This window comes from Trematomus bernacchii, unplaced genomic scaffold (genome assembly GCF_902827165.1).
Source record: "Trematomus bernacchii unplaced genomic scaffold, fTreBer1.1, whole genome shotgun sequence".
Lineage (NCBI taxonomy): Eukaryota > Metazoa > Chordata > Actinopteri > Perciformes > Nototheniidae > Trematomus > Trematomus bernacchii.
Genome location: NW_022987588.1, coordinates 750507 through 894685, shown reverse-complemented (window position 1 = coordinate 894685; position 144179 = coordinate 750507). Strand labels below are relative to the sequence as shown.

Genomic DNA, 144179 nt, shown 5'->3' with positions numbered 1-144179 from the left:
CTGGCAGCTCCACATGGTGTCCGCCACCCAAGTAGAACCAAAGAAATGTTATTCCTAAATTAGTTCTGCACTATTTTACTGTAAAATATGAAGTGGGTGCATCACAATTCCCTCTCTCTTGAGAATCCCAAACTAGAATTGTAACTAGTTACGTAGGATCATCATAAACAATTACACAAATGTCCAACTTGAGTTAAGGATGAGCAGATTTAGTTTAGAGGGTCAAAGGTCAAGATCACTGTCCCGGGGGAATATCATGATCTTTTACTTTTCCTTACATTTTTGGTGCAAATACACAATCAGTTTGAGGATTTCATTGTGGCACATTCATGAAACCCAAAACAAGAAACAACACAAAATGTGAATGCTAATCACATTATAACCGCTATCCCCAAGTAACCTTTAAATTGCTTATGAGAACTGCTTGAGCTGAACTGTGAAAAACACACATGTCATTAGCCGAAAGATGCGTAGAGTAGAAGATGAAGATGACCACAATTAGTTTATTAGAGGGACAGCTCAGTTTAAAGATGATAATGCTTTAAAGAATACATTTAAATAAAAGATAAAAAACTAAAAATGGTTGTGTCTCGGCTCACTGAAGACATTTCATTAGACTTTTCAACTATGTCTCACTGTATTCCAATATGCCAAATCTGTTCTGGAGTCGAATGCACATTTTAAACACAAACCCTTTAAAAGGTGTTTATAGGTGGTCATCAATGGTCAATAAGTCACTTCCCTTTTATCCCATTACACATTTATATGAAATTGTCACAATTAGCGCGAGATGTCTGCTTAGTGTTAAGGGAGGTGTTTTATTTTTAAAACAATGGGCATGCAAGTCTGATCCATGATTAAAAAAATATTCGTCTGTGAAAGACAATTTCAAAGCACATAGAGTTGTGGCACAGCTGTGAATGTAGTATACCTTCAATGCTTGCTGACAGTTTAAAGCAAGACAAACATGATGGCAAGGAGAAGAGACGCGGCGAGTGTCCATTCAAGAAGACACTGATGCCTGATAATAGAGAACAGTGGCAGACAGCAATCCTTTTCTTCTTCACTTCAGGAGGACTCAAAGCAGATCTGCCACAAGATACAAATGTAATGCTTTACCTTGAAGTTGTGTTTTAGTTTGAAATGCACTACTGGGACAGAAAACAACACACAGTATAGTACAGTGTGATGCTCACCTCTATAGAACTGGGTTCATTTTGAGTGACAGTCAGTCATCTTTAATGTGTTCTCCATTTGACAGGTTGCATGCTAATCACTTTTATAAAGCCATGTTAGCACGAGCATACCACGTCTTGTACTCTCACAGTGAGCATTTAACCCTTTACCTTCACATACTCCTATATGACAACAATTAAAACGTTTCCTGTTTCTTCTGACAGACCTGGTGAGATGTTGCAACCGGCTACACTTGACAGTATTTCCTTCCACAGGAATATACCAGCCAAAGAAAATGATGTCACATTCGGTTGGAATACCAACACACATTAATATTCAACCCAAGACTCTGCATATACTGTAGGAGATTAGTTTCCCCATAACATCTAAAAAAGCCCGGGAACTAGCACTGTGTCCCTCTCCTTAGTAATTGCTCCCATAAGATACATTCAAGATCGCTGAAAGGAAAAAACTGATATAAACCAGTTAAGCAAATGAAATTTCCTTCAATCTTCAATCTATTCTTGCATCACTTTGACAGCTGCACAACTCCAGCGACAGTGAGACAAGCCTGCGAGCTGGAAATAGATAAATAGTGAGCCAGTGTCAACATGGAGCAGACATTGGCAAGGGAAAAGTATGTGTATGTGTGCTGTTTAGAGTTTGGGTGAGTGCACAGAAAGTGGAACTCAGGGGAGACATCCTGACATGCAGATCTGAGAGAAAACATGATGGATTCGCCCCCGCTTGAAAAGTAATTGCTTATCAAACGGAACACGTTTTTAAGCGTTGGGTATGACGTACACATGCTGTAAAAACGATGGTGCTTTTTTATTTAGCTGTTGGGATGTGCAGAGACAGAGTGACTGTCGAGCGTGGATGGGGGTCTAGACTGGGGATCAGCGGGTTTTCAGTGCTCAGTGATGGAGAAAGGCTCTGTGGCTGTCAGGTTGCTCCCACTGATGAAGGGAAGCTGTGATTGACAGATGAAACCAGCACTGCCTGCACATGACCTGAGGGATGGCAGGACCTAAAGAGCGAAATCCTTGTGGGGCATTTATGCTGCTCATGTACGCAAGGTGCACTCCTATACTATATCCACAGATGAACATGTTTGTATCATTTCTCCGTCTGTGTTTCAGCCAGGATGTGTGTACAATGTAACCACATGTATCACTCTCTCGTGTGCCTCAAAATAGCATTTAGCTACGACAGAGATTATGATAAGTGTGTCGAGTGTTGTTGTGGCACGAGAGGAATCGCAAATCCTTCCTTCTCTTGAAGAAATCCACTCATTAAACCCTTTTGCATTCGTCCTCCGGCATGTTGCCTCGTCTCATCAAAATAGCTCCCACCACAAGTTACTTCCCTGTATCCCTGCTAGGCCCTGGGATCAGCTCCATGAGTTGAATTATAGAGCGAAAAAGTCATTAAGTGGGATAAAGATACAAGGAATCGATAGAGCAATAGATACTCTGCCGCTCTCAATTGTCTCCAGTCCAGTGCACTCGAGCATCGAGGTGGTAAAGCCCGCCGGTTGTTTCCAGGTGAACTCTCCCCCAGCCAGTCCACAACTCTTCAGTCGTTGAGGGGGATCAATGGTCTACAGTACATGGAGCACCCGGCTGGTTACTGCAACCTAATTTGTCCTAAATATACGTATAAATATACCGGAAGTATTACAGCAGGCTAACCTGATATGTGTTTTATTTTGGGTTGCAATATCATGACAGAAAGATTACAAAAGATTTCATTTCGAAGCTATAAATTGTCCTGCAAATCCTTTTAGACAACACAATAAAGCAGATGATGTAAATCCCTAATTCCCCACAGAATAACAGGCGGTAGCGACCAATCTTTGTTGTGTGTGGGCAGCTTTAAAATAGTGCCTGTCTTGAGCCTGTAATTTTAATGGCTGTGAGGAAACTGCTGGATAAATTAGACACACAGACAGTTCTAGTCTAAAGAATTGTTCTGTCTTACTCGCTCCTTTCAGAGAGTGAGAGGTGCACTACATCTTTCTCCCCTTTAATGACACCCACATTTGACTTGTTCTCCTCTAATTATGTGACCCACCTGACCCCGGAGTTCTCCCTTATGGAAACTAATGGCCAATGGAAGCTCGGGTTGGTTGTCATTATAAAGACAATCCTGCAGCTGTCCCAGAGATGGGAAATAAAGGACTTGAGTACAAAGACAGCATTTTGGCCCTTAACCTGCAGAGAATGTATTCATTAAAGCCACTTCACAATGTGTTTGATTTGATAGATGTTATTTTTGCCTCCGGTCAGGATCCATCCACGTAGATCATCATGACACATATCATCATAACACACATCATCATAACACCGGTGAGACAAAGTTTGTATGCAGTATGTGTGCCTGTTGGTAAATCATTCATACATGCATTCAGTATTTATGGGGTCCAACATGCTTCAGAACACGACTTTTATAAGACCTCTGATGACATACTGACGTTGAATCCCCAGACCAGAGCAAGCCATACATCCTCAACCATGAGATACAACATGACACTTGTAATTTGGGCGTTAGCATTCAAATACGATGACTCCTCCTCAGGATTAGATAGGCCAAGGAGATCTGGAAACTGGTCAGTAACCAAGTGTCAGACTCAAGTGTAATATGGCCCTGATGTCACAGCAATGAGGCGTGTGATGTGCTGAGCGTCATCTCACAATAAGATGTCTGTGGTTGGCTTGATGTGAATGAAATACCTTTTTTTTCTCACTAAGTTAAGCTGTTTCTTCCACAGCACATGCCGTTGTGTTCATGTGGAATGAGTCATTCATGCCTGTGGTCCATGAAGCCTCACATCCCACTCACATCCTCACGCTGCCAGGTTTCCCATGCAGCCTCTGCATCAATGCCAAGATTGTATATACATATATATTGAATAATTATTACTAAATCTGTGTGACAGCCTACTAAATCCTTCCACCCTTGGGCTCCATCCAACCTGTAGTATATTTCTGCCATCTTCGTCTGTGTCTGTGTCTGTCAGTCAACTCTCTTCAGTCTCGCTCTGGGAGGCCAACCTTTCAGCATTTCCAATGATGTGCCTCGGAAATCTGTTTCCAGGGCAACCAGGGTACCAAATACTCTCCCAGTGGCTTGTGGCTTGTGCGTCCTTTGTTTACACTTTTCATATCTGTGTGAGGATGTAGGTTGCTCTAAAGAGACAAGAATGGGAACAAAAACGGCACATTGTGTAAAAAATTAAACCAAAGATGATGTCAGAGTAACCCAGGCAATCCTATGTTGTACACCCACAGTATGAGTGTGTTGTTTCCTGTTATGCTTATGATTCGGTATTTGTCAAAGGTATATTTTTAATAAAGGATGTAATGTGACATTGGACTCCCACATGTTCCGTCTAATTTCCTCTAAACTGCTTAAATACACCAGTGGGAAACATGGATCTTACTTATCTTGAGGCCAATTGATCCATGATGCGCAGCTGGCGCGATTCCCCTGATAGTAAAGCTGTGACATTACAAACGGAAACCTTTCGTTACGTAACAACACTGAAGACAATGATTGAATGTGTTTCTAATGATTACCCCCCTCGTTTATTGCACTTATTAAAAACCAACTCACGTCTATCACTTTTAAGCCTTGCGCTTGCGCGTAATGGAGCCGGGAGCTGTCCAAGCGCTGAAATGAGAAAAGGCGTTTCACTCCCATTCCTCAACAGAGGACCTGCGAAAGATTTCACTTCATAACTACCAACAGGGGCCGGCGGGGCTGTCTTCACAGAGCCAGCTCTCAGATCTGAGCCAAAAGATTTTCGAGCGTTTTTGGAGTTTCACCCTCTCGGCGTTTGACCACAGGACTGATGTTTCTTCACACCTCTGCTTCGGAGATCTGTTTTTGGGAGTTTTATGAAACTAAACTATGATCTGTGGCCGCCTCGAGGAATGTCTCATGTATTTTTGTGTGACACAAGAACATCCAAACGCCCACGACTTGGTCAGGAAGAAAGCGGTACCCCTATTTGGATTATGTGTTTGACCAATGTAAACATATGGAAGAAATGAAAAAGTGAGCACATGGGGAAACCTCCAGGAATGAATCGCTTTTTCACGAGGGTTTTGGCAGCTTTATTTACATATCTCATGGCGACAAACAACTTCAGGTAAGTCAATTAATTTACCAATATGAATTTACAGATATGAAAACACATTAGTTATCCCTTCTTTAGTTTGGTAAATACGATATATTACTAATTGTAGGCGCCGTTAAACAAGCAAGATATAAGTATTGACTTTCTCTCTGCACAGCCTAAGTTGGTAATTGCTTGAGTTTGATTAGGGCTAACTGAAGTTACTCTCTATTTCCAACAGTTTAAATGGTATTTCTAAGCACCATTTCGTCCTTAACATGTGCGCAAACTGTCCAATACCTCAGTGTTATATTTTGAACGTATACTCAAAAGACTAAATGGTGAGATTTACGCATGTCATTTTATTATTATTCAATCTCTTGTGTCATCATACCAATATATCTACGATGTTTAATATGGAACTACATCACGCTGTGAAATCTGTCCGGTAATCTTGCATGATGTGACAGAATTGTAGCTCTTTCTGATAAAAAACGAAATGCCTACGACGTCGAAATCCCAGATTTGTCCGATACGTGTGTGTTCTTAAACGCATTTTCTAGTTTCTCTGTGCTTGCCCATCACTCCCTGGCAGCTGCTAGGCGACAGATAAGGTTTAACTCCTGGGTTTCAGCCGTGACTTCAGTTTTATAAAGTGATTTTTTTGTTATCTCACTATGTGTGTTGCAGAGTTGTGGATGCCAAGGAGTACGATTCCAGATCATCCACCAACATGTCTCCATCAGACTTTCTGGACTCACTCATGGGTCGCACGTCCGGGTATGATGCACGAATAAGACCGAATTTTAAAGGTTTGTTTTTCACTGTATTTTGGACATCTTCACACATGTCAATTCAAACTTAGTTTTACCATTGCAACACAACCACAGAAACACCTTTTTTTCAAGTGGTGTACATGGAGAATTTCTGCACGCAAAAAAACAGTATCCACCCCCTCCCCACCCCCCCATTCCCTTTGACATTATTACCTATCTGGAAATCCATTGGCTTTTATCTGATGCTAAGACACTGAGCTGCCAGGCCTTAGACAAGCACAATCAATCACTTCAGTTGACAGTAACATGGTTGTCCTGGCTTGAATTAAATCACCAACTAACCCCTCATTGCACGTTTGTTTTAATGTGGTCAAATCAAACGCATGCACACACACACAAACAGTCATTTAGAGCTGCAACTATAAGCCTTATAATCAAATAGTTGATCGACAGAAAAATGAATCTGCATCAAATTTGACAGTGTACTACAAAATGCCAAATAAATGACTGGTTACAGCCTCATATAAAATGGGAATATTTTCTTAATCTACTATGATATTACAAAAAAAACACTTAAACACTTAAATAGTTTTTTTGTACTATTTTGTACTATTCTTAGTTCAAGCTTTTCTTTTACAATTTTCTAACAAGAATGATAGAATCTGTATCTCCATTAAGTAATATTTTAGAAACCAAACTAACCAAAAGAATCAGGGACAGGGTTGCCCCCATGACAGGCCAAATGAGGGTTGGTACCCCGTAGGCAAGCCTGCAGGCTACTGACTCCCTCTGTTGTTGATGCTGTTATAGAGGGGACACACACAGCATCTGTCACTGGAACAGAGCTGAGTGAGGAAAGGCTGCTGGGGCTCAGGCCCGCTCTGGGTGGGTCAGGTGGGCTGCGATTTGTTGTGGGGGGATTGGGGTTTCCAGTTGTTGAAGCAGCCAAGAAAGTGTAGTATGGGGACTGATCAACAGGACTCAGACGCACATGGCTCAGATCTTTTCTCTCCATCTGGTGGAAAAGGAAAGAATATGGACATGAGATGGGATGAGAACAGCCTGTGTAACACCGGCTGGTATTTTCAGGGGGGATAGGAAGTGAAAGCAACTGTTTCTAATGAAGAGAAGCCGAGCACACGTGGATTAAGATGCAATGAGAAGGATTGTAATGGTGCTGGGTTATATTTGTATTCTCTGCAGATACAGCTTCTTGTCTTATACACATTTTATAATAATCTCATAGCTAGAAAACAAACACTTTTGCATGAACCCACTGCGATGTAAACGGATGATTTCAGTTGCGATCCTCCAAGTCATACTTTGAAGAGAGCGGTGAACTGTATTTCTGAAGGCTGACCTAGATTTCCTTGCTGACTTTGTTGTGTGCAGGTACTGCTTTTTTTGCTTCTGCTGTTAAATGTAGCTACCTGACGACAAACTGAGGTAAATATTAATACCTAGTGCCATGCAATATTGATGAGAAAAGCACAGAGGAAGGGCACTACCAAGGGCTTAAAACTTCACTTATCAGATTCGGGAAACACATTTGCTGTGACTGAAATGGCATAGCCTCGCAACGAGATTTCTGTTTAGGTCATGAAAAGGACACTATTCGTTATAGCATGCATGGTACTTTTTACCTTAAGTGTTTTGATACTAACAAATGACTAGGGCTGCAACTGATGAAAATCTAAAATATGGGTGCATTTCTCTCTTGAATAATTGATTCTTGTTAGAAAATAGTACAACAAAAACTTGAAATATTTAAGTGTCTTATTTTTGTATAACCAACAATCATAATTGTTGTAGTTTCATGGAAGATGTAGAACATATTCCCATTTTATATAGGCTGTAACCAGTCATTTATTTGGCATTTTGTAGTAAACTGTCAAATTTGATGCAGATACATTTGATTATTAGGCTTATAGTTGCAGATCTAAATGACTGTTTGTGTGTGCATGTGTTTGTCGTTGTGTGCATGTAGTGTGTGCTGAATTCTTAAACACAGAATACAGAAAAATAAATTTCAAAGCGTGTTAACCAAAAAAGATCACCACATCACTTCACAATCATCAATATTCTAACAAGGTGAAACAGTTTGACGTTGTTAACAATTAATATATTTAGTTGGAGTATACATTTTCACACCATTTACCGCAATTGTTTTAGATCTTTTGTGTCTGGTTATACACAGCATGCAGCATGTCGCCATCCACTCTGGAGTTCCTTAAAGAAAATGTAATAAATAAATAGTGCTTGTTGGTAATGCATGTTGACACACTCAGTAGAACAGCAGCTTGTGAACCAACATCCCAAATAATCCGATGAAATAACTTCATCCAAACCCATTGGCCCTGATCATATGGTTGAAGGCTTTCTCCTGTCATGTGGTTGTCATTCCATTTCACAGGTCCCTCCGTAAACGTTACATGCAATATTTGTATCAACAGTTTCGGCTCTGTCACAGAGACAACCATGGTGAGTTCCTCTGGCACTTTGGCTGATTTCTGCACAATGTGTTATCTATCCCTCAACCTGCAGGTCCACCAGTTAATGTTACCTGCAACATATTTATCAACAGCTTTGGTTCTATAGCAGAAACTACAATGGTGAGTTGAGCGCTTTTTTTTACCTTATCTACCTTTTTTTCAAAAAACATTTATCATTGCTATGTGTACCTGTTCACAAAAATACTTTGTTTTTGCCATCAGAGAGTCTATTGGCGGTTGATAAGACACAGAAATCTGTTATACGTTTATGCAAATAAGTATTGGTTTCTTCTCCCTTGACAGGCCTTATACACAAGCTGGTTTAATAATTAATACAAGACATTTCAACCGGCAAGTCCCTTTAAGTGCAGCCAATAACTCTAGGGAAGGGGGGGCTTTCATACCAGCTGATCTATAATACGATGTGAAACATTGACATGCCTAAGGGGTAACAAATATTAAACCTGTAAGGCTGCATCTCAACTCATCACGATTAAAGGATTCATAATGAGTGATAATGAGTACTTAAATCGTGAATGAAGGTTGTTAATTTGCGCGTGAGCAGGGGCTCATAAGATTGCCAGGAAATTACACAGTTTTAGACACGCATGCACATATTTTTGAACCGCCAATATTCTGATGAAATGTCAAACAACATAAGGGCCTCTCATCATCATGACATATCAATTACTCTGAGAAACTGAGCTTTGTGAAACTCAGTTTACTTACTGCACTTTCAGAGTTTTCCTCATCAGCCACTTCATCTTATAAATCCACCATTAGCTTCTATAATGGCGGTGAAAAAAAAGATGGTAAATAAGAAAAACTATTATAAGGTCAGTAGTTTGCTAATTCAACTTGCAACAATGGACAATCATCAAACTGGTCATGTGAACATCATGTATAATGTAACATTATATAGGCACCTAGATGACGGTTGATGGTGTTGCAAGATATAGATTTTGCCAAATCTGCCTTAAAATAAATGTCTTGTTTCTCATCCATTTTATTATTTCTCATGTGTTGTTATTATTATTATTATTACACGACTGTTTTTGAGTGAAATGTGATACTTAAAGTAAAAGTAAACAACTACTAGCAACAAAGTGTACTTTAGTAATCAAAAGTACTCATTATGCAGAATGGTTCCTTCAGAGCATTCTTGTTTTACATAATTGTATATACATATTTGATTGTATATAATTAAATAATAAGTAGTATAACATGGAAATACCTCAGCATTGTAATTGAGTAATTTGAGTGCCTGCTTGCTTTCCATTTATCAGATTCATTTTTTTTGTATTTAAATAATAATGGAGACAGAAGGTTACTAATGTTAATGTGTTCTTTACCTCATCAGAAAGATAACTAATATTTAAAACCAATACAGATGACTGCTTTCTCATAACCCCAATCGCTGGACTACAAAATATGCAAAGCCGCTTGTCATCTGTGCAGGATTACAGAGTGAACATCTTCCTGCGTCAGAAGTGGAATGACCCTCGGCTGGCGTATAGTAAATATCCAGATTCCTCCCTGGACCTGGACCCATCCATGTTGGACTCCATATGGAAGCCCGATCTCTTCTTTGCCAACGAGAAAGGGGCCAACTTCCACGATGTGACCACAGACAACAAGCTGCTGCGGATCTTCAAAAATGGGACTGTTCTCTACAGTATCAGGTGAAGATAAACACAAGTTCAAACAAGTCAAGAAGGAGGTTAACATAAGAGTGATGAGACAAGAGATTTAAGGCAAATTCATCATTTAAAAATAACTGTTAGACATAGTTTACCCTGGGGGATTTTGTAGGAATCTGTGCTGAGTGAAAAATGAATCTGCAAAGAACCAAAAGCTCTGATGCATAGATCACCCAAGGACATGTTCACTTATTGCTTTTCTTACATTTCCTCTCAAACATCAAAGACTGTCAATCTAAAAGATACAGTTTTAAATGGATTTGATCACATTATGATCACGCCTTTGAAATGGCATAATTCAATGAAGTCCAGTACATTCCCATATGCAATGTCGATTTTTTTATAAAAGAACACTGATTGGAAGAGGGCCAGCTAATCTCAGGGGCATTGTGGGGAATCCGAAGCAAAGATAAAAGTGGGAATCGGTCTTCATGTTGGACTGTTGAACTCCTGAGTTCTGTGAAGAAACATTACATATTTGTGTAGTACACACACCCTATTATTCCATATTCCCATCATACAGTGTTTTATTCTTCTGTACAGCATTTCATCTTAGATTATTTTCTGCCTTCTATTTTATATGTATAAACCTGCATTTCAACTACACCATTACGTCACTATTTCATTACTTTTTTTTATGTGTTAAAGTGTACTGTATGTTATATCTTTGGAGCCTGAGACTTACAGTTTTTCATTGGCAACAACTGCCCTGTATCTATTGTGCGTATGAAAATAATGCAGAAGATTTGTAATCCATAAAACCATTGCTAAAGACTCTGAAACAAGCAGACAGGATGGATGACATTTTGAAACCCCATCGGCTGAAAATCTGAACAAAACTCAGTACAAGATATGAAAATATGTTTCATTTTATTTCAATACAACTTCAATCACACGCAGCATTCAATTTTCTCCGCAATGATGCGATGTGAAGATCAATTTTGAGTCCATTTAGAGAAGCTCAGGTGTGGAGGCGGAGCGGGTCAACGGGAGAGATGAAAGGTGGTTAGTCGCTCCCTCCGCTCATGAGAGAAACGACAGAGTGGGCAGACAATGCATCACAGAGACAATACGTTGGAGTAATGAAAGTGTGATAGGAACCTGCTGAAGGGAATCCTACATGATATTTCAGACACTATCACACAGGAGAAAGAGGCGCACGGATTACCACCAAAAAGCACCAACTGTCGCAAGCAAATTATTTTCTATTCATGTGTCGACTGAAGTTTAATAAATATATTGCTTTCTGAATCAAAAATATTCATTGGTGTTTTCTGTTCACTGCATCTTGCTCACAGGTTAACTCTCATTCTGTCCTGCCCAATGGACCTGAAGAACTTTCCGATGGATGTACAAACGTGTACAATGCAGCTGGAAAGTTGTAAGCATTGACTTTGTCTCAGTTTTGATCTAGATTTACATTTACATATCTAGACACTGATTTGTCTATTCTGTTATTTCTCTAGTCGGGTACACCATGAATGACTTGGTGTTCGAGTGGCTGGAGAACGGGGCGGTGCAGGTGTCAGATGGACTCACACTGCCTCAGTTCATTATGAGGGAAGAGAAGGAGCTGGGTTACTGTACAAAACACTACAACACAGGTGAGAGGACACACACACACACACGCACACACACCAAATATGCCTTTGCATTTCTATGGTTCATGTTTTGGTAGCTGAACTGCATTTGTGTGTCTTGCTGTTTCAGGTAAATTCACCTGCATAGATGTGAACTTTCATCTGGAGCGACAGATGGGGTACTACCTGATCCAGATGTACATTCCGTCCCTCCTCATCGTCATCCTCTCATGGGTGTCTTTTTGGATCAATATGGACGCTGCTCCTGCCAGAGTGGCACTGGGTATCACCACCGTGCTCACCATGACCACCCAAAGCTCCGGCTCCAGGGCTTCTCTTCCAAAGGTGAGCCCTTGTTTGGTTGCTATTCAAAAAAACATAAATCATAAAAACACATCAAAAATCTCTAACGGTGAAACATATAAAAGAGACAGATATGAAGGCATGCACCAATTATTATGATTATTATAAATACAAACATTGCTGATTGTGGTGCCTTCTTCTTGTAAGGATTTGATAATTAAATAATTATAAATAAATATTTGAATAACATGTCTAAATATACACATGTATTGTTGAAACACATGGCTCAGTGTTTCTTCTCCACAATACCTCTTTTAAATCAGCACAGCTCTCCACTTTAAATACAGTATCTAGTATTTGTAATAGGTAAATATGTAACATTTTTATTTTATTTTGTTTTGCTACGTATTCTTCTTTCTGTGTCTTTGTATGCACCACATATACCAAAGCAAATTCCTCGTTTGTGTAAACCTACTTGGTATAGAAACCGATTCTGATTCTGATTCTGATTATATAATTACAATTTAAAGGTATGGGATAAAGAGACCTAAAGACCCACATTTATTTTAAATGTAAGATTACTAAATACATCAATTAGTTTTCAATTCGTTTTACACAGCCCGTCCTTGGAGCTTAAATGTAGGTTGTTTACTTCTCTACTGTAACTGGCAACAATCACTGCTGACAGTTTCTTTGAGAGTGACACAGTTCAGCTCATGTGGTCCTGGTCAGTGCAATTCACAGCATTCAACATGTTTGTAACAGCTGTGAAGATGTTGCTATCTAAAGCATGTACATAGCCTACAGCAGTGGTTTTGTGTTATAGCATATTTTCAATCAGAGTGAATTACCATGCACATGTTGTGAAGGGTACTACAAGCACTGAGTCAGATCTTGATGATCAATCACTCTCCATGCATCAGGCCGCACCTGAGCACCGAAGACCGCAGCTGCGTAAGAGATTCTCACATAAAAGACTTGCATACTGTTAAATATTTAAAGAGAAGCCTTTGAGAGCCTCAATTCCAGAAAACAACACCTTAATATGCCTTAACTGCCCCTTAAAACGCTGAGTTGTTTTCTTCAGATGTTAATCAGCTGTCATGGAGTGAGGAGTTCACTCTGATCAACGTTGAAGGCTTTCAACTTTTTCAAAAAAACAGGAAGGGAACTCATCTCTTCCTAATGGTAATGAAGGCAGCTATTATTTCCCTTTATTTATGGCCATGAATTCACTGACATTACTGGCAGCTCTGATACACTTGTTAGCAAACATTACCTATAATTACAGTCATTTAGAAGTCTATTTAACTGCCACAATGAGCAAGGTTAGGTGAGAAAAAAGAATGGAAATTGTCCACAGCTGCAATGGGAGAATTTATCTAGGGCTTAGAAATAAATACGGAAACATTCAAATCTAGCAAAAGTCAGCCTGAACTTTTAGCTAATACCAGTATGATAGCTGTCACCTTCAAGGATCTAACAAAATATATCTGTTTTTTACTTCCAGGTCTCTTATGTGAAAGCCATTGATATCTGGATGGCTGTGTGTCTGCTCTTTGTATTTGCTGCATTGCTAGAATATGCCGGGGTTAATTTTGTCTCCAGGCAACAGAAAGAGTTTCTTCGTCTGAGGCGAAGGCAAAGGAAGAATAACAAGGTAGGCTTACAAAGTTATTTGGATATCAAACTTAGCCACATTAGTGGTGTGCGGAAGGCACATGTGTTGTCCAAACTGAAAGATATAAAAACATTCATGGTACCCAGAAGATGAATCATAACAACTCTGGTGAAGCTCTAACTTTTCCTGTAGTGCCACCAACTGGTCAATTGGCCCAATATTTAGGACAGCTATTCATGATATACATCGGGGATTACCACCAGGTCACTATGACATAATGATAATAATAAAAATACAATGTGCAAAATCAGGATGAGAGATGATTCTCTGAGTTTTTATCTGACACCGTCATCAGGTCTTAATTCTGGTTAAGTGGCCAAATACCTACAAACATATACTGAAATTCAGCCGCAGTTGTATGCTTCGTTGTGTTTAGTGTTTAAGTGCAATTATTAGCACATTAACAGTTTAATTTAAAATGTGAGCATGGTAATATAATAATTCTGCTATATCTGCCAAACATCGCCATGTGGCATTGTCATTGTGAGCATGCTAGCATTCTAGCATTAGCTTGAACCACTGTGGCTAACTTCCACTTTACATGGCACGAGACTCATGTTGAGATATTGAAGTAGCACAAACAGTGAATTAATATTCATCCCCTAGGCTTGCACTGAGAGATGTATCAATAAACTGCATCAGGTCATCTTTTTATAATTTAAAAGCGTAATCTTATGATTACTGTTCATGTAAGTTCACAATGCTAACAGCAACACTATAGCACTTTCAGTGCGGTAAGAGTAGGGCCTACATTAATCCTGTCCATATGTGAATGTGTTTTTTTTTCAGGATGAGGATATGCGTGATGGCCGCTTTAATTTAGCTGGCTACAATACAAGTCAATGTCTGCCAACAAAGGATGGCTCAGCTGTTAAGAACGCTGCTCCAGCTCTGAACTCTCAACAATCAGCCGCCAAGGACTTAGAGATCATGAAGAAGAAGTTTGTGGACAGAGCCAAGAGGATAGACACTATCTCCAGGGCCGGCTTTCCTCTGGCGTTCCTCATTTTCAACGTCTTCTACTGGGTCACCTACAAGATCATCAGGTACGAGAACATCCACGTAAAGACTTAACCCTTGACAAGAAACCTTTATTTTTGTTGTCATTTCTCAGATTGAGAAATGCTTGGAAAGCACAGTGAGATGAGATGGGAGGCTGCGTATTGGATGGTACCATGGTGGTGATGATGGTGGAGTTCTTTCAGGGATAATGTATAATGTTCATGCATCATACAGTAATGCTCATGCTCTGAGACACAGATGTTTTTGTTGTTGTTGTACTGCTGCATAATGTTTCCTGCCAAATCTGGGGGAAAATGGTTTCAACTCAATGCTTAGTAATATGCTGGAGAATAGGGACCAATATTGTTTTTGTTTTTAAATAAATTCTGCCTTGCAATCTGTACAAGGAACAAAGAAACATTCCATGGATTTGTAACAGTAACATAGCCAGACCCTCAAAGACTTTTTGTGATTGCAAAAAGGTTATTTCTTAAGGATGTTTAGGACTGTTTTATATTTTAATACTCTCATGGTACATCCACTCTGTTTATACAAAACCACGCAGCAAACTTAATATAATTCAAAGTATATAGGCAGAAAACACATACAGTACTAAGGATCCTTCAGACAAAAGGAGAGGGACACATATCAGGCATGAAAGAGAACAAAGCAGATTAAAATATGGAATTGAGAATTGGATACTGCATTTTTATGAAATACCTGAGGCCTTAGATATCAAAGATTTGGAGAGATGAAGTGCTGTGCTTCTCTATTTTTTCAAGCCTCACCTCTTTCTAATGGTCCATCAGAGTTGAATGCAGTGTTTGATCTTTTCTACCTGTGGCCAGAGTACATCCAAAGGTACTTCTTGTTGTTTCTTTTCTCTCTCAGTGTATTATAGATCATATTTCTGTACAACTGATGTCACTTAAAATCTGTGTAAGTTTATTCAGATTGCTATAAAAGTCACACATTTTTGTTTTTATTCTAAAATAATTTATTATACAAAACGTCATATATTTCACAGGCTAAGTTCATAAAAGTATAATGACCAAGTTTAAAACTGGGCCTCCAAACTGTGAACATGCACTGCATTACTCAATGTTGTCATATGCCCATATGCACATACATTTATTTATATTCCAGGTTAATAAAAAACCCTGGTACCTAAGGTATGGTTTTAGAGTTCGAGACTATGTTTTTTGTAGATTTAGTCTGATTAAATATTTATTGTAATGGAAGAAAAGGTTATGTTCTTAAGAAAAAAAGCTTTCTGTATACTTCTTCAACCTCCGCTGTGGCCTGTTTCCCTTCACTTCGCTTGTTTGTTTGACATATGTTGCGATTCCACAGTGAAGGAAGTTCTGCATTAAAGTCAAGGTACAGAGCAGCTAATGGCCCTCACATTCCTGATATACTGTAGTGAAGAACTCTTTTCTTGAATGCTAAACCTGAAGAAAAGATATGTACTGGTCTGTACATCAATAAAGTTGACTGCACCACTTTATTTCCACATCTCCTGTCTTGTTTAAGGCTTTGTTGTGTATTCTCTTGTTTTGATGCAACCATATTGCTTCCTTCACATGTAATAAATAAATACATGGAGGCCTTTGCAGGAAAATGAATACTGACAAAATAAGACACAAACACATGGAAATGCTTTTTGTGATCGGGTTGAAGATCAGATCAGAGAAAACGACAAACACAGTCCCCTCACCGAGCCCATAAGTCAGGGTGATGACACACGCCATGGATCGTTGGGTGGCCCGGGGTGACACAGATATGATCTGACAGCGGGTTTCCATTAATGCATGATAATGGACTTCACACTGTAGAGTTGTGATTCCATCAGCTCGGGTTTACTTACCAGTTGAATGGAAAATACTGGCATTATGTACACAGACAGGAGAGGACCAATACATTAGATATTAATACAGTAAATAAAGATGTTTCTTAAAGGTCCCCTATTATACTATTTTTCATCAATATATTATAGGTCTCAGATATATACAAACATGTCTCTGAAGTGTTTGGCTCGAAATACCAAACAGATCATGCATTGTAGCATCCCATAATCCCCTCTGTTTCAGCCCTGTTTCAAAAGTGCTGATTCTCTGTCTGTTACTTTAGATGAAAATAAGGGGCCACTCCCAACGCCCCTCTGTGAGATATTTGGTTAAAAAGAACACAATGGTGCTCTTGGAGGAGATTCAGGTGATAAGGTGGGGGGGGTTACCTTGGTTGGTTATTGGCTAATGGTTACACAAGCCAGAAAATCGTTATGACATCATAAAGTGGCCAAAATCTGATCAGCTCATTTTCAGACAGGTTTTTATATCAGGACAAAAAGAGAGAAACATTTTTTTTCTGAAACTTCCAGAATCTCTTTACACAGAGGGGACACATGTTTATGTATAAAATACATGAAAAAGTGGATTTTGCATAATAGGTGACCTTTAAACTGTTCATACAAAAGACATGTATAACCCAAATATATCATCCTTAAAGAGACAGGAGTGGCTCCTTTTTATCCTGGTGTTACACTAATGATGCTTTTTCTTTATCATTGTATGGGTAATACCAAGATCCATCAATCTAACATTTATTTTAAAGATTAATAATACATGGACTGTGGCAGGTTTATTAAGAAGGCCACATGAATTATCAAAGTACTATTTTAATGCACACACAGGGATTATAAACTAATCAATAATACTAATCCTAGCCTGGAAATACCATCCATTTCACAGACACAGCCTTACATCACCCCCCAGTGTTATTGCTGTTTGATTATGCAGGGATGCAATAGCCTTTATGCAATCAAGTTCAGTATGACGGCTTATGAAGGGAAAATAATTTGCAGCTTATAATTGTGTTTAAGAGGGAAAACAACTTTCCATCATTCATTAAGGTTTAGGGAGGCTGCTTTGTGCGGTCTGAGAGGCAAGAAATGAGGGTTACCATAGCAACAACACAGCAATTGAGAAGGCCAGTGCGAGAGAAAAGTGGAAAATTAATGGAGTTGAGAACACTGGAGCAGGATTCTGCCGAAAATGCGTCTCTTACGCCTGAGCATTCTTTTTAATTAAACATTCATTTATACTGAATTCAAGTATGAATAAAATCTGCAACAAATTCTGCTGTTTCCTGTTCATTCAGAGGAATATGCTTCCTTGTATATCTGTCAGAATATAAAGGTATTGACAATAACCTGCAATATATTAGAAATAAAATATAAATATAATGTTAAAGGTCGGGTAGGTAAGTTTGAGAAACCGGCTCGAGATACACTTTTTGTTATATTCCATGGAATGCTCTTAACATCCCGATAGCAATGAATATCTTAAGTGCTTTGACAAAAAATCCATAAAAAAAATGTCATCTGTGGAAGCCGTAGCGCTGTAAAAAGCACGACCAATCATTTTAGCCGGCCCGGCTTAAATAACTGGATGGCCTACCTGCCTGTCAGCCTTCCATCTGTGCACAAACTTATCTCGTGCCCTCATTGGTCATGTGCGCGTTCGTGTGTGTTGGAGGAGGGGCTCTGTAAGGAAGTCGCAGATTTCTTCCGGCTGTGTATTTTCAAATTCTAGCGATCTCGAGCTGGTTTCTCCAAAATGACCTACCCTACCTTTAATAATACACATAATGTTGTGTCTAATGTAATGCTTTTGTACAGTTATGGTTACAGAATCTTTTTCTAACTACTTGAAATATGATTGTACTTCATGTATCAAATACTTAAAATATTTACCAAGATAAACATGCAATAAATAAAGTTGAGATGATATTGACTGATTTTCTTTTTTTATTCAGACTTTTCAAAGCTATGGCGATGTTGATTTTTTGGGACAGGATATCAGATTGTGCTTGAATCTGATATTCTACCAGCACTGTGTGTGAGGGACAGGCACGTTACATGGTCTATAAATGCTGCACCAGAAGTGTTTCACTTGGCACTCCAGCAACACAAATATTTCTCATTGATCATCTGCAGGCCGTTTCTATTGATCTTATAGCTCCTGGTAGTTTCTTTAATCATGTGTCCCCAGAAGCCATTTTCAAATGTATCAGCATCTGAAAACAGCAACTTTAATGCAACTAAACCATCTTCAACTTAGCAACCGTCTCTGCTGAGGAAGGCCATGAGATGTATTTGAGAGAAGTAGACCTTGTGTGAGAGTTTCTCAGCCTGAATATTCAAGGTGAAAAAATTATAATAAGAAGAAGCCTGGCACATTAAATAGGTTTGATTCACATTTTGTGTACCCTTTTAATGTCTAGAGTATTAGGCCTAAGGGCTTATATATTTGGTGAGATGTCCTAAAACAATTGAGCTTCTAGGTTAAATAATTAAAATATGGAAACATTAAGATTAAAGTTTGCTTACTCGTGAGTATTTTCTATTTTTTAACTGGCGTGTTAACTCACATTTTGAGCCCCCTCAGAATAGACTATAGTGTGGATGTGGCGTTAATCAATGGAGTCCCTTTTTGTTTGGTTGACCCTCTGAGTTTCAGAGTCACGAGGACTGACTCTGATCAATAACAGTCAACAGCAGGAAGACACCAGACCAGCTCCCTCATCACACATCATCACTTTAACATGACTCAGCAGCACCATTCATCATCATCATCATCATCATCACAGATGTTTCAACATAATGATTACGCACTATCTGAGAATGATATGCAGACAAGAGGGTCAAACCCCCAGGAAACAATGAAATAGACCATTTAAACCTCATGTCCATCACAAACAAAATAATATGACAAAATATATAAACGTACCTTATTATATTGAATAAATCAAGAATAGGTTTTTAGATATTTTATTAATAGAAGAATTAAATACAAAAGCATGGCAGAACGTTTCCGCCATATGCACCACACCACCGCATTTCGAATACAAATATAACAGTATGACATTTTTATTCATAGTGTTGATATGAAGTCACATTTTTTTTTTTTTAACTCAAGAAAATGCCTAAAGCTTAAGTGACGGTTGATGCATCGACAAAGGTGTCAGATGCAGAGATGTATCTATGTTCAATTTGTCTGCATCAATAAGTCAGATGTGATTTAGATGTTGGTTTACACATGCAAAAACAGCAACATTGTTCATCTACCACGTTTTCATTTTACATTAAAGTGAGAGGACTTCAGCGGAGGCTAGAAACCCTGCAGCCCTCTTCCACCACTCACAGTTAATACAAGTTAACAGACAATAATGGGATGACAAACCATATATTTTACTCTGCGTGGCAGTCAGGGCTGTTTTAGGGAGCACCAATACAATTTCATTTTCGTTTTCACGTGTGATCCAAGTATTTCTCCCTGGTGTTATTTACTGTACAGAATTCACAATTCATTTTCTGTGCTCGAAGTGACAGAAGTGTTTGTGTCGCAGCCACAGAAAGGTGTGTGTGTGTGAGGAGGGTGAGAAGCCGGAAAAAAGTGTTAATGTGTGAGGTGAACTAGCTTCGTGTGGAAAGTCAAGTCGTATCAATAAAAGAGCAAAAGCTAACTGAGCTGCTTTCTTTCCATTCTAACAAGACAAATATATATGTAGTACTTCTGTTACATAAACTGCATTACCATCATAAAGTGACACATTAGGAATCACTCAATTAGAAGTAATTATGACTCAGCTGTGTGCAGACGAGTCCTGTGGCAGCTGCCAGTGGAAGTGTTACTTGCAATGAAGCAGACATATTAAAGGTGTAAAAAAATGGAGGGTTCCTCTCTCCTCAGACGGAGTACTTCACACCCACGGAGTAGCTACCAGACCAAACTAAATGCACATTCATGTTTTCCAGCCTCCACAGGGGGGAACAAAAACCCTTCCCTGCCATTTCAGCAGACAGTATGGCGCAGTCCTCATATAAGAAACTCAGTCTTTTCAAGTATATGAGGTTTGGATGAACAACATTTGAACTCACACTGCTGACAGCCTAGAAGAAACAGGATGAAGGACTAGAAGGAACAACAAACATGGTTTCGAAAGGGAAATAAATGAACCGTAAGGGGAAAACACCACTAAAAGCTTTCAGTAAACTCCAGTCACTGTGCAGATGTGTAACCCCTTTGCTCTGCCATCATCTGTTGCCTTTATTAATAACACAAACGGTTGCTCACTACAGGATGAGAGTGGTCTGTCTCTTACAGAAAAGCACACAGCAACAACAACAGCAGACATTAAAGAGTGTTTTTTAAACATGACAAGAAGCAGGAGCAGAGAGCAGCATCCCATCAGTATCAGATTAAGGCTGTGGAACTGAAGTAGAAATAGGCTGAAGCTCTTCACAGCAGCAGAGACTATTAGATACTGTATAAACCCCAAGAGAGACTGACGCACACAGGGTACACCAGAGACGCAAACAAGCCAGCAAAGAGGGCCTCTTTCAGTACAGCTGACCTTCAAAAAGCATGATGAACCCTCTTGATTTTCAACAACAACTACGTCAACAGCATATCAGCTGAGCAAAGTCCTCTGAGTTTCTAACAGAGCTGCCAAATCCCCATAGAGCTGGACTTCGGACATGCTTTGTGTTAGCCTACGATAACTCTGCACCTCCACCAGGGGGCTCAACCTCCTCCTACTCCTCTCCACGTCCAGCTGAAACAAGTCCCTACACCTCTGGAGCCCCTTCACAGATCCTGGTTTAGGGGTCTCCTCGTGTCCCAGGCTATCCCTCCCCTCCTCTTTATCAGTAAGCAGCGATGACACACAGTCTCTGAGCGACACCACCTCTCTCTCCAGTGCCAGAGACAACATTTGAGCAGCGTCCTGTCCTCTTGTACCTTTGACAGGCTGGATGGAGCAGGACGCAGGGAGGAACGCCAGAAGAGAGTTCAGGAACTGGAGGGTCTGTAACTGGCTGCAAAGGAACAACAGAGACACAATTTGCACGTTATAATATTATGTTGCAATAGATAGAAACATGTCTGAGTTTCTTTATGTCTATTTATAATTCATCATTCATCAGCTGCTTCATACTCGCATACCTGTTCAGAATTTATTTGCAGAATTTGTAATTTTAAGTGCTGTGCTGGGCAGAGAATCACTTTGATATTCAGTGGAATATCACACGGACACGCTTCCCAGTCAACTTCAAAGCCTTGACAACTTTGAATCCATTAATATAAATTGAGCGGCAGTGCCCACCTCTACTACCTTCCTTAGTTCTTTTAAATAAAATTGAATAATTCAGTACGAGTCCCTCGTAGTAGTGTTTGAACCAGAGCAGTAATATCATTTGCAAATTATTAGGAAATATCTATAATGGACAAGATAGTCTATGTTTTTTACTTTATCACACTGTTAACGTAATGGCATAACCAGTAGGATAACCAAAGAAAGTTGAACCTAATAGAAAAATGTAAAGTGCATCAGTGCTTCTCCATTTAATGTGTTCTTGTGCACAAGGGCGCACATGAACGTGAGTGACGCAAAACAAAATCCTGCCAAAGGTCAGGTGCCACACGATTGCACGGATGGCAGGTGGCTATAATGCACCAATAGGAGAAGACTGCTAGTAAATAGAGCAAAGATAATCAAATGATTGATTCTGACATTTTAACAATCAAATGATAACCCAAATCCTCTAAAAAAAATGTAATAGGAGATTAATCTATATAGCTGTTAATTGAGGCGTTACTAGTAAGTAAATATGGATGTAACGAATGCAGGTTTCTAAATATTCCAAAAATCAGCTTTGCAAACACTTTATGAGAGGAAATGGATAAACCATTTGTTGGACCTTAAGCAAGCCACACTATTTCACATTCATTTCACTTAACTGACATGATTATGGCCAATCTCTTCATTCTACCAACACGTACAACTCTGAGGCAGTACTGACAACTTAGAGCTTCTTTTAAAAGAGAGTTATTTACCTGGAGTGGACTGACAGTTCCCCCTGGAATGGGGTTATCTGATGCCAGTGCAGCAGCATGAGAGGAGACGGTCCTGAAGAATTTAACAGAAGATACTGAGGGCTCACTGCCAACCTCTTACAGCCCTCTCTTCTCTGAATCCAGCCGTCCACATCACCTAAGCTGTGATCTGGAGAGTCTATGAGGAAGACCAAACGATCCAGCACCGCCATCAAACTCAGCAAGTCTTCTTCAACCTCATCTGGGCACAAACAAAGAAGAAAACAATGAACAAACACAAGCCAATTGTTTAATCTCAAATTGTGTGAATCTTTGGTATTACAGTACCTGTTTTGAGTTCAGGGTTTTTTAACAGTCTGGTTTGGAAATCACTGTGGATGTCTAAAGCAACTTGACCACAATGCAGGACCACCGGTTTTGGGTTGCACACAGGGGCAAAAGCATCTTGTCTCTGGACGTAATGGAGCACGACACGGCACTTGACAAAGCCAGAGGTCAACAGAGGTGTCAGCCTGGACACAGCAGTCACAGCAAGTCTGCATGGGTTGAGATCATTGGCTCTGCCTGCATTGTGCTGCTTGCTTCTTTTGGCTGCAGGCTCTGAATATGTGGAGGCAGATGAGGAGGATGATGATGATGATGAGGAGCGGGGCGCAGGGAGCCAGAACACTTGGCTTTGGGTCTGGATGACTGCAGGCGTTGAGCTCTGACCCGCCTCTGTCAGGATGGATAAGCTCACACTGGCCGCTGGTCTAGAGCAAAAATAACACATCATAAAACATATCAGATATCACATGGACAGTAGGGTATCATAGTGAAAATCAGATTTAATACAAAAATGTGTGCCTGACAGCTTGAGAACTGATTAAAAACACCAACATCTCCAGGTGGCAACATGCCATCAGCTGGACAAGGGCAATCCAAACAGCATTATAAGGGCCCTCGAGGCAATTATGCCAGAAGTAGCTTTCCTCCACATGTTCACAGATAAAAACAGGAACAGGTGGAGGGAGGAATCTGATAAGTTTCACAAAAGGAAATTGGAGAGTAATTAAATAACATGTTGCCTTGATGACCAGTTTACCACCCTGCATTTGCCTTAGATAAATATACATTTGGCGGCAATCAAAGAAGCAATAATGGGTCAGAGCTGTTGTTAACTGAGATTAACAGACTAAGATTGAATTAATCATGTAAAAAACAACAACTATGAAGACAGGTAGAAATTGTACCTCACAAATGTGATTAATTTGATATAATTTGTCCACCTGCACAATTTTTTTTTATTTCTGACAAATTTGATCAGGAAGTATTGATATGGTCTGACAGCTAGACATAAGCACTTCTCACTAGACTTAAAAGTGGAGTGCCATTTATTTTTGCCTGTATCTTTATCATAATAAATCAACTAAACCAGTTGGACTCCTTCTTCCCAAGACATTATCACAAGTCTTTTAGAAGAACTGCCGATAAGTGTTTAGATAATGTCATATTCAAGGAATATTTAGGAAGGCTGATGCCTCGGTGGATAAAGCTCACACATTCTTCGCACAGACAAACATATTGCATTTCAATTAAAAAACAAATTATGTTTACATTGAGCTGTCAGTAGTTAGTATCACTCCCACAACCATTCGCTCCTCGGCGATGCGATGCCACAACTTGTCAACTTGAGGTTTTGAAGGCCCTGCTGGCAGCATGTCTTGTGTCTCGTCAGCCATGGCCTCATCCTTTGAGTCATCACAGTCCCACAGAGCAATAAGGCCTTCCTGAACAGAAGGTGCAAATACTATAATCAGCGATGACAGTGTGTGACAGCATTGACAGCAATAGCAGTTTATGTCAAATATTTCAATTTGCCCAGGTACATATTTAGTGGACTTTCACAATACTATTCAAAAACAAAGAGTGTGCCAGTGATACTCTGTCAAATACAGTATAATTATTCCCGGCATATTTATTTTATTCCTTCAGGCCACATTCATCATTTGATCTGTGTGGCAAGTCTTGTGACCACAGCAAAAGGAAATTAAAGCAACAATAACAAAAACATTTCAAATAAAAAACATTAAATGACATCAAGCCGTTTGCATTTATTGCCTGTATTTGTTTCCTCAATGCCTCAGGCAGGATTAGGAGCACTTACTACATCAGCCTCATGTGAGATGCCATTTCAAATATGAAAATGTATTAACATGAGTGACAAATGCTGGAGTAAAAAGAACTGAGGGGGGGGAGGAGGGCGGGACTAACAGTAATACAAATCTCACCATTGATCTTTTTGTGTGTTCTTAAATTCCCCCAAAAATGTATTTTTTACATTGTCTCGCATTGAGGTTGCTAAATGAATTAGAATGCATGTCAGTGTTACAGATATATTATTATCATAGATGCAACTGAAAACACACCAGCTAATACCATGTGATAAGACTTTATGTTATCTAGTCTTAGTGCTAGAGAGGGCACCTTTCTGGTATAGAGACACATTTACTTACAGTACAGCAGTGCGATCAAATCAGACCAGCCGTACCTTGCTGCATGTTGTCCACACTCTATCCCCCTTTTACGTCTATCTTCAACTGCACTAATAAAAGGAGAAAAGCCCAATATTCTGTACCTGCTCAGGCTGTGTGAGAATCGTCTCTCTTTCTGAGACCACGTCGGTAAGGGCTTGGACGGACTGCTGTAGAACTCTGTCCTTCACTCTCAGCTCCCTTTGAAGATCCTGGAGCACGCTCAATCCACTCTGCAAACAGATCACAGTTGAGAGTCTATATTAGATCTATATTATAGATGAAACACACATTGGGGGTCTACGAGATGAAAGTTTTCCCCCAGATTTTGTTTTTTTAAAGTTGAATTTCAAAATGTCTCATAAAAATAACCATCCATAAATGTACTATAAGCATAATATGGTGTTATGGGTTAACTTCAATATTTGTTAGAGTATTAATACAATACTTTTCTGACATCTTCAGTATATACACATCATTTATATTTCAAATGTATGTCGACCTACATGTGAATTATGGCCAACAATATCTATGTGTTCTAGAGATGCAATAAACTAGGGCCTGGAATAATTTGAATGAAACTATTGATAAGATGTTCCAAACAACCATGCAGTGATGTACCTAGGGAATAAAGATCTAAAAAGAACAGACATCAGAATTCTGCTTATTGACAGCAAAGGAGCTCTATGAAGCTGAGCCTCCAGGGAAAGAACAATGGTCTTAGATTGTCCAGGCTATCTTTTTAATGAAAAGCTGACATAACAGTTTAAATGAATGACAAGAATGAGAAAGTTTGCATGTCTTGACTGCCCTCAACAAATGATTTTAAATTGTATTTGTTCTAGTTTATTTTGTGATGTGTTGTATGAATGCTCATAATGTTCTGTCCAAAAAAAAAAGAACTATATATAATAAAGCCAGATGTATTTTCAGTAATATGAACAAGAGTTCACATCTTTACATCATTTGTGCTTTTGCATCATTTGTAAAAACCATATTATGATGTAATAATGTCATTAGGATATATGATTGACTATGCTAAAAGGATTGTTTTCCTTTCCAAAAGACTAGTGCTGTCAGTCCAGTAATAGATTAGGAATGCTTACCTGTAGTCTGGACTCTAAAGCTCTAAGGGTGAGAAGATCATTCTCTGGTGGAGGAGGCGGAGTCTTTGGTGCACCACCGTCCTGACCACGCTGAAATGTGTAATTAAAATCAGTTAGCAGACCACCAACCAATGTTTTCTCTAATAATGGAAATATCCACATGACGAGTAAATGTTATGCCTTACAGAATATGAAATGCCACAAAGGTCAGTGAGGAGATATTTTTCTATAGGCTGTCCTGTTGTGCCTTGATTCTTAAAAACCAACAGCATCTGGTCTGTTCCACATCCCAGGAAGTCATCCACATGAACAGAACTGACACTTGACCAGTGGGAGGCTATCTGGGGGAGAGAGTTTACAAAATAGGCTTAGAGAACGAGAGTCAAGCAGAACATAGAATTAAAATAAAGATATTTAACATTGGTTTACCTGAAATGTTTCCTTGCGAATAGCACATACATGCCCCTGGTAAAAAGATACGACAAAGAGGCAGCCATTTCTCCCTGTGTTGACCATCTGAATGTTTTCAGCTTGTTCAAAGGGGAGCTGACACACATCTTTCACAATGCCATTCTCAAAATATACAAGTTGCTGATTAGAAGTTGCTACAACCAAAGCGGATTTCAGCACATCATCCACTTGTTCAGCTGACAGCACCAAGATGCACCGTGTGATGCAAACATAGGGATGAGGCAAGACCATAGAGCCATCAAACACATGTCCACTTTCAACAAAATAACCCAGGGTTTGTCCTGTGGACTGAGTATTTGAGCATTGGTCTGAAAGTTTTTTTAGTCCAAGAACAAATACCTGTTCTTTGTGGAGGGGAAGTTCTCCAATAACACTATGGGACAACTCAATGGGTATCTGTTTCACCTCTCCTGCCTGCAGAGATGCAAAGAAGACATTCCCAGCATGGCTCCACAACACTGTGGGGCCCTGGAGGATAGACACATTCTCCTTCATTTGATAAGGGAGTTTAAACTCAATGCAGGGCTCCAGTCTGTTAGAGCTGCTCAGTGTGAGAAGACTATAGTGGAAACTTCCCCCCCTCTCGCTTTTCTTTGTCACTAAAATGCACGGCATGGCGACTCTCTTCTGAACGTTTATGGCACATTTACATTTTACAATATCCACACGCGCTGATCTCTTCCTGCTGATGACAGCTGCTCCATCAGCTGCCTTCAGGAACGCGTTGTCTTCCCGTTCAAATGAAAGACTGTAGAATATTAACTCACTTCTTTCGCTGTCATGTGTGGCTGAAGCTCGTGTACAGTTAAATAAGATTATCTTTCCAAAGAGGGAAAGACAATGGGGATTTAGATACACATCTTCCGAGGGTAATAACTCCATTATGCAAGAGGGAAGCTTCGGATGCCGACCTGGTTCGATCTTTCCTTATTGACAAGCTGAGTTAACGGTATTGCTAACCTTGGAGCTGTCACTCTCATGACAGAAGCCTCAACAATATGTACATATGGACGACTAGTTGCTAAATGTACTTGTGAGAAAGAAACTAAGCCGTATTGAACGTTGCATAGCGACTGTTGCACACTCGAAGTGGCGCGCCAACTCAAATCGAACGCTTCCTGTCAGTCCAAGTGCATTGTGGGTAAGACTGATAAACAACAGTGAGTTGACGATATTACGATAAACAGTTATCCGCGCTAGTCATAATTAAACAAATCGACTGCATGAATGATTAGATATAAACCCTTTTGCTGAGTACAGTTGAACACTCCCTCTGCCCTTTTACTTTAAACAAACAACACAGCGGAGAGGTGTGGCCAATGCTGGAGCCAAAATGGCTACGACAGGACGGTAGTTTCTCAGTTTGCACTGATTCTCCTGAACTAAACGTTAGCTGAGTAGCTAGCTTAACAAGGAACCAGCTCAGAGACGGAAACCCGGTGACAGGGGAACATGGCCGAACTTGAGCAACACGAAGGAGAGCAGGTAACGTTAACTACCGTTAGTAATGCGTTAGTTAATCTATCTAATCAAAAGACGTGTCTCTGTAACATAAAACTACTCTGTTTTGACAGGACATTGAGAAGAAAATTGTGGAGACGAGACAGAAATTTAAGAATGAGTTCCTGCAAGGTAACTCACTTATTATGTCATTTGACATGCACTTGCTCCCTGACCAGCCACTTGCAAATGCAATAATGTGGCGGTAATGTTATCTTCAAATATAATGTTAACTGTTACTAAAAGTGAACTATCTGTTGCTTCACTTTCATAATGAACATCATGACCTAAATGCTCAGAGCCTAGATAAGCTCCAACATACAACTAACCTAGCTAACTCTTTATTACCACATGCAGCTAGTTGTTTTGACTAATACAGCCTATGTATATAATCGTTATGACCTCTAGGTGAACTTTATATGAGTTGACAGCACAATGTGGTCATGTATGGCTTCAGCAGCATTTTAAAGTATGAAACACTCAATATGTTTGGAAGTGAAACCTTGTGTTTGACCTTTTTGTATGCCGAGTGTCATGTGACTAAGCACTTACAGGGTTGTGTTTACAGAATCGACGGATAAATATGACTCCAGAGATGTGGAAAGGCTTGACAAAGATGATGCCCTAGTGGAGGGCTACCTTCAATGGAGACTTTGTGTTGTCGAAGATGCCTTGAAATTAATTGACGAAAGTCTTCAGTGGAGAAAGGAATTTGGTGTAAATGGTAAGAACTTTGAAGTCATGCTTAAAAGTTTGTCATATGATATGAAAATGGTTACCTAAAAGTGGGGCTAGGCAATCTTATTTAAACTAGTTCCAATCTTGAGTACAATATTTTGGAATTTTTGACCAAATTAAATCGTTCAAAAACAGTTTGTAGTTTTTCAAAATCATGATAGATAGATTTTCACTGAAGCAGAAGTGTGTTTAGACTTTATAATACAATACTTTAAAAAGTGGAAAAGAGAATTAACAATTAAAAATAAAAGGAAAAATATGATATGAAATATAAAGAAAACAATATAAAATATTCTGGATAATTAAAATAAAAAGTCAAAAATACAACGGGATCCAAAATGATCTACATGACCTAGATACCAAGATAATGAATCAGACCAATCCTTAAATGATATATTTTGGATACTGTAACATTTCCTTATCTAGTGCGACATGCATAGCTTTATCAGTATCAAGTTTAACCGGTCCGTTCTAAGAGTATAAATGTTGACATGCAATGTTTATTTGTTGTTGGTTGAAGGTTTCGACAGACATCAGCGGTTGTCTTTGTGCTGCTCTAGAATGAATCCGGACAGAGTTCCATTGTGTGTTAAACACCCATATCGCCTTGCAAAGGCTATTACCCCCGAGAACAAGTCCCACTCTCTCTGTTTCCTGAGGAATTTCAGAGTTGTTGTTTGTTAGTCTTTAATCCAGCAAATTCAATATGTCAAGTAGTTGTTTTAGTATAACTTGATATAATTAAGTCATGTTGTTAGTTTGTTTATTGATCTATTGAAAGGGATTGAAGCACTTTAGGTTATAGGGAAGCTGGGATCCTCAAAAAATTGTTTTTTTTAAGTATTAAATAATAACTGCGAAACACCTCTTGCTCTAAAATGGAAAAGTGCATCTGTCCAGTCCTGGTTCACCTACATGAATGTTACAAACCAATTTGAGTAATATTTATATTATAAATTCCGATGACTTATCTTTGGGAATAATGCAGATTCTTATCAACCCGGATCCTCAATTGATTAACTGCTTACAGAAAGTATTGATGATCATTAAAATCATTATTTTCTACAAAATAAGCTAGTTATTGCTAGTGATGGACAGCAAATTGTTGTCAGTTATTGTTGTGTGATATTTTGAAAAATCTCACAATACAGTTTTTTGTTAAAATTATTTGGAATTGGGAAGTTTCTGAGAAATGAAAAGGCAACTATTCAAAGCCTAACAATTCTATGAATGTAGTAACAAGCATCATTTTTTTTTTTTTATATATATAAGTACAGTATATCATCTCCATATTCTTATACACAATAGGGCTGTGCGATTATGGCAAAAATCATAATCACGATTATTTGGGTCAATAATTGATATCACGATTATTCATTGACTTTGAAAAAATCCATTTATTGAACTTTAAAACAAATACAAATAATAATTTGAACAGTATCTTTTTAACTGTTGATTACCCTGAACGTATAATTCAACTGAAAAACCAATACTAAAATAAATGATACATTTAAATAAATAATATTAAATACCAATAAACAAGATCAACAAATATTTTGGAGCGCACTTCCCCAAGCTACTAAACATATATAAATATGATAAATACAAATAAATGAGACTAAAATTAATTAGATCAAATATGTTGCAGTGCACTGTCACAACCTAGCAAAGCAAAATAATTGTTTTTTTCGATTATGTTGTTTTCGTAATTGTGGCAGGCCAAAATCGTAATTGCGATTAAAATACGATTAATTGCACAGCCCTAATACACAATTTACTCTGCTTTTATGCAATAATTTGCCTTTATTAACACGCAGCGGACTGGAGTAGATCCGGAAGTTAGCACCCATATGCACCGAATTGCACTGAAAACTAAATTGTGAGATGCCAAAAGATTCACACCCTTCCAGACATGATAACAATTATTAAATTACGAAAAACTTAAAGAGTTCTTCTTTAAATATGATGTGCCTTTTCAAGTTAGATAAGTAGTTAAATTCAGGAGCCAATAGTCTTGAAGAAAACGATTTCAAGCAACTTCAGCCCTCTGCCTACAATCCATGTTCTGTACAGCTAATATTTAAAGTATGACAAACACCAGTTAATAGTGTTGTGTTTCTGCCTGTGTGTTTCAGATCTCACTGAGAGCGCCATCCCCAGATGGATGTTCGAGACTGGCGCTGTCTATCTCCACGGCTATGACAAAGAGGGCAACAAACTCTGTATGTACATGTTCTATTACAGCCCCTCCTTACAGTACACTCTTAAACATGTACAACTTAGCGTTTCTTTACAAGTTATCTGTTGCATTAAGATTGTCCATTAATCTCTTCACAAATATACAACTTTTATCTTTTCATCTTGCAATATACTTATTTATATAAATCGTTATCCAAGCAATAAACCGTATTTAATTTTGTCTTAATTTACATTATTTAATTTAATATTCTGTTCTTGTACATATGATATTCTATTTATATATATATATATATATATACAGACTTTTTGCACTACTTTTTATTTTTATTTTGTATTTTATTATATCTGTTGGATTGTTGGAGGAGCTCAGGTCATAAGACTTTCATTGCCATTTCTACACTGTAGCTTTGTGCCTATGACAATACAACCTTAATGAACTTTGAATCTCTGTTTACTATGTTTAGTCTGGTTCAAGGTAAAGCTTCACGTCAAGGATACTAAAACTATCGTGGACAAGAAGAAGTACGTGGCCTTCTGGCTGGAGCGGTATGCGAAGAAGGAACCTGGGATGCCGCTCACTGTTATCTTTGATATGGCAGAGTCTGGCCTCAGCAATATAGTAAGTCCATCATATGTTTTAATTTTGTTTTTTGTCATCGTATCACTTCTTCTTATTTCTCTGTCATGTTCTTTCATTTCTTGTAATAATATCCAAGTCTCCAAGACAAAGCTTATATTGCATTTTGCTCTCCCTCTATTAAATAAGCTTTACTTTCATGTTATAAAAAACTATTTCCTTCCAGTGAGTCTCCTTGAAATGCTGTTGAGTATCCTCTTCCTTCTTGCTGTTTGAGCGGTGGTCTTGCAGGGACTGATGCTCTTTAATGGTTTTACTCTTCGTAGATTAAAGTAACCTTTAAATCCCGTTGGTCAATTCGAGTGGACTGTCTAATCCGCAGACTCGCTGTGTCGCACAGCGTTAGCTCCTTGATTGAGCTCTCTGTCAGAGAGTGCATTTCCTTGGCTAGGCTCTCTCAGAGAGAAATGTCTCAGTTAAATACAAATAAACCAGCACAAACACTGCAAAACGAATAAATAGCTATGCAACCCAAATATGAAATGTGTAGATTAGAAAATCAGTTTGCCGCCTTGTTGAACCACAGTAAAGCTAGAGCTAAGGCTAGCCAGTATGATCTCATTAAAGCTCTGGAGAGAGTCTCCTGCATAGCAATGAGGCTCCGAGCCAATTATGGAGCCCAGCCAGGATCTAGACGCTGTTTCTATTGACATACCGCCGGTTTGGTTTGATGATTAACATTAAAAAGTAAGATGATCATTCATCATATTCACATACAAACTGCTTTAAAGTGTTTCACCTGGATAGTTGGTTCCAGGTGAGATTTATAAAATCTATTTCATCTGTTGATTTTCTTTCACTAACTAAAGCGTTGATAGATAATCTGTTTTAATCAGAAGCCCTTTATCATTTAGTTCCATTTAAGTCAAAGAGCCATATAGTGTGAACTTCATTTTTTTTCTTGTTTTCTGGGAACACAGTCTCCTTAAAAATGTGTCAAATCTTTGTAATACGATCAAATGGTGTAATATAATTCTCTTTTTTGCAAATGGTTAATAACTATAATAAGTAATATGGTCAGTATTTGTGAGTGGATCATTTAATACATTTTCTTTCTATTGAAGTACTTCAGATCTAGAGGTGTTTAAAATTGAACATACATTCTCCTTATTTAAAATAATGCCTGTTTTATTTCTGTATTCGGTTTAACTTTTTTAAATCCCTGTCATTTTCCACTTTGTGTTTCAGGACATGGAGTTTGTGAAGTACATCATTAATTGCTTCAAAGTATATTATCCAAAGTTTTTATGTAAGTAACAAAAAGCTCTCATAAAAGCAGAAAACATATTCACATATTAATTATGATTTACAACCAAACCTGGGTATTTTAAGAACAATTCTAATGGACAAGCTTTGTACTTTTCTTGATCATTTCAGCCAAAATGATCATCGTGGATATGCCTTGGATCATGAATGGTGAGAAAGCGTCCTCCGAGCCCGTCCTAGAAACATGTTTATTTCTCTGCCAATCACAATGTGATTCTGACTTCTGGAGCATGACATGTCTCTTTTTCAGCTGCGTGGAAAATTGTGAAGTCATGGTTGGGTCCCGAGGCAGTCAGCAAGCTCAAGTTTGCTTCCAGATCTGAAGTCCATGGATTCATAGACCCCGAGTACCTGCCAGCCCATATGGGGGGAACGGTATGTTACAATGTGTTTCGCTACGTGTTATATTAAATATCTCAAATATAGCATTAGTGCGTTAGCTCATGCCTATAGGACAGATTTAAACGATGCAGTAGTAACTAGGACTCGCCTGAATGTTTATCATCACTCAGTAATGTTTAATGATGATTTGATGAAGAATTCAGTTGTGTAACCTTTATTCATACTGAACAAATTCAGAATCCAAGGTAACACAAATATTTCTGTCCCACACTGAAATCTTGAATATTGTTTAACTGGCAGATTAAAACATTTTATGGTTGGAGAATCTCTCCATACTCGGAAATTATGATTTCAGCTCACCACTGTCTAACTGACGGAAATCACTTTGTTTATTTAACCAGCATAAGCCATATCATTATGTTCATTCATATTCAAGTCATGGGACTTTCTCTGCTTAACAAGAACAGTCAGTATGATGACCTTCATTGAAATTGACAATGTACACGCTATTAAAAACCATGCATGTTTTGATATATTTTTTTATGGCTACATTCCAGGACCCCTTCAAGTACAGCTACCCTCCTCTCCCTGATGACGACTTCCAAACACCCATCTGTGAAAACGGGCCGATAGTCAGTGAGGACGAGCTGGAGAGCAAAGAGGGGGACATGGAGAGCAAAGACGTCCTGGAGTCCAGCTTCAGCTCTGAGGTAGCAGTAAAGCCCAAAAAGGTACATTTTCTGTTTTCTGTTATCATTAGTTTCAGAATGTAGTCGGCTTTAAAAAAGTCCTTAAATGTAATTAAGACAAAACTCTTCACGCTTTCATTTAGCCACAATGTAAGGTAGGAGGGCTCCTTCTGTGTTGTCAGTCTCCACTCTGGCATGACTCGGTTTCAGTCAGCGAACTTCTGAATATGGAGTGAATGTTGTATTTATGAATAAAATGTGTGAAACTAATATAGTTAGCAAGACTTGTGGTGACGTTGTTATCAGTGTAGCTGCTCTCGTGTGTAATTGAGTCATGATTAATTCTCTTATAGCTGTGGCATTCTGCTACTAATCAAACTGAGCGGCCTATAGTCGTTTCTTCTTTCACTCACATTCTATAAGTTGAGCGTGAGATTACAGCATGTAATCACCGCAGTGAATGAATTGGGAAGTAATGTCCCGATTTGGAAGATGGTAAGCTCTTGCTCATTGTCTATGTGAAGGTGACTCCTAATGTCTACGGCTGCAATTAAATCCTGCCAACAAAGCCAGTGCCTCGCAGCCGGCGCTCTGTTCTCTCCTCCTCTCCTCCTCTCCTCTCCTCCTCTCCTCTTCTCCGCCCTCATACGGTCCACAGAGGTTGTCAAGTCAGCTACTTAAGCTCTTCCCTGCTGTCGCTGGATTCCTCTTCCTCGCCAAACAACAGCAAGCAGCCCAACAACATAACTGAGACGCCCCGCAGGCTTTATCTTAACTACGTCTGCAGATACTTGTCAACCTCCCTCTCTCTCTGGTGTCACCCGATTCCTCCCACATGCAGTAAGGCTGCAGCTTATGTCACATATCCTACTCTCCTACAGGACGATCCAGTTTCATAATCTATTTAGCTACTTTCCCGCGCAGCGTCATGCAGAGAAAGCCTGCATGGAAATAGATGGAGGGCTCAGGATATCAAGGTTCAAGGTTCAAGGTTCTTTATTGTCAATCTGACATAGCTACAGAGTAATTATGTAGTTGAAAATCTTATGTCACAGGCATGCTCGACTTCTAGAAAGTTGTACATTTACAATATGTTGGTGCAGGTTGTTTTCAAGCATGGTTTATTTATTTTTGCTGCAGCCGCTATTAACTAAAGCATGGGTCAAGCAAGAACTTATTAAATGTTAAAGCACAGCCGAATCATCAAAGTCAACTTTAATGTAAATCTTCCAGTTTGTGTGTACAGACAGAGAGATCGAAATACTGTTTCCCACAATCCCGAATATGAAAACAATGTATATAGAATATAAAATATAAAAATATGTGTGCAAATATGTATGTATATACACAGTCAAAGACACATTTGTACATGTGCACACATTAAGACCTAAATAAAAACACAACAATCAATATATACAAAATAAAAGTCAGATGGAATCGGCCTTGGGGAGGTTTGTGCCCTTCTGAATAACAGATATGTTGCTGTTAAAGCCAAAGAGCAGCAGATGTGGGGTTGACCTGCATTCGATGTGAGTCGTGATATAACTGTGTTGTGATTTATAGCCGCTCTCATGAGTTTTTGTCGCCTGTTGCCTATAGGACACACCCTGTGTCTGCTGTAGAGCTGCTGCTGTGTCACCCACAGCTTCTCCCATGAGCCTCCTAAGACCCACTAAACAAACTCTGCTCTTATTGTTAATAAATACCACATTGGTCATGCACAACAGATTCAGATTTACAAAGCAAAGATATGCAAATCACTCAAATGTTAGCCCAAGCAATAACTTACAGGAACAATTTTTAAGTTTGTCAATGTTTGTTAATGTTGTTGGTGTAAGCGTCACGAACAAGCCCCACTATGAAAAGAGAAAAGGTACACATTTCCATATTTAAGCATTTTTAACTTCATATTTGACATTCAAAACATTGTCTGTGGGAAAGGGAAAGATATTTTTCATGTTAGCCTGAAGAGCTAGTGACTCAACCACTCTGCAGTGACGCTGCACAGAAAGTGAGTGGTATGATTGATGTTGAAATATGCCTGACAGCAATCACAATGTCTCAAGTAGTTGATGAATATTCAGGCTCAGAGGATAGTAGCTCAACAGTTTGTCTTTGAATGTTGAATTGTATAACGATTGAAAATGAATGGTAATTCATGTGACTTTAAATATCGCCACTGGTTGAAGTTAACATTCTAATTATAAATTCATTCTGGAAACCTTACAAGCCCAACTTTCTTTTTTGAAATGTATTAATTCAAGGCTTGGTTGATGGTTAATAATACCTCCTGCACAGGTACTTCCTTTAAAGCCCATAGTTTTGTACAGAAGTAAGTATATGTTCGGTGTTGTCCAACTATCAAGAGTATCAAAACAATCACAATATGAACAGAAAGGCATGGTTTACTATTTTAAACAAGATGAAAGGAGAGTGAGATGATGTCTCTCGGTAATTTTTCAAACCAGCTTCACTTCTGTTGCACAGAGTGGAGTAGTTTCATCGGGCATAATGAATTCCTGGATGCCTGTGCTGTGACTAAACCTGCTGCTCTGTAATATCCCGTCCTGCCGGCTCCTCAGCACATTGAGGTCTGAGCACATTCCATCTTGTCTAAACAAACCATCGACTCTTCCCCTCCTCTTCCGCCGCCGTCCCTCCTCAATTGCGCTGATTACTTGATGGCTTAAGGGAGCTAATTGCCTTTCTCTCTGTTTTGGAACAAGGGCTGGCTGTGGTAGGGCAGGTTAGGATCAAACCCACACTCCACACTGGAGCTCAGAGTCCAGACGCTTTCTCCCGGCTGGAAAGGCAGGTGTGCTCACGTGACTGAATGACTGAGTGCACCTGCCTCAGTCACCTGCTGTCATCTCATCCCTGGACATGTTCATCTGTCCTGGACCTTACATTTCAAATTGAGAAACTAATCGCACAGTCCCTGCCCGCCAGGAACACATTTACATTACCTGTATGTTCTAACCTCAGGTAAAAACTACTGAGATAATTACTGCTATGTTGCAGTAAAACAAGTTATTAACACATTTTTTAACTTCTTTGCTTTTATGCATATCTTAACTAACACCATGAGTGCCTTGTTTTTTAACACTATTTTGACCAGGTCTGTGACACTGGGGAGTGATATCAAGTATCATGTGTAAAGCCTACTAATATGTACTGTACAACCAGTAGACACTCCTCTTATGAGCATTTCACTAATATTTTACTAATTATATTGTCTTTGCATTTCAAATCTTACACGATGTGTAGAAAACGTGAAGATATCAAATGTAGTATTAATTATGTTAAAGTCAATCTTAATTCTTTGTATTTGCTTAGTGTTTTTTGAATTGAAAGAAATTGCCTAATATTTTGTTCTTTGTTAATCTACAATGGAATTGTGTTTCCATGAGCCTTACAAAAAGGATAAAAACTCTTAAAAACAGTGTTATTTGAATTATGATTTGAATATGACACAGCCTGCTATTTCATGTTTCATTTTTAATTAAAAATGTGAGTATGTTTCACTTCTTCGACTCACATTTTGACCTCATTGTGTTGAGCTTGCTCTCTGAAATGATGAATAAATGAAGCCTTTCATCAGCAGCTGATCATCTCTTGATGTCTTCATTGTGGCAGTTGCATGACAGTCAGCCATTGAATTAAGATGACATGTTGTGTTGCTTATCACAGCAAATTACACACTTACCCCTCCGAGTCACAAATGTTCCCATCACATGCAGAGCCCGCTCACCTTTGCCACCCTCACCCCCCCCCCCTCCCCCCCATGATGTGCTCACTCTCCCATCTGTTTTACACAATATGTGTTGCCAGCATCACTGTGAAGGCATCCTCCTCCCAACCCACCGACTTTATCCGTAGTGCTTAGGCTGACGTTTCGCAATTCCTATCCCGTCAGCTGTTTCCTTATCTTGTGATCTGTCCGAGGATGATTTGGGTCAAAGTGTACGGATGTTTTGCTGAAGTGAAAGTATCCTTGTAGGAGTCTTAATTCTGACTCCTGGACTCACTGAACTATTACATAGTTCAGTGAGTCCAGGAGTCAGAATTAAGACACAAACAAATGACAAGACGCTTGAACATACATTTTATGTTCAAGCGTCTTGTCATTTGTTTGCGAGACTACCAGGAACACGGGTGAGGAGTCATCATGGAGGTTTCTCGGTAGTAAAAACATGTTTTCAACACTTCACAATTATTTCACAAGAGCCATTCATTAGTCATTGCAAATAACTGTCAAGCGCTTCATTAACTGATAGCTTTCCTCACGTAAAGGCCAAAGTTCAAACATTTTATTTTCAGGGAAGGAACCAGATAAAGGTCACACGGTTGCATTATCAATTCTCTGAGTCTCTTTTCTAATTAGCTGCTCTTTGTTGTTTCAGGTGAATTTCCTGGAAGACAGTTTGAGAGCAGAGGACAATGATAAAGGAGACGCTAGCTCCAGGACCAAAGGGGCCAGAAAGCCACTGACTACCTTCAAAGGCGCTCTGCTAGATGTTAGGTAGGCCATCCTGCTCACAATCTCCTTTCTTACCATTATTCTACACATTCATTTCCTCAAGTTGCAGTTATATTGGAAAAGAAGACATTATCTACTTAGATGACGAAGCTCTAAAAACTACATGTAAACTTCCTACTTGGAAGTGTTCCTATCCTGCCTTTTCAAGTGTTCTTGGTCCAGTTGTTTGGTCCACATTGACAGCTTCTACACGAACCTAAATGAACCCAGAAAATGTCAGAGGCTCTTTTTAAAACCAACAGATTAGCTGTACACTCAATTTGTTGTTGACTTGACCCAACTGGTGTTGTTTATGCACACATGTTCAGCATCTCTGCACTGCAACTACAACTCATTTGTGTTTGGGAAACATGAGGTAAGGTAGCCAGAAAGGTTGACTGGACACCTAAGGATTGTTAGTTTGCTGAGAAGAACTGGTAGTAGATGTATCTAGATTATCCTCCTTTGCCCAGCTTTCTACCAATCTCCACTCCAAAGCTGGTTTCAGTGAGTCAATGTACAGATACAGCTCTGGAAACAATGAAGAGACCACTGCAGCATTATCAGTTTCTCAGGTTTGACTATTTATAGGTATGTGTTTGAGTAAAATAATAGTTTTATATTTCATTCTATAAACCACTGACAACATTTCTCTCTGTTGGAATTCAACAGACCCCGGAATGGAATGGCTGCCATACGTGTAGAGATTGAGATTTAAGAATCATTTGGAGTGGTCTCTTAATTTTTTTCAAGAGCTGTAGCTAAAACTAAACATTATAACGTCCTTGGAGGTAAGATGTTACATGATACTGCGTTAATACATTGGTAACTGAGCATAAGCCCGTTAAGAAGCCATTAGCAAAAATATATAACTTTAATTGCCTTGTATATATTGACGAAAATGTCCCCTTCATGTATCGGCTCAAAGCCATGAGTCATTATTGATGTTTGCGCCTTTTATGGCCTGATTGATCCGCTCACATGGGGCAGGAATTAAGGATGCTAGCGATCGTTTGTTCAATGGGAGACACTGGCCAATGATCAATTAACCTTTTAAGAGAGGAGCGCTCGTCACCGCTGAACATGTCGTCACACACATCATACGTTTTAATTCAGCATTCAATGAATTGAAAAAAGAGGGGTTGACTTCAAGAGCGGTGTATTGCAAAGAAGAAAAGCAATCACACAAGTATGTGTTTGGCTATTGGGTAAATAATTAGCGGTGCATTCTCACACTGAATGATATTACTTCTCATTTTCATGAATAGTTGTCCGTTGAGTTCTGTTTTAACCGAGGAATGGCTTTGATGTGAGGATTCTGAGAGCTCTGGGCTGTGAGTTATAGTGATAAACAGATTTAAATTAGCCTTAAATGCAATTATGTTTCTGAGCTGTGTTAGCCTTAATTCGAGGCTGGGGGGGGGGGGCTTTAGTGGGGAGTAGGGGGCTTTGATCTCATGTTTGCAAAAGGTTTTCAGAGCCCGAAAACTCACTTTGAGGGAAAGAGCCTCTATGTCTGTAGAACCGGGGGAAATAACACAGAGACAACGTAAGACAAATATACGTTTTGTTCTTAGCCGTGTCAGTCCATGAGACATCAAGGAGAAGCTTGATATGAGGCAGATATTCAAATCTTTTTTCTAATTTCTTCTTGGCAAAACTCCCAATAAAAAAGGGTTTAATCTGTCTGCATTCATCGAATAACATGCTATTTATAGCCAAGTTAGACTGTTGCAAACTTGCTTAGAGGAAACAGCGAGAGCCGGCAACAACCACCACTGATCACAAACTGCGAGAGAAAGCGACTCATCCCAAGTTTTTGGGTCACAGATTTGTTTTTGTTCAACATTTCACATCAGATGTGATGCCTGATCAGCGCTCCATACAGTTTAAAGTCCAACTGAAAATAAGTTGCTCGAGTATTCACATGAGTTCTCCATTTTGATAGATGGACATCTTGTTTCCATACAACCAATCGGATCGCTTCATTTGGAACCATATTTGCGTTGAGCAGTAACAAAAGCATTTAATCATGTGCAGACATTCACGCTGGCTAAAAGCCACACACATCCTGCTACACAGCACACAAAGTATCCTTTTTATCTGACTAACCAACATGAACACCTTGTCCTGCACTTTGACATGTTGTACCAGCCACCAAACAAACATTCAGCGGAGGAAAGAGCATGGCAAACATTGGTTTTCATGATAAATAGTTCATTAGCTATCTGCTCTGTTGCGGCACTACAAATATTATGTTATCTATCTTACCTGCAAATGTCTTGTACGATACACCAAAAAATGTTGATGACATAAAGGACTACTAAGTGGTTTCAGTTTAAATCAAAGCAGTAACTCCTCCTATAGCCTGTGAAGGCACCTAGACCCTGTTTACATCGAGTATTCATGTGTCTTAGGGGGTCGGATTACAAGACCACAGCTCTGAATGCAACAACCACAAAGACTCATGATTTGATCACGGTAACCAGTTGCCATGGTGGTTTGTCCACATATGACCACCATATTTATAGTGTAAATGCTGAGGCCTCCTGATGTGTCCCCAACTAGGATGTAACGGGAAAATACGTCAATGCTTGCAGCTGTCAACAGAAATGATGAACGTGTTTTTAAGTGAGATCCAATCACAAGTAGTCACTTGGGACGCATGTATAGATGCACTTGTTGTGGTCAACAGGAGCCTACAACTCAATTCTGTCCCCCAGGGGCCCCATAGTGCGGTGATTCAGCCTCGGACTTTGACATGGTTTATTGATTTCTGACCACATCTAGATTAATGTAAAAACAGATATCCTGTATTTGAAAGTATAATTTTTTTTTTTTTTTTTGCTGCAAATCTTTATATGACATCCTTCAGGAAAAACGATGGTTATAGCAGATATTTAGAGGGGTGTGTAGCAGGAAAAGCTACAAGTCCCAGGATAATCATAGCACACAGACAGCAAAGCACATGAAGTATCCGCCCAATCTGTATTCATACGAGAGAGAAAGAGCAAAGGGAACTCCAGTCTGCATGTAGAGCAGTTGTACAAGTGCACGAACAGGCGCTTCCTTCCTACCACGACAGCTTGCCAACGTATCTCCTGTCTCACATTGTGGGTTTTCTCTCCCTCCAGCCCCGCAGAGGAGCTCAGCTTTGGTTCTGCAGAGACGGAGAAAAGATGCCTCATTATCCTGAGCAATGTGACCAAAAATAAAGTGGCCTTCAAGGTGAGACTGAGGAGCGTTTGTGTCTAAGTAACATTTTCTGTTATTTGATCAACAGTCAAATTAAATGTTGTCAAGTCATTTGTTTAGCACAATAGCAGTTCACTGGTTTCATCTTTTCCAATGTGAAGTTGTTCTGCTTTTTTTGCAACTTTATATCAATGTTCATGGAATTTCTATGTTTGGACCATTTTCTGATCTTCATAGACAAACTACTTTCTGAAAAAGAAATATGTTTTATTTAGAGTGCCCTTGGTGTCTTTCCAGGTACGGACCACAGCACCTGAGAAGTACAGAGTGAAGCCCAGCAGCAGCTTCTGTGAACCAGGAGCGTCGGTAGATATAGTCGTGTCTTTACATGGAGGTACTGCACTCTAGCTAACAATAGATCCTTCCTAAAGCTGCACTTCAGAATCATCAAAAAGTCTCGTCTTCTACCTTCAGAGTGCTAGCAGCCACTCTTCTTTGCCCAGCAGACATATTTTAAAAGTGATAAAAGAAGAATCTGCCCAAAACAACTGAGGTTAAACATGTTAGGGCCTTCAAATCGTGTATAGACTACACTCTATTGCAAATACCTTGGAAGAGTCAGTGCTACCTATTTCAGGGTTGCTTTAATGCTTTTTCACAATGTCATGCCAAGCAATGCATTTTCTCATTCCTGCTGAAGATTTCCTCAACAAATCAAATCCTTTCCATTATTTATGTTGACTTGCCGTGTGTTTTGTTGCCCTGTATGTTTCCGGCAGGTTCCCAAGCATCTCCACAGGACAGATTCTTGGTCATGGCTGCCGAGATGGACAATTCTTTATCACAAGAACTCGCACAGTTCTGGAAAGAAGTGCAGAAAGCCAAGATCATGGAACACAGGTACGACCGTCTGTGCTCCATGATACAGCCATGAGAGTAAATCTGTAAAAAATAATGAGTACTATTGTCCCGTTGCCCCAGTGTCCTCATTACAGTCGTGACCGTGAGCTTGTCGGCTGCGTATCGCCCTGATGGCCTCCGCTCATTAGGTTGTGAATTTCCCACAGATTGCGCTGTCACGTTGTGGAGAGCCTGAAACAAACAGTGAGTCCTCTCAGAGACAGCCCTGTGGAGACGGGCTCCGGCGGGCTGCAGGAATTTCACACAGCGGTGAGTTCTGCTGGAGAGGAGCCTCTTCTCGTCAGTACTCATTATCTTTGACTCACAATACATTTGTTCATGGAGATCCTTTTGATCACCAATTTAGATGTTATACTCTGCCATCCCTAACACATTGTAGTTCTATGATGAAGACTCACCCTTACAGCTGTCATTAACATGTCTTTGTATTTGCATTGCATACTCCAAAAACATCCCACACCCAGGCACTGGATGATAACATACATTTCACATCAGTAAGTATTATGTAGGTTGAGTGTAGATTCATTAGGTCGTAGCATTATAAATGTCTTGTTGGTCGTCTATTTGTTACATGTTTAACGGTATGGTAACATTTCGGGAACTGTTCTTGCTTTTCTTACTTTCTTTAGACGAGAAACTCAACTCTCATGTCTGTGTGTTACAGCTGGAAAAGAGGGGCAACTAGCCTAGCTTAGCATACAAATTGGAAATTGTTAGCCTAGCTCTGTATAATAATGTCAAAGTCCTCTTCCCAGCCTCTCTAGAGTTCCCTAATTAGTACTCTTTCTCTTCAATAGAACTGATATGTCTGTGTGTAGCCTCTCTGCTTATTTCCTCACCACTTCACAGTTATGATCTAGGAAGTCACTGCAATCAACCACTTCTCACCAGGAAGTTGACACACAGTAGCACCTAACTCCCACTGAAACCACAAATTGTCGTTTTGAATTTCAGGTTGATACGTTCTTAGAGACACGGTTATAGTTTAGCAAAAGCCAGGCTATTTGTATCTCTTACCTCCAGTCTTCCCATATCACACATGAGAGTAGAATCCATCATCTAACTCTAGAAAAAGAATAGGCGTATTTCACACTTTTTCCCCAAATTAACCGAACATCTATAGCCTGGTTTGCTGCCATGACTTCTTTCATTGTAACAGTGTTAGATTAAACCAGTTTTAAACCAGTTTTTATCTCACCAGCTCATGCGAGTGATAACCTGCAACGCCCGGCTGGAGCAGAAGCTGAACTCGTGTCTGTGGGTGCAGAAGGTTCTGATCGGGCTGGTGCTGATCCTGGTCCTGCTGAACCTGCTGTGTCTGCGCCTGCTGACCAGCTCCCAGCAGCCATCCTGACCTGCCCCCGCCCGCTCCACCGCAGACACACACACACACACACTTCCTGCGGGGCCACAGTCCCCTGAGCGCTTCTCTCCCCCCCCTCCCCCCGCGGGCTGCTGCCATGGAGGAGAGCAGGGCCCACTTTAGGGAGTCGTTGTGGAGTCTCCATTTGAAGAGACTGTGTTCGTCTCTTTTCAGGCACTTGAGAGGGACTCTTTTAACAATGTGACATCAAAGCATTAATGTATTTTTTAAGATGCATCAAAAGATAAATGTGTATTTATTACTAAAAACAAAACATGGAGGAACAATTACTAATTCTGTGATCATAATGTACAATTTTTTACATATTATATACATCTAGAGAATATAAAATAAACACTTTTTGTCAACTTATCTGTTGTTGTTTTTTCTCCTTGTCTCTCCACATCTGCCTTCATCCAGACATGTGAATGTTGTGGTTACTTCCTAATAAACCCTCATTAGTACAGAGGTGTTTAATTGAAAACATTGCCGTGTGCGACCCCATTAAACCTCTCCCACACTCAGCCCGAGGAGCCACAGGAGATCTCTGTTCCCACTATCTCCTCTATTTGTTTTAATTACCCCGACACTGGCAAACTAAAAATACCAAAGCAATTACTGGCGAGTACAAGGACACAGCGCAACCCACTTGTAGCTTAGTGGAAAGCGCCGATATCTATAACAAGATCCAGCTCTGAGCAATCAGGATGCGCGTCGTCGCAATAGGAATGATCACAATTGGGTTATTAGATGTGTGCGCATAAGGGTTGTCGGGCGCAAACACTCGCTGCTTGTTCGCAGTAGGTGGTAGCCGTGGAGATGATTGGAAGGACTTGTGCATTAACGGGTAAACTAATCCTACGCTGATTATAAACACTGGGCTGTTTTGGGGAGCCGCAAAGTGTTTATCCCTGAAGATTGCATTGCGTCGCTTGTTCTGCATTCTATTTCAGTGCCAACCCTTCATATGGTTCTTATAAAATCTCTCCATTAATATCTATTCGTCAAAGGAATTGTTTTTTAAGTGAGCGTGTTCTCTGGATGTAAAACTTGCATTTTGTGTTCCACTAAAAGATGCATTTGGCGCTATTTGTGAGTGCATATGTACTAAAAGAAAGCATGGTGGTAAATGGAGTGTTTGCCTCTAGAGGATAACAGTAAAAGCCTTGGTATCACACATAGGTGGGCTGACTTTAAGTGCATCCGAGTGGCACACAGTACCTGACTGAACCCAGGAAGTCAATCGGATACACTGCACTGCACAGGGCCAAACACAACACTGCTATCAGTGATGCCACAATGACTGAAGTGGAAAGTTATTTGAGCGGTCATGTGACACTGATTCCCAGACGGACTCATCTCACCTGATTGCCTATTTGTCAGTAATTACTTACAGTGGTTGTCATACGTCTTCCTCCGCAGCTTCACCAGGCAGAGGCTCCTCCACAGTATTGATTCAACATTAAACACCACTTAAATCGAAACCCAGGTCAATGTGCGGCTGGCCCCAGGCACTCATGCGAGGTTTAAGGGGGGGAAATGATTAAGTTCAAGTAGCAAATTGGGACATGGGGGGGGAGTTGATGGAAAGTCAATGAGTGCTACATTTAACAAGGATGGGATGGGTGTCGAGCATATTGTGCTTTTCCTCCCCATGGATAGGATGTTGGTGCGCCACATGTTGCCCTTTTCATCATCTCTGTAAATGAACTCATTGAAATCAATGCCTATACAGTGGTGGTCCATATTACTAATCTCCCCTAACTATGTAGTAAAATGTATTTATGGGCTGTAACCAGAAATAGGATGCCATATTAAAAAAGTTTATTCTCCATCTTTACTATTTTCCTTGCCATTTCCCTCTGTCTTAATCCTGTTTTATGCTTTCCCTCCTGGGCTGCATCAGCCTTACTGATTGGCTGCATGGACAGACACACACAGGTCAGAGGTCAGTGAGCCCTTGAAGGATATGTGTTGACAGCTATCACGCTGCTTGACACTTTGGAAAACATCACCAATGATGCCTCGCTTCCACTCAATATTTATGCAACTTGTGAGCCCAAAAGTATTGAGATAATCAAGATGGATCCACTTTTCAGAGAGTGTTCCCGCTTCAGGCTGAGGATAAGCAAAATGATTAGCATGAAATCATGCTGGCACATCTTAAATACTAGATCTGGGCCATGGAAAGGAGTAGTGACCTAAATAAAACATTGTATTCTTTGGTTTATACCATCTGAATTAATTGGAATAGGGAATTGTATAGATCAAAGATGTATCTGTTGCCGTGCCCTCTATCTCGGGTTATTGTAATACGCAACAGGCCAAGGAAATAAGAAGCCTCTCATAAATACTCTTCCTTGTCTGAGACATGAAGATTTGCAGATGTTTATTATTCCGATGTAGGACTGTATATGCGTGGCTGTGCTAAACAAAACGGAACTTTTGGGAAAATAGTAATAACTGGGTTATAATCAGAGATTGCAAAAGTACACACATCCTTTACTCAAGTAGAAGTACAGATACTCGTGTTTAAAAATATTCTGGTAAAAGTAGAAGTACTGACTAAACTTCTTTACTCAAGTAAAAGTAAAGAAGTTTGGGCTTCGAAATGTACTTAAGTAAAAAGTAACTATCAGCTGTTTGAAAGAGTAACTGACCTCCCTTTATATTAATAGAACAAAAATGTCATTGTTAGCTAATGAATGTTTCGATGCTGAACAACGGCAAAATGACAAAGTTTTCATTGGTCGCTCTTCTTTACAGAAGACCAGGAAATGAAGGATACACGGATTGTTTTAAAATCACGCAATGACTCTAAATAATAATGATCACGACACCAAACAGATTAAAACTAAAGTAACCAGTCTGTTTTGAAAATGTAAGAAGTAGAAAGTACAGGTATTTGTGTTAAAAATGTAAGAACTAAAAGTAAAAAGTTGTCAGAAAAATAAGTAGTGGAGTACTGATACCAGAAACATTTGCTTAAGTACAGTAACGAAGTATTTGTACTCCACTACTTCCCACCTCTGGTTATAATAACATGTGTTGTCTTTGTTCTACCTGTATACATCCAGTGTTCACATCATGTTTGGGTTTTTATTGTTTGCTTGATTCTTGTGATCGTTTTTTATTCAAAAATAAACTCTTTAGACTCTGGGGAAAAGCAGTTATTTCACAGGAGAATTTGCATAATTTCTCAACACTTCCTGTGCTCAACAACAAAGCCCTTACATCAGAAGCTGTTGCTGAATGAACAATGCATGTTTATTCACTCTCCATCTGGAGATCCATTTATTTATTTGTGTTTCTTTTTAAATCTGTAGGAACATTATAAAATACACTTTACAATCCAAAATAACAGAAATCCTTAGAATAAAATAAGGTGCAAGAGGTCATTTGAAGATAAAGGGTTTTTAGTGCTTCAAACCTCTAGTGGTTTGTGCTCCTAATCTGCTGACTCATAGTTTCTGGTTATGTAGACTCATTCCTCAGAAGAGCATGACCAAGCTTAAAACATCTGGTTTAGCATAGAAGCCACATAGGACATATAAAACACTGAAATCTCCCCCAGCCGGAGAGAGACTGCAGATATATCTGATTTATTTTTGATTTAAAATAGGAAAGAGACAATCTGCCACGATTGAATTATTTAGTCATGACAATCGCAGTACAAGAATGTGGTTGTGGAATTGATCAAGTCCTATCTCTCTATTGATGAGTCCAGATTTGAAGATGTTTTCACTTGCAGAGATTTGCCTTTGAAATCACTTATCTACTGTATGATGTCTTTAAATCGACTGAGATGCTTTTTTTTAAAGTTGCTCTTGAAACATGTTCCTACATGCCCTATAAGGACGATATACAATACACCATTTACAGGATTTCGTTTGAAAGTAAGTTTAGTTTTCTGTATGTCTAAAGAAAACCAAAACCAAAACAGCAGCATCAAAAACAGGATCTTCAGTTTCAAATAACAACAAAAAAGCATATAAGCTGAATGTAGAGGGTTGTCTAATTAAAATAATATTGTTTCGGTTTGTGAAACCTTTATTTAACATTAATAATGCAACATCTATTAGACTTTATGAGCCCATATTCTCATTTTAAATATGTATGATCTTATGGTTATGAATAGTTAATGATAAAAACTTCAAGTTCTCAGATAAAAGTCCAGATTGATCTTGAGAGTCGATTTGTTTACAGAGGTCTGTCACACTGGAGACTAGAGTTAATTACTAACAAAACCACAACGCCTCACTACAAGATTATGCAACTGCACCCCCTACTGACCTAGAAGTTAAATGCTGCGAGTCCGACACAGAGTCTGATTTATTCACTGCAATAGATCTCCCCCTGGGTCTGATTTGTAGAGAAGATACTGTTTCACTTCTGTGGGAAGCTGAAGGTCGAGAATCCTACCCAGTCTCTGCTTGCCCATAGTGTTCCTGATGTTCTGCCGGCACAGCTGCATGAGAGGAGAGGCTCCTGGGCGGCGGGGGGGGGGGGGGGGGGGGGGGGGGAGAGAGGAGCCATGACAGAGAGATGTTTTGATTATTAGCTACGGCTTAGGGCGCCAGCCTAATGTAAAGGCCGTGCAAATCGCCACTACTTGTTTAGTTTGGATTGAATACCTCCTGCCTGTCTCAGCAGCCTCTCCACCAGGCTGCTGGGGGGGGCAAGGTCCACCGGCTGTTTGCCCTCAGAGTTCCGGAGGGATACATCCCCCCCGTGGTCCAGCAGGACAGACACCAGCTCAGGGCTGGAGAGGCGGGCGGCGATGTGCAGCGGAGACTCTCCGGACACGCTGCTGTTCACTCTGGCACCTGAACACAGCAGAGTGATGAGGTATGATCCTGCTCTCATTACATAACTGGGGGAGAGGGTCTCCTACAGCACCACTTATTTAATGTATTGCTCACATGAAATACTGGGCCATTTCCTAGCTGGACTGTATTTACTCTCAGGTTATGTATATTCAAATTAGAAAGCCCAAATGAGTGGATGTTTTAGATATGATACAGCAGGCGTGTTATATAATGTGTGAATCAGCCAGCAGTGTAAACATAACAGTGTGTGTTTACACAAGCACTGCATTTAGGTTTACTGTTGAGTAACACATTAAGGCAGGGGTGTCAAACTCAAATACACAGTGGGCCAAAATAAAACAATGGGTACTAGTCGAGGGCCGGACTGGTTCAATGTTTATTGCAAAACCTATTGAAATGAACTTATTGCACATATTAAACCTGGAACTAACAAAGCTTAAATTATTGCCTATAAAAACAACATTAAACATTAAATAATCAGTTGCATTCATTTCTTATGGCTCTATCTGCAGCTTTTCCAGAGCCATTTCTTATGATTACATTTTTCCACAGGCCAACAACAGCTTCAAAAAAACTATTTCCCTCAAAGAAAAAACCAAACATGCCCTGTTGTCGTGAGAGAAAAAGTGCAGAAGGAAACTTTGAAACTCAGTTTGCTGCTCTGTGATGCTAGTTCAAGCCAGATACTTGGCATCTCATCTTGGGTGCAAGTTCATCAATGTTTGGAGTCAGGCTCTGAGCTGAGGAAATCCTCAGGGTTGAGTGAAGGTGTGCGTGCAATATACCGGCGGGCCAGATCGAATAGTAATTCAAAATTATCCTGCGGGCCGAAATTAAATCCACCAAGGGCCTGATTTGGCCCCCGGGCCTTGAGTTTGACACATGTGCATCAAGGCATGCACATTTAACATACATCTGAAGATACAACACTGTATGTTTAAAGGCAGACCCTCACTGAATATGGTATACATATAATCGAGGCTATATGAGGTTTATTTATATACAAAACTTTTTTGACTCTAAAATGTCCCTTTAATGTCACTTTATACAATTAATACACTACACTTACCTGGCCAGTGTTTTTTTTATTTAAACACACGTAACTTTACAAGAAAGAGTCATCTTTAAAATAAAAAATACTACATAAAAAAGGGCCCTTAAGTGTGTGAGAATGATTAGCGTACTTAAAGTATTCCAAGTAAAAGTACACAGGAAATATTGGTGAGTATTTTTTCCAGAGTAATTACTATTTTGCTCTGAAATAGTGATATTTAATCATTTTGGAGTGTATTTATTACTCATAGCTTCTAGAGTGCGATCAAAAATGCAGAGTCAATTCTATTGCATTGTTGGAGAAGCCTGTGACATAAGATTTTCAACTGCATAATTACTCTGTAGCTATGTCAGATTGACAATAAAGAACCTTGAACCTTGAACCTTGAACCTTGATTGGAGTTAAACCATGACCACGCTGTAATGGAGGTGATCTCTGGGGCCATAGATCTCGGTCTCCGTTACGGATTATATAGCTTCATTATTGGCGAAGTATATTCATTTGTTCCACGCTAAAACATTGCACAGGAAGCATGTGATTATATGTCATTTATGCATATATTTGTCACAATCTGTCTATGTTTTAGTTTGTCTGTCTCTGTTTCCTGTTTTAGTTTGAAAAGTGTTCCCCCTCCCGTCTTGTCTGTTGCTGGTGATTGCGTTCACCTGGTGCCCTGTGTTTTCTCCTCCCTCCTCACCTGTGTCTTGTTGGTTTGATTAGTCCTGTGTGTATTTAGGTTCTGTTTTCCTGTTAGTGTGTGGGTGTGAGGTCCTGGTGGCTGGTGACTGTGTTCACGTGAGACAGTCATATTGAGGCTGTGTATCTTGTACCACAAAGAGGAATAAATGCCCACACCGGGTTGTATTTGAACTCTCTGCCTCGGCCTCCTTGCTTGGTCGGGCCGCTCAATGGTCAGCTTCACACACGCCCACTCATGTTCCTTAAGCACTTTGGTTTATTGACCTTTTTTATTGTAAAGATCATTATGGTTCATTTATTCTATTCTGAGTAAAATTACCTTCTATTGGGAGTAAAATCACCTTCTAGTTGGAGTGAAATGACGTTCGATTGGGAGTAAAATCACCTTCTATTATTAGTAAAATGGCAGTAGAGTTGTTTTTAATATACAATACATAGATTAAATAACCATTAAGCAGAGTCAAATCTAAGCACATAATAGAGTAAAATGAACTCTAAAAATACAACTCTGAACAAAGAGTACATTTTACTCTATATAGGTTGGGACCAAATGTTATATTTTTAGAGTAAAATTTTCTTCAATTTGAGTCAATTTTACTCAGAGAAATGTACTGTGTACTAGTAGACTTGGCTCCTTTGAGTGTAATGATCATTAATTATATTACAAGATTATTATTATTACTGGTACTTTAGTATGTAAGTAGCATTTAAATGTTGTAGTGAATTGATTGAATTATTATATACAGGTTGGTTCTTTAAACTGTATAACATTGCATCATAATCCTTCCATCCTTCTATCCTTCGTTCCAAACCATTGAAAGTGTTAGTCTAAATAACCTAAATACGTTCTTTAGAGGTTAAAAGTTGAAGCTGAAGACATTCTTACCAAGTTGAAGCAGTTTCCTCACATAACTCAGATGCTGATTGGAGCAGGCAACGTGGAGAGGGAACCCTGATTGGTCGATAAACTGATCCACATCTGCACCGTGCTGAACAAGAGGCTCGATGCACTCTATGTGACCTAGACAGAGTTACCAGAATCATCACAATGAGAAGTGATGTACAGACAGGGATGTGCTTTGAAATGTGCCTTCGCTTGGTATCAAGGGAAAGATATGCTGTTGTTTTACTTTGTAGCCTAAAACAACACATATTTTCTGTTTTGATGAGTTATACATATTTTCTGATGTGTTGCCACCCTTTGTGCATTATGTAGTGACTGATTAAGCTGGTTCAGATTATCCGTTCATATGCAGTGGAACTTGACCTCTGACCTTTGGCCGCAGCCCTGTGGATTGGAGAGCTGGTCAGGCTGGTCCCCAGAGGACTGGCTCCGTGCTGAAGGAGCAGGGTTACGCAGGTCACATGACCCCGAGCGCAGGCTTCTGATAGGGGAGTCTGTCCATCCACTGTTGAACCATTAACCTGACAGGGGGGAGGATAGTTTTGAGACGATTTACCAAAATTCAAGACCAAAAGGTTGTTTAGCAAGTGTAAAGATTTACGTTTTTAAGTTATAAACCTTATATAGCCTCGATTATATGTATACCATATTCACTGAGGGTCTGCCTTTAAACATACAGTGTTGTATCTTCAGATTTATGTTAAACGTGCATGCCTTAATGTGTCTGCATGTTTTGTCTCTGTTTGGTTAATCTCTAACTAAAATGCACCAAAACAAAGTTAAACCTAGTAATAATTGATGGGCTGCTTCCTTACTAGACTAGGGGAGGATTCTGGTAAATAAGCACACAAAACATTTTGTCTTCCTTTGAGCTCATCTTAAATGTATTCATATTTATAAAAGAAAAGACATATCCAGACAATGGAGCCTTACTGACATTTGCCCCATTTTCCATCAAAAGCTTGGCGCACGCTGTGTGGCCTTGCAAACATGCTCCATGGAGGGGGGAGACCTGGTCCAGAGTGTTCAGATTCACACACACACCCTGTGAACACACACAGCAAATGTAACATTGTAGATGCATATTAGTACGTTTAGTGTTACTACAAGATCTCAATATAAGCAATGTGATGAGTTTCAGACTTGTTCTCAATAAATACATAGATACATTTCATTTTATAATGCAGTTTAATGTAACATGCAAAGTCCAGTTAAACTTTACCTGTGCAATGAGTCTCTGCAGAGCGAGGACACGTCCATTAAAGGCAGCATCGTGAATTGGAGACCAATCTGATTCAGTATCTAGGTATAGGCATTAGAAAAAATGGTCACACACAACCCAGTGTTTCCCCTACCATTATCTTGGAGGGGCGCTGCGCCCCGCCAACGGAGCCCCGCGCCCCCCCCCCCTGAAATTCAAGGTGTTAATAAAAAGAAAAAAATTATAATCTTTTTTTTTTGTAATACTTTTTTTTTTGTATATATATATAGCACCAAATTGCAACTAATCTATATCTACTGTCACTTTTCACATTGAACATGTGAACGCTTTCATTTTAAGTTGTGAGTTTAGTGTTTTTGACCCTAAGAAACACTGATGCATTAATCAATAACAATAATCCACAGCTCCTCGCTCTGCTCCAGAGGATTTAAAAAAAGATATATCCCCCTCCGCTCAGACAGCACCCCTCCAAAGCAGTAAACCTAAGGGATACACTGCAACCTTTTACATAACATAAATGTGCATTACAATGAAAAGCAGAAACATTCTGTCCAGAGCAGTAAACAAACTGCAGTGTCAGCATATGCTGCCCGCAGATGCTCACCACTCATCAAAGGGTTGGAGAAAAAAACAGGAGTTCTGTTTTGACATGCAGTGTCTGGCGGAGTCTCTCTGTGTCCAGCAGACATACTTCTCACTGCCGTTCTAAAAGCTGTTTTAAGGCCGGATCGTTTTGCTTCATAGGTTTTTGCAACAGAGGCTGAACTGTATGCTGCTCGAAGTCAAAATACATCTGAGAGGCGTTTGCTACTCATCTGTTTTCACTGTTTTGGTGGCAGGTCTGGTTGCTGTGATGTCATTTCCTCTTTGACAAAGTATTTGCCTGCAGGAAACAGGCTGGTACAATGAAGCTACTGGTTCTCAACCAATGAAGGTGCAGAGGGAGTGGGAGAGGGGCCTGTTGAGCAGGTCTGTAATTTCAGTGTAATTTGACACTGTACAGTCACACCCATCCTCTCCAGTAGGAGATGGGCGGCGTTCAGTTGTTTGAGTAAAACTAAGGATAAACTGGACGGAAGTGAATCAATGTATATACATAATGATCTGTTGACATTATGTATTGTTGGTAGTCACCCTGTAGTAAGCTGTAATGTGTTTTTACTTTTAAAGATGTATCATATGCCTGTATTTCTTCATATTGTGCCTGTTATAACAGAATAACACAGTACCTGTTGCACTGATAGAAATCCTTTAATCCGTTGCTTTACTTTAAATTGTTGGATAAAAGCATTACTAAACTAATCTAAAGTGCCTCTGGAATTATTGTGCTACTATTGCAGAGGTGCACATCTTTAAACATGTTTTAAGATGTGTCACTGTGAATGATGTTTGTGCAGAGTTTGATTCCAGACGGCCGTGTATTTTGACTCATACCCTAAAATCTGAATTGATTTTGATGATTTTTTTTTTATTCAGTACTAATACTTTTAAAATTCTTCTTCGCTTGTTTTCTTCTCTGTCATTTAATTCTAAATCAACATAGTTGTTCAATTCTTTTTTTGTCATTTTTGTAATGGTAATGACATGTTGCGGAGATAACAGCAGAATTGTCTTTTTAAATATCCCAAAAAACCCATTTTGCCTAATTACTTTTGGTCACAAGTGATCTTAACAAAGATAATCTCATGGCTTGCTTTGTAGAAACCAGGAAATCCACTTCAGACTTAACAGACTGCGGATGGGTGGCATGATAATTAGACAGACTCTCTTTAAAGTAAAGGAAGGGATCAGTACCACCGGCAATAAACTTACACAACCTCTGACTTCCCTAAAAAAGCTCAATCAGGTTCCCACACAAAGTCTGTGTCTTGAAATTGCTGTGTTATGGCGTAGTATACACCAGATTTATACACCCTTGTAAGTATTGATTTAGGCTGCTTCTAGTGCTTCATGTAGGCTATAAATATAGTACAATAATGTGTAATAGTAGCTATATCTTTCCACAAACAGATATTCCCAAAAGCAGCAATATCTGTTGTTTCTTGAGCTCCATTGTTTGCACACCAGCAGAGGGCAGCAACAGATGTTTAAACAGCAAATCGATGCTAACCATATTCTTCAGGGAGTTGTTAATCCCTGGCAGCAGGCTACAAACTTGCCATACAATTGACTTTGTGCCTGGTCGGAGAAGGTGCATATAGATTAGAAAGCCATTGGACAAACTCAATGAATGCCCTCTCTGTAGTACTGAATAATGGACGCCCTTGATGCTTTGTTTCCCAAATAAATCTGCTTGAAATGTCCACCCGTTTCCTCAGATCTCTGTCCAAGCAGGCAGATCCAGCCGCTGCCATGACCTCTCCAGTATTTGGACGTGGTCAATGTCTCATGCATACATACTGGGAGGGAAATAATATCAAGGCAAGGTCTTGGTGCAAGTGTCAGCTCACATAAGCACCAAATGTCATCCTTGTTATGAGACTGAGGACAGGAGAGGTTTTTTTTCTTAGGCTGACCATTTCTGTTTATGATCAAAACAAATGTGCTTTTAACTCTTTGTTCCTGAGCTCTGACCTTTCCACTACAGCCACAACAAAGAGAAAAGAGGACATTGCTTACTCTACTACGGACAACCATTGTTTTTTTTCTTTATCAAAATCAGATTTTGTGTTCATGTTCAAACCAATAATTGTATTAGGCTAGACCAACATAAATGTAATTCCTTTCGGATTAAAACTCAAATTCAGTCTGGCTATGTGAGACCAGTCCTAAAGTCGCTCTGACATTCAGGAAAATGTCTGTTATCACAAAAGCGTGCCCCATAAATGGCAGGTTGGTAAAGTGGTTGCTGCAAAGTCAAGTAGTATTCACTGGTCACCAATTTCACAAATGTAACATGGTTAGGTCTGTTATATATCAGTACGCCACAAGGGTTATCAGTGGGTCAGACTGTTGATGAGTTACAGAGTTTGGCTCACATCACCTCCAGCAGGCTCCACATACATCCCTGTTACAGCATCCCAGAATATACCACACTAATGGGATGGATGGGCCGCCTTAAACTAGCCACATGCTAAATATGGTATGCTTTTTATTGATAACTTGACCTAATTGTTCATTGTTAAACATGATTTGTTGTACTCATAAAATGTGTTTATGTGCTTGTGTTTCATATGGTGTTAATAGGCGTTAGCTCAACAATTACGTTTTTGATTATGAAGCCTATGAATTTAGTAAATGGTGGTGTTGTTATAATTAAAAAGTACACAATCTATGTTTACAGTAGATATATAATGTCGTTGCATTCACTTACATTATGCATTGTACTTTCTTTGTAATAAATCAGCAGTGTTTTATGAGCCTATACACAATTTAGCCTCAGTGTTGCAATAAAGTATATGAAATCAAAAATGTCGTCATATATTTTTATGTTGCTGTATTTTCTTCAGGGATATACTGCAGCAAAATACTGTTCATGATTTCACTAAAATATTAGATATTCAGTAGCTTGCTGAACTCACCTAATTTGAGATCACACACAGGCCTTTGTCGGTTTCTTGCATTGTGGCACAGTTAAGCTACAACTGCAGGGATTAAATAGAAGCACATGATGATTCAACCCCGTGATTTCTCACTGAGTCGGCTGATGCACCCAATCATTTCCTCTACTTTCCTTGTCTTTTCTGCTTTCTCCTGACAGCGGGGCCCACTTCTCTGTTCCTCTCTCCCCGGAGCGCCATGGCCTCCCCTCGGCTGGAGACGTTCTGCTGTACGAACCGGGACGCGGTCACAGACTTCGTGGTCTCCTTCCAGCCCGATTTGTTCGCTGCTCTGGGTCTGGCCAGCGCGACCCTCAGTCTCTTGTTTGCCGTTTTACAAATTCTGCCCAAACGCAAAGGATACAGAAGACTCGGGCAGTATCCGCTGCCGAGACCCGCATCCTCCTCCCGGATAGTGTTCATCATCAGTATATGTGACATACTGGGATGCATAGGTAAAGAACAGTCCTGCTTTCACTCAGAAAACTGTTTCACAACGTGGGTTTCTGGATTTAATTACACTCGCAAATATGTTGTTTTTAACCTTTTTGTTGCACTGCATCAGTTTATCTGACATGTGAAACAGAGAATAACATAAAACATAACTTTTAAAAATTGCCCACTCTTGGTCAACTTAAAACTTGATAACAAACTTTGAATACGCAAATCTAAACTCAAAGTGAGTACATGATAGCTTTATTTGAGATGTTTGGTTCTAAAGCAACTTATTACGAAACAAAAGAATGAATCATTATCCTCTCATGTGAGTCATGAATGACTCCTAACCACTGCAAACCATTTTTTCCTGTTGATCTGAATGCAGCATTGTTCTTATAGCAACCAATATCTACATGTTATTAACACTGAAAAACAGTGGTGTAAAGTAACTAAGTAGATTTACTCAATTACAGTACTTAAGTACACTTTTGATATACTTTACTTGAGTATTTCATTTTTTTGCTACTTTGTACTTCAACTCCAGTACAATTCAGAGGTAAATCATGTACTTCTACTCTACACTTATTTAATACCTTTAGTTACTCTGCAGTTATGGATTAATGATGTGAATATAATCAACACTTGCTGCAGCTTTACCTGCTTTGATAACACTTTAATGCATCAATCATTTATAATAAAAACATATAACATATATAATTCTAAAATGGGCCAATCTGCATAATGAGTATACTTTTACTTTTGGTACTTTTGGTACTTTTGGTACTTTTGGTACTTTTGGTACTTTTGGTACTTTTTCACTTTTACTTGAGTAACGTTTTAATTGCAGGACTTTTACTTGTAACAGAGTATTCCTACACTCTGGTGGTACTTCTTATTTTACTTAAGTACACGATCTGAGTACTTTTCCCACCTCTGCTGAAAAAGGCTTTAGAGTATTTTCAATCACCACCCTGCCTGTGCTCCTGGTGAGAGAGGAGGCAGATGAAGTCATGTATTACTGTGTGCTTAGTGCCCGGCGAGATCCATCCACAACTGCGGAATAACAGCTTGAAGCACACCCATGACACCGTTTAAAGAGAAATATACAACAGCATGTAGTCTGCATCACATTAACATTCTGGGAGAGCTCCCTGTTTTTCCATCCACAGTGAAGAGTCCTGTGTAGGAAATGGAAACACCCTTATAAAACACACCTGGAGGTAGTTCATATTTCCATGACATAAATCTGCTGTTAAAAGGACTCCCATGACTGAATGTACTTAATTAACACACTTAATAATACAGAATGAAATGATGCTTTAAATGTTAATCAAATCCAGATCCCTGTTTTGTTTTGTATTATTTCCTCTTCCAGCAGCCTTGTCTGATTCTCTCAACAGGTTACAAATATGAGATCATGTGTTGTTTTCCTCCTCCAGGTATCATTGTGCGGTCATCTGTCTGGCTGGGCCTGCCGAACATCATTGAGCGTATCTCAGTGGCCAACAGCACCGAGGTCTGGCCAGAGGTCTTCTGTGTCGGCAGCGCAGTATGTATGATGCATTTTTACAAATCTTCCCCTTTTTAAACAGTCAAACAGTACAGTTAAGTTAAGTACATTTACCATACAGGTTGTTTAAGTTCAGCTTCATGCCTGACAGATGACAGAAAGGCGCTATAGCGGACACAAACTCATAATTCTGTTTATTCGAAATCATGCGTGATCCTGGGAAATCCGGATTTCACTCATGCTCAGCAAGCATGTAGGCAAGGCTGACTGTAAAATATCTGTTAGCCCACGGCTTTTCAACTGTAAAGTCACACATAACATATTTACCTCAGTTACTCATGCTTCTTATTATGACGAATGATCAACATTATGACCTGTAAAGTAAGGGTCTTCTGTCTCATTTATGCGTTACAGATGTGGATCCAGTTGTTTTTTAGCGCTTCTTTCTGGTGGACCTTTTGTTATGCTGTCGATGTCTTCCTGGTGGTGAAAACTTCTGCAGGAATCAGGTATCTGAGCATCACCTTCCATATTTCATTATCACCTTCACATCTTCTCCTTTAATCACAAGATGAAGCGCAAAGCCTTAAACTGAGCTGAGAATGTGTGAAACATCCTTCTCTCACTTATTCCTCCTTTGTTCTATTCATGTGTTGCTTCTTCTCGCATGACTTACCCTAAACCTAGTTTGCAATTTGTTGTAGAGAGAGCATTTCCTAAAGGTGTACAGATGGATCAGTCATACTGTTTTAACGTTCTTCCTGTGTTTCAATGGGCTAACAATACATTTCAAACCTCAGTCCGTGTTGTACATTTATTTTCTCCATTGAAAAGAAAATGTATCCTCAAGATAAAAGAGCAGCATGTGGACAGTCTCATGACTTGTTTCTCTTCCCATCAGCACCATTATCCTCTACCACATGATTACATGGGGTCTGGCCGTGCTGCTGTGTGTGGAAGGAGTGGCCATGCTCTACTATCCATCCATCTCTGAGTAAGTCCCTTTGTTGTTCCTTAGATGCACGGTCTAGCACCTTCCAGCATTTTGTCACTGTCTTTTGTCTTTCAAGAGCCTGAGGCTATCAGTAAAACTGTGGATGAATAAGTCAGTGTGTATGTCCATAGAAAAAAGATTTTGAAACTGGGTTAAGAACTTATCTCCCAGTGATGTAGTTGTGATTACCAATGCTAACTTTAATGTTCTCTTGCATTGTGTGCAGTTGTGAGCAAGGCCTCCAGCATGCTATCCCTCACTATGTCACCACATACGCACCAATGCTGCTGGTCCTCGTGGCCAATCCTATCTTCTTTAATCGGACCATATCTGCCGGTAATTCCTATACTTTTATGTTATATACTTTCTTACACATGTACATGGGTTTTCAATATCTACTTATTTTGTTCTTCCAATCTAGTGACATCTTTGCTAAAAGGACGACAAGGAATCTACACAGAAAATGAGAGACGGCTGGCCAATGAGATAAAGATACGCTTCTTTAAAATTATGCTGGTGTTCTTCATCTGGTATGTTAACATTGTTTATCAAAGGGATACACTCAAAGAAATAGTCTGACATTTTCAGCAGCACGTTTCTTGCTGAGGTTTAAGGGAGAAGATTGTAACTTATATATTGAATATACAGACAGGAGAGTGGTATTAGGCAGCAGCCAGTTAGCTTAGCACAACGAGCTAGCCTGGCACTCCAAAGCAATACAATCTACCACACAGCACCTCTAAAGCTAAATAAATACCATGGTATACCTCGTTTAATTTGACAATGTGTAAAAACAATGTGATCTTAGTTTGCTGGTTTCCTGGCAACCTTATAATGACAACAAGACTCAAGGAAGTAATTTTGTTTTTACACTTTTTTTCTTATAAGAATATTTTATTATGTTTATTCAAAGGACCATATAATTATGTTTTATATTCTCAACTCTAAACCATGCATTTCTATATTTTATTGCATGTAATGAATGTATGACGTAACAGTGAATCAATATTCCTTAGCTAATCACAATTCACAACACAACCTCTGATGCACCCTGCATTAACTCGTGCATTACCTCACCATGAGTCATGCATTAGTCAAGCATTACTTAGGTTATAACATGTATCACAGATAAGATAATATATAATTGAGCCATCTTGCTGTAGTGTAACACTTGCAATAATGTGACCAATTCATGCAAATCCATGCATTATTGTCGTTATAGGAGGTCATGATAACCATGGTCCACAGCAAAATAAGAGCTGGATATCAGCTGTATATTTACTTAAAGTGGACCTATCATGCTATATTTGAATAATATAGTGTAGGACCATACCTATATAAGGCATATTTATACTTTATTTTTTTCAAAATACCAAACAGATCATGCATTTTAGCCATGCCTCATTTTGCTCAATTTGCACTTTTTTTAGCTCTGTTTTTGCAAGGGCTGATTCTGTGAGAACAGCACCACCTACAGGCCTGGCATATGTACTACAGCGTCTCCAGCGCTTTCGAACGGCAATGGCTGTGGCTGTCTCCTCCTGATTGGTGGAGTTGGCCCAATAGCCGTAGCGCCACTGTCCTGACGTCAGGACAGTGTTCAAATCTGGATCAGTTTTTATCAGATCCGTTGCAGCCCCTTTTTTAGAGATTTGGGTATGGAGGAAAATAGAGAGGGTTGTGTTTTCTGACACTTGGTGAGTTCCCTGGAACACCGGGGACACATATTCATGTATAAAAGACGTACAAGAGTACATTTTGCATGATAGGTCCCCTTTAATGAAAATAATAATGTCATTTAAAGCTGTTGGTTTGAAGAGAGGTTCATTTACAGATTTGTTAAATGCTAATGAGACATATTGATGTTTCAGCTGGGTTCCCAACATCATCAACGAGAGCCTCCTCTTCTACCTGGAGATGCAGACAGACATCAATGACAACGGCTTCAGGAATATCAGAAACGCAGCCCTCATCACATGGTTTATAATGGTAGGTCAAAAAACATGAACACAAAGAATGAAGCATAGTTTTATCAATATCTAAAACCAGAGGTGGGAACTAGTTGAGTACACATACTTCGTTACTGTACTTAAGTACATTTTTCTGGTATCAGTGCTTTACTCCACAACTTTTTACTTTTACTTCTTACATTTTTAACACAAATACCTGTACTTTGTACTTCTTACATTTTCAAAACAGGCTGGTTACTTTAGTTTGAATCTGTTTGCTGTTGTGATCATTATTATTTAGAGTCATTGCGTGCCTATTGATTTTAACACGATCCGTGTATCCATCATTTCCTGGTCTTCTCTAAAGAAGAGGGACCAATGAGAACTGTCATGTTGCCGTTGTTCAGCATCAAAACATTCATTAGCTAACAATGACATTATTGTTCTATTAATATAAAGTGAGGTCAGTTACTCTTTCAAACAGCTGGTAGTTACTTTTTACTTAAGTACATTTCGAAGCCCATACTTCTTTACTTTTACATGAGTAAAGAAGTTTAGCCAGTACTTCTACTTTTACCAGAGTATTTTTAAACACGAGTATCTGTACTTCTACTTGAGTAAAGGATGTGTGTACTTTTGCCATCTCTGTCTAAAACCTTCAACTTTTTGCCTTTGACCTTTTCAGGGTATCCTAAACCCTATGCAAGCGTTCCTCAACACCCTGGCCTTTCACGGCTGGACGGGCTTCGATGTTGACTTCAGACTGCAGCAGAGGAGGAAGCTGGCCTGGGACTCCGCTTCTACTTCAGTGCCGAACACAGCGGCGCACAATCCCACGGTGGGCACCACTCTGCTCTACCAGAGCCATGTCCAGGAAGCCAAGAAGAACATGATGAGCAACGGACAGCACTCTGACGCCATCAGCGTGCTCTCAGAAGGTAATTGGGCTAGTGCCAGTAACAGCTCACCTGTGTATCAGGGCTGGTGACGCTCTAAAGCTTCCTGTGGGCTGCATGCAGAGATGGCAACAGTACACACATCCTTTACTCAAGTAGAAGTACAGATACTCGTGTTTAAAAATACTCTGGTAAAAAGAGAAGTACTGACATGAACTTCTTTTCTCAAGTAAAAGTAAAGAAATATGGGCTTCGAAATGTAAAAAGTACCCATAACTACAAGCTGTTTTAAAGAGTACCTGACCTCACTTTATATTAATAGAACAATAATGTCATTGTTAGCTAATGAATGTTTCCATGCTGAACGGCAAAATGACCAAGTTTTCATTGGTCCCTCTTCTTTAGAGAAGACCAGGAAATTATGGATACACGGATCGTGTTCAAATTAACAGGGACGCAATGACTCTAAATAATAATGATCACGCCACCAAACACAGATTAAAACTAAAGTAACGAGCCTGTTTGGAAAATGTAAGAAGCAGAAAGTACAGGTATTTGTGATCAAAATGTAAGAAGTAAAAGTAAAAAGTTGTCACTACTTCCCACCTCTGGCTGCATGATGTCTGCTGAACTGGTTTCTTATATGAAGCATGTGATTTCTTTTAGGGAATCATTATACTGTGATATTATCTACTGAGAGATGTGTTTATAATGAAGAAAGCTTTTGAATTGTTTTACAATGGTGATTGGTGACATGGTGACATTGACCAGCTTGAACTTGAAGCTCTCTGTGATTAGTTTTTAATAGTCAAGAAAACTCCTTCTGGATGCAGTAATGAGGCATTCAGGGTCATGAACCCCCTGCAGGATTTTCTGTTCTATCCACGCCGACTGAATACAGTAGCATGAAATTGTTACGGGTTTTTTGTTCATAATGATCGGGTATTTTCATAATTCAGCATGTGTTTCACCGTGTCAGGGCGTACTTTTTCACATAATGTGTGCACATCCTGACCTTCTGTTAAGGGTGCTGCAACTGTGGCTCCTTCACATAGAGCTGTATGTGTCATTATTGAAATGCATCTAATGACATGCAGAGAACAATGGCACAGCTGTAGATTATTAGGATAAACATGTGAAATACACTCAGTTGCATGTGTACATGGTAGCCATAACTAGAACTAGTCCAGTTTAATACAACAGTCTTATAATTAATCTTTAGGAATGGGAAGAAATGCCCGTTAAGTGAAACTATGTAAAACTTGATAGTGTAGTTTTTTGTACTGTTCAATTATATTTGTATTGTACTAAGAGACATGTTTACCCTCATTAATATGTATGAAGGGAGCCGCTAATAGTATAAACTTGCAACTAAGATTAAAACCAAGACAGTTGTATTAAATCACTTTAGTTTTAGCTAGGTTTACCAAATAATCGTACTACTGAGTGTATACTGAACATCGATTTGGTGTTTTTTACTGGGACACATTTACTTTTGTTACTTTGAAATTTCTTCTGTGCTGTTTCTATATTACTAAATGTATTTTGGGATGATTTGGTAAAGCATTTTATACAGTATTGTTTGTGCACAATGTAGTACATGTACGAAGTCTATTCAATGTTTTGTGTCAACATTCAGTGTCTCTGAAATTACAAGTCATTAGAAATAAAGTAAAGATTTTTTAAAGGATTTATGTTTTTCATTCATTCATATAGATTTGACTCAGTTTTCCACTCAAATTCAGGTATAGACATGAACATCATTACAGACTGCATTTACAGGATATGTTAACATTCCCAAAATACATTTATTAATAAAAGCACATTTGTGCTGAGGGATGTATAAATCAAAGATCAGCATCTCAATAGATAAGTAAATTGATGAGCTGTGAAGGTGTCTGTGCAGTAACACCCAGTATTCTGCCTTATTTTGTCTCGATAGGTTCAGAGTCTAGTACAGTTGAATTCCACATTTCCAGCGAGCTACGAGAGTATGACGATGTAGACGCTGACGGAGAATCCTTGGAGAACTCTGTGAGGCACTAGCTGAACAACCCGCCTCCCTCCACTACTCCTGTGGGACATGTTTATTTAAGTTACTGTTGTTTTAGGATTTATTCTCTTAGCCTATTTTCTCCCATTGAGATTTCCTCCAGATATTAACTGGTCATGAGATTTCATTAGTTGGTAAAACAGAAAAAGTCTAATTCTTGATTCTAAGCCTTTCATTCCTTCCTAAGCTTTTTTCAATCTGTTTGTACAGTGTAGTACTGTAGCTGAACAGTACAAATACAATATGTCACTGTCTCTTTAGCAGCCAGTCAATGGAACAAACACGACATTTAAATATTACAAGCCAACAGGCTGACCTTTCAAAGTGCCTTCAGAAAATAATTATCCTGGGTGATTTACTACATTAATGTTTGTCAATTATTGTCATTAACCTCTCAAAGCATGACAGAATGTAATAAGCTAACTAGTGTGTTTTTTAAACAATTACTGTATTTACAGTTGTCTATCTTGTATTTTTGCACACATCGATTTTGTACTATATTACATTTCCAAAATATTTGAAAAAATGTTGTTGATGACACTTTTTGTATGTCTTGAGTAGTTGCAGACCAACACAAATACTTCTGTGCGAATTAAAAACGCAATTAAACACACAGGCTCCATGGTTTCTGATATCAAAATAGAGTGATTTATTTGAGACACTGAATGAATTCAACGTTTTGTCTTTGAAACGGGTGACTGCACCCCGGACCAGGGTGAGAGAGATAGAAGCCGTCACAGCACTTATTCCAAACCGGGCTCCTCAGCATGCCAACAACGGCCACCATCCCACAGCTCGATTCTCAGTCTGACACAGACAATAATGGCTCTCAGCAAATGAAAAAGTACAGAAAACAATGAACCACCCATTAACATCCAATTTTGACATTAAAAAAAGAGAAAAATAAAACATTGGCCCTTCAACTTTCAGCTAAATCTGAACATTTGCAGTATTCACCATTACAAAAAGTGCACTTGACATTGCTCTAGCAGACATTGACTGAAAGGGAAAGGGTCCAGGAAAAGGCAAATCAAAGTGGTGGCAGGTTGGTTTGAAGTTACTATATTTTCCATGAGATCCCTGTAAGCAACACTTACTGCACATTGGTGAAGCTCGGCCCACAACACCAGCATTTCAAATCTGACCAGCCAGCGGTATTTGGCGGGACTTAACATAAGCTTTTTTTGTTTCTTAACGTTAGCAGGACTTTTGCTTGACTTCCACCTTCTGGTCAAAATGTGCTCTGATTTTCAGTAGATTGTTCAGAGGGAAGTGCCAAAGAGAAACCATGGCAATGCTAAATGTAGCTGTACTTGTTTCCTCCTTAGGTCTGCATTATACGATTAGCATTTTTCTTATGATGTCCTGTTCCACGTATAACACAAAGTCAGGAGACTGATTACTCTTCTCTCATATTGCTGAGCAGATAATTGCCTGAATGCTGGTAATGATGGCTTTCAGGGATCAATAGTGGAAAGCAAAGCTGCTTAACACATCTGTGTCAACGCTGTTTGTGACTCACCGAAAAACAAAAAAACATGATGCATTGGATATGATTGAAAAAGACTGTATTAAAAGAAGCTGATGACACATGCACTTCATTTAAAAAGAGGTCTTGCCAAGCATTATCAGCAAGGTGTGACAGCTAATGAGCCCCTACAGGATGGCAATAAAGTGTACTGTATATAAACATATATACACAGTATATAAGTGTGTATTAATCTAATTTACATATCTTTACATTCTTTAATTTACATCCAAAAAGGGAGAAAATTCTCTTTGTAAACCACACTTGTCCAGAAAATGACTTTTTCTAATCTCATGTCACTTTAGGAGGTTAGGACTTTTTCTCGGCAGGTTTTCCTTTTGTTGACCCGCACATTCAACTTTGACTTTCAAAAGTCCATCTGTGGGGGAAAAAGCAAGAAGTACTCTTGAAACAAACTATTCTCCACTGAGAAGAAGTAAAGCACACTGTCCACAACACCAGTGCCTCAGTTTGATGTCACTTTGATCATGTCCACAGTTTGTTTGTTTGGACACGAGGTAACATTTGCTCAGAGGAAATCTCAAACCACAACCTTTCTTTCCTAATTTGTTGCCAAACACATGTCGCATTAACACTTTTTCTCTTTATATAAAACTCATCTTTGCGTTTCCACCCTACACCCCGATAACAGCTGGACACGAGGCCCGGAGGGACGGCAGCACGTTCTCATTAGAAACCTGTTAAAACACGGATGCACCCAGGGAGTTGGAATCCATCCTGTCTTCGGGATCTCTTAACCTTCCTCCATTATGTTTCCAATGGGCATATCATAAAAACACACATCAACAAACTTTAAGGTGCGCTGAAGTCAGTTGGTGTCGTTTCCTCAGAGGCTTCTGCAGTCATATGGTTTTACTCCTACGAGGGGCTTCTCTCCACCTCACAGCTCTAACTGAGCACAGAGGGTTTGTTGCTGACGTCAGGAGAAGGCAATTCGCTGCACATTCCAGGATTCATCAACAGAGTCTCAAGACGGCTATTTTCGGAGATCAAGAACACATACCTAGAGGGCAAAGATTAGGTAGCATTAATAACACGTTTGACCATTCCTTTTTTATAACTTTTAGTACTATTAATGTGTGTTTTCAGACAATTTAATTTGCAGGCACCAAACCAAGTTAAACAATACCAAAGTACATTAAGTAAAGAAAAGAAAAACATTTTGAGGATGTGAAAAAAAAGAAAAAAGTCAGATTTCTGAGATTAAAGTCAGAATTCTTTTTTTTTAAATTTTTTCATGTGGCCCTTATCCTCTTCCGTATACATTTAAGAAAAAACAGCTAATAGTAGGGCTGCTCGATTATGGCAAAAATCATAATCTCGATTATTTGGGTCAATAATTGATATCACGATTATTACAAACGATTATCCATTTACTTTGAAAACATCAATTTATTGGAGAAAAAAAATGTGAACAGTATGTTTTTAACAGTTGATTACCCTGAACTTTAAGTATAATTCAACTGAAAAACCAAAAAAAAAAAAAAAGTTATTTGAAAAAAAATAATAATAATAATAATAATAAAGAAATAATCGTTTTATTTCGATTACGTTGTTTTCGTAATCGTTGCGAGCCATAATCGTAATCGCGATTAAAACACGATTAATTGAGCAGCCTTAGCTAATAGTAGTGAATCACATAATCATCGTCCCAGTGGGCGGGGCTTACCGAGCCGTCTGACGCGCTGCCACCAACTTTGTCCCCGGTGCTGTTCCAACACACCTCGAAAATACCTCCAGTCCCCCTGTAGCTGTGCACCAAGGCGCCAGACTGAAACAAGAGGGCAAACGTATTAATGACCGTTCCTTAAAGATGAATCCTCACAATAAATCCCCCCCCCCTCTGCTGTTTGAGACCCTTACCATGGTGTTCCAGATGTGGACACACTTATCGAAGGAGCCGCTGGCCAGGTGCTGGCCGTCGGGGCTGAAGGCCACGCTGTACACGGGCTCCTGGTGCTTGGTGAGCGTGTGAATACAAACCCCCCGCTCCACATCCCATAGTCGCACTGTCGAGTCGAAAGAGGCACTGTGGGCGTGGAAAATGACTGATTTAGAAAACAATATTTGCCAGTCATAAAAATGAAGTTCAAAGGAATTTGTTTCTTTAGTGACTGCACAAGGACTTTAAAATAGCATTCAATATTTTAATAGATTTTTGATGCGGTGAATGAAACCAAAAAGCTCATAAATAAATACAAAAGGGGCAGTTATTTAGTTAGTAAGACGCTACAAATTGTCATCATTTGTGTTTTCGTTAGCATCAGTTTTGTGCTCAGTGATTTCAAAAAGGCCAACAAGTGAAACGGCAACAGAAAACATCTTGGAAACAATTAATAAATGCTCCTTTAAGGGAAAAACTACACACAAAAGATTGTGTGAATAAGACTGAGACACTGTTAAACAAAATGATGATAATATAAGGAGGATTTCAATTAACACATCTTCTTCACCCAGGTATAAATAGACAGGGCTAATCTCCTATGGGAGCCTTTGGCAACACATGAAAGGGGAATCAGAAAGATATTATGGTGGGAGCAAAAGTGAAGTCAATTAAAAATGTATTGCACACGTACTGTTCAACGTTGCCATTTACTTAAGATTATCAGGCTCCTTCCGAGCGGGGGCAACAATGGCAGTTTTATGACAGAGCGGATTACAGGCAGGTATGCGGGGTTGTCAGTAAGGGCTGTAAATTCCTGTGGTATTTGAACTGGAACATTTACACATGCATGCACATCTGGGTCATGGTGTTGAGCTGTCGGCCACTGACAGTCAATAGCACTGGGAACACGGTTTCTTCTGAATGTCAGGCTATGACAAGTGTCCCCTTCCCACACACATGTACACACAGCTTGTTCTGGGCACTAGCGATTCGCATCGGTGCACCGGCATAAACGTTCAAGATGCGAGTGCACCGGTTGAAAGAGTGCACATCGGCTACAGTTTGGGTTGAACTCGCGATGCATCGATTGTAGCGTCTTTGCATCGGTAAAAAAAACGATTCATTCATATAATATCCTCTCATCCTGTCATCACTCAGCAGAGACGATCTTTGATCTTTGCTTCGCCACTACGGAGGCCGAGAGTCTCAGTTATCAACACACATGGAAGTCGAGGAGAAAGAGAAACACAGCGCACCGAAAAATACCTACAAATCAAACGTTTGGCAACACTTCGGATTTTTCAAGAAAGACGGTCAACTTGAAAATCGCTCGCAAATTGTAAACCATGCCGTGCCGCTTTAAAGTACACAAGTAGTACGAGGAACTTAGCGACGCACATAAAGAGGCGACATGGGGTCTGCGGCTGAAAAGAGAAACCTGAAAGTTAGACATATGAGTTCAATCACTCAGTGAGGTGTTATGTCAGAGAGAGTGGTGTTTAGTTTACAACAGCCTGTGACTGCCAATAATAGTTTAAATGTCTTCCTTACAATTGTAAGCAGCTAGAGAGAACCAAATATGTAAAGCACTTTTTAGTTAATTTATGATTTGCTGCATATAATGAATAAAACTAAAATCCAAGTATCATTATTTTGCATCGTGTTGAATCGCATCGCATCGCATAATGTTGAATCAAATCGTATCTAACTGTATCGCAACAGGGGTGAATCATATCGTATCGCATCGCCTGGTGTTTCAAATGTATCGTTAATGTATCGTATCGTTGGCAACGTATCGAGATGCGCATCGCATCGGCCTCAGTGATGGAGATGCACATCCCTACTGGGCACACAAACTTGGACTTTTCTTGAATTATTAGGAACACGATTGCTCTTTACGGTGCTGAACGTGAGCTATGTGTGCCCCACCTGGCGAGCATGATGTTGGAGTTGGGGTTGCTGGTGCCGGGGCCCGTGGGGCTCCACTTGATGGTGTAGATCTCCTTACTGTGAGCCTGGAGGTCGTGGACACAGGCGTCCTGCTTCATACTCCAAATCTGTGTGTGAGGGGAACAGCAAAGTGTGAATGGAATCACCTTTGAGGTTTGTTGCCTTGAAGCTCTAAAGGCTGAGGACTCACCTTTAAGGTCATGTCGTCTGAGCAGGAGGCAAGCAGCATACCTGATGGGTCCCACTTAATGGCATTAACTTCATTCTGTAAAACACAAAAATTGGTTAGCAGCCTGTATCTTATCATGGTGTGAGGTCAGAAGAGCCACGGAGGAAGAGTTGCTCACCGTGTGGCCCTGGAAGGTCTTGAGGGGCCGGTCGCTGCCGAGGCGACACACGTGGATGCACATGTCCGTGCTGCAGGAGGCGAAGGTGGTGTTGTTCTGCCAGTCCACATCCAGGGCGGGGGCTGGGGAGTATTTGGAACAAAGGCTTACTATACAATCACAGAGCGGCAAACATGTTGCATCTTGTTCTGCAATGATCATTTTTTCCAATGTGTTGATACATGGTGAACTTGCTTACCGGAGTGGAAAGGGAACTGCTGCTTTGCTTCTCCTGTGTGTGCGTCCCAAATGATTGTCGTCTGTAAAATGGAATTGAGCGTCACAAACCACAAATGCAACCTTTATGAATGCACCATCAGTAAGAATATCAAAGGTTCATAAAACGTTTACTTGAGAACTACAAGGGCATGAAATATTTACCAACAATTATTAATATGCATATGCTTTTCATGTCAGTGTAGCGCATAAATCTTGCATAAATAATGTTTTTTTGTTCACGTGTATATGGTTACATGCTGCATGTGAAATATCTAATAACGTATGTAAAATACATCTAATCATTTCTGGGCTCTATATGCTGAGTTTATAGTGCACAGAAGATTTACTGATAACACTGCAGTTTGCTCTGTGGTTTATGAATACCAGAAAAATGATATGTTACAGATTTACACGTTGGCTCTTGATCAAACAGTCCATTTCAAGGCTAGGACTGTTAAAGAAAGAATAACACATGAGGATATTATTATTAAGACACAAATCTTGTGGGCCATTACGAAATACCTTATCTACACCAGCGCTGAGAATAGAGTTCCCCTTCTTGTTCCACTTGAGTGCAAATATTGGCCCTTTGTGCTGTCCCAAGGTGCTTGCCAGATTTCCTAATGGATTAGAGCCATATCCATTTCTTTTAGAAATGATCCTTCAAAAAATTGTCACAGAGGTAGCATTATTCTCGATAACAATGGCATAGACCTAATGACCGAGAGGCGACACCGTGCTGTAATGGAGGACATACCATCCTTTGTCCATATCCTGGCAAATCCGTCGTAGGAGCCCGTCGCCAGGAGAGTCCCGTCGCTCTGAGGAATGGAAAGATGTCAGAATTGTTAGTTAACTGTCTTCAGCTGTTCGACACATGGTGAAAGAAAAAGAAGATGGATGATCAGGAACCTACATTCCAGTCCAGTGAGGTTACGTCTTTGTTGCTGGGGACATCCTGGCCACCTTCTCGGATACAGTGGCGCAGCACCAGCTGGGTGGAGTTGGAGTTATTGTTCTCGTTCAGGTTCCAGATCCTGGCCGTGGAATCCCCCGAGCTGAATACCAACGCGGCAGGAGAGGGTCAAAAGATGGTTGAAATACAAGCTGTCAGCGATGGATCTGATGAGGCCGTATATCTCACAGAATAAAAGCCAAGGCATGCACATAATATAATACGACTCATTGAGTAGCATTATGATTGGAATCGGCGCAGACAGGGACTCACCCCGAGGCCAGCAGATCGCTGACGGGGTTCCAGGCACAGATGAACACTTCAGACTCGTGGCCTCGCAGCACTGTGGCGTTACTGGATGGTATCTCCACATTTAGATCCATCTCCATGGCCTCATTGTGGTTATCTGAGATGAGAGAGCACAGACACACACACAGTATGCATCAACACATGCTTGCAAACACACATCGGTCCACACTTGTCAGCAAGCTATAAATAAAATGCTGATAAATGTAGCGCTAATGGATGCTTCAGGAGGTGGAGGGATAGCTTTAAGTAACAGGGAGATATCAAAGGAAATCAATAATGGGTTTCTGCTGGTATATGCCAGTGCTAGTTTTATTTATCTCCGTCTGAGAATACTGACCCACTTGGAGTGTGCAGTTTACACAGTATAATGAGAACACAGTCACAGTGGAGGATGCAGCTTTTCAGGATATTTGAACGCTTTCAGATCATGTAAAAGCCTGAAAGACAGTGACACCTTACTCACACCACACTCTTCCTGTTGCCATCAACACCTTCAGATTAAACTCCTATGGGAAGTGCTGACACAAACTTCTTCTCCTCTTCCTCTTGTCTAGAGCTCCACCTAATCTACACCTCTCTGGTTTCACTCAGAGGAAGCTTAGCAGCTGCTAATTATATCGAAATCTGTGAAAACCACTTGACTGTCTTTCTTTCCAAGTGTAAAGTTTTGCCTTATTTTAGAAATATTACCCGAAGTAAAAAACTGATCGTTTGCTCTGATTAATAATGCAGCTACTTGGATGCTTTCTTATGACAACACTGAGCCAAAAAACAGAGTGCAGGCAGAGGAACTGTTGCCAGCAATGTCTTTGAAAATGTTCCAAATACAGATTTATATCCTGGTGCAGATGAAACAGTGTGTTTTAAACATTAATGTAGTCCGTGCATGTTCACTTCAAATTCAAAAATAAGCATTACTAGAAGTGAAAATTAAAACTAAAGAAATTAAATGTATAGATTATTAATAACAATGTTGCGCAGAAACAAGCACATTTAATAAGTCGTACTTTTACCCATTTTTTCAAGAAGCTTTTTAGATTTTTGGATACATTTTCTTTTACTTATATTGCTAAAGAGCTCATAATGAATCTACTTGTTTATATTTGTTCTTGAGTACCATTTGATCAAATAACTTATTTTGAGTTCCTAATTCAAGGTAACTGGGACACTTCTGTATAAAGGATGCAACATACTCATGTTGTGCGTGCCATTCTCCTCCCCATTGAACGTGTTTTCTCCGTTCTTTGGGGCGTTGTTCTGGTTCCCGGAGGTGGAGGCAGCGATGTCACAGGCGCCCTGCTGCTGGGACAACTTCTCGCGGAAGGCCTGCTGCCGCGTCTGCACCGCGTCTGGCATCACCGCGTCGATGAGCGACAGCGACTCGATTGGCCGACCATCAAACACCGTACCATCCTATTGGGACATTAAGACTTATTAAAACACATCATTAAGCCATGTTGTTTAACAAATGACTTTTATAGAGTCATGATTCCTTATAATAACCGATTATAGAGGTGAACAGTGATAGTATACTGACTTCAGTGTTATATATAGTAGAAGGGTAAATGTTATAATCATTGGCAGTTATATCTAGTTTGTTGTCAGAGGGATCTAAATGTGTCTTTGTATCATTAAGCAAAAAGAAAACCTCTGTGGGAGTTAAGAGACAGCAGGTCCCTGCCCTCACCTCATTGATGCTGATCTCTGCCTCCACGTACTGAAGCCCTTTCTGCAGGATGGAGATGAGGGCTGCAGGGGGCACTAGCGTTCCATTGATGTTGGACTGGCTGATGTGGCTCTCGATGCCAAAGGTGAATGCTGAATGTGAGAAACCTGACAACAAAACACCATTCACATTCATTTATGGGAGAGTGCCAAGCACAAGATGTTCAAAAACACAAAACAAATATTCAAAGAAACGTCTTGTGTGATCCAAAACTAAGTAAACAGATACAACCAACAACAAGTATGACATTTGAGAGGTTTTTAGGGCATGTCTATAGCAACGCTGACCTCTCAGGGATACTAGTTTGTATTCTGTCGGATGCCTTCAGAAGTATTCGATTTTATTCATTGTTCGAAATAATATTGAAGCATGAAGAGATTGTTGCCATCGAAGGAGCAAGGCAATATTCAGTGCACCAACAAGGTGTTCATATTACAGGGGCTGAATGGTCAGTCTATTTACACCCACTATATGCTGAGGAAAAAATATCTTCAAGTTTGATCCTGCATAACAATAAATATAGTAGCCTGGGATTGAGAGCAGGATGAATGTGCTTTCTATACATTGACCAAATACGATGTGTATATAATAATGGGCCATTTATATCCATTTAATGTTCGCATAAAACAGTTCCAGTGTGAGACAAACCTGACTCTTGGAGGTATCTGTAGACCAAGAAGTTCACCTCGTCACTGGTAATACTCATCTTAGCCCAGTGAGAGGGAGGAGCTACGTTGGAAGGCTGGGCTCACTCCTGGAAAAATAGACAGAAAGAAATGGGAGTGGAAATTATATTTAGATACGTGCTCTTGCATATGACATTCCGAAGATAATGCTATCTCTTATCACACTGCAATAAAATGTGATGCAAATTCTGCACACTGCACAAATCTGCAGTGATCCTTGTTTAGTGGTGCGGACATGAGCCAACACCGTCCCCACTGAGTTAGTGCCTGCCTAGTCCTGTACCCTTAATTCATGATTCCTTCCTATTACCATGTCAATGGCTGGGTCACATCTGTCTAGTTCTGAATGTATGAATTTCCAACCTCTCTTCTCTGGCCTAATAGGAGTGTCTTTATCCATTTGGCTTTCCCTGAGAGCAGTATGGTGCTTCCCATTAGTGACCCGGCCAACCATCCAGATAGAAAGAGTTCTGATGAAGCAGTAAGGATATTAAATGCCCGTCTACTTCCCATCTAGTGAATTACAGAAGAGAGCAAGAGGCAAATTATTCATAGCAGCAAGCCTGACCTTCACTTGAGTTATTTTCAACAAATAGTGCTGCCTAACAGAGCTTGTGTTAACATTTCAATTGTCTCAAAACTGAAGGAAGCCAAGGAGACAGAAAGCAATTACATTTTTAATTCCATCTTGTTTTTGTCTTCAGGCTGATGAAAAATGTAAGAATACTGTTGTAGAGCTCATCATTTCCCCAACGGCTCACGCATATGCTTTACAAGAGTAGGTTGAATGAAGCTGGAACCACATTGTTCATACATTCATGCACACAGTGTAAACACAAACAAATGTACAGTAGCCTACAAACGAAGAGAGGTAATTCTCTGTGCGCAGAATACGGTTAGGAAAGATTGTTAACAAAACAAAACAGCAAGCTGAGAATGAGTCACGGCAAGTATACAAATATATAAATACTATAAAACTCTTTCCTGCTCTCTCACTGGGAGATTAGATGGCAGACATTGTGCTGAGAGTACAAAGACACCTAGAGGGCTGGTAGTGTCAGGTATGAAGACTGCACGGCTGTCCAACTTTCATTCCAAACACTTTCCAGGCCCACTCAAGTTCCCTTTGGTAGCATAGCAACAGGAGAGATCGAGAAAAATAGACAGAGAATGGTGTTGTCCCAATTACCAGTAGGCATACAGCCAGAGGGGATGAACATGTTACTCAACATGAATTATTCACTTTCACCTTGGTATATTCTTTCAGATGGAGCCTGCTTTGTTGTACCAACCACAGCGGACATGCTATGGGCTGGAATTATAACAACCCCTGTAACTGCTGCAGCCATGACATGAATATAAACTTTGAATACAAAAAGAGTGTTATGTTTACATGTTTTGTTCTCACTTAAATTACATTTGAAGTCCGGTATTGTTCCATGTTTTCTAGGTAGCCGTCTTCTTCTTCTTCACTCCCTTTGTTGGCGCATGCAGGGCTGTGCATGTCATACATATGAATTCTCATGCTTGTGCAAAAGACAAACAAGGCAGGGGCCAGCTCATAAATATACAAGACTCCACAGGTAAGATTGAGGTAACAAGAGGAGCTGAAAATAATAATCCTGAGACTTCAAAAAAATAGCAGAACAAAAATGTTAATCAAAATAAAACAATACTGGGTTCATATCACTGTTGCAAAGTTGCACTGTTGACGTTCTCTTCAGCACAACAACATTTAGCTTGTCTACAAAAGCCACTGTGCCCCCATTTGACCACAGCTACCGTGTTTATTTCAGCCTACATGTACGACTAGCCACATCAAAGCAAGACGCCGCTGTTTTCAGAGCGGCCACAGCCACATACCAAACAACTGGAAACGTAATTAACAGGCAGCCTGGAGGGGCTCAGGTCCCATTGGTGCGGGGCCGCAGCAATAATCCCTCTATCAGATGGGCCCTTGATGCCACCATCCATTACACAACTCCCTGGGCATCCGAGCCTCCTTTGACCAAACAATGAGGCTTCCGGGAAACCAGACAAAATGCTAACCTCTGCAACGGCTCTGAGGTTTATCCACTGTAGTGATAAGTGGAGTCAGAGCCTGAAGATATGGTGCCTTTGAGAAAAAACATCACACAAGGAAAAAGACTTACTTCAAAGGCTACAAAAACACTGGTAATCCAAGAACATATCCACCATGTCAAAGAATGACACAATATTGATTATCAAATATATAGCCGTTCATCCTTGAATATGGTTATAGTAGTGAGGTGATATTGCGGCTTTTAAAACGAATTCTGTTTCTTACAGCAGAGGTCCAGACACCCAGGTGCAGGAGGATTATCGTTGTGCTGAGTTTTGCCGAATTGCATTCAAGCTTGAGGAAGTTAAGGACTTACAACTGATTTTCGTACCGATACGTATATTGTGTATGCATCAGCTCTTTCTGTTGACATCAAGTATAACTAGATGTTCCGGTTTACTCTTCAACTTCTCTAACTGCAGATGGGAATTATTTAGTTTGTCTGTTTATTGCCAGGGATCCTGTTTCCTAATTCGATCCCATCAGTGTATCAATTAGGGATGTTTTAATTTAACATGGCCATCAAGCTTTTTGACATTGACTATCTTCCCAGCACTACAGCTGTAACAGTCAAATATGTTGATATTGATATTGATTCATACTTAAATTTGGAAAAACGCCCCAAAACATTTAAAAACAACGGGGCCATTGTGCAGTAGGCCCACATCTTGTTTCCCAGACTAGTTTGATTGCTACTAAGTTCTGACTGAATTCGGCCAAGCGCATACAAATACATCTGTTTTGCTGCTTCTGTTATCCCCTTTGTATCCCTCTAAACTTTGTGTACAACAAGATCCTGCTGAAAGAAGTTTCTCCCTTGAAATTCCTTGCACGGTTGTAAAATATCTTTCCTTAAACTAGCAGATTAGACTTGTGACTTGTCAATCACAAAGTACTGACAACAAGAGGACATGAGCAACTGTTCTTGGTGTGACAAAATACTGTTGCAACAGACTCATTTATAAAACCAGAAACAAAGACCACAACTCTTGTGTCTAGTTGTAAATTCTGAAAAAACTATTCCCTGTAGCATCGTTATTTTCACTTAGGTTTCACCACTGCATTGCAGTTGAGTAACATTAGTTTGAAAGCATGTCAAACTTTCCAAATGCATACAGGAGACCAAACCAGAACACAACAGAAAGGACAGAGCAATTGAAACCTGAATAGGTCAATGATGAGAACCCCCGCTGTGGTCAGCTGGATCATTAGGGTAAACTTTAGGATGTTTACGGCAATGTTGGTCAATTACTTTACAATGTAAACAATACCATTGTCTTGCCGTATCCATAGGTGGTGCTTTGTGGCTCTAGTGCTGTTCATTTGACATTACTCCTGTGGCAAACTTTAGAACTGCACTTCAGGAATGCACCACTGTTCTGTTTCAGCACAATGGACTAAGTTAAAACTGCAATTTTTTCTAACCCTGTGTATCAGAATGATAATAAGAATAGTTTGATAAACACCATTTATTTGGTTAACTGTATGAGCCATTTGAAATAAAGCATGACAAGCCCAGAAAGTAAACAAAGCCTGCGTAAGATCAAATATCTGAAAATACTACGTGTGAAAAAAGTCACAAGAGAGAACAGACGTGCAACTAATTAAGACATTTTAAAAACAACATTAACGTATCGCTTGTCATTACTGTACTAGATGGAATAAAGACCAATATTAATTTGTAAAATAGCAATAAATGTATTTTCCATGTGTGTGTAAAATCCAAGGACTACATGACAGCAATTTAAGACATTGGCAAATGTGTCTTAGATATCATAAAGATTTTTTTTAAGGAAGTAGTGTCGAAGGTAATGAAATGAATATGCACTCATTTTGTTGATGTGCAGTTGTGATGATAGATGTGGATGTTCAGCTAGAAGAGAGATCATGTTGAGTACATACATAAATGGTAAATGGGTTGATTGATAAACCCTTTATTTGTTTAGATCTCAGCATTCCTGGTTACACAAAATATGCCACTGCAAATAACTCCTTGAACAACCTTTTAAAATCTGTAACATCGTGTGAAATTATCCATCCATCGCTAAAAACAAAAAAATGCTTTCTGAACATAAACATTTGAATACACAAATACTGGAGCAATGAGCTACACAAGCCGTCTGCTTCACATGCAGGTTTTAACACAGAATGATGTTGAAAAGCAGCATACCATGGACCCCATTTTCTCCTGAACAGTCACCTCCTGACAGATGTGCAAACAAGACCTGGAAACAGCAGCCATTTTCTCTTGAACTGCTCTGCTGAGTAAAACCCGCCTTTGAAGCTTCTGGTTGGGCTGCAGTCTTGAGGGGGGGGGGGAGGGGAGTGAGGGAGATATAATGGGGGAGGGGAATCAGAGTGGGGGGATGGTGGAATGAGAGTGGGGTGATAAATAATGATTCCCGCACAGGTAATCACAACAACCATTTGTGCATTATTCTTTGCCTCTCTCAATGAGTCACTTAGCGACAGCCAATGTAGGTCGGCCAATGGTGGGGGAGGGGAGCCCTTGGTCTCCAGGGGAAACACTTCTCCCACGCCATGAGAGACAACAGTCTGCAGGTTTTCATTCAACCCAAAGAATCTATCCACCGATTAGCACTCCTTTAAGTAAAGAAGGAGATGTCATTTGTGAATTTACCTGCTGAGGTGATTGGTCGACATTAAAACTGTTGGCTCTCCATGCACACACACACGCGTAGGGCTTGGCACCCTTGGAACCAGTCGGCCTAATCAACTGGGTCTTTCAGCAGTTAACAATGAAAAAGGTCATCAGGGTTATAGCCACTGATACTGCAAACACACCCCCAATGCCATGATCCTCACACAAATAAGACATCTTTGAAATACACCTATAAAGATCTGCAGAAATGTGGGTGTTATGTGTGTATTCTTCTCTTTTATTGCACATTACAGGCACTACCATCAAGTGTTCTCCCTGGGGAATGGGGGATGGTGACAGACGGCAAAGATCATTGAAAGAATTCATCATAATGGTTTCTAATCTGGAGCGTCAGGACCTACGATCCACCCTCAGTGCCGGAGCCATTAGCATCAAATAAAAATGACAACTCCCATTTGCCCATTGGTGTCATTTATTATTATCTGTAGAAACAAAGGAAATCAGCAGTCATGCATTGTTCAAAGAAGAGAACTGCTTGGGTTCATTCCTATTGATCTGGGCAATACACCCACAAAAGGAAACCTGTAATGATTACATGTATGAAAAGGTAAAAGGGGGTGAAGATTATTTAAGTTAAAATTAGAATTCCAACCCGTCTTCCTGAACAGTATTTTATCCTGTAACTGTACCTGTAGCAGAATAGCCAAACCATGCAAATCCTTGCAATTACCTGTTTAACTAAGAGATATTTATGTTCATAATACCAAGTAGTAGTGGCCTTGCTAAAAGCATTACACCACTCACAAACCATTATTGGATTTCTTTGTCCTTTTCAGAACTTGATGCCTACATTATCCACAATGCAACATAACCGGATGTTGCAAGATTGGTTATAATATTTGGGTGTGTTAGAATCTTATACAGCCTCCAGCCTCAAGCAGAGATGTGGAGCATGCTTCAGAGGTTTCATATTTACATTTCTTTCTAAATCCACATCTACATTTTCAAACCAATGTGGCAACAAAAGGATTTAAAATGTTTCCTAGCTTATTAATACATTTTCCTTTAACATAATCTCCTATCGTTCAGTCTTTAATATGTAAATCTTGGTGAAAAAAGATATAGCACTGCAACATGTAAAGCCAGCTTTTACAGCAATCTGTTTTTCGCAGAACATTGAAAACAATTAGATTTTCTGGTTTCTGAAAATAACCCGGTTTCATATGTGCATGTAAGCACACAGGGAACCGGGCGCTGCAGGGCATGCATGTGTATATGGCTGTGTGGGGGCGGGCGGTGAGTAAATATGTTGTGCGGAGGAGATCGTGGGACACACAAAGCTCTTTTGATGCTCACTGCAGCACACATACAGAATCTCCTTTACTGATACTCTTTCAAAGAATAACGTAGAATACCAGGCTTCATAGACTTTCTACATATCATTTGTTACTTCATACTTACATAATAAATAGCAACCATATACTATACCCTGGTTATATATAACTGTAAGTGAAGATAACAATTAGTAAAGGAAGGATTGTTGTTGCACTTTTATAACCTGAAAAGGACACTAAAGAAGAACTAAACACAATACCTTTTGTGTAGCTTAAACAAATGCAATACTATTCAAAAATGACTAGTTTGTAGAATGAGGTGTCTTCAAATCTATGCCAGTGTCTGCTTTGGACTTTTATTTTGTAAAAGCTCCGTCTAAAATAAAGATCAAACGATTTGCACGTTATCAAAATAACAAACTCTATAACATAGACAACATTTTGCAGTCTGGACTTATTGTTCATGCCACCTTTGTCTGGACCGCTGACTGGAACTGAAAGTATTCTTTAAGGGACAAACACTTCGTCTTCCACAAAGCACTTAGAAAAAAACCAAGAAGTTTAGCCTACATTTATTCAGTAATAACAAGCAGTGCCCTTGAGTTTGTAATAGTCAACACAGAGGCCTCAGCCAGGCAATTTTTTTTTCGAGCAATAGAGAGACGACAGTGTGGGCAATACAAGTGTTGCTATGGTGACGAGAATATCTTGCTTCTCTGTCAACAGCTGCCCATGCCACCCTAAATACCACCCCCCCCCCCCCCCCCCCCCCCCACACTCTCCTTGAGCTTTCCCTCCATCTGACATCAGGGTCAAACAAACAAGAAAGACAACCAAAACACTGATCTCCATTCTAAGCTACCCCCGCAATGTTTCCCTACCTAGACTTTACACACACATGGCACTGATACTACACACATCCCTTTGTAGTGTGTGTGTGTGTGTGTGTGTGTGTGTGTGTGTGCATCCTCTGTGTGTCTATCCTGCTTAGCCATTGACTGTGAATGAGGAATATATGTTTTTATATCCTTGTAAGTAAAGGAACTTAAGATTGCACACAACTCTGGTGAGACTGTTACTTTAGAAAATGTATACAATTGTGTTTAGCTATACGAGTATTTGTTATGATAATACACAAAGCTATTGATATCATGAAATACCAATAGCAGATGCTTTTTAAATAAAGTACATATTTCACAAAGACACTGGGCCAGAAAAAACGGTCTTGCTGGGAGGCAATAAATACACCATTAAGCTTCTGCAATAAAAACGGACTTTGTAATATTTCACAGGGAACCGGTAAAGATTACCTATAGAAATATAGATATGATTTAAAGGAATAAGGTGCATGTAGAACATTTTCCCAAAGATTATGCCAGGCATTTGTTACAGGTAGGCTATTGAAAGATCCGGACTGAGGGGTTGAGTTTCACACTACAAGGAGTAGGAAGTTACACACCATGCAGCACTGCAGCAGCAAACACAAAACTTTCACTGACATCTTACGGGTGGTCGTTTCGTGTCGTTTCAGGAGAATTGCGTTCAAATCTGTGTTTCAGTTTCGTGCAACAACAAACCTACCAAATACATTTGTATTGCATGTATATTTTTTATTTGTAAAAATGTCAGTTAAAGCTTAAAAGAATAAAGATATTTTTGTTATCTAAACGTTTGACCTCTTTCTTTTACAATTTTGGAATCGAAACGGGGAATCGATAAGAACCGGAATCGATAAGCAGAACCGGAATCGATACATTTCAAACGATACCCATCCCTATCTGGCGTTCAATTTCAATTTGTTTTAACTGTATCACTAATTGTAATACTTATTAAGTTGACATGCAGCAAAACAACTTGGGAGCTAGTAAGACCAGAAACACGCATCTGTGAAAGAGAGATGGCCACAAGAGATGCTGAATCCTTGATATTTGCACTCAATGTTGCCGATAGTCATTTTCCCACGTAGTACAAGCTGCAACATTTAGTTTATTTGAAATATCTCCCACCACTTATTTGTCATACAACGGTGCTATGTTGGAAAGTACAGCCCATTCATCTTTTATCCATAGACAATGGAGTAGGAGAACCTTCTTGGCTTGTATGGGCATGAATCATCAGAACTAAATGATACAAATTCCTGTAACAGTTATATTTCTCAGACAGTGTTCTGCTTGTAAGGATACACTTCTCTTTTCTTACTTACTTTATTGTTACACCGTCTACAAAAGATAAGCTTACATTGCTGAATCAGTAAGGGGGTGAACACACACAAATCTTGGCTCAAGTAAAGACGTTTTTTCACTCTGGCATGCAATTGCTTGCACAACTTCCGTAACACTCATCCAGCTGCGTGATCAAACCCTTTCCTCATGAAAAACTGGTTAAAAATGAGAATGATATACACATAAATCATAACCTTTCAAACATTGCTTGTTGTCAATATTTAGAAATCACATTAGGAGAGATGCTGAAAAGTGAATGTGATGTACCTCTAAAATTAGGCTAGTCTTTAAAGAAGAAAAATGAATCATAAGCTATGATGGGTTCAAACAAAATAAAAATAGAGACGGATTACAAATCAACCGCAAACAGCAGAACATTTAAACACCCTTAAATACATCTGGCTTCCTCATACTTGTTTTAATTGTAATACACACAAAGACAGTCAAAACACAATGGACACAAGTTCACACGACTATCTGAGCCGCCCTAAATCCAAAGTAAGTCCAAATGAATAACTATAGCCTTGAACTAGCAGAACTTGTAGGGGCGTTATTTCAGAGTAACCACTAGAGTGCCACTTGGCTGGTCGCCCATGCACACTGCAAGACTCTTTTGGAGGGAGAGAAAGGCTCAACTCCCCCCATGGCCAATCATAAATAAATAGTGCTACAGTACAGAAATATTTGGACAGCCCGATACAGAGCTTTGCAGCACCACAAGGCCGACATGGCTTTCTCAGGGACAAGGACGTCCTTGCCATACTTATGAGCAGAGGATACATTTCTGTTTTGAACAGTCCAACACAAATGTATTCTGGCTTTGCAGGCGTCCCTTCTGTGGCCTCAGTGTAAAAAGCCCATTGTAATAATAACATTGAAAAGAATGATGTGCCAATGGGTAAATGAATTATGATTCTTCACATAAGGAAGGCAATCCTCTTTTGTCAGACCATACAGCATTGAAACCAAAGACAAAGACAATCATCTCAAATCCTGTCCCTGAACAGGAGGCAGACAGACAATAACCTGTGGGCCAGCAGCATTATCAATGTATGTCCACAGTCGCTCAGTGCAAAGGTAACTGTGTCTATCTTCTGAAAAACCTAATTAAAAAGAGAAAGTCAATAGAAGCCATTGAGAACAAAATGTTAACTAGGAATGATTTAGAGTCTGGGAAGCATTTAAAAAACATAAAGCTACCCACTCTGTAAAAATCAGACATCTCCATAAGATATCAATAAGAGGTAATGAATGACTTTAGACGATGACATATTGAATAATAAATTAAAAGGTAAGATAAGTGGTGCGAAACATGCAATTAGGACATAATAAAACTCCTATTGTTCTTTAAATAGGTGGCACTAAACCTGTAACGACTGCAATTAGGGTCGACTGCGAGTGCTGGACTTTGGTGACACAACTGGTTCACAATTGAAATAAAAGAAAATATAAACAAAATCACATAAAATCCACAAATGTGTGTTTAACCCCAGCTTTTGCTAAATTAGTGAAAGCCATAATAAGTAAGACAGACGTTGCAGTATCTTCATGATAGGACAGTCACTGTTTATCAAAAATGTTGGATATATTTAACCAAACTCTAACAACACATTGTGACTGTGCAACAGGACAGTCCCAGTACTCCAGGGGGGGCTCTGAGCTAAAGCATGCCTTGATGCCTCAGTAACTATGCTATTTCTTTGACAAGGCAAAATGTAGAAAATAGTATTGACCCCAAATAGTCTAAAAAGAAATGCATAGGCGGGTTAGATTGATAGATAGATATAAAAAAGATTGAATTTAAGTTAGGCTGTTTGTGATTTGGATCGGCCTCACAGTAACAAGAGTAACAAGACACCTAAACTGAAGTCATCTGTTAGGTTATGATGTCAACAAAGAAAAAACATCATAATCATTTTCAAAACAAAATGTGGGAAGAGGTTAAGTGGGTTGAGTTAAGATTTATTATAACAATTTATCTTTCAATATAGCCTTTTTTTTTTTTAAAGAATCAGCCCTATTGCATAGTTACAAATGCAAATCCAATGATAGCATTAGTTGAGACATCTTTCTGGTTAGGAAATTAGTGAAGATTAGAAAGTGTCATACAGCTTATGAAAAAAAAAACGGTGGCAGCCATATAGTCAGATGTAGTCACAGTGTGTCTCATTGCAGAGGTTCACATCAATGCAATTTCTTTGTTAAAATGCCTTCTTCTGACATCAGTTAGTGTGAACATACACCAGCCACTAGGTCAATGAAAATGGGGGCATCACTAAGGCATCAATTATTTGGGCCATTAAAGTAGAAGAAGGTTCAAACAGCAGTGTGCTTTAGCAGTTATGTTCATCTGAATCCATCTCCTGTATTGCTTTAATGGAGATACAAACACTTTGATTCTTAGAAGCTAGATAAGACATGTGTCTGTACATGGTGTATCCCATAATTCAAAGAACTAAGAACAACTATTTGGAAAATATAAGACTTTATAGGTCACAAGACTTTTTTTATTAAGTGTTTGGTGAAAATGTTAATATAAAAACATCACAAGCCTCTCATTTAACTAGGTTTATTTGTGATACATTGGTGCCTCTGTTGTGCTTTAAAGGTTACAAAGAGTCAGGAAACAGCTTCACATTGTAGTAATAGAGTATTATGAACTGGCACTGTCTAGTTAGTACAGTCGGATGTATTCACCCCACTTGTGCATGCACTTCCTAAGTCTGAATGGCAATGTAAATATGTATGTATGTAAACATATTAAGCTTGAACAAAAAGACTTAAACTGCACTGGTGCAACTTAATGTGGTGTAGGTTTTCTATTGTGCTATTTGGGGAAATTGGACATATCTTAATAATTGACCAAAATGTGACCACATTCAACCTCTAAAACTTATTGTGTTTTGAAGAGCAGTCCACAGCTTCTCTGCCTTGAATGCTTTAACAAGAGTGTTAAAAACAGTCTCAGAAAGTAGGATGTTTGGACAACCGAAAGGGAGAAAATCAAAAGACACAAGCAGAATTTCAACACACGTGTGGAGTCAAAGGGTGACTGAGCTGTGTGCCGGTAACCTCATAATCAACGCCATAATCGCCAATTTGTGAATGCCATTATCCTCTTCGCGTACACACAAACACAGAAGCAGGCTGAATGCAGGGCAGCCCAAAGCATGCCTCTTTAACTGGCTTACCTTTTATTGTGAGAGTGAACTCGTGGTGTCCGCCGCAACCTCTTCCTCTTCCACAAGGAGAACCTCCAACTTCAGCAAGCTAGCAACGACTTTCCTCCCATTTTGCTTATCGTCATATTTCAAGTTCCGACCGCCGCTGTATATGTGACTCACTCTCGACTCATTTGGCGAGCTAACAAAGCTGTAATCGCTCAGACACACTCTTAAGTGGCGGTAAAGTTGGAATAAACCCGAGTTTCTGTGGCTGAGGCTGCAGGCTAGTTACTCTGAGGAGTTTCACCATTCACTGAGAGCTCAGACGTAGACACCGCAGCAGCAGCAGCAGGCGCTGAGCGGGAGAGAGACGTAGACACAGAGCAGAGAGAGAGAGAGAGAGGGGTGGTGGGGGGTGAAGGCTAACTGAACTTAAACCTGAAAATTGAAAGCACAAGGTTATTAATTGATTTACTTGTAGTTTATATCGTGTTTATCTGCCAACTGTTGTCTAAATGACGTGCTAAAATGTCAGTTTATAAACATATACCAGCTTACATTTCAATGAACTGCATGCTTTCAATGGCTGTGTGCTGTTACCACATAGCTACTGTATAGATTAAATGTACCTAAAATGGCGCATTTTTGGGCTAAAAACCTACATGTGGTTGCCCCACCTATATCATTAAAATAGCACACTCTCGAAAAACCGCAATAAAATGACTTATTACTTTAATATGTTGGGTGTTTTTGATAAACTGAGTCTCAAAGGGTACAGTCTACTGTGTTGCCTATCTGGCCTAGTCTGACTCTGAGCCACTTCCCCTCCCCCAACACTTCACTATTTTTCGCCTGCCCGGTCACCTAGCGGTTGATTAATTCTCCTTTCGCCTTGCTCAGTCATTCAGATTTGGAAAGTAAATAACAAGTTGACATCATTACGGCTCTACACTGGTGTGACACATTCCTTTGGTTACCGTACAAACGGCAGTATTTGCGCACTTAATATTCCATTCTTAAACCATAACTGCTTCAGCTTCAACTGAAATGTATATTACTGCATGTTGTTAGTTGCATAGCCTACTACACGTTTCACGCGAGTATTGGTTGTTGTTTCCAAACAAGACAGTTGGTAGGAACATTAGCCTGCCCTACACTGTAGCCATTTTGGTTGTAAACAGAGCCAAATCTAGGGTGCCTAATTTAACTCCCTCTTGGTTGACAAATCCCCCATTTGTCAACCAAGAGGGAGTTACCATTCTTAATTAAAAAAAATGTACGTGTCATGTCCATTGGAAAGCCTGGTCGTAATTTAGAAGCAGAATATTTTGATTACTCTCAGGCCGTAAACAAACAAATTATTTGTATTGAACGTTTGAAAGTTACAGTACAACTTATATGGAGCTTCTATATCAGATACTTTATCTTTTTAAGAGCGATGTAGGTTCAGTCTGTTGGACTGAAGGACAGTATTTCTAAAAATCAGGCAAAAGCCCTGATTATAAACTAAAAAGTCCCCATATGTAATCAAAGACTGTGGGAAAATTGACCTACAGCAAAATCCCAGCAAATATTTTAGAAGCTTAAGATCACTAACTCATTTTGTATTTATTGAGGAAGATGATCAGCTACAGAGAAATATCAATGTGGTGCTCCGCTGAGTATGTGGATACTCAACAAGATACCGCATGGGGGATTCATTTCAAATAAACAATGCCTATGTTCATTGTGAAACATATCACCCTGTTCAACCATGTCGTTCAGTGATCTATTTCAAAATCTTTTGGGATAACAACATGGGTCTAATGGACAGAGGAATTAAATCATGATTTGGCTTTCCATTGATAACAGTATAGCAACATTATGGCTAAATGTTGGTGTTTTCATGCATGGCATTTGATAACAATGAAACAAATATTGAATACCACCAACCCTCTTGATTTCCTGCATAACATATAAAATGTTTTCTTTAAGATCTTGAATATCAGTGCACCTCATGGCTTTGTCCATTGCCGGGCATTGTTGTCCTCTTTTCTTTCATACACATTTTTCTCTGGACCATAATCCTCACAGGACCCAGCCATAGTGGTATATTACATTCTGAATGAGACAATGTAACAAACACACAGTTCAAAGAGGAAGAGGAAATGTATATGTCAGTCAGTCTCTGATGTGCATATTTTGTACGACCATATGCTACACAGAGGATTCTGTCAGAGCTGTTCTCTAGAGCAATCTATATTTGATGAGAGCAGATAAATGGATATATGAGCTCATCCCTGCAGCCTGCCAAATAACAGTTACAGAGCGCTTTATTCATAGTTATATAGATTTCAGGGAGGAAGTGAGGAATCTCATTTCAAGAAAAGGCCAAATGAAAACGTTTCTCCATTCATATCTGGCCTTATTCAAGATATGACCTGTCTGCATTTTACAGAATCCTTTGTGTTGCTCCATGCTTCTCACTGTAAGATTCATCCCCTTACTTTCTTTGTCTAATGATAATGATTACAAAAAATGCAATTATCAATATATTATGTGTAGTGCATACTAAAGTTCTATTAGATGATTTATGTAACACACTTATTAAGAAGTGTAATTCTGAAAAGCCCTGCAAAACGTTCTCCACATTATGCTTCAATGTTGCTGTGATGCAGTACAGTGTATGAGTTGCCGTTAACCTGGTTGAACTGGCAGATACTGATGCACACAAGGGCTATACTGCATGGTGTGTTGAATAACAATTTAGTTCAGATGTCAATTCAAAGTTATAACTTTAAGTTAAACTCCTTACGCTGAGGTGTTGTTACATGAAATGTTCTTAACAAGACAAACTACATATCAGTTCAATCACCTCTGAGCTTCTCAACTAACAAATAGAAATGTTACGCTTGCTTAAAATGGTCTTCGCCTTTTGGCAAGTTTATTGGAATGTATGGTGGTTCCATTAATCAGTCATCTGTAGGTGGTATTTCTTGTTCAATTGGATTCAAGGATATACCCAAAAAGTGATCCAGTTCTCTAAATCTGTAATAATTTTTTGTAGTACTCAATTCAGCCCAGCATGCTGTGGAAACTAGGCATTTTGAAACAATATTGAGTTTGAGTAAGGAAAAATTAAGAGTGAAAAGGAAAGCGTGTTTTATTGTTCAGCTTTATAACAAAGACTATTAAAGTATTAATCCCCATTAAACCCTGCTGCAAACTGCCGGAGGTTACAGTCTGCCGGACAACTTCATCTGCAAATAGTAGTCTTCTGTACTGGTTTCCCCTCAATTAATAATGCCCCCTTAATTTATAACCACATATTGCAGCTTAATTGGCTGTCCTTCTCCAGAATTGAACCCTTGGAGCTGTCTCAAAAACAGTACTAATGTCATGCTTATATTAAAGTTATACAGATATTTGAGCCAGCACTAATAAAAATAGAGACCAAGCCTATATTTGGTTCACTTGTTTTTCTTTCTCTTACATCAGCCTTGTGCCATTATAAAAACCACTGGAGCTGCATTTGTCAAGCAAGCTTTAGAACTGTGGATCTCGCTTGCTTGCTCTTTATTGCATGAATGCTCTAAAACCCAAATCAGTAATCCCCTCACATTGCCTTTTGCCCCTTTCTGCGCTTCTATTATATGCTCTATGGTAGGCGCGCTTCCTGCCATAGAGCTGGGGCTGACCTCCTAACAAAGAACAGGTTCAATCTGCCTCCCCTCCCCCAACTCAGGAAGCTGATGAGGGTCACATGACCTTTCTAGACAGCACTGAGGAGCAATGGTAATGTGTACGGGTGGGGGAAGGGTGCTGCAAGTCACACGACTCTTGTTGTGTCGTTATTAGGCTGAGGAAATGCGTGGAAAGCTCAGTTTGTAGCAGGGGAATATGCAGTTGGGTATCTATTCCTCTTTGTGCTCTGGTGTCCATTGACATATTGGATTTAGCTCCCTAAGCTCGGCTGCTTTATTTACACTGTAAAGAGAATGGGAGCACGGGGGCCTGGCTGTCAGAGCCAGTCTGGAGGAAAAGGATTCAATATGTGTGTGTGTGTGTGTGTGTGTGTGTGCGTGTGTGCGCGTGTGTGTGTGTGTGTGTGGGTGTGTGTGGGTGTGGGTGTGTATGTGTGCAGTTCACTATGAGCTTGTGGCAAAATGGAGGGAAAAAGAGAGCCTTTTGTGTACTGTACAACACCACCCCCAGTGTCTTCCTCCCCTCCCCCACTGCAACCATCCACACAGCCTGATATGCAGGAGGCTTCCTGTAGTAGCCTACACTGTTATGTCATAGTCTACAGACCTATTTTACAGACAAAGCATAGCAAAATGAAAGAGAAAGACATCTGTATTTACAGGTGTAATTGCTTTAGTTTCACATGAACATAGACAGTTGAGCTTTAATTTTCTATGCAGGCGATGACAAATGCCACAAACATGCTGTTTATATATAACACTATATTTAAGATGTTTTTTTCAAAGAAAATCTAGGTGTTTAAACAGACGTGTCACTTTAGGAAGCCACATTCCTCCCCCGTCATAATCAAATTCCTTTGACAGAACAGGGGGAGGGAGAAAAGGCGGGAAAAGCAGACAGATGTCATAGATTCAAGGGTTGAGGACAAAGGTCAAGGGTTGGTGACCTGGGCATCCAACAGACTCGCCTTCTCTTTCCTCCCCCTCCGGCACAAAGACAGTCAATTGACTTTACAAAGCTTTTGTTCTTACAGTTACATTTAAATCTTTAAGTGACACAGTTTCAAAATGTTCACTCAAGATGTAGATTTTCTTAGAAGCTACCAGTTTATCCCACATAAACACTTTACATGAAAATCCTTATGGATGAACATTTCTATAATACATCTACATAATGGTACAGCCATAGTAAGCCTACATATTTTTTTAGGAAATGTTCTTCTTAATATCTTTGTTGAAAGTTAGGTGCAAAGATTGACAGTATTCTTCCATACCAGGTTTATCAATTCTTTCATCTTATTCAGCAATAAAGCCTATTTTTATCGAACTGTCAAACCAATCCTTATAAAGTTTTTATATGTATTCATGTGTTAGTCAGAAGAGCCCGACCAATCATTTGTGTCAGTTAAATAATTGAATATAAATTGCAGACATAGCAGTTAGGCCTTTACATTATGTAATTTTGTCTTAACCAGTGTGTTTAAAACAATAATGGTTAATACTGATGGAGAAGTTGAATGGAGATCTATGCAGCACAAATGCCACAGATGGGTTTCCATGGAGACCATTGTATCAATCTTGTGATATTCCTGCTATTTATCACAATGTATTCATTTTGTGATTTAATTACATGGCATATGGGGGAGTTGTGCAATAAATTGTTCATACCCAAAATAATTTCAGCTAACATAATCTCCTCTCCCTGTTTTAGTGATAAAAAACACCTTTCACTTTTGTTTGCTTTTTCTATTGAACCAAAATAACCCAGAACAACAGACATATTTTCATGCCTTAAGCAAATAAACGTTATCCCTTAACATGACATTACATTCCAACTTTTTCCTTTTAGTTATTTTTCTTATTTCTTGGAAGTTAATGTTGAGTTACCTCATAATAGATCTAAAGAAACCAGACTGGTGAGCTCTTGTGGAAAATAAAGGGCGGGGTTATTGTTCAGTTTACAACCCGAGGGTGTTATAAAACATTCCTGCTGTAGGATTTCTAGCCAGGAGAGTCACAGGAGCAGTGATCTCCCAGTGACACTGTATTGTTAGCTTAGAGGCGGCATGGGGGATGGGCATGTCTGCGGTGCTGTGGTTCACTGATTTCAGCCTCATGCTTCATTGCTTTGTCATAGCAACATAATGCTGTGTAATGGGCCTCTGCACAGCTAGACACCCATTACTACATTGTGACATGTCACTATACATAATCACCCCCCTGACCTCCAGGTTCAACAGATGACATTTCAACAAGCCTGTCATGGTTCTCGTTGTTCCCTCCAAATATGAGTGATGATGAAAACGAGACGCATGGAGCTTTACATGTGGCTGAGAATGATAGGCTTGTATAACAGACAGGAAGGAACAAACTGTGTTATCACACATCCTGATAAAGCCATTCATGATGTCATCTAATCTGTAAAATAAAAAATTATTCAGAGAGCATAACCATCTGGTAACGTTTCCCTATACCAAATGAGTTTATCAAACATGAATAAATCAAACCTCACTATGTAAGAGTTGTGTGTATGTTGTGTTAATCCGTCTGAAAGTGTATTTGAAAGCATGTGTTTTTATGACAGACACAGAAAAAGAGAGATTACATTGAGTTTCAAAATGTGTTCTTGTTTTCATCATTTCTGATAATTGTTTGCCTCAGACGAGAGAGCAAAATCCCCCTGATAAATTCCCCATTGGTGGGTATTAATGCTGGATCATCTCCTGGAAAAGTATTGTGAGAAAGAGAGAGGGATATGTGTCAAAGCACATGTCTGGACCTGAAATTTGTCTGTGGACACATTGCCATCTAGTGGTACAAAATGGTACACTCCCTGTTAAAAAGCATTGAGTTCATCTACATTTGTATAACATGTTTTTTGCCCTTATGCCGAGAACATGACTTGAAATCAGTGCTCCATGACTCCCTCCTCATGTCTCCTCTTTGTCTATTCATAAAAAATAAACACCAGCACACTTCGTAAAAGGCGCACTTATGATCATTCAGCCTGCTAACAACCACCAAGGGACACCCTGCTGTCAGTCAACCATCACTGTCTAAACTGAAACCAAAATGTAACTGAGTGGGTGGTTTATATGTGAATAACAGCTTGTACTGGACTATCATCCTCCACCATTGCACAACGCAGCATTGTTTTGGGTCATGGTAAAACAAGGAACATATTTCATGCAGGCATCTATTTAGAAGTCCTCCATGTGAAGTAGGTTTTTCCAACCTCATATACAAGATAAATATTTTCACAGGGATAGTTAAAAATTCCCGTGAACACACCAGGAGTGATTACACTTGAAAATATGAATAGACAAAAGAGTGGCTGTATAGCAGAAGTGCTTTTTATCAGTGAGACAGCCTATTTAGAGATATTTTCCAACAGCTATGTTTTATTAGTTTCAAGAAACAAGCATCCACTCAGGGTTCACCTGAAAGGATAGCTGTGCACAGAGTCACAGGATTAAAGGCGTTACTCAAGATAATAAAAGCAACATCAATTAATTGACCAATGAAAATGTATAGATTCTTACCCAAATGATGAAGCACACTGTAAATCAATATATACCCCCTCTCCTCTGCAAGATATGCTTACAACTAATGTACCTGCTTATATATCAATACTACATAAATGTCTGATGGTGAAATGGAATAATACATTCAAATGACCAATATTTGGGATAGACTGCTAGTGAAACCGTGTCTCGCTGTAACACGTTTAATGACTCAATAAATGGAACAAAAGAGAATCAATAATCAAAATGCATTTCGAAATATATTTTTATTGTGTGTGCCTGTCTGTGTGCTATACTTCACGAACAGCAATTACGTAACTTGGCATGTGATAAAAGATGTTTCAATTAACTGAGTATTGACTTGAGGTTGGCAGACTTCAGTGTTTCCTCCCCTTCCAGGTGGATGATACTGAAGATATCTTTTGACATGATGTCATTGTTGACATCATGTTTAGCAACATCATTGTTGCTCTTAGAGATAGACCTCATGTTTTTCATTTAGCGTTGGCTGCTGGTTTGCCTGAAGCCATTTTCCTTGTATTATCACTCTGGAAATTTGATTAAATCCTAGCCCGTACAGATTCAGCAATGATAATGTCAATTGTGGTGGAATTATAGACTCACAGCTTTGGTCGCCTAGGGACTTTACTCTTTCTGTTTCATGGGGTAAACCTGTTTTTTAGCAGGTGAGATAATGCAAACATAAAAAACATATGCAAATGTTATTAGAAGTAGAAGACAGATATGTTTTAGAACTATTAATTCACTTCCGGGTCATAAAACTTCAGTTATCCATGTTGAAATATGACCTTCATCTGCACTAATCTCCTTCTCTTTTATTAGCCGGTGTTCACCACAGAAGCAGGTAGTCTCTTCTGATCCGGGTGGCCTCTCTTCAAAGATGGGAACTCCGAGCCCACCTGCACCTTCAAGGATCAAAGATACTCAAGTGTTTGATCACCATACCCCATCTTTCTCAGGAGTATGCAGGCTGAAAAAAGATACTGGTGTGTAATCTTTTGAGATTCCTTTCTTCAGATCATGTGGTAGAAACCTATACATTTCTCTAGGTCTGTAGCTTGTCCCTCGCCACACCAGCATATCCATCGTTAAAAATACAAACTAAAGCGAGGGGAAAGAGGCTGCAGTGTATCAAAGGGAGCTATTGAGCAAAGAGAAACAAAACAAAACATCACCTCTTGGTTGGGACTGCACCTGGGGACATCGATCGGCTGTTTCTTTTATGATTTTAATAGTATTTTGTGAAAAGCGGCAAATTTGGCTTGTAAATTGGGGGGTGGGGATATGACTATAAAGATAGTTCTGAGTGTGAGATCAATAGATGACTGGTAATCATATTTTGAAGAAGTGTTAAGCCACTGGTTTGCGTTCAGATATAAGTTTGAGCAATATCTTCTAAACAAATCACATGAAGTCATAAAAGAGTGGGTGCAGCATTCAGAAAAAAAGAATCTGCATTAAAATGTATGCTTTGTTCTGAACATGTTGTATTGGATAACAAACCCATTTATGTACACACAGGTCTATTTACATTGGTAAACACATGTTGTCATGGTGACTCATTGTAAATATAGGTGTGAAATATTGTAGTGACGTGAGTAAGAGATGAAATCCAGTCAGACAAACATCCCTCTCTAGAAAGCTTTATAGTCTTGGGTTCACAGCTTTTCCCAGTCAATGAAAGCATGGCGTCGGAGGGGTACGTGTCCCACAGGCTGCAGGAGACATCAGGACCGCACACAGACAGTGTGTTTCCTTCACTGCACACTATAAAAAACCCCACCACACATGGCTGTAATAAGCCAACAAATTAAGCCATTATGCTGTTTTTAAGGTACACAGACATCCGTGTTTAAATATTTTAAGAGTAGCAAGGGATCTCTCCCTCCAAGTTACATTGTGTGTCTGAGACCACCAGGGAAATGATTGGACATCTATCTTATCATGTGAAAGCTGTGAGGTGATCTGTATGATAAATAGCCCTACTTTAGCAAAACTATGAGCAGTGCTCTCATTACAGCGGCCTGTTTACTGTCACTGAGGAGGGTGTTGAGTACTCACGAATGACATGGGGTATGTGTCTGATGTTTTTTTTTTTTAAATTTCACAATCTCCATTATAGAGCCAGTGTCTGCTGTTCAGGATGTGCTAATATGGGCATTTTACAGTTTCAGTACAGAGGCATGGGTCGAACTATTTGGCTCAATGCATAATTGGCCAACAGCAAGATGGCTACTTAAGCCAAATCTAATGATGGCGTGTAAGTGTGTGTTCACTCCCACTCTGCACAGAGTTTAAGAGCAACTCCTATAAAAGTTCATTATGTTGCTGCTGTAATGGGGTTCAGGGAAGTACTCCATGAGCTGACAAAAGCAGGGGTGTCTTGTAAACCCTCGAGGGAACTTTCTAATTAAATACTCACTCTTTAACACTAATAAATAGCAAAGGATTTCAAGCTTTTCCTACATGTCATATTTTCTCCATACCTCAGGCCAGAAGTTAGTAGTCCAGCTTGAGGAATTTAGTCAGGATGATTTTAATAGTTTTCCGAGTAGATTTGTTTTTCCAAGCTACTGTTAAACTGGGAAGTGAGAGCTAAAGGGAAAGGGCTTCCCTGCGATGTTGGCAAGCTTCAGTAATGCCATATGTGAGGGTTTGATACAGGAAACCTGGCTTCTCCACATTTCTGATGAGTTGTGTCATCGGTAGATGGCAGTAGGGCAAACCCTCCTGCTTAGCAGACAGGTGTGTATCTAGCTTCCCATTGTGCATGACGTGTGAATAAGTAGATGGAGCATTATTACCGTCACAAACCTTTAACTGCCAAAAAATGAATTTATTTATGAAATGAGAGAAGGATCAATGGAAATAAACAAAATTAATAAACAAATATTTTTAGCAAACTTTTTCTTTTTTTAATGTTCCTTTTTTAATGTTCCATAGTTATAATATCACATATTATTACTGAGGTCATTATTTACCTTTTAGTACTTTGGGAAGTCAACATTTGTATTACAGGAAAAGGGCACTTTACCAAGGTAACTCAATAAGTTCAGTTCTGGAGACGCTTTCCAAAGTTTGAATAAAATAACACCGATCAGGTGAGATTTAAATTGTAAATCAGAAAGTCTGCATTACAAACTTGAGACTTCTACTACTTCTATTTCTACTTCTACTTGAGTAGGCTACTGATGAGACACATTAAGATTCTAATTCCCCCATCTAAATTGATCTACAATAAAACATTGCAGCAGTACATAACAGAATGAGATTTCCCAACTATTAGATGGATAGATACATAGATACATTGGGTTTGAACAAAATAATAAACAATACACAATTAGCAGGTGTAAGTGACACTGGAAAAAAACACCATTAAAAAAACTGCATATTTGTAATGCAAATTGATTGTGAACTTTAAAAAAAAAAAAAGGTTATGGGTTGATTTTGTTCAGATAACATTTAATTATTAATTATTAAATAATTAACAAAATGATAACTTATTTGTATGTATACTGCTGTTAAGACCATTACCTATTACAAGTCATGATTTTAGACCTTGATTTCCATTATTTCTGCTTGCAGCCCCTCTCTGATCATGCTGTGAACACAGACCGTGCTCAGTGTGCAGGACTCTGCAGCAGCTACCTGCTTTAACGCTCCTCGTGTCTGTCAGTCACCGCAGCATCATCCAATCACAGGGCGCGTGAGCCCTTGACTCCTCCCCAGTGTATAATTGAAGTTTCTTTAGTTTCTCCGGCGGAGCCTGCACGCAGTATTGTCCGATCCGTGGAGGGATTAAATACACATCTGCGGGACCATGTTTTCTAGGAGCCTGAACGTGTGTCTGACCCTATGTTTGTGGATTACAGCGTTAATGAGCCCGGGAAGTGTGTCTGCGAGGAAGCAGGACGACTCTTTCTTCACTGGCAGTATTTACCGAGCAAGATGCGCCTCGAGATGCCTCAGTCTGCACATCACTCGCATCTCCGCTTTTTTCAAGCACTCCCAGGTACGAGCATGTGGTCACAGACCCTCAAACTTCTGGTGTTGGAAATTATGAATACACGCGCTGTTGTAGCAATTATTAAATGAATTAGAATGTGCTAGATTAATCCTTCCCACATAAGTCAAACCTGTTTCTCTTGAGCATATTATAAGCAGACAGGAGCAGGTCACTAATGGTGCTGAATTACTTTCTCACTTTTTCTGCCACTGACAAGGAAATTAAACCTTTTCTGACGACAAGTGTCAGCAACCTAAAAACACCAGCACATTTACGCATTTGCATGAAGCTTTGAGTTGCTTGTAAAGTTGCCACATGCAGTGAATATTTGGCCGTGTAGAGTGGGACGCTTTGAAATATATCTCATTAGCCCCACACATTGCGGTATTTCTGGGACTGAAGGGTGATGGAAGCCTATCAGTGGAGCCAGTTTCCATTCATTAGTTGCTAATTTTTGGAAAATGAGACACCCTTTTCTGCCAGTGCAAATGGGACTTAACTCCTCTGACTCTACAGTGTTACTTACTTGGTTGCCCATCTATTTATAAGGCATCTCATATGAGGAAAACACTGCCTTTTAATTCAAGTTCAGAGTGAGCATTTTACACGAGTGTCCCTAAGAAGCATGTTGTGGTGCAGAAGAAGCTCATCCAAATTAGCTGTATTCTTTGTATGATTTAGTATGGTGTCAGAAGTTGTTTTTCACCCTCCACTGGACACACTGTTCTCTCCCTGGACTCCCTAGAGAAAAGGACTGGTCACTGATCCTTCTCCCCTTTGCTCCTTTTCACCAGCTATCTATCTGGTGACCGCCTTTATACTCTCTTCATTTGCATTTGCAAGGCTTGTATTTCTCAAGGTGCATTAATGAAACAGTAATTGTCAGGGAACACTGTGGAGCAATTTGTCATTAGGTCTAATGAATCAACAGAGTGCATTGCTTGTTTCTTTGTCACCAATTAACTTAACTTTGAAAGCAATTATTGATCTGGTGTGGTAGTTCTCAAAGCATGTCTGTGAGACAGAGAGACCTACTGCAGTTAATTCTGGCAATTTTAGTAAGGGGGCAATGGGGCATATACACCGGGGGGTGAGGGATGAATACACTTTACTGCAATTAACATCCTGGTAGGACATAAAACAACAGTGCTGTGCATCCAAAGGACACAGATTGAAAACAGTGTTTCTTAATTCACTTGGCAAGTGTGGAGGGATTTGTTTTGAAAATAATCCAAGGGTATATTGCTGCTCTGGGTTGCAAAGTTTGGGAATTAAATTAGTCACCAGCTGACAGAGAAGTCAAATAACTGGTGGAAGTCTCGCCTCTAATGAACAGCTAATAGTCTATATAATTGACTGCAGAGCCTCTGAGTCTGAGGCAGCCTTTTTTCAGTGAGGAGAAAATGAGAGGGAGGTATTTGTCTAAAGAGAGGAGCATTTTTGTGGTTAGTGATAAGCAAGGTTGCTTGAGCAAGCTTTTAGGTCTAAGAATAGAAGGCAATTGTTGATAATCTGCAAGGACTGTCTTATATGCACTGTGTTCTCAACAGTCCTTTCATGTGAAAATGGGGGGGGTCTGGTCAGCTGCAAAAACATATGGCTCTCCTCCCCCCTGCCCTCTACCCCCTGGCCCTGCCAATAAATGCCAGCATCACACCTCATAGGCATGCAGAGGATACATGGAGCTACCGATGCCGCTCCTCCGAGGTCACCTTCCTGCTAAATGCTTGCGCCCAATTGTGCTAAATGTGATAAGCTCTAATGTACCGTTGCCATAACAATGCAGCATGCTCAGTCAGCACAACCTACAGGTGGATCTTCTTCCTCGGCCAGATCTTATTACAGCACCGGGCCGACAGCTCCACTCCAGTGATTGATACGACAGACCTCTTAATTCAACTCGGACATCCTTCAGGGGTCATTTAATACTCGATAGGAAAACCAAGACAAGCAACACTTTCCATTTTAATGGAAATGAAATGCCTGGGCTGTATGTCAAAGCTGTGACTTTCGCCTACCGTTCCTTCACATTTTACTGTATCAACTCAATATGTAGTAATCTATACGGACCACTACTTATTTTGGTCAGGGTACAAGAGACAAATTGCATTCTTAACACATTTTGCGGCTGGAATTTAAAACTCTGTTTTTCATTTCAGCTTTAATATGATCATTCTGTGAATACTGGAACGATACTTGGAGAATTTAGCACTTGCAGATGTTACGAACACCCATGTGTCTTTCCTTTTTATGTGGCTGAATCGGGGGCAAATCAGAGACTTTGTTTTAATCGTTGCAATTATGAATTAGTGTGAAATGGAAACGAGCATGGAGTTGCAGAGTTAGGAAACCCACTGGTCGTCCATTGGTTGACAGATTTATAGCAACTGTAGATTTATTGATGTATGTAATAGTGTTTCCAAATGTAGATTTATTGACATTTTACTCCACATTTGGAGAACTTGTCACCCCAGTACAATAGACAGAGGGGAACACCCAACCATAAATATTAGCCTCGGACACTTTAAAACATTAAGAGCGAGTGGGGAGCCCTGTGCAATAATGTATTCTGAAAGCATCAACCTTGTAGTGGATTATTTATGTGGGGACCTGTGAAGCCAAAAACAAGGTGTGTCCAGGTCTTGTTATTACATTCAAAGCAATAAAAACGTTTTAAATTCAGTCATTCATTTATAATGTGCTGCACAGTAAGGTATTATCATATAACTTAAAGGCTGTGTGTTTAACAGTAAGCAAATGGAAGAAACAACACAAGTAAAGTAGTTTTTCCGTGTCCCCTTATTTTGGCCTTTGATATTAAATAACCTGCGGTGGAATCAAACCTCAGCCAGTGCTTGTCTCATGTGTGGAGTTTTTCATTAGCGAAGACAGCGGATGAATAGAGGTCTATGTTGCTTGGCCTCACCTCTCTGTAAACGCTTTTAAACTCTGACAGTCATGTCTGTAAATCTCAGCCTCCACCTCTGCTACACCCTGAGCTACCTCATTTGACAAATAGCCTTCATTCCTAAGTAGGGACAACTTTACACCAGTGTTGCTTCAGATTTCTGAAACTCCCTTTAATGTTAACATTGGATGTACGCTGGACACATTAGCTCACTTTCAGAGATCCTGACAAATAATTCAGTTTAAGTGAATAATTGATGAGCCGAAAGACCACAGCCCTCACACCCACTCAAGTCTGAGCCTAAATCTTGAAGCCCTTTATTTTAGTGCTGCATATGTGCCCTTAAGGATCAGTTATTTTGGTGTTGCCTGAGGACCCCTGTGCTGTCAAAGGACACAGAGACACCAGGCTGTCCTTTGAAGTCCTGTCTCCTGTTGACTTAGCCAGGAGTGTACAAGGTCTCAAAGACCGACAGTATGTTCTAGTGTCAGACATAAAGGCAAGACTACATAGAATTCAAACACAAATCGTCAGTGTAATCGGAGATCCTTTTAATTCAAATCGGAGGCTCATAGGAAACAAAAGATTTCCATTTTCAAAAGGTGGAATGCTATCCTCAAAGATAAAAGGGGTTTTTGTCCATGTTCCCCCTCAGTTGTCTAGACAATACAACACGCCCCTGGCCACCTGCCCTGTCTTCTCAGTTGACAACAGCCATAATGTATCTCTGTGATAAATCCCCTGTTTACATGACTGCACCGGTGTCACTAACAAAGCGAGGAGTTCGCCTCTGCCACACTCGTATACCCCCGTCTGGTCTCCTCTCCTCGACCCTATCACACAGGAGGATATCTGGAAAGCATTCATTTATTGGAGTCCTTGACAGTCCTCAGCACTGCTTAATGTTCAAACTGCAGAGGAATGTCATGGTGAGTCAGAGGGATGAAGTTCTGACCTATAATTATTCCCCCGTTGGTCCCTGACATGGTGGGGTCAGGCCTGGACAGCTGGGGCAACATCCTGCTGAGCTTCTCTGCTATAGGGATGCTGTCACAGAGCAAAATTAGCTCCTCTGTGGACCGGGCCCTGTCGCCGCTGATAGATGGGCAAAGAAAGGTGTCAAAAACCGGATTGGTGATTTAGAACATGGTCTGGAGTTGTGACAATCTGAATAAATTATCCAGAGGAACTGGCTGCCAGTGTAAATGTCAAGGTCTTATTTACGGCGTGTCCCCGACAGGGCTGTTTGGCCATGTTTGATTGATAATTTTATATAAATGAGAAAAGTCCACAAGGATTTTAATCATGTATTTTCATTTTTTCATTATTTGTGTGTTCTATTAATCAGAAAAAGGAAGGAAAAATGTGCTGAGCACTCCTCAGCCAAGTTGACGCTCATTACTGCTTCATTTTGTATCCAAATTAAAACACAATTATTGGTCTCCTTAGCGCTCAGACTCATCAATTTTTCATCGTTATCTGCAGTTTTTTGTTGTTGAAGATATTCTCCCAAGACATGACCAAACAATCACAGATGCCTTTGAAGCCATTTGACCATTATCCTTGACACTAAAAGCAGAGCACTTACTGGTACTGGATGTCAAATTAAACCCTTTAATGATAAGTTCTCTCCTAAGGTCTCATGGGAAATTTCTTTTGGATTACATTGTGGGAAAAAGGCTTTGAACTTGACATTGAACTTAAACAGACTTTTTGCCTGCAGACCCTGAAAGTTTGGCTGTATCTGCCTGCCGCATTGCTTTCACACAGACGCGCAGGGAACAGCCAAAAGTGAAGCTCAGATTCAGGTCATCGACTACAATGGATTTAATTAAAGAAACTGCATTAGATTTTTATCATTTATTCCCAGGTGTAGAAAACAGATGATCTTAAATCTTATTTCAGTGTTTTTATAAAGTTGTTCCAAGTGTCACATATTTCTGATACACGTCACGTTCAAACACTTTGTCTCTTTCATGTTGACTTACTGGTCATTTATTCCGAAGCACTAGCCTTGCACTTGCCATCAAAGCTCAATTATGTTTGCAGAGGATGACAGCATAATTCCTCCCCCTAATGGCATTCAGGAAATGACCACTTGCACAAGCCATTTACCCCCACTGGTCCTTCGCTTGACAACTCCCCATATTTACACGTGGAGGATTTATAAATACGCTGCACTATTAGGACCAAATGTTTGCCTTGCTGAAGCGCAGAAGTTGGCACTTCCACGGCAATTAGAGGAAATTGGCAGTATCTGCAGTCTGCACAGGAGTGCTGACATCAGTTCTCGCCTCAGTGACCTTGGGTACGTATGTTGAGAGATCAAACAGAGTGTCAGAAGATCTGAGGTCACCGTGCTCTGCTGAAACTGGCCAGAGGTTTGCCCTGGCCCTGGTGACTGACCCCACTTCCCTGGCACTCTGTATGCAAAGCTGAGTCCTTGAAATGTGTCTAGCTTTAATGTGTTACTCAAAAAGGCCTTGACTTAAGGAAAGTGGTTTGAAGATATACTGCGATAGGAGAGTTACATCTGATGATTTGATCATTGTGGGTGTATTCCTCTGATGACTGATGACATTTTCTTTCTCTTTCACAGAATAACGGATCCTTGGTTTGGTGCCAGAATCACAAGCAGTGCTCCAAGGTACTGTGGTTTCCCTTCTTTCATGAATGAAACACATGCCAAGTACATGGCTATTTATCAGAGGGTAATGCCACATAAAGTGTGCGAGTCACGACATGACTAGTTTTGTCATGCCTGCAGGTATCAATCCGAGAGCTGTTGACATAGACTGCGATGAGAAAAAGGATTTTCTTTTCATCTAGTCCTTAATTCTGCTTTCACTGAAACTCATTTGCTATTGTAAACGGGAGACAATTAAATACAATTTAAATAAGATTTGGTAAGCTTAAACGGGTGTTGATTTATGAAAGCAAACCGTGATTGTTATTCCTTCTCGTCTCATTTGGAATTTCAGAAGGATGCTTTACACCGCACCTCCCGCAGGGCTTGTTTGTGTTTCGTGCCCTGTCCCAAAGAAGGTTGATACAAAGCTGGTGTTGACAGCTCCTCTGAAAAGATGGCGCTGACATATTCTATCAGACTCTCCCTGCGCTGTTGACAAGGCCCTCAGAGATGTGCCGTATAGACTGTAGTCAGAGAACACTATGGAGCTGAAATAAGGAGGATGATATGCTAGCAAAGGAGAAATGTGAACAATGCTCTGTGTAGCTGTCAGAGGCTCTCATCTCCTCACACACAGACCGTGAAACCAGGATTCATTGCGGTTTGCCCGTGAGGACTTAAAGTGAGATAGACAACACGTATACATAGCTTAGATAGAATACAGGAAGCATGTTATTGTGGGGGTGATGACATTTTAGATGTACTGCTTGTATGAATTTATAGTTTTCTCTCAAAAGTCCACCAAACGTGTACTAATAAAGAAATGCATGTTAAGAATTTGGGGCCAATCACATTATAACAGTGATGGTGATTAATTGGAAATTCAGGAAAAAGCTGACTTTATTCTCATGCTTATTTAACACGGTCTTGCATTTGGTGTACATATAAATCACAATCAGTGTCTAGTATCAGTTGCCTCACAAAATGACCCTTTGTGTTTGATTTTTAAATTTCTCTTTTGAATTTCAAATGGTTTCCTTGGCAATTTGCATTTGCCTGGGATACAGCAGTGCTATTGTTCCTTGTGCTTCCTACTACATCAGCAAGTGTATAGTGACTTCTCTTAACCAACTTCTCTTACCAACATTATCATATCACTCACTGTGTCCTAATCTGCGTGTAAATTGTAAGCTGTTGTTATATTGTGTTTCTTTTAATGATTACGTTTGACTATTGGGCTCAATGAGGGGATTTAAGCAACTTGAGGCAAAGCACAATCAACTTAAAGATAACGAGTGATAATAATTGGTCCTTTAATTGTATCCTTAACCTTCTGTGACAATTCAAAAATGAATGTAAAGGCATTTGAAAAGTCAAGCCTCTTTTGTTTTCACTAATACTGTGAAACTTGTTTCTTTCCTTTCCACTGTGATGGCCAACATTGGCTCTTGGCTCTAGTCATTCCCCAGTCGTTCGGGGTTTTATGTTTGAAGAAGGCTTTTGCTGGCTGTGAGTCCAAACACAGCATACTGTTTTCATAATCAACCAGCTTACATTGCTCAGACTCTGCAAATGTCCCAAAAACTCTTTAATGGACTTCTTGTTCTGCTTGCTCGAACAAGCATGTCAGTTAGCACTCCTTCATCCTACTGGTAGGCCGTAAATAAATGAGGCTCGATTGGATGTAAGCACTAAAAAATAATGACATGCTTGTGTTACTGCTATATAAATGTGGTGCTCGGCCACTCTTGAGATCGTTTCAAGGGCTCTCTGAATTTAATTAGTTTAATTGTACCCTAGCTTTAAGTTCAGCCATTCAACATGCAGGCCACGGCATGGTGCTGAAGTTTAATTTGCGGCCAGAAGTCAATATTGTGGAAGCAAACACCACCACACTTCACATCCACATCAATGGCTCGAGTGCACATTCAGGGTCTGTGTGTAGTGTGTCAAAACACTGAGCCATTGTCGCCACTTTAACAATTGTAGCAAATGGGCCCATGCTGTACAGTGGTTCCCTGTGAATAGCTCTACAGCCGCTGATTAGCCTCTTCACTTCATGAACAGCACACAGTCAAACAGAGAGACAAAGGCAGTGGCTCCCGGGGAGTGCGTTAGGGCAGAAGGCCTGTCCACCCAGAGCTCTGTTAAAGACCCTCACAGAGCTCCCCGCCTGTGAGGAAAATGCGGGGAAGGACTGCCTAATAATTCAGACAAAGATGCGATGACCTCGTCCATCTGCGTTTTAGGAAATCAAAGCCCCCCGCTTCCATTTGTGTAGACAAAGTCATCCCGGTCATCTCCTATGCAGTGTCCAGAGCCGGCCCCGCTCTCAGTGTCCCCATTGTCATGGTAATTAACCTGCATGCCCTCTCTCCAGAGCAAAGCGAAGTGGCATTTGGAGAGCCGGGGAGTCATTATCATGCCATAACACTGGAGAACAGACAGCAGGCATTTTCTGTGGGCTATTGTCATTTTGTCTGCCTACTGTTAGAGCTTCCCCACTAGAGAAGTTTGGACGTGTTCCCTGAAAGTTTTCAAAACTCCAGGGTGTTCTCTTTTTTTCTGCTGGTGCAAAGAAAATAGGTTTTGTGCGTGTGCATGGGAGAGTGTGCGGATGCGGCCAAGAAGCTTTCCACATTCAGAGCATGTCTGATGTTAGCAGGGTTTTTGCTTTTCCCCCATGGGTGTGATCCAGGCTCCAAATCAAATGCTAGGATTGACTTAAGGCAGCTAAAGGCCGGGCTACAACAAAGCGGTGCGCTTCATTACTCAAACTTCTCTCAGGGAAGGAAGACAGAAAGGACATGTGCATTATGCTCGGATAAGTTGGCCTTTGCTGAGCAATTGGAACGTGGCCACCAGTTATAATTCCTGAGGAAGAAAAGTGTCATATTTTTCTTGTAAACACACACGAACATCCTGAACCATTTTTTTTAAATCAGTTTTATTTTTCATCCTTTGAGACTGATCTCTCAATGAGTTATATAGAGTGGGGATTGCTGAGCAGAAGAGAATTAAAACACTGAACTGTGATAAAACATATTTTAGCACGGAGATGTTTACTTTGCCTTATATTTCTCTAAACCTGCCACATCCCTGCTCTTTATTTAAAAAGACTTTCGACAGGGAAAAGCTTTAGAAAGCATCATTGTCTGTCCTGCACGTCTTTCATAGACGTTTCACATTTCCCAGGTGGCTCTTTTGAGCGCTTTTTCCCCACAATCACACCCTGAGCTGTGCATACCAGAGCAAGAATAAGAAGTGTTTACTCTTTTGGAATACATGCACCCTCGTCTTCACATGTCGGAAGCTTTGGAGCCGTTTGCTTGAATAACAATCACTGGAATGCTACTATGTCTCATTCAAAAGTGTCTTTCTTGTCAAACCCCCGTCTCCCAAACCCCACATTTTCTCACGCCAAAATAAAGTGGTCAAACTTCCCATCAGTTGTTCTTTTTTCAGGGTCAGATGAACATATATAAAGAACTCAGAAGCGCCGCCTCATTCTTAAGTTTATATGAATCTTCATTAAAAACACAAACAACAGCGCATACTTTGTAGAACGGTCACTCTCACTTGAAGCTTTGCAAGTGTGTCAATGCGATTTACTAGTCTTTTGTGTGGTCATCTTTTCTTCGGCGGTAGGTAGTGTGTTTTTGAAAAGATGTAATAAATTAGGTGCTGGTTTGTAGGTTTACAGCTAGGCATGGCTGGAGTTGTTAGGTGCTTAGAAAGACTTCAAAGCACCTTTTGGTCGTGCTGAGGCCAGACGTTGGTCTCACCTCCTTGTGTTAGCCACATTACCAGCACCAACACCTCAAAGCAAGCTGGACCAGAAATCAATCTGTCAAGAGGGCAGTGTGTCTGGATGCCTGTCAGAGGAACTGCTAAGCAGAGGGAGGAATTTAAGAAACAGTCTATGCCAGTTTGACTTAATAGATGTTATAATTGCATATATATGTGAAAGATTTCTGCTGTGGAAATCCTGCTGTCGCTGTACTTTCTCTGAGGCCTTTTTTTGTTATGTTTTATCTCGTTTGAGGCAGTGTGAGTGTTAGTGTGTGTGGGTGGCGGAGGAGTGTGAAGCAGGGCTGGTCAGTCCCAGCAGGAAGGACCTGATCTGGACATGGTTGTTAAGTTTCATTGGCTAAAGGGGGGGTCGCTTCATTGGCTGCTATCTGTGGAGCTCATTATTCACATGGTGGGTGGCAGAGAATGAACCCCCACAGCAGAAAACCAAAGACGTGGCCACAGGAGAGGAGGCGAGGAGGCGAGGAGGCAGAGGTACTGCAGTTTGTATTTCCCCAGCAGTGAAAGCTCACATCTAAAGCCGCTCTCTGCTACACTGCCTGTTCAACATCTGAGTGATGAGCACTCCAGGAAATCCTCCATGAAGAATTACACTCGCTGTCTCATACCAACCTGTGTTTTTATTGATCCCGCAGAGCCTTTTCAAATAGTAGCCATTTATTTTCTGAGTTAATCAACCTCTCACAGATTTCTCCCTGTCAGACGGGATTTCATTCCCTTGAAGGATTAATGTAATCAAAGCTGCTGTGAAATCCTCTTTTTAAAAGTAATGACCAGTCACACTGTGACAATCTGCTGTCATCTAAGTGTTTTTTCTCTTACTGAGGATGTATTGGCTAAATATCGTAGATTACAATATAACTTTCATGTTGACTTCGCTGTCATTTAACTCCAAAGATCACATGTTTAGAGGTGCTACAGCAAGAAATTATCCGCAGCTATATTTCTGGTCTCTGTTAATATATCGTTACAGAACTAATCATGGCAATGGTCACATTGACGGAGAGAAGATTAAAATGTAAGAATCTTAAAGCTGATGTACTTAGTGGATGGGGGCTTATCAATTTATTCCAGCTCCAGTCAGATCTGCTGCGTCCTGCTGATAAATCCCATAGATTGTTTGTGACAGTTTCAGGACGATTAAAAACAAGAATGTGTGTCAAGAGATGCTGATCGACAGCTCTCTTTACCTTTACCCTGGACACGACTCCTTCAGCAGAGTGATTTTTACTTCAGATTTCCTGACGGATCAGCAATGGAAAAAACGCCTTCATTGGTTCTTTTGTTTGTTTTCAATTTATTTCCAAAAGTCTTCCCACCCAGGTTAACCCTCTTTTTGAACAGTCTTTGTTCTTAGCTTTTGAAATGCTCATAAAAGAGAAATCAATCATCACATCCGAGAAATAGAAAGCCTTATATCACTGTTGTTGGCCGGCACATTGTTTATCAGTCTGCGCTGGTCTGAGGGGCTGTTAGTGGAGGCTGGAGAGGGCAAGTGGGATTAGTGAATTTCAAGTGTTGCAGAGACCCAAATAAACAAATGGAGATAGTGGTGGAATGTGACTGCAGCAAGGGATTATAGGATGGCTTTACTCCCCTCAAAGGCGTGTTTTGTTTTACATGTTGTTGGCCTATATCGAGAGAAGTCTCAGTTCATTTGAGATGGGGAGGGGATTGAGACGGCTTGAGTGGTCACTGACATCCTTTCATGTTGTTTACTGTCTGCAATGACAGAATGGCTCTGGCAATGAGGAAGTGTTTTATCATATGATCGCATTTTCAACTCCACTCCTAGCATCTGTCATCATAACATTAGTCAGTGTGGTGGTGTGGGAGCAAATACAGTAAATCATGTGTTAGGGCAGATCTGACATGGGTTTTCTGAGAACTACGGAAAAGGGTTTGGCTTTCCCATGCCACGTCACCGAGAGGCCTCCTTTATCACCAATCTGACCCCACATGATGGATACTTCCTGTTGAGTCTAATTGTCATGAAATGTAAACTGAGCTCAGAGGTAGGTGATAACTGAAGCTCTGGTTACAGCCACTGTAAGTTTGACTCCTGCCACTGCGCCACATAACAACATAAGATGGCAAGAGAAGGAGCCCTCATAGAGGAGGGGTGCATCGGTCTGTGTGTGTGCATGGGGGGTGTCTGGGTAAAACTTCAGAGTCATTAAGTATTAAGTGAACTGCTATTGCATTCCACAGCAGACAAAGCACAATTCTGGCTAAGCTGTGTGGGCTTTTTTGCTCATAAATAAGGCAGGCACCTCTGATTGTGGGCTAAATGTATAATTCATGCACTGCCCCTCCTGCCCCTCCTCTTTTCCTTCTCACTTTCTGCCAAGCTATTCCTTTTCAGCTCTTTGTTGTCTGCACCCTCAACTGCATTTAAATTAATAATTAAAGTGATGCTCAGAGAATGTCTGCGACACCACCTACTAGGTTACTCACCGTCGCAGAGCCTAGTTTTGGGAAACAAAACAGAAAGTTGCGATCTGTGTACGTCTGAGCTCATCCCCAGTAGAGCTTGAATACTACAGTGTTGACTTGGTTGTAAATATGAAGGGATTTTGAAGCTGGAATCGTTCACAGCATATGACCGTCTCGGGGCTTTGAAACACTTGAAGATTTGGAAAATGTGTCATTAAAGTCAGTATCAATATTGGTGTGAATAGATTGGCATAGTTATAATACCTGATTCTTACATTACTTATGAATAAAAACAAATGTAGTCAGTGAGTTGCTGTTACCGGCATCCCTGCATAACTGTATTCAGGTTGGCACAGCGCAAAACGTGACTTAACAAGCAGATTTGCCCCTGACAAATTAACTTTCTTTATTTTAGGTGTTTGGATAGTGCAGGATCTGGCCAGTGGCAGCTTTATCCTGCATCCTTAGACCAGCTATGACAGAAGTGCTAAACAGATACAGAGTTGACATACACCCAATGCACCTAATGCCAGATTTCCATTCAATTTTGACACTTGCACCCTTAGGGAGACACTGGAGACGGCAACCAATTTGCTCCACACACATAGTAGAATGCCTGGCACCCCATACAGGCATCATGCAACTTTGTGGTCTTTTCTAGCTCTGAATACAGCAGAGACATTTGGGTTTCCTGTTAGTTTGCAGATGATTATGTAATTGAAGAATAGAAACCCCACAGCAACCACTGCGGTATAATTCTATCCTTGCACCCTCTGAAATATCCGACCAAAGCTTTTAATGAATATTCAAGACGCACTTTAATTGACACACACTGCTTTTCCTGTTAGTTAAAGTTGCACATAAAACATCAACATTGACTAGGAATCCTTCCAGCAGCCCTATTACATTTACTAAAGGAATACGTGGAATTAAGATAAGCAACCCAGCGGTCATTGGAAAATATTTAATTCATATGTATCAGCAGCCACGTGAGCTTGCTGCATATTGAGTTGCAGTCTCCCATCTCAAGTCAGCAAGGTTAATCTTTGTGATCCACCTGATCCACTCCACTGTCTGCTCAACACATGCTGATTTACAGCAGCCACGAAATTAAATACTCGATATCTCATGGACTTAACACACTATAAGGTCGCGCAAGGTTGAGGAAATGGCGTGTCTAGACTTCATAACAGCTCAGGACGGGGATATCTTCTTCCTGATTTACTCGCCATATTTTTACAGTCCTTTGGAACTTAATGGCACGTAAGAGACGTATTGAAAAGCCTTTCTAGCTTATGATTTCACAGTCAGTCAGATCACAGCTCCAGCACTTGATGAAATATGTTTCAGTCTGCTTAACCTATAATCATAGTCTCCATGGGCATCATCTGAAAAGCAACTACATTTAGAGATTTTAGGCATGCTTTCAAAAAAGACCACTTTTAAATGGATAGAAGCTGACTTTGAAATCTAAAAGATAGCTTGAAAAGGGCCTGTGCCATGAATGAGAATACAGGAGAAAGCATAAAAACGATTGAGATAATGCTCCTCTTTATGGCTTCCCACTTAACGAGGATGTGAAAAGGACCAAATGTCAGACAGATAAAGAGCGAGGAGTCATGTACATTATAATTCCAATGTTGAACGTCTTAATCCTTCATAAGTTCTAATAGGCAGGCAAATTGTTTACCTTCTATGTTCCATTTTCTATCTCGTCTGTGAACATCTTTATTTCATTCTGTATTTGATAAATACACAAGTGCAGTATAAAAAGAGACTTTGCCATAAAGGTTCGGTGCTGTTCAAGGCTAACTGTAAAAGCAGCTCTTATCCAGACATGCAGTGCATTCTGCATAGACAGCGTTAGGTAAATGGCACTTCAAAAGGGCATGAAATTCTCCCAGCCATCCTCAGTAAAAGGTTCTTTGAAACCATTTCAAAGGCATGTTGGTATGGTAAACTCAGAACCAGACTCCAAAATGTCTCTACATTATCAGCAGACTCTGATATGTGTTTGCTGTTGTCTTGCAACATACATAAACCACATGCGTCAGTGACATCTCCTGTATTGTGAAGTTGGCTATTGGCACACAGAAAATGAGGATTGAAAAAAATTGGAGGCAACTCAAACATGGCCCAATAACATTTCTGGCAAGTGAAAGTGCATTAGTCATGTGAACGATATATCACATGATAAAAAGCTCATTCTCTGACCGTGCTGCAACGTGTGGCTGGTGTTTTTAAATGTATCTACTTCATAAAGAGTTTTGGAAAACATCCATTTTCTGAGCAGGATCTCGCTGGCTTAGTGCAGATGGAAGGCCAAAACAGAGAGAAAAGATTAGTTTAAAAATGTATCTGGATTAGAGCGGACGTGGTCTACGGTAGGGCCACACCAAGTGAGAGGGAGAGGGAATGAAAGGCAGATAAGAAAAGAGCCGAGAAGAAACTGGGGAATTCATGATAGAGACGGCGGCCAAATAAAAGTGAAATAGAGTGAGAAGTGAGTGAATATGTGGAGTAAGTGCCTGTTTCAATAGAGGGGAGAGCAGAACCCAGACGATTCGCTTCTGGACGGGTCGATAGATATGAGCAGAGGGCTGAGGGCTGCTGGAATAATTGAGTCTGGTCCCTGGGAGTGTGAAAAGCGCCGGGGCAGCAGAAAATAGCCATAACTCAATGAGATTGGAGGTGAGATTTACAATGTGTGTGATCAACAACAGAGATTCCTCCATATCTGAGTCTCCCAGAGAAGAAGACAGCTGCTCCGTCCCGAGGGGCTGCAAAGGCACCTTGTAAATATCTGTTTACACCATTCGAGCTTCACACCGACCACCAGTGCTGGAAACATTAAGTTTAGCTCGGTAACACACAGAGATAAGGGAAGTCCATATTTTAGATTCAGGGAACGCACAGGAACCCACATGTACTGGTGCGTGGTTTAGCGTGTGCTATGTCTTATTTACAAAATAGGCACAGTCATAGCTCTCTCACTCATCGCCCTATGAGTGTACAAATATGCTCTGGCGAAATTGCTAAATGTCATCTCCATCAGTATGAATTATTACCCATATTTGTTTTGTATACACTGTGTATTGTTAAGCCGGGGGCAATCTCGACTGTTGGCAGTTCATGCTTCATTAACTAAAACAAAACACTTGCGTGACATTTTCCATATGCACTTTTTCATAGTTTATGTTATTTCAGTCACTCACTTAAGGCTGTACGCATTTTTATGATGGGTGGAGATAACCATGCTCCAATGACGAAGAAAGGCACTTCTATGCACAAGAACCGACCCCCCCAATCTTTCTCACTTCCCTCTCCTCCCCCATTACCCCCCCTTTCACTCCCTCCACCTCCCCTCCGCCTCGTCCCAGCCATGACAAAGTGAAGATGGGCTGTGGCATTGGCTGCCATTCAGCCTGACTCTCTCATCGGCCCCACAGAATGCCTTTCAGGGTCCCCCAGAGTAACAACTGCTGCGTTTTATTACAGCGTGAAATGGGGAGTGAAAGAGCGCTATGGATGTTCCTACTTAACCATGCAGAATGTGTCACTGTTGGATGGGAATATAAGAGGACAAAGGGGAAATCAGCCGCTCAAATGCTTTTGTTAGGACTAACAGCGCAAGTCCATAGAAACAAGCCCATGCCCTTGTTTACATCCCAGAGTAAATTTGTGTCTTTTTAGGTGAAATTTGTCCAGAAATATGTTAACATCACATTGGATGATTACATGCATTCCTTACGCTACTCAAACAGATGGTAGCTGTGTTGCCAGCTGGAGAGATTTGCTTCAGGGAGACCCAGACGTTGGCATCCATACCCAGCAGATACACTTTGTCCAGCTCAATTATGTCTCCTACTCCAACTCCATGGAGTGTTTTTCAAGATTAGATCTCAGAAGTCAAACACTAGCATAGCTATCAATGGGGTATCTGTGTAGATCACATGTGTCAAACTCAAGACCCGGGGGCCCTTGGTGGATTTAATTTCGGCCCGCAGGATAATTTCTAATTACTATTAAATCTGGCCCGCCGGTATATTGCACGCTCACCTTCACTCAAACCTGAGGATTTCCTCCGCTCAGAGCCTGACCCCAAACATTGATGAACTTGCATCCAAGATGAGATGCCAAGTATCTGGCTTGAACTAGCATCACAGAGCAGCAAACTGAGTTTCAAAGTTTCCTTCTGCACTTTTTTTCTTGTGACAACAGGGCATGTTTGGTTTTTTCTTTGAGGGAAATTGTTTTTTTAAAGCTGTTGTTGGCCTGTGGAAAAATGTAATCGTAAGAAATTACTCCGGAAAATCTGCAGATAGAGCCATAAGAAATGAATGCAACTGATTATTTAATGTTTAATGTTGTTTTTATAGGCAATAATTTAAGCTTTGTTAGTTCTAGGTTTAATATGTGCAATAAGTTCATTTCAATAAGTTTTGCAATAAACATTGAACCAGTCCGGCCCTCGACTAGTACCCATTGTTTTATTTTGGCCCACTGTGTATTTGAGTTTGACACCCCTGGTGTAGATGTTTGAAAGGCTCCAAGCTTCTAGACTCAGTATTACTGACTGCTGGACCACAGATATGAGATCTCATTAATAGAAAAGTGTCAGTTTCATGTGCCATTCATACATACATAAAGCTTTAAATTAGGTTTGGAAGTGATAAAACATATTGGTTTGTTGCAATTTAGCGGTATTGCTATTTTCAATTTCAACATGTAAAAACAGGAGTGAAGTTTTCAGTGCTAAAAGGGTGTGTATTTGTATGTGATCAGGTGAAGGTAGTTCCCCCCATCAAAAAAAATTGCACAAAATCTTTGATGGCACTCTCCCAAGCATGCTTTTGGCGGCATCAGTTCTATGGTTTGAGATGGAGCACCAAACTGTGTAAATAGGATTCAGGCATTTGATTGATGAGAGCACCTTTGTAATTATATACAGCCGTCCTATTTGCTTTGGCAAGACATCTGTCGTCGGCCCTCCTCTTCCCTCCTTAAATGTCAGGTTGTGGGTGTGGCTGGGTAGGATTGCTGACAGATTGTCAGTTTTCAGCACACCTGCAAGGAGCTCTCAGTGCCTCGACACAAATGCTTATCTTTTTATAAGAGTACCATTTCCGATTCATCCACTCATTCAGCAAAAATAACTGTCCTGCCATAATAGTATCATTTTCTTTGTATATAACTTTCTCTCAGAATTCAGCATTTACTATTCCCTCAAAGAGTTAAAAGGAAAAAACTGGAACTCTTAGGGTGAGATATAACACTAAACACACAGCCAGCTTTCTGATAAGTGTTGCAAAATCCTTGGTACGCAATGTGCTGTTAATTCATGCTTCTTGGCACGCAAGCCCGAGCATCTCGAAGTAACGATGATTCTATTTTCACTTGTATAGTTGTGATTGTGGTGAACCAGAAAAAGATTCATCCACATGAAAAGCCCATGGAATGCATTCAGTCCGTGCACACAAGATCTTTCAATGAGTAAAATGAGCTTGATCCCCTGGCTTATGAGTGTATGTTCAGTGATTTGTAGGAGGGATTTGGGGGCTTTAACATGTGCGTCTACTGGCAGAATGTCCTTTAGACACTGGTGCGGCACGCAGTTATGGCCTCAACACCTCATTGTTCCTGGTGCCTGTGTGAGGCTGGGATGCTGAGGCTGCTGCTACTGCGCGTCTTCGCCTCTACCCTCAGAGGACACAATTGAAAACAGAATTAATGATATAAGGTCACCATAATATTAATAGCAGATGATGATAAAACTGCATCGATAGACTCTCTGGACAGTGAGACATAACTTGGACAGTGCACTCAAGCTCGTAAGTCATCTTAAATCTCTGAGGTGTTGCAGTGGTTTCACCCGATCAGCTCTGTAGGAACCACATTAGTTTCTTTTGGAGCTCCTCTATGCGCTCTCTCTCTCCAAGATGTTCAATAATCTTTCTGGCAGTACTATAGGCTTTATATCATCATTACGGGGATGTCTTTATTGCTATATAAAGTCATTAAGAAAATACCTTCCCTCCCTGCCTCCTCCGCCCTCTGGAGCTGGCTGCTCAACACTTAACAAACCGTCCACACAGGGCTTCTCGTTTGGGTGAGTGTAATTGAGCGCTGGCAGACGTGTGCGTGTTCCCTGATTGCACCATGTTCCTCCAGAAGCAAGGTTTATGTTTCATCATGCGCTTGTCCACCGCACTCCATAAAAAGCAAATAAACTTTGCACTGGCAATGGCATAATAATGACAGAGTTGGCTAATGAGTGAATTAAAGAGTCATAAATAAAACTGTGCCCCCTGACTGCAATGTGAATTTCTTACATCAACTTAAAATACACTTTCTACAGTAGGTGCCCTCATTTAACCACTGCTCTGTACAGTACCTTACATAACAGTACTTACTGTCTTTTTAGGGAGACTGGGCTAAAAGTGTACATCCGCTGATGGCAGATCTCCATATCTACTGTACAATATCTCCATCTCCCATTTACCAACATACTGTACACATGAAGAATGGAGGTGAATGTGTTGAAAAACTCACTGCTGTGCCCTGTCTTATTACTGTAGCGGGGGCAGGAGTATAAATTAAATGGAGTTGAATGAGTGACTTTGGCAGCTCTCTAGTTGGTGTGGTTTGGGCTGCTCCCAGTGCAGCATAGAAGCAGCCTGGCAGTGGTTTGACTGTTTGACTGAGCCTGCTCTTCTCTTTCACACCAGCTGTCCGTGGCGAGCAACGGGAGCATATAAAACCCTCGCTTCTCTCTGTCCCGTCTGAACGTATTCCCTTTCCTGCAGCAGCATCTGCCCGATTCTATTGGACATTCCTCTTGCTTTTATTGAAGTTGATTCATCCAGGGTCGGTCATAGTATTTAAAGCAAAATAAGTATGACTAGATTGGTAAACTTTCATTTGAAAGTTTATCATCCCATTATGTTTGGCAAAATGACTTTGAGCTGCACTCTCGCTGAGGTTTTGCTTTTATCCCATGCCTATGCCAAACATTCAGTAAATGTGTTCCACGTGTTGAAAAGGGAATCCCAAGAACATTAAACCAAGTGTACCATTTATTAAGCACTCTCCGTTCAGCGTGGTAAAAGAAACAAAGTTGGGTACCAGTGCCAGAGTGTATAAGGCTCAGACACAGGCATGATAAGTGGGGGGAAGAGAATGAGGCGTAGACAGTATGGGAGGCTAATAGCATTTAAGAAAGAATCTGCTTGGGTACACTAGATCCAAGCATCAGAACATTTCTATACACAGTTAGGGTGTGCCTGTCTCATAATGGACTCCCCCCCCCCCCCCCCCCTTTGCCTAATGCTTGCTTTTGTTGAAGATTGTTTATGCGCTTTGAAGGTATGCCAGGCTTCTGTAACAAAAAGAGGTGTGATTGGTTGTTGTGTACGTGCAGGGGAAGTGGCTGAGTGAGGCGCTCAAGCACAGAAAGCATCTCCGCAGCATTGGCTCTTTGATGTGGCTGGCTCTTTGAAGGACTGACACCATTCTCTCATTTTCACAGTGCCTGGAGCCCTGCAAGGAATCCTGGGACCTGAAGGAAAATCAATGCCAGGATTTATGCGAGGTATGTCACTACCACAACTACTGTCGTCGCCTCAGACTCAAGTGTTTGAGCTTTTCATACTTAGTGGGAAAATTCAATAAGAGGAAAGTTTGAGAGGTGTGTGAAGTAACTCTCTGTAATGACATTCTGTGAATCAAAGTAAATGTACCCACCGCTGCGGTGAGTCATTATCTGAAAAGTAAACAGGACAATCCCTGTTAGTTCACAGCTGCCTGTTTACAGCCAGGTTGGAATTAAAAAGGAATCTGACGTATATTTTCCTTTTCCTCCTCCTCATCCCTCCCCCACTCCTCAGCCGCTCTTTCCCAAGAAGCACTACGAGTGTCTGACGAGCTGTGAGTTCCTAAAGTCAGTAGAGGGAGGGAAACAAGGTGACTGTCCTGCCCCCGAGAAGGCCAGCGGTTTCGCAGCAGCCTGCGTGGAGAGCTGTGAGGAAGATGGAGAGTGTTCAGCCGTGAAAAAGTGCTGCTCCAACGGCTGTGGTCACACCTGCCAGCTGCCGAAGAACCTCTACAAAGGTAATTCTAAAGGTCAAAACTCCACATTGCATTACAATAAATTGAATTTTCTTTAAAGTTATAGTGCTTAGGATGCAAGTCCTGGGCTATCATCAATCTTCTTATTATAATATTCATTTAACAAATAGAAATATGGAGATCATTAGAGGGGTCGCTCATGGTGACAAATCTACACATAATTAGCGCCTGGAAATGCAGCTCCCCTTAGCGACCAGCTGATTAATCGTTTTTTTAAGCTAAAAAGAGAGTGATTTATGAATTTGAATGTTGCTCTGTTACTGTTAAAAGCAACTGTTTGATAACAAGTTTTGCATACAACTCAACATTGATATATCTTTTAAGTTAATACCAACTTAAATATTATCATAAAAGGTCAAAATATGTCAATGTGTTCACTCTGCTTCCCCCAAGTGGCCAAAAAGCAATTACAAGTTTTAAATAAAATGGAATAGATTATGATGCAAGACTCGTATCGGCAGAATAAGGGAGTGTGACAAGTTGACAGACTAGGATGCACTCAATGACTTAACGTTAGACTGCGTGCACTAATAAAGTTGCTTAATTGTCCGTGCAGTCAGCAACTCATCTCTTCATTTAATCATTGTTCATTACTGATTCCAGGAGGGACCAGATTTATACGGTTCATCAGCTGAATAATGGATATTTCCTCCCCCTCTATTTATTCTTCTCAATAAATGATGTTTTTCTCTGGTTATGGTCCAATGTGATCGTCATGTTTTTAATGTGATTAACTGTTGCAGTTTGCATAATTTTCACAAACAGTGTTGAACCAATTAATCCCTCTCTGCCAAACATTAATTTCCAATCTCAATGACGCAAATTGCTGATTAATTTGAACAATTTTTGACAACTTGTTTCGAATCATAACTCTTTATTTCATCTCTTTGTGTTGCACCTCACCCACAAATCCTTCATTCCATTCAGCCTTGGGTTTGCTGGATAAGCTCGAGGGTTTCACAGACACAGCTGTACCCAAGAGTCTTTGCTCTACTGAAACAGTTTAATAGCGCTGCCCAAGGCGGCCTGATGTTCTGAGGGTGCTGAGTTGTTATGTGAGCGAACCAAGAGCCTCTGAACTTGGAGATGGAAGCTGGAACTACATTTTATACATTTTCAGCACACAATTGCTGGCAGCCTGAGGCCATAACAAAGTTGAGGAGATGTTGAAGCAAGAGCAGTGGAAGATGGGTCTAAATCAAGCTTTGAACCAGAGCTGTAATCGACTGTGTATGCTTTGAATCACACTGCAGTCTGTGTAAGCAAGTTTTACTGTGTGAAGTTGAGAGAGGCGAGATCATGCGATTTTGAGCTTATGCACACAGAAGAGCATGCTAGTATTTATATTCAATTTGATAAAGTCCCGAGGGATTCATGGTGGATGTTATGTTTAAAAGGTGAACAGCACGTTATTCGGGGAAAAGATGAAAGCAGGCGTACCCTTGAAAATGTCAATACAGTGACCCGGACAATGAAAAGCATTCATCACACTGCGAGACCTTCAAATAAAGCAGCCTGCACGCAGATTTTCAGTCAAACACTGAGCTCATGATGGGTCGCCGTCAGCGCTGCATTTACACTGAATTACACTGAGCGTTTTGGTGAAAGTCCAGATGGAATTCCTGTCCGGGTCCTCCGTGTTAAAGGTCTAATTAGTTGCTCATGTTTTGAAGAGCGTAATTGTTTCTATGTGTGCACAAGTGTGTGTGTGTGTAGTCTTAGCCATGATGAGCTGTGATGCTGGAAGCCATTAGCAAACGCAAGCGGGGAGAAATGAAGCGTTTCCCCCACCGAGATCACTCTCTCGTGTGTGTGTGTGTGTGTGTGTGTGTGTGTGTGTGTGTGTGTGTGTGTGTGTGTGTGTGTGTGTGTGTGTGTGTGGTGTGTGTGTGTGTGTGTGTGTGTGTGTGTGTGTGTGTGTGTGTGTGTGTGTGTGTGTGTGTGGTGTGTGTGTGTGTGTGTGTGTGTGTGTGTGTGTGTTGTGTGTGTGTGATGTGTGTGTGTGTGTGTGTGTAGTGTGTGTGTGTTGTGTGTGTGTGTGTGTGTGTGTGTGTGTGTGTGTGTGTGTGTGTGTGTATGTGTGTGTGTGTGTGTGTGTGTGTGTGTGTGTGTGTGTGTGTGTGTGTGTGTGTGTGTGTGTGTGTGTGTGTGTGTGTGTGTGTGTGTGTGTGTGTGTGTGTGTGTGTGTGTGTGTGTGTGTGTGTGTGTGATGTGTGTGTGTGTGTGTGGTGTGTGGTGTGTGTGTGTGTGTGTGTGTGTGTGTGTGTGTGTGTGTGTGTGTGTTGTAATGTAGTCAAATAAGTATTTGATGTGCCTCTGTTAACACAACTCTTTTTTTTCATGTTTATGTTTTTCTCGCGAAGAATAGCACCCTATCTGATGAAATCCAAGTGTGTCGAAACGGCACATAGTTTTACACTATTCTGTGAAGCTGGCAAAGAAAGCTTGATGGGTGGTAAAAGTAAAAAAAAAAATTGGAAAATGAACATCTCAGAAAGAAATTGAATTCAGCACAGAGAGTTATCTCCACACTGTCACAGCAAGTCAGTGAGTCCATCGCCCCATCTGCCATCCTCACTTTATGTGAGCTATGTCCTCGTGCGCAGCATTTGTAGTCTTTTCTTCAACCCTGTAATTGGAGCAGTCATTATGACAGTATGTGCGTGAGTATTGAGAATTATATTGCTGGAGTGTAATTGCCGGCATGATTAAGACATGAATGGATGCTGTACTCTTGCTTCAGCGGCAGTTACATCACGGTTTGGAGGAAGCATGCAGCCCTTGAAAAATGAACGGTGTATGATTCTTGGACCAAACCTGACCAAAAGTTATCTTTGGAAAGAGCAAAGGGAGAGAGAAAGTACATTTGTTGCCCTCCCACCTATTGTGGAAGAGAGAGGTTATATGTGTGTGCATGTGTATTTTTGTCTGGTTTGTGCTTTGCAGGAGTTCTTGTGTGATTTTGTGGGAAGATGAGCTAAGACAGAGGGAGAAGTAGGAATGCTGTGGTTACATTGGTGTTCAGTGTTGCGCAGGAAATGTGACACGTTTTGTGGCGCACACACAGACACACACACACTTGACTGTGGAGCTGTGAAACCACAGCACAATGACCCCCAGCTGTTAGTGAGCAGAGAGCTGTTATCAGCGGGACAAAACAAAGTACTAACTCCATATGCATGCGGCTCAAGGACCTCCTCTATCTTCCAGTATTTGATACGCACCAATCAATCACATTTACATGCCCTGTATGAAGACTGAATAGTGATATAAGTAGATCCGAGCGCTCTGCGTACAGTCTTGATTATGTTGTTTACCAACACGCCGCGCGGTAGCCTTGAGCGCATGTTGATGCTGTTTATAAATGCAGAGCAGTGGTGGGCCACTCTGCAGAGACAGAGCCACAGCGTAAGGGTCTGAAGTGCTAGGTGATTTATTGAGAACTGCGGGATGTATTATTCTCCTGTATTTTCAAACTTGCTTTTCCAATCTCCATCTCATTATCACTGTGCCCAATGCTCAATCAACAACTCACTATGTCTCCGCTGCAATAAATTTACTTGAGAGACTCCGTCTGACTTGGCTGAGTACTTGGGCCAGTCCTGCACTTAATAAATCTCTAATTTATTGCATGTGACCGCATAGGCTTTGTGTAAAAGGCTGAAGTGCCATGATGCAAATGAACTTTACATGCCTGTGTGTATGTTTGCACTGGTGTATCTTGTGTCTGCTGGAATGGCAGACGTTAAACCTGTCTTCTGAAATACCTATATCCAATAGTGTGTGTCATTACTAAGAAGTTTCTTAAACACATCACTGTGGCCAGGAAATGTCACAACCTGTTACAGTAGAAAGATCATGCTGCTGACCCGCACCCTGTATTAAATCTATTGCAGTGAGATCATGTCTCATTTTAAAAATATGTAGCTGTCCAAGTATGATGGTGTCATTTATCTTTGCTGGGAAAACAACACACTTCTTGTTGAAGTTCACCTACAAATGTACTCTCAGTGGAGGTGATATTAACTCCTGTCACGCTATCATCTCTCTCGTTTGTGCTTTTAGGAGTTCCTCTCAAGCCGAGGAAAGAGCTGGTGTTTTTGGAGCAGCCGTCAGGTCAGCTGGAGATCCGCTGGTCCTCCAAGTTCAACATTTCTGTGGAGCCCGTCCTCTATGTGGTGCAGCGCCGCTGGAATTATGGCATCCACCCCAGCGAGGACGATGCCACCGAGTGGCAGACTATTGCACAGGTAGGGATCTGAACACCATACGTTCAAAATATTGAAGCCTGTCAGTGAGATGAAAAGGTTTTCCGCTTAAGATCCCATCAATTGATGTTATGGGAGTGATTCTTTTGATCACACATTTGGGATTTATATCACTAAGAAATGTCAGTTTGACATGTCCCAGCGTGCCACATGCTACAGCTGTGAAAGTGCTGCAGTGCGCTGACAGACTGTTGCACACTGTTGCACATTCCTCACAGTCGCAGTGTCTTTGAAAGTTTGGCAAAGAGAAACACACAGATGACTGATGTGGTAGCAAACTCACATGGGGCTGTGACCCCACATGAACCCTGACCCCTGTGGTTTTCTCTCCCCCCATCTGTCCCTCAGACTGCAGAGGAGCGCGTCCAACTGGCCGACATCAGAGCCAGCAGATGGTACCAGTTCAGAGTTGCTGCAGTCAATGTCCACGGGACCCGCGGCTTCACTGCACCCAGCAAACACTTCCGCTCCTCCAGAGGTCTGTGTGTGTGTGTGTGTATGTATTTATGCATGTGTGTGTGGCCTTAAGTTCCTGTTTGACACCCACTGCCCTCCATTTGTTATGGTTAAGACCTTGGAACAGGTGGAGCTTTTGAGAAGAGATCTTATCTGAACATACAAACTCCACCACTCACTTAGGAGTAAGTGGTGATGCTTTCTTTATCACCGACTTAAGCAAATTCTGCATTTGGTTTGTCTTTAAAATATCTGATCTCATCTTTACTTTGAACCTAGCGTCTTTTAAGAGGACTAAAAGATAAATATGTTTAGTGACAACAGAAGTGTGTCCTAAGTTGATCCCCAAGGCTTCATACAGTGACACAAGACAATGTTTTACTGTAATGTGATCAAATCAATTATATATTGACCACTTTTCACTGATGGTGTTCACACTGCTTAGATATGTTTATTTAAAACTGTATTCAGGTATTAAACCTTTATATTTTTTTGTTTACCCTGTACATTTGAATTGTAAATAAGTGTTCCCCCACCACAGCTTTTTACACATTTACACAGCGAGTTAAGTGGAAAAGGTAATTCATGCCGATGCCAGGTAGAGTGCTGGTAATGAGGAGAGACTGTGGTACACAACACTTTTCTTCTTGTCTTGTAACTAGATCTTCATTTATGACTTCAAAGGAGGGCTTCCCCCCTCTTTACAGTCATACAAACTGTAATATGTCTGTATCAGTCAGGATATTGCAGGTTTTAAATGAATGCAAGTGTTGTCTTGCTCCTAGAGGGTTTGACGTAACCTAGATGCACTTCAGATCTTTGCCACAGACAAGCTCTGATGGCTTCCTGTGCGGCTGCTCTGCTCCTGTACCCTGCACTTTCAGAGTTGAATGACACTAAATCGCAGTGTTGTGCTACAGATGGCATTTGTTAAAGCCATGGCCAATTGTTGTGGTTCCCAGGGATTACAGATTCAAAATATAATGTGTTGAGATTTAATCTAATCCAAATCAAATACACTTGTTTGTTTGACATGCAGAGGCAGAGACATGTGCCTGCCAGATAAGCCCTATGCAGAGTTCATTGTCTGCCATGTCAAAAAGTGTCTGCATCACTTGCATGTATTCAACACGCAGTGTAACGTACCGTGCACATTCTTTATCAAACTTGTGTTATTTAATCAATAATAGATTTAAAGATGTTTAGCAGCGAAACACTGCAGACATCCCAAGTACGTCCATGTTCTGCCAAATTCTGAAAACCTGTGCCAATTACAAAAAGTATTAGTGTGTTTTGGTGGCGTGTGAGTTGACCTGCCCTGTCAATCCTTCGTCATACATTTACTCCCCAGAGCATTCTGGGTGGCTGTCAGACAGATCCAGACACCAGGTGGGAATAAGATTTGCTGCAGGGATGGAAACCGATCTCCAATCAGGCCAATCAGTGCCAAAACGCTGATAGATTGATGGGAGCTGTCATGGGTTTGATGAGCTCCTGGCCATTCTGTCATGCCATTGTTATTTTTATAGCACGGCCATATCATCTGATTGCAATTTTGCACTACCATACTTTGTTAGGGCAATTTGTAAGAACTGACTGCTTATTCCTCTTATGCAGCCGACATTAGCTGGTATAGTGAACCGATGTGTCCGATGGTGTTTTTGGAGTGGATTAAATGTGTTTCAGGTGGGAGAGGAACAGGGCTGTGGCGTGAATCATTTTCTCATTACGGGGAGATTTTCTCTGGTCTGGCGTCTGGCATGTGGCCTTGCTTCTCTTCCTGACATCAGCTGGGTCACAGTGCATACACATGATGTTCAGAACCAGCTTTACACTCACACACACATCAGCTAGAGTACAGGAATGCTGAGTGTAGAGCAGCATGTGTTTGTTAACCCCTGACCTGCGCTCTCCGTCCTGCTGAACGCCGCCATGGATGTGACATGACACCTGTCATAACATCTGATGGCATATTGTCAGTGGAGGACTAATTTTACCTTACACAGTGTTATACCAATCCCCCTCCTTCACTGCTATGCTGATCCACAAGTAGTGAAAGGTGTCTTGGCCTGAAAGGAATTGGAACCTGAAATTATACTTGGCTCAAGATTTGTCGCATACAAGAATAAGAGGCCCTCTTCGTCCTCTGCTCTAAATGTCTACAGCTGTACTGAAATCTGTTGGCGCTGACTGTTTTTTCTTGTTGTTGCTTTTAGATCCGTCCGCCCCTCCCAGGCCAGCCAGTTTGCGCGTCGGCAACGTGACGGTGGGCGAGGACGGCCTGGTGACAGCCCGTCTGAACTGGACCCTGCCAGAGGAGCCCGATATTCCCATACATCACTACAAAGTGTTCTGGAGCTGGACTGTGCCCTCCAAGTCGATAGTGCCATCCAAGAAAAAGAGGAGAAAGACCACCAACGGGGTAATCTTCCCAGCCTTTCTCAATTTGTTCTTTTTCTCCCTTTTCCTCTCTCTAAGACGACAGGGTCTTTTCCAGGATTATCTCAGCATCTTCTCCTCTGGCCTCAACACATCTCTGTAAATATTGTCCATGCAGGCCTGCAGTGGAAGAAAGAATAAACATGGAATGGAAGTTATTTATATAAATGTGCAAAGCTATCAATCACACACAGATTGATGCAATGTGTTCTTCATTGTTTTAATTCCTTATGTATACTGATGAAAGAACCGTTAAATGGGCTGTTAAGCTTTAAAAGAAAACACATTAACTGTGATGAATGGGTGTATTTATAGTGATAAATCACAATCTCAAAAGTCTATGTTTCTTTAATATCTCAATTGTATTATTCACTTTTTCTGATTTTGGTATTTTAGAGCTTTTTGTGAGCTTTTCTCCCACTCCCTACTCACACTTACTACCCTATTATTATGTTTTACAATCATTCCTACAGTGTGTTCAAACTATGGGGGAAACTCAGTAAAACAGGACCGATCTGATAGAAATATACATGAAACATCCTCTAATGAGGACATCAATATCATTTTTAAATGAAAATACTATTGATTTCCTACTGTTAATGCGTTGAAACAATTTAGTTTGCATACTGGAACATTCTCAACTATTTGGTCCATCCAGAATGAAGAGCTTTCATGGCCCTTTGTCTCGTATGTCAACAAGACAAAGCCAATTTTGTTATAAAAGCCAAGTTAAGAGCTTACATAATAAAACTTCCTGGCTTGGACAACTCAGAAAGCCACACGGAAATATTTTGAAAGTATTACAAAATTGTTCTTGCTTCTAGATAAAAATGTCATAATTCTGTAAGCAAGTGTTGATGATACTGCCACAAATTGAAAAAAAGGGTCTCTAAGCACATACGTTGACCTTGGAGATAAATCAACATGTTGCGAGTCCTTTGCACACCACATCCAGTACCATGTGACCTGATACCTGTGGCTCAGTATCTGTGACATTTCATTACAGACTCGAGCAGATAGACAGATTGTCTAGACAGTCAACACACACACCTCTATAGTGAGTCTTCTTCTGAATTAGTGTATGAAATGCGTAGCAGATGTGGCACAGAGGAGATAGAGGTGGGAGATACCAGACACCCATTGACACATGTACTACTGGTTTCCACTTTGGCACCTCAGGGCTTTAAAAGCAGCCTGCTGGCAGAGGAATGTCAAAACACGCACAGTCAATAACAAGAATTCATGAAGCTCACGCTGATGGTGGAATGCTGCGAGTCAAACACTGTGAGGAAGCCCTGGGAGGCTCTGATAACACGGCTCCCTCACAAAGTTCTGAAGGCTATCTCCTCGCCACGATACCTTCCTCTGCTCCACATGTGTTCTTAATAAATAGGGCTTTCCCACAGGCGCGGGTGGGCCCAGGCTGAGCGAGGACTGGGACAGTGACAGGGCTTTGAAAGGAGCCTCAGGTGTCAGTGTGCTAACATACAAGTGTTTTCTGTTTTCGCAGGCTCAGAGCTGGGTAGATCTAGAGGGACTGCAGCAGAACAGCAGCTACACTGTAGAGCTGCAGGCCGTCACGTACTGGGGACAGGTGCGCCTGAAGGGCTCCAAGGCTTCCCTCCACTTCAGCACCTCCCAGAATAATGACTCAGGTACACATTGGTGCTAATTTCCTGTCGTGTTGAACTGTCAGACGATTGGAGTGATTACCAAGAGATTTTGGAGAGATATTCATAGTCCAAACAAAATGAACACTTGTGACATTGCTGTTCATCTAATTTAGCTCTACCACTAAAATGATATTATGAGACTTTTGAAGGAAATGTAAACGGACAGCTTCTGGATGGATCTTTGAAATTGAAAAGATATGTGACAGAAACCCATGTCCCTCTCAGGATTGTCCAATTTATGACCTACCTACCCCCTGCCAAAACTATACCAAATGCCACCATCCTCACCTGTAGTTTGTGCCTTTAGCTAAAGCAACTTTGTTTTTTACAAGGGTTGGACCAAAATCGGACTTTTTGTAACAACCAAATCATGAGTAGGTGAAATTTAGAGAAACATGCAGTGTCTGAAATACAAATAAAAACCTGGAAGGACCCGAGTTGTTGTGTTTGCAGATAAAGGATTGGATTAACCAATCAAGAAGAATCCACTTAGCTTTTTGTGTGTTTGTTTTCTTGACAATTCCAATTTTCTAAATGACTGAGAGTCTCCAGGCCTCAGTGCTGGCTCTGCAATAAAACAAAGTGTGGAGATAGATCTGGCTCTGCGAACCTTTCTTCAGGCAAACAATCATCATGCGAATTGCAAAAAGCAGGAATGGCCAAGGTGTGCTTACAGCACATCTGCATTCATTTGAAGCTCCTGCGTGTTTAGCAGACCAAACCTCAGCACTATGCGTGTGTGCATTTTGAGTATGTGTGGCCTAGGGGGAACTGAACCTCTAACCTTGGCAGTGTTATGCAGAACTATGTGTGCCCATCGAGTGACGCCACATTAATCCATAAAGAAGGTGCTGTAACGGCTGTTATATTACAAAGGAATGTTCCTGTTACCATGCTGGAGAGTCTGCCACAACAATAGTCACTGTCTTAGCTACATCAGCCAACAGTTCTACTTTCTCTTCCCAGTCAAATCAGTGATCAAGTCAAAGAAGGAGGAGATATCCCCTCTTGGTTCGACCTTGGCCAAACGCCCCTCTGGTCCTCTCGAGGTCGGTACGCCCTTCTACCAGGATGGCCAGCTGCAGGTTCGTGTCTACTGGAAGAACCGGGGAGGTACGTACTCCACTGCACTGATTTACAGCTTTGTTAGAATCTAATTAGCACCCCATCATCCCCATCAATCACTATGACTCATGTAAACCATAATAAAGTGTTATGACTGATTCTCAGTTACTCAAGATTCCTTTAAAAAAAAAAAAAAGTGGTATAAAATGGTGTAAATGAAATAAGTGAAACAATGTGTCATTGTGAGAGCTCAGTAATGTGAATGCAGGGCAAATTGGTGTGAACCTGCCCACGGACTGGTAGAGCTGATCCACCGTTTAGTAAAGAACAATAAACACACAGAGCCAGAGCGGTGCAATGGGATTTATTGACAGCTGTATTTAATAGATCCTCAGCCTCGCATTAGTGCTGGAGCGCTCCATTTTGTTTTACAAGACCTGATGTCATGGGGAACAGAAACGGTCGTGGGATGCAGCTCCGCAAGGGGTTAAAGCCTATAGGAATGCCTGTCCCAGCGGCGGCTATTCCCCAGCCCTTCTGTTAATACCAGAGTGGAAATATGGAAACCTTGAAAGCCATGCTCTCAGGGTAACCTGTCAAGTCCCATTCACTGGTCTATGTTATGTTACTAATATATGTCATCGCCTAAGCCAAACTCCACATCTGAGAGTCAAGAATGCAAACCCTGGCGTAGCAGAGGCCTGGTGAGACACCAACTGCTGAATCGGAGAGAGAGAGGGAGATAGAGTTGGCCCAGAGCTGTTAGCGAGCTTGGCTTGGACTCAGAGGGCTGAGTGATGCTGACGGGGATCAAGCGTGGCTTGGGAATCACAGTGTTGCAGTGCAGTGCTAATCCTAGTCCAGCTTCTTTTTTCTGTGTGTTGTTTGCAGCGCAGTGTGTGTGTGTCACTGCCCCTCATTAGTCTGAGGTATGACCCTGGCTTTGACTCTGACAACCTGTGTTCCACTACTGTAAACACGCGGACGTACAGATGGCCTGGAGAGTTGTAGTCTCTGGACATCTGGTTTGTGTGACAGAAAGAAGGGACAGGTTAACTGAACCGTGGTTAAGCCCTCACTCATTGTCTCTGTGATCCAAAGCAGCCCGGCCTCTGGGCTTTCTCCAGCAGTGAAAGTGAACCTTACTGTACACCGGCTCCGATAATTTATCACTGTCTGCCCAACACCCAGACAATAGACAGCAGTCCAGCGGTGGCGGCACTTCTGAGGCTCCCTTCCAGACATGATTTATCGAACACTGCTGAGGTTCTGTTCTCTACCTGATTTCCATGTCCCATTTCTTGTTTTACATACCACATCCCCTCTCTGTCAAAGCGGGCGAAGCATATCTTGTTTATTTTTTTCCCGATTTCCCGGTTCCCTGTAATTCCTCTCTTCTGCTTCCAAAGAGCTCAGGGGCTCCAAGTGCCAGATCTGTGTCTAAGCCTTCAAAGGCCCCCTTTTATCTCCCCCACTACAACCCAGGCCCCCGCCGAGGGGCGAACATAGCATAACTCAATTATTAATCGGAGAAGTATTTCACATATCCAAGCGAAACAGTTGAATGAAAAATAAATCTAGTAACACAAGATGAGGCCGATAAACACTGCCAATGAGCTCATGAGGAGCTACTGTACAGTAATGAAGCAAAACGGGACTGCAGTGTCCCAGCATGACCAAGGCTGATACTCAACTAATGAGAAAGCAAAACATTTAAGGAGAAGCAGGAAAGTTTGGATTGAGAACTGAGCCTTTCAGGGAACAAAAGGGAAGGTTAAGGAAACAGAAAAATCATGTTAATAAACTAATGCAGGGATAGAGAAGGAAGTTATTTTATCGTTTATCGTGATCATCAATAGGAGAGAGAAAGGGAGAGTTGTAATATGTGAGATACTCATCAGTTAATCAGCTCAGCCTGTCGGATTGACTTTTGATATCCAAATGAATGTACAGTGGGTGCAGTTACATAACGCAACTGTAAATTACCATAGTTATGTAAATTATGTAAATTACGCTCTTCAGGATATCTAAGACTACTCTATACTTTATTCCCACAACATGTTTCACTTGGCTTTTATTTGACCATCATAATGATTTGATGCTTTAGTCTAAAGCAATTCAACTTTTATGCAAATACATTCAGTACTAGAGAGCAGATTAGACATCAGTGTCTTGCTAAAGGGTTATTTTGAATATGATAAATTGATTTTATAACGTAGAAAGAAATACCCGTCTAGAGGCAGCTTGTTTTGATGGCGATTAATCAAATGCACAATTTGTTACGAGCTCAAAAAAGCAGCAGATCATAACATTTGAGAATATGAAAACAATACATATTTGCCATTTTCCTTTATGAAAGAATCAAATAAAACGTCAACGCGTATAAAAAAATGTTGTCAGTAGATTTTGTGTTTATATGACTTTGACACTATTCATTATACAATAAAACACTGACAAGAGCAATTCAACGCTTTCAAAGCACTGCTCCTTTTATGTTTAATAAAAGGAGCTAATAGATTCAAAGATTAGTCTTTATTGCTCAGAAAATCTGGATACTATGTTATGTCTTTGTTATGTGACCTCCTCCCTTTGTTTCAGACCCCGCTGTAAGTCGCTACCATGTCCAGTGGATGCCGGAGTACTGCGCCCACAACGAGACCCGAGGACCAGAGAAATCTGTCACACAGGTTAGTCTCCAGAAGCCGCTTCACACACCTTCAAACTGCGGGGTCCTGGAGTGCAGAGCGATGTTTGGATCAGCAGCTCCACGCTATGCAAAGCACGCGCCTAACCTTTTGTCTGATGCTTAGAAAGAGCCGCTCCGCTAAAGAAAACAACTCGAGCCTGAAGCCCTGTTGTGATGGACTTGCACTGGGCAAATCTCTGGCTTTTGTTTTGAATATTATGAGTCAGTCGTGTGGTCAGGCATGTTGGCCAATAAAACACATTTACTTAAACAATGTTTCCCGGAATGGGAGATTATTCACCTCCATTATTCCTGCATTCTGCATGCGTAGGGCTTTCTTGTGGAGTGCAGGGTCTGCTGGGTAGGGGTATGTCGAGTCTGGGAGTGTGTGTGGGGGGGTTGGTTAACTGCTTGGGCTCAGGCTGATACAGGATGGCAGAGGCCTGGCAATCAACACATTCTTTGGGGACCAGCGCTCACGTTGCTAGGAAATATACATCCATTTTCTATAGATCACTGGGAAGGATTCCAGGCTTTTGCTTTTATGTGAGCGCAGCGCCTCATTCACTTTTAATCAAAGCTGTTTCATATCAGAGAGAATATACACACACCCTCTCTCTGGGGAGCGACTGCCTATTAATGTAGAGCCTCTTTATTACAAATGCAAGATCCAAATCCACTAGTCAGCAGGATTTTTTTTGTTTCCGCAAATGAGATGAGAACTGCGCTTTCTTTTTTTTGGTTAGGATCAATAAATGATCCAAGTTTTAAATGAGTGTAGCACAGAATTAATTAAGACAGATTCACGGGCGGTTCCTTTTTATTAGAAGTTACCCATAAGTCCACGTTGGTTACTGTTTCTTAATTAAGTCGTGTTTGTGCCACATGTGGAAGCTATATAAACATATTTGTATTGTAAGTTGAATAAAAGGATAGTGGTTTAACCTCTACCATGTGAGTGTTCAAAGTGTTCCTGTAATGTGGGGGTGATGTTCCTGAGGCATGAGCGGGAATGTGATCTGCCCCGCCGCTGTGTATTTAATTATCTCTGAAGCTCCATGGGACCTGACCTGGGTGACATGTCAAAGTCATCATGGCTGAATAATGTGTTTCTTGGCTCAGGAGAACTACATCAACCTCCCGGGCCTGCTGTTCTCCTGCAAGTACAAAGTCACCGTTCACATGTTGAAGTCCAAGAGACGCTCCAAGGACGAGAGCACCACCTTCCTCACACCGTCCTGTGCTACCATCCGCAGCAAGACTCACAAACACATCCCCTGCCCTGGGGAGGGAGGTGAGTCTTCAGCCTTTTGATTTGTAAGGGGTATATTGAAATGGATGTGTTTAAGTGTGGACACACAGTAATCAGACACGTGAGCATATTATTATCATATTAATGGAATACATGTATACACTGTTTAAGGGAAATATACCTATTCGCTTTCTTGCCAAAGTTAGATGGAAAGGTAGATGTCACTGTCTGTACAGTAAATATGTAAGATACCGCCAGAAGCAAGTTAGCTTAGCTTAGCACATGACTGGAAACAGCTAACCTGGCTCCAAAGGTAACAAAGGCTCACTAGCTGCAGATATGAGAGTGGAATCCATCTTTTCATCTTACTCTCGGCAAGAAAGCAAATGTGTTTTATAACCCAGCTACTCCTTCACTATCAACACTGTGACTTAAACCACCTTTCTCGTAACAGCTCCAGGGCTTCCAAAGGTTTTGGCTAAGCCAGAGAACCTGACGGCCTCTTTTTCCATCATCGAGGGAAATATTACCGGCAACTTCTTGTGGCGTGTGTCCAGGGTGGCTCCCAATCAGCGAATCACAGGCTTCCAGGTCACCTGGGCCGAGATCACCACTGAAAGCCGGCAAAACAGCCTGCCCAACAGCATCATCTCCCAGTCCCAGATCCTGCCTCCTGTAAGTCTATTTTTATTAAAACTGGATTGCTGTTTATCTAATGTTGAGTCGCGATACAGCCATAGAGTATGGGCTGTTTTCAGATTGAATATGTGTCCATATCCCACTGGATAATGCTGTCATATATAATCTGTAAATGTCCCCTGTAGTAGAAAGATATGTTCTATTTGCAGCACTTTGTTTCACAGCATGTCAGAGGTGAGGGTGATTTGAGGATAACACTGATGTGGCCTCTTTGCATGAATCTTGTGATAAGCGATGGTGTGTAGACGGGCACATGGAGAGATCTGAGGAAGTGTTGTGTCCTGCTGGAAGTTCTCCTCCTCTATATTTTCATCTGCCTTCACGTCTTCCTCTTTTATCCTCCGTGAGAGCTTCGAAAAAGCAGCGCTTTGACATAATCTGCTCAATCAACACGTTCCGCCTATCTGCACCTCCCAGCCTCTGGAGCTTGTCTATAAATAAAACCACCCACCGCACCCTTTATCAAGCTGGCTGCAAAAGAAAGGGGAGACAGCAAGCCTTATGAAAACAAAGTCTTTGTTTTCGTCTGTGGCTTGTGCTTGATAGCTCCGCAGCTGATACTCCCCTGATATACGGCCAATTCAAGTCCTGTCTCATTCAAAGGCATGTTCTGTCGTATTTAACTGATTGCATCTTCTGTTTTCTGCTGCTCTCCTCCCTCACCTGACAGGATCATAACTTGCTTGTGGTGTCCAACCTGCGAGCATCCACCTACTACAGACTGGAGGTGCAGGTCATAACAACTGGGGGGGAAGGTCCTGCCACTGTCAAGACTTTCCAGACCCCCAACACATTACCAGTCATTCAACACCGTAAGTACTAAATAACTGCAACTGTCTTTTGTGCTACATCCTATCCACAAATGTAATTTTGTTTTTGTTTCATTCAGTGGTGCTAAGAGTAGACTGTAGATCTTTAATCTCTTCTTAAAGTAATATTTTTTCAGTTTCAGTTTGAATTCGGCTCTGTCCAACGTTTACAAAATCAATCCATCTGTACCTTCAAAGCTAGTCCATTAACGGGCTGTCAGGCAAGAGCCAAGAAATGAACTCGGCACATATAATCATTCACCAGAAAGCAAAAAAGTGTAGTTCCCATAGTGTCAAACTATTCTTTAAAGTATGATCAATATATTATTGAACAACCACAAGGATCACACGCCTACTTGAGTGTAAGAGGGGTCGTTCATAGTGATGAACCCACACAGAATTACAGCAGTCTGCTCTACAAAGCATTTTGGCATATTTCAGCTAACCTCTTTTGGTTTTATTGCCTGCATCATTTTTCAATACAACCACATCATGCCTAACTAGGGAACACAGTGGAGCATTTAGTGGCTAAAAAGGTCCCTCATGGCTTGGTGGAAAGCAAAACAGAGCTAAAAAGGAGATTAGATATTGATCGTACATTCATCAGGTTTCCAGAAATGCGACTGTTGAACACATCACATTTATAAAGGGATAATATTTCAATGTTTACACTGCAGTTATAAGAATAGATGCTGTGCTTTCATTGCATCACTTTGTGTAATCATGTAGGCATTGTTTTTACAGAAAAGATAAAAGCTGGGTTTTTAGCCCAGCAGATGGAGAGTACATTAAAAGTATTTATGACCTAGATACCAGGTTGAAAAAATGTCTCAGCAAGAGCAAGGAGCAAAACTACCATATGTTCACTGCATGAAATTAAAGGTCACCTATTATGCAAAATCCACTTTTTCATGTCTTTTATACATAAATATGTGTCCCCTCAGTGTAAAGAGATTCTGAAACTTTTTGTCCTGATCCATTTATATAAAAACCTGTCTGAAAATGAGCTGATCAGATTTTGGCCACTTTGTGATGTCATAACGATTTTTTGGCTTGTGTAACCATTAGCCAATCACCAACCAAGGTAACACTCGCCCACCTTATCACCTGAATCTCCTCCTAGAGCACCATTGTGTTCTTTTTAAACAAATATCTCTCAGAGGGGCGTGGGGAGTGGCTCCTTATTTTCATCTAAAGTAACAGACACAGAATCAGCACTTTTGAAACAGGGCTGAAACAGAGGGGTTTATGGGATGCTACAATGCATGATCTGTTTGGTATTTCGAGCCAAACACTTCACAGACATGTTTTGTATATAACTGAGACCTGTAATATATTGATGAAAAAGAGTATAATAGGGGACCTTTAAAGTCAAATATTACCAAGATCTGACTCTCCTGCATGTGTTCCATTAGGACCCAGACTCCGGCACCCTCACCACCAGAAGCCATCAGTAGAGAGGCACTGAGCTGCAGGCCGAGGAAAACCCAATAGAGAGAAGCTCAGGTGGCTCTCTGCTCCTGTGCGTCGGGGAAGGAATGTGTGGAACCAAACAGAAACACAGCGCACCAGACCATGAACTGACCCCCCCTGCTTGTGAAATATGGGTCCATCTTTTCCAGGCTCTACAACACATCAGCTATTCCTTCTGAAGCCCTCTCCCTCGACTGATGCATGTCAGCGGACGGGTTGGTCTGTACAGTGAAATTCATACAGCAAGGTCTCATATTCTGTGTTCTTCAGTAGGTAATAGTTAAGACCCAATAGTGATCCAGCTGTAATCGTACACAGCTGTAAATTATATAAACAACATTTCAATACAAAAGGTTGATAAATAACAAGAAATGATGTCATGGTTTGAAGAAACACATACTTGATTGAAGATGGTTGAAGATGAATGGTAGGAAATGCCCGAAACTGTAAAACAATTGTTTATTCATGAAGAAAGAAAAGTAAAAATTCATCTATTTATTTTGTGTTACCCATTAAAGAGGCGCTTAGGCAAACAGTCAGTACTGATGGATAATGTAACTAAAGTCATTGTTGTCTAACCCAGAATATTTCACATAGTATGTTGCATGTAGTACATTTGATTTTTGAACTGTAAATGAATTACTTGCTTTAAATTGAAAGCTTGTGATGGTTTTGCATGACAACCGTTAGCATTCTGTTGGCATGAAATAATGTCTGTGTTACCTCTTTTCACTATCTTAGCAATATTTCATTAACAGATTAACAAAGAATTATATTGGGAGTAATACGTAATGTTTATTAATGAAATTATAACTTGTGTGGAAATGATGAATTGTACATGTTCTTGGCTGTAGAAATATTTGTCGTGGAACAGTCAGTGAATGTCTATATTTATTTATGTGTGTATTACAAAGTTTGGTTTGGATGTGTGTGAATGTGAATGTTTTGTGTGTTCTAGTCTCAAGTTTTTGAACCGGCAAAAAAATCTTGTAAAGACATTTTGTAAAAATGGAATTGTAAATACAGTCTTATGTTACATGTTATTTTTCCATGGTAGAAACTGTACAAAATCCTAAGTAATAAAATAATCCTTAACCAGTTACTTTGGCTGTTTGTTTAATTGAGGTTCCTGCGAGCAGTAAATAGACAGGCTTCTCCTCCCAGTGCTCAGCCGTTTGGCAGTTACTGTTGCTTATCTTGGCTGTAGAAACCATCATGGCTGACTCTGTGTACAACATATTCACTGATCGGTCCAGAAGCCTGAGACAGGCGCTCTGCAAGTCCAAATAAACAGGTCATCTAGCTCAACAGCCACAGCGGATTTACCATCGCTGAGGTCGGGCACCTCTCAACAGCTTCTCAGAGCACTTGTGTGTTTGAAAAGCATTAAACCCTCCCATGCTCAGCAGCCTTTCGCCCCATAAAATGAAAAGTGGAAATGTTTACAAGAAAATAAAGCTAGGCGTGACATGTGATAGTTCATCCTATAAGTGCGGAGTATGTTTTCTGTGTTTAACACAACAAGCTGAGTTACTTCTGTATGTCGGATGAAAGCCACTTTTAGGACACACACATTCATCTTGAAGGGAGTGCATGCAGAAAAGTGTTAAAAGTGTATACCATTTTAAATGTTTTATCATGTGTATTCAGGCAAGTTCACATGACATTCTTATATAGGGTACTTGAATGACATGTGGTCATTTTCATTACATCAATTCATTTTGACTTAGCAGTGCAATCATCCTCCAATGGAACAAAATCTTGCTAATGGATATCTGTATCCTCATCTGTTGAGATGACAAACCACTGCATCTGCTAAACCTATCATGGACTTCAGGACATACTTTTCAGTTTATATTATTATGGCAACATCTAGTATTGAATTTAATTAATTTTATGGAGAAAAAATTTGGAAATAGAATAAAACAAGTTCCAAGATTCGATTAAATTGAAAGAATTTCCACAAAGGTAACTGTACAATTACCTCTTCTGCTGTTGGAGGTTAATCGGGGTAAATTCTAATTTACTTTAATAACTGAATGTTTGTGAAGAGTGTTTTCTGTCCAGCTGTTTCGATTAGAAGTCTCTTCTCCTCACCATTTTCCACATTGAGCAACAAATTATTCTGGCCTCTTGTTTTCACACACACAGCCTCTTCAGTCAGTCAATGCTTCGTCGCTCACTTCTCAGGGATGTTGTTTATGTACAGTTCTATTATGTCGCAGGAGATTAGTTCCTCTTGGTCTGTGCACGCTAATCCCTCTCTCTCTCTCTGGGAGCAGGGCCAGTGTTGAGCCCAGGCTCCTTTCTGTGTGAGCCAGCCCAGCCCCTCTCTCTTTCAGCCTGTCACAGCCCCTCTCTACACACACCAAATACCATGGCCCTCAAGTGTGAAAACCTCAAAACAAAAGGGCCTCTAGCCTCTTTTGAGGCATGTTGCAAGACGTCCAAGTCTCCGAGGACATAAAAGAAAGGAAAAAACTGCAACAACTAAATAATGGGCCAGTCGTCAGTACAAACGCTTTGTCTCTGATGGTACAAGGCCAGTAAGGGCTTATTCACTTTGCATGACATTACATCCCTATTGTGAGAGTCAGGCGGGGGATATCGCTTTCACATTTGAACACATATTTCTGAAACAATATTATTCATTTGGCTCTTCGAATAATCCAGGTCAATTAAATATTTACCCGTCTGCTGGTTGACATTAACCCTGGTTTTATTCGCATTGAGAATAAAACAGTGAGACCATTCAGCAGAGGGCAACAAAGATAGGCTGTTTCTCCCACACATTTCCTGTGACCCCCTTGCACCCGTTCTGCAGATTAACATTGCAATGAGCCATGCATTACTGTTTGTCAAATATGAGCTACTTGTATGGGTCATACTACGGTAGTTGACTGAGCAACTGTACCATTACTCTTTAAAGGATGGGTGGATTTAAAGTTTTGATGATGCGAGTATGACTTTGAAGTATGAGGCAAAAAATTGATGGACCTTACCCTGCCTTTGAGATGACACTGATCGTAACCTGAACGATTTGAAGGCAAACGTTACTCTCATGTGAGTTTCAGGTCAGTGAGATCATCGAACAGAGCCATGCATTCCCTCCAGATTACTTCCACATGGACGACATCCATTTGTACTGGTTCTCCTTTAAATATGATGAGATGGAATATATTGTCCGTAAGATTGATGAAAAATAACCAGGGTATTTTCCCCTCCATTAGGAAAGGCAATGTTGCTTCAATGCATGGTGAGAAATCTGACCTTGCCCTGGGCAGTGGCATGTTTCTGGTTAGGCTCTGGTGAGTGGGACCAGGCAGGGGACACATGAAAGGATCTCGCTGACAGGCAGCAAAAGATGTTCAGTCTAAGTCTAATGAAGTCCAGAACACATGGGCAGACCTGAGAACATGCCACACGTTACACAAGCACAAGAGCTACAGTGCTGTTGACAAGCTTAGCATTCGCCTCCTGTTCCCTAAACGCTGACAAAGTGAGAAGCTTGATAAGCATGTGTGAGCTGTGATTAAAAAGCAGTTCTACCACGACACTGATGTAAAAACATCATCACATCCGAGGCCAGACAGATAATGTGTTTGTTTTCTTTGCCTTTCATTTTATCTACAACTTCCTTTGCTTCTGTGTCTCCGCAGGGAATATCATTTCCAATTCTGCAAGAGGCTGAGCTGCTATAATGACACCAAAACAAAAATAATTTCGTATAAACACAGTTATCAGCTTATAAAGTGAACCTCTGCAAACCAAAATGCAGCCCGATACTAAAGCTCTCCAATAACATCAATCCAATTATGGTCCTGTTTGTTGACACTGTGTCAAAAAGCTGTTGGTTCAGCTCTCTTGAGGCAGTTTTATTGGAAATATATTGGACTACTGTAGAGAGATGTGTTGTAGACAGCAAAATGGACTGCAATTATTTAAAGTATCAGTATTGCAATGTTGAAATATCCTTTAAAGTAAAAGATAAGTATACATAATTGACTTAAAAGTTGAGTAAAAATAACAGAATCATTATCAGCAACGTCTACAAAGTATGAAAAAAGAAAGAATAGCAAGATGTGTTTATATTCATCTTGAATATTTGTATTTCATTAAGCTATGAACAGCTGGTTGAGCTTTAGCTAATTCTAAATGTTTAAAATGCTTTGTTTTTGACCTATACCAATGCTTTATACTGTATTTTACAAACCAATGATATGTGTTCCATGTAAAATATTAATTTATCAACGTATCTGGTCATTTCATGTCTTCAGTTAAGAGTTAAAAGGACAATAATTATTGCTGAAATATAGTGGAATAGAAGTATAAAGTGGTACAAAATACCTTGGTACCTTAAACGTTTACTTAAGTGACAAGGATTAATGCAGTCATTTTCACCACTGAATACAGTTAAATGTAATATAATACAACAACAAGGCTAAAGAATAGCACACAGTTGAATCAACACCTCTTTGAAACGGTGTCAACTATCTAAACATGAAGAGCTTCACAATAAACCAACGTGAGCTGAAACACACACTGTTCAAAGGACTTGCCCCTCTCTGGAGGTTGGGTCAAAGGTAAGCAAGAGGTCCAGCGTGTTTGTGTTTGTCACCAGAGGAATAGTTATCCAGATCCCTCTTTCCAAAGCAAACATCCTCCTCCACAGGCGTACAAAGTGGCGAGATCTTTTGAGGAAAGTACCATCCAGCTGGGAAATAGCTGTTTTATAATCCCCTCTGATTAGTGTTAATCCCCTTAATGCTCCTTCCTGAGAATAAACACATGTTGACCCAAGTGACCCGCTCCTAATTAATGAAGTTTGGAATGCTATCATCTATTCACTGTGGTCAATCCACTGTTACATGAGCTCATATTGAAGCGTTTAACGATATACTGTAGGTAATAACTCAAAATACAACCGCTGACACTTTCAAATTGGGATTGCCGGCTGGTGTCGGCTTTTTTTCACAATACAATACACCCCCCAGGCGTGACTAGCAATGAGAGGCAACTTTCCGTCTTGTGTTCTTTTTCTCCTGTGAAGTCGGTGTTTGGGGTCGGTAGCCGGGGCCTCAGAGGCGAGGCAGAGGCCAGAGGTCGGCGTGGGCCCGGCTCGGGGACAAGGGGAGAGGTCAGGGGTTGAGTTCAGATGGAATCCACACAGAGGAAATAGATATTGTCAGGGGAGAACAGAGCTTCCTTCACTTTTCCTGCTGGCGTGCCGCTGAAGACACACAGGAACAGCATCGGAGGCTGTAAACACATCAGTAGCCCTCTAATTCAGAGGTGTTAATAAGAGGATGCATCTTCCATCCAAAGTGGCTGTTACCGTAAAAGAGGAAATTACGACAGGGATAATTTGATGTGCAAACACTACGCTTCAGCACCTCTGCTTCCTCGGTATGTTGAAATAAACCTGCGTGATGGAAGAAAGAGCTGTGAATAATGTGTTCTGAGGGATGTTTAGGGATTAAAATCCATGCAGTCTTTCTAAAATAAACAAAAGATTCTCACTTCAGTTCAAATGCAGTTGCTCATTTTGTATACAGATGTTTCTCTGAGGAAAATCAGCTCTGTCTCCATCTTGATTGTTCTGCATTGGCGAACACCATATTTTATAAACAGGCAATCCATTTGTCTGTCTGCTGTGAAAGGACTGCAATGGATCAACCTCTGGTACATACCCAAAACAATAAAAGTCCCTGTTTGTTTACATATATAGGACGGGGGCATCAGAGGTAATTATTGGACACATACATTCACTGGATGTTTTTCCAAAATGTTATTAAGTCCTTTAGACTTCCTGACAAAATCAATATGAGGCATGAGCTGAAAAGGGAGCATGAAATCAATTACAGTGTAAAAGAGCAGCTTATGTGTGCAATCACAAAAGCTTTTACAGGCCCCCGAAAACACGGCGCAGCAATTGACTCCACAAATAAATTAACCGGGATAATATGATTTTCTTGTTTTTATTTTTTAAGACGTTGATCCAAATACATTAAAAACAAAGCCGGCACATGGCTCAGCCAACCACAATGTTTATATAATGAATATGCAGTATTTTGTGTGTGTGTGTGTGTGTGTGTGTGTGTGTGTGTGTGTGTGTGTGTGTGTGTGTGTGTGTGTGTGTGTGTGTGTGTGTGTGTGTGTGTGTGTGTGTGTGTGTGTGTGTGTGTGTGTGTGTGTGTGTGTGTGTGTGTGTGTGTGCTCTCAAAGGCTAAGAGCTCATTTCCACCCTTGATGATCACAGGCACCATTGATTGTAATGCTGACGAGCAGGCTAGTTCTGCCTGTGGCGTACAGAGGAATCTGGACATGTTTAAAGCACTAACTTTCATGTTTTTTTATGCTGGTATGAAGTTGAATGCTGATGTTGCGTGCAGCTGGCTCTCATTAACAAAACATGATGTCAAACAGAGGGCCTTGCTGGTGAAAGTCAACTGCTCTCCATCTCTGGTCGCTGGTGTCTCTCTGCGAACGCCAGCCGTGCTGAGAGCCGTTCAGCCTGATGGACTTCAGTAATGTCCTGAACATAATTTTAAAAAAGGAAGTGTGTACATCGCGATTGTACAATTTAAACATATTGCCCTATATAAAGCATTACCCACACTGAACACATTTTTATTCTTTGTAAACACGTCATTCATAGTGTGTGATTTCACATATCTGTCAAATTGTTGCCATTTTCAAAATAATATTATAATGTTGACAATATATGTTTTTTTTACTGCACATATTTTATATTTTATTCCATTATATTTCAATGTAAATACTGCTTTATTTAATTTGTAAGTGTTTAGATCACTTTTGTGAAGGAAATAAATCATTAATCAATTTGTATAGACAGGTGAGTGACCATGACAGACCTAAATTGTTGAAATACCCTGTGGGCTTAAACATATCATCTTACAGCATACCTTGTTTTGTCTTTAGATAAGTTTAATTCATCAAGAAGCCCACGAGGGCGCCCTGGTCATACAGAGGTTACGCACCAACCAGGAACTGAAATGTCTCCGGTTTGCTTCTGGCTGGGGATGTATATATTGCATGTCATTACTCATCTCCCTCTCCCGTTGTTTCCTGTTATTTATTGTTATTGTTTCCCTGGTCTCACCAAAAAAGTCCTTAAAAGGCTTAAAATCTATATTTTAAAGAGGACCTTTGTATCCCTTTAATGCATACCCATTAACCATAGCCATTAACACCATTATAATGAATACAAAAACACTATACAAGCAACTTCTGATACTTTCATGACTTCAATTTATGACCTCAGTGATGGCGGACCATTTACTTTGCTGCAGCATTAAGGCACAGCCTGGTATTGTTTGTGAGGAAGACAGTGAGGATGAATATACTATTGCACAGAAAATACTGATTATTGAAGGGAAAATAGGGATATCTGCAGTGGTTATGACCGGACATTAGGTGTTATTATCCTCAAACAATGTTAAAGGTGACAGAGAGAGATATAAAATAAAACAGTACATCTTGTTCATAAATCCCTTGACTAAATGCAGCGTGGCAAGTGTGCTTTTCCAGCCTGTGTGCAACATAAACAGTTCCGTTTGTGTTGAGGTGTTGAGTGGAGCTGAGATTTAGGTGAGCTGAGGGAATGCTGTGATTCAGTGTCAGGACAGGCCACTGTGCCCGTGCAGCCTGTAACATGTTTATGACACTCAAGAGGAGTAGAAAAAACATATGGTATACATGTTAGGAAGGTTTGCACAGCACGGCAAGACAAGGGATGATTTCTCTTTCCCCCCGCTTTGATGGTAAGTGGCTGTTAACCGCGTCCCACCTTTTGGGATAAATGACATTATCAGCTACTTATCTGAGGACAATCTGCTTTTCATCACTCATGAAAGAAATCTACAGCATATTTTCCAGACTCAGTTCCCTCTCCATCCTTTATCCTGTTATCTGATGACTGCTGCGACATTTGATTTTCTTTTGTAATGGCTGGATGTTTAATCACGCTACACAAAGGGCTCTCTCTTATGAAACATTAGCTGTCATTTATCTGAAGTGAAGCACCTCAAGAGAGATGATTCCTGAAAAACCTCATAGGTCCCGTTAGGCTCAATTATTTAAACAAACAAACACACTTTTTATTTCAGACAAGATTTACTGCTTCATGTGTTGCGTACTGTGTCTGCAAGCCTTCTCTTTTCTCACGTCAGTAAAAGTTGCGAGCTCCCCCTCAACACAACTCATCTCTGTGCTCATCTCTTCTCATATTCACAGGCCTTTCAAGCTAAGCTGCAAAGACAATGAAATATTGTGCAGATCTGATTGAAAACAGCCTCCATGATGTGAAACTAGCAAGACTTGTGTTATTCCAGTTTTAAAATAGACCTTTTGAATCAGCACAGTAATTTGATTAAAATGGATTGACAGCCTGGTGAGTTATTGTCAGTGCACCACATGGGAGAAGAGTGTTTCTGATTTCTCCTGAGGAGAATCCTTCACCTCCCCAGCAGTTCCTTTAATATAAGGGCAGCGCCTTTCATCTGCTCCTCCAAGCGAGGCTCTTAATGCTTTGCAGATTCCTTTCAGCCCTGACAATATTTTACTGCCATCTTTTGAGTGTATTTCTGGATTGAGTTTCAATCAATCTTACGTAAAAGCAAACTTTGTTTCAAACCAAGTAGACATAATGAATGGCTCATATTCCTATATGTGCTGAAATAATGACATGAATTGAAAACAGTAGAGAGTGTAGGATTTCAAATCAATAGTTCAAAGGTAAAGCTCGGATAAAACTAATACACTATTACAATATTACAGGCTTTATCCAGGCGAAGAAACACAAATAATGCATTTAACGTAGCCATGTTTATATTTAAATATGTTGGAGAAACCACATTCACTGACTCTGGGAAAGAAATATACTGACCACATATGCAGAGACAGACTGAAAACAACCTTAACAGGAATTTGTCTTAATTTTTTTAAATCTGCGTATTTGCTTTCTTAAGTTTGATGACTTTTTTGATGTAAAAATAAGAGTAAATCAACCATTTCCTGCAGGGCACATCGCTCTGATGCTTTATAACCTCAATAATTATGACCAAATCAAGGAAAGGAAACCACAATATGTAAAGATAATACAAAAAGCTAACATTATATTAACAAACCACTGTAGTGGTCGCTGTGAAATCCCTCTTGTAGCCCTCTGGCCTCGCTGCACAATCTGTCTTACATAGTGCTGACTGCCAACAACAGCACTCTGCTGATGTGTCTGGCTCTTGTTAGCGGAGGATAGGTTTGTGTCAAGCACAGCTTCTCCACTGACTGAGCCGTGTTGTTGTTGTGGTGGTGGTGGAAAATGACCGTGGGACTGTTTGCAATCGCTCACTGACAGAGATGTCGAGGCTGCTAAATGACACACTTCCAATCAACTGATCCTCTGCCAGTGTGAGTCATCTTTTTCTCATGGCAAACAGGCTTTGAACAGGTGTCCAAAGCTGTTGTTTTTCCTTTTTCATATATTTCTTTTAGATTGCTGTTTGTGTATCTGAGTCCACTCGTTCACAGACACCCCCACACACCCGCTTTCTATTGCTTTCTCTTTTCATAAAAAAGAAATAGTGTTGGCCTCTGGCATTTATCAAGGATGAAATGTGCTCAGAGAGAGTGCTCCTTTGAATTTGAGCCTTGTCAACATACTTTATGAGAAAATATTGAATTGAGTTAAACTTTCATACTAGGTATTTTTCTTTTCAAGAAAAGGGGATTATATTTCTTTCCTGAGATGTTCTGCTGCATTCTTATCCTCTTTCATTTGACTTAAACTTCTTACAGTATGAATTTCTTCCAAGTTCAGTGTCACTGAGTGTTTACATTCAGTGACTTTTGTCTTGAAGGTCTGCCAGCTATTGTGGTTCTGTTTTTAATTGAGTCATTGTCCACATGGTCGGTGCATTGCCACAGGCAGAATTTCTTCTCATCATAAGCTGCTGTTGAATCTCTGAATCTCAGATCTGATGCCAGTAATTGAATAGATAGAGTTTTGATTGACGTTTACAGGAAGTCCCTTTCCTATTTACATATTCATGAGCCTCTACCCTGCAGGGGTGAGACGGGAATCCAGGGCAAACCTGTATGAAACAACAGCAGCTCAGAGGTCCTCCTGTCTGCTTCTCATTACAGTAAATACACTTTTAGAGCTACCATCCATGCTGCATTCCTGCTCCCCACCCAACTGGACTCTGACTAACAGTGGCTATACAGTATTTTCCCTCTGAAGACAAGCCTTAATGCATTGAATGAAGAAAAATGCCCATCATCTCAATGTTTTGGTAAATAAAAAATGACCAGAAACACAAGTGACATAGTGTCAAAGCATGGGAAAACATTAACAGGTTTATATTTCTTGAACTGCCCACTATGCTTCCTTTTCTTGGAGATTGGAAGTGACTGTAATGCTACTTTGTTTGAAACATGCAACTCGTATTACAGGTGTTGCCTTTGGCGCTGTGTCTCCACTCCTAATGCACTCATGGTCTTTCAATGCCGCCAAATCCCACTTGAGATGTGTCAATCACAACAGGCCCGCCGCTACAACATGACAGACTGCCGTGGACTCACTAGCCTGCTGTGCTGAAATGGTCCCAAACCAATAAAATGTGGAAGAAAGCAACATTATGCGTGATTTAGTCTGTGGGTTCTTGCTCTTGGATGAAGGTCCCCAGTATGATAATACAGAAGGAATGCCTTTAATCTTCATATCAAGTGGCTATCATCAATTATTTGTTCAGTCTGCATTAGCATTTGATGACATCCAAACCATATTAACAGCCCACTTGAAAGCTAAATGTAAACTAAGACAG

General features: G+C 40.4%; 7 protein-coding genes across 9 annotated transcripts; 4 read left to right on the top strand and 3 right to left on the bottom strand.

Annotated features, from left to right (window-relative positions):
• Window positions 1-5185: 5185 nt before the first annotated feature.
• Window positions 5186-15015, top strand: glra2 (glycine receptor, alpha 2). The gene is made up of 9 exons (XM_034128699.1): window positions 5186-5332; window positions 5990-6111; window positions 8620-8687; window positions 10026-10249; window positions 11566-11648; window positions 11734-11871; window positions 11978-12192; window positions 13661-13810; window positions 14621-15015. Exons 1-9 carry the CDS (start codon window positions 5247-5249, stop codon window positions 14903-14905), a joined length of 1371 nt encoding a protein of 456 aa, XP_033984590.1. The 5' UTR covers window positions 5186-5246; the 3' UTR covers window positions 14906-15015.
• Window positions 15016-19650: 4635 nt separating this feature from the next.
• fancb (FA complementation group B) lies at window positions 19651-27944 on the bottom strand. The gene is made up of 8 exons (XM_034128695.1): window positions 26780-27944; window positions 26536-26691; window positions 26351-26440; window positions 25349-25477; window positions 24328-24500; window positions 23059-23483; window positions 22732-22972; window positions 19651-21713 (listed from the first exon to the last, which is right to left on the bottom strand). Exons 1-8 carry the CDS (start codon window positions 27701-27703, stop codon window positions 21308-21310), a joined length of 2544 nt encoding a protein of 847 aa, XP_033984586.1. The 5' UTR covers window positions 27704-27944; the 3' UTR covers window positions 19651-21307.
• An 86-nt stretch (window positions 27945-28030) lies between these two features.
• Window positions 28031-44562, top strand: mospd2 (motile sperm domain containing 2). Of its 2 annotated transcripts, XM_034128696.1 has the most exons (16): window positions 28031-28306; window positions 28396-28453; window positions 28890-29045; window positions 31195-31281; window positions 31723-31877; window positions 33084-33144; window positions 33273-33311; window positions 33412-33536; window positions 34061-34234; window positions 38596-38714; window positions 41846-41939; window positions 42204-42300; window positions 42686-42806; window positions 42974-43076; window positions 43292-43321; window positions 44029-44562. In XM_034128696.1, exons 1-16 carry the CDS (start codon window positions 28274-28276, stop codon window positions 44179-44181), a joined length of 1605 nt encoding a protein of 534 aa, XP_033984587.1. In that variant the 5' UTR covers window positions 28031-28273; the 3' UTR covers window positions 44182-44562. The 2 variants fall into 2 exon arrangements, with proteins under 2 accessions (XP_033984587.1, XP_033984588.1); XM_034128697.1 differs by lacking the exon at window positions 43292-43321.
• Window positions 44563-47343: 2781 nt separating this feature from the next.
• Window positions 47344-53756, bottom strand: LOC117481088 (ankyrin repeat and SOCS box protein 9-like). The gene is made up of 7 exons (XM_034128604.1): window positions 53503-53756; window positions 52899-52978; window positions 52614-52721; window positions 52047-52197; window positions 51659-51793; window positions 48825-49016; window positions 47344-48678 (listed from the first exon to the last, which is right to left on the bottom strand). Exons 1-7 carry the CDS (start codon window positions 53585-53587, stop codon window positions 48527-48529), a joined length of 903 nt encoding a protein of 300 aa, XP_033984495.1. The 5' UTR covers window positions 53588-53756; the 3' UTR covers window positions 47344-48526.
• A 40-nt stretch (window positions 53757-53796) lies between these two features.
• Window positions 53797-64743, top strand: gpr143 (G protein-coupled receptor 143). Of its 2 annotated transcripts, XM_034128602.1 has the most exons (10): window positions 53797-53867; window positions 56599-56892; window positions 58315-58424; window positions 58800-58894; window positions 59287-59379; window positions 59606-59715; window positions 59801-59909; window positions 61251-61368; window positions 62014-62266; window positions 64167-64743. In XM_034128602.1, exons 2-10 carry the CDS (start codon window positions 56637-56639, stop codon window positions 64268-64270), a joined length of 1248 nt encoding a protein of 415 aa, XP_033984493.1. In that variant the 5' UTR covers window positions 53797-53867; window positions 56599-56636; the 3' UTR covers window positions 64271-64743. The 2 variants fall into 2 exon arrangements, with proteins under 2 accessions (XP_033984493.1, XP_033984494.1); XM_034128603.1 differs by lacking the exon at window positions 53797-53867 and having other exon boundaries at window positions 56456-56892.
• Window positions 64744-64902: 159 nt separating this feature from the next.
• On the bottom strand, window positions 64903-85735 carry tbl1x (transducin beta like 1 X-linked). Its single transcript, XM_034128601.1, has 15 exons — window positions 85396-85735; window positions 73905-74010; window positions 73218-73363; window positions 72724-72943; window positions 71495-71627; window positions 71183-71324; window positions 71024-71087; window positions 70789-70886; window positions 70247-70307; window positions 70009-70130; window positions 69852-69926; window positions 69641-69768; window positions 67690-67855; window positions 67496-67597; window positions 64903-66829 (listed from the first exon to the last, which is right to left on the bottom strand). Exons 2-15 carry the CDS (start codon window positions 73960-73962, stop codon window positions 66803-66805), a joined length of 1542 nt encoding a protein of 513 aa, XP_033984492.1. The 5' UTR covers window positions 73963-74010; window positions 85396-85735; the 3' UTR covers window positions 64903-66802.
• A 10628-nt stretch (window positions 85736-96363) lies between these two features.
• LOC117481084 (anosmin-1) lies at window positions 96364-134437 on the top strand. Its single transcript, XM_034128599.1, has 14 exons — window positions 96364-96608; window positions 102110-102157; window positions 115917-115979; window positions 116275-116497; window positions 120581-120765; window positions 121132-121261; window positions 123456-123661; window positions 125189-125333; window positions 126318-126464; window positions 129015-129103; window positions 130225-130396; window positions 130809-131029; window positions 131724-131865; window positions 133278-134437. The coding sequence occupies exons 1-14, from the start codon at window positions 96417-96419 to the stop codon at window positions 133328-133330; spliced, it is 2016 nt and encodes a 671-aa protein (XP_033984490.1). The 5' UTR covers window positions 96364-96416; the 3' UTR covers window positions 133331-134437.
• Window positions 134438-144179: the final 9742 nt, after the last annotated feature.

Coding starts and splice junctions, on each gene's coding strand:
- glra2 (XM_034128699.1), top strand. CDS start 5,247: ATGGGGAAACCTCCAGGAATGAATCGCTTTTTCACGAGGGTTTTGGCA. Junction 6,112..8,619: donor AATAAGACCGAATTTTAAAG/GTTTGTTTTTCA, acceptor CTCAACCTGCAG/GTCCACCAGTTAATGTTACC. Junction 11,872..11,977: donor TACAAAACACTACAACACAG/GTGAGAGGACAC, acceptor TTGCTGTTTCAG/GTAAATTCACCTGCATAGAT.
- fancb (XM_034128695.1), bottom strand. CDS start 27,703: ATGGAGTTATTACCCTCGGAAGATGTGTATCTAAATCCCCATTGTCTT. Junction 26,441..26,535: donor TTTGTGGCATTTCATATTCT/GTAAGGCATAAC, acceptor TACACATTTCAG/CGTGGTCAGGACGGTGGTGC. Junction 22,973..23,058: donor AAACCCTGAACTCAAAACAG/GTACTGTAATAC, acceptor GTTTGTGCCCAG/ATGAGGTTGAAGAAGACTTG.
- mospd2 (XM_034128696.1), top strand. CDS start 28,274: ATGGCCGAACTTGAGCAACACGAAGGAGAGCAG. Junction 34,235..38,595: donor TAGCAGTAAAGCCCAAAAAG/GTACATTTTCTG, acceptor TTGTTGTTTCAG/GTGAATTTCCTGGAAGACAG. Junction 43,322..44,028: donor ATAACATACATTTCACATCA/GTAAGTATTATG, acceptor TTATCTCACCAG/CTCATGCGAGTGATAACCTG.
- LOC117481088 (XM_034128604.1), bottom strand. CDS start 53,587: ATGTCTGCTGGACACAGAGAGACTCCGCCAGACACTGCATGTCAAAAC. Junction 52,198..52,613: donor TGATGGAAAATGGGGCAAAT/GTCAGTAAGGCT, acceptor CCCCCCTGTCAG/GTTAATGGTTCAACAGTGGA. Junction 49,017..51,658: donor GAGGAAACTGCTTCAACTTG/GTAAGAATGTCT, acceptor TGCTGTGTTCAG/GTGCCAGAGTGAACAGCAGC.
- gpr143 (XM_034128602.1), top strand. CDS start 56,637: ATGGCCTCCCCTCGGCTGGAGACGTTCTGCTGTACGAACCGGGACGCG. Junction 58,425..58,799: donor TCTTCTGTGTCGGCAGCGCA/GTATGTATGATG, acceptor TATGCGTTACAG/ATGTGGATCCAGTTGTTTTT. Junction 62,267..64,166: donor CATCAGCGTGCTCTCAGAAG/GTAATTGGGCTA, acceptor TTGTCTCGATAG/GTTCAGAGTCTAGTACAGTT.
- tbl1x (XM_034128601.1), bottom strand. CDS start 73,962: ATGAGTATTACCAGTGACGAGGTGAACTTCTTGGTCTACAGATACCTC. Junction 71,628..72,723: donor GAATGGCACGCACAACATGA/GTATGTTGCATC, acceptor CTCTCATCTCAG/ATAACCACAATGAGGCCATG. Junction 69,769..69,851: donor CAGACGACATGACCTTAAAG/GTGAGTCCTCAG, acceptor CCTCACACACAG/ATTTGGAGTATGAAGCAGGA.
- LOC117481084 (XM_034128599.1), top strand. CDS start 96,417: ATGTTTTCTAGGAGCCTGAACGTGTGTCTGACCCTATGTTTGTGGATT. Junction 120,766..121,131: donor AGTGGCAGACTATTGCACAG/GTAGGGATCTGA, acceptor TCTGTCCCTCAG/ACTGCAGAGGAGCGCGTCCA. Junction 129,104..130,224: donor CAGAGAAATCTGTCACACAG/GTTAGTCTCCAG, acceptor TTCTTGGCTCAG/GAGAACTACATCAACCTCCC.